This window comes from Mustelus asterias, chromosome 27 (genome assembly GCF_964213995.1).
Source record: "Mustelus asterias chromosome 27, sMusAst1.hap1.1, whole genome shotgun sequence".
Classification (NCBI taxonomy): domain Eukaryota; kingdom Metazoa; phylum Chordata; class Chondrichthyes; order Carcharhiniformes; family Triakidae; genus Mustelus; species Mustelus asterias.
Genome location: NC_135827.1, coordinates 20,525,895 through 20,670,073, shown reverse-complemented (window position 1 = coordinate 20,670,073; position 144,179 = coordinate 20,525,895). Strand labels below are relative to the sequence as shown.

Sequence of the window (144,179 nt, the reverse complement as noted above, 5' to 3'; positions counted from 1 at the left end):
CCGGAAGAAACCCACACAGACACAGGGAGAACGTGCAGACACCCGAGGCTGGAATCGAACCTGGGTCCCTGACGCTGTGAGGCAGCAGTACTAACCATTGTGCCACCATGCCACATTGATAGCTACCTCTGCAACACAATCTCTGAGTTCATCACACTTCAGGACTTGGTGACCAAGGAAGGTGCACTCACAACATGGTCAAACCTATTGATTATCAGCACGCAAATCCTTCCAATATGCCTGATGGTAAAAGCGGGAGAATTTCCTAATGAGCCATACTGCAGAAGACAATGGAAAACCACAGCGATACTTTGCCAAGCATTATAAAGAAGCAGAGTAAAGGATAAAATAAAGCACATAATGAATCTTAAGTAAAGTTTACTTCTATACTCATTAAAGGGCAATTCTTCATGTATAAATGGATAAAGTAGGTAGTAGGCATTTACTTTGAGTTGATTTGGTCTTATACCAAATTAATTTTGAAGGGTGACACTAACCTAATTAAGGTTTATAACTCTTAGCCTTCCCATGTGGTCTTACAAAGCCAAAACAAAACATGCTGATTTACATGTTCTATGCCTATATCTGTACTCTTAAGTTTTTTAATCAATCCCAGTAACAAATAAATCAGTAATCAGAAATGTGATTTTTTTTTTTTAAAAGGACAAAATTTGGTTCCAAGGTTAAGAAATGTAAAATGGAGTTCCTAGAAACATTTTGTTAAACTGGATGCAAAGTAACAGTAATTAAATATTCTATTGTACAGGCCAGTTCTGTATGGACGAATGACAAGATGAAAAGCAATTATTGAATAAATCGGAGTTGGCTAATCTTGGAGAATACAAGTCTGTATTTATAAGTGCATCCTATTATGAGGATCCCAAACAGTAGCATATATAAAATCAATTGAAATAAATGCAATGCATTTCCTTTCGGTACAACGCATTGAGCTCGCAATTAATTATTGCAACCTAGCAAGACAATTAGCCAACAAAACGATTCATCTACGCACTGTGAAAGGCTTTCAGTGCTGCAAATATTGCAGTTTAGATACTACAAATCCTTGCTAAATAGTCTGAATGGTGGTAGTTTTGGTGGAAATTAAGTATTGCACATCAATTAATATGTGCAGAACCACAGGCACACTGCAATGTTTTCCTACAACATTAACCATAATTGGCACTTGAATATGCAAATATTGGTGAGAGAGAACATTATCACACAGCTGGGAACAGATGGAGGCCAGGAACAATAACCTTAGCTCTTTAGAAATATAAAGAAAACTGTAGAAATTCTCATATTCCTTCAGCTTCCTATATTGATTAGAACACTAATAATGAAGAAATGATCCAGAAAAGCAGCCCCCAGTGGCACAGTTCTGTATTAATAAAAAGTCAGCTTTTCAACAGAGTTTTGAGGAAATCAATGGAAATTCAAATTGGATGGATTCCATTATAGCAAATGATATGTGATCCACCCCGTTAGCACCAAAGATTAGAATTACCCCTTGTTCTTTAGCTGATTATTTCATAAAGTTAAAAGGAATTGCTGAAAATGCAGTGGTTCTGACAACAATTAGAAAGAAAATATGTTGCTTGTAGGGATACGTTCTTGACACCGTCCTAATGAAGGGAAATGCTTGCAAAATGCTTGTGTTTTTCAGATACTGATTCACATGCTCTGTAATTGTAGTGTTTTCCTCTTCTTTCAGGTTTAGCATTTTTTCCTTTCGTTACTACCACTTGATTGTATTACGTCAACATTTTAGATTCTGTAAAATATAAACTTATCTCTTCATAAAACTGCTCAATTCACTGTCCCACCGAGATCCCCATCGCACAACCTGCCTAATTGCCCCACCCTCCAACTACCCTCATGACACCATCCCTGACCATTCTCTCGCCACACTCACCACTGAACCCCAACCCACCCACTTCCTTCATCAAACACCCTAACCCCTCACCCATGTATCTTACACACTTACCTTCTCCCTGGCTTCACAAAGTGGATAGGACTTTATTCGGGTTAGCATAGTTAGTGCTGTATAAAGGGGGCATGGCTTCACTTCTCCCCAACGTTGCTGCTCTGCACTTGAAGAATTCCAGAGCTACTGTGCTGCATATTTCTCACCAGGCCCAGGATGACAGCATGATAGCACAGTGATTAGCACTGCTACCTCACAGCGCTAGGGACCCGGGTTCGATTCTGGCCTTGGGTGACTACCTGTCTGGAGTCTGCATGTTCTCCCCATGTCTGCGTGGGTTTCCTCCGGGTGCTCCAGTTTCCTCCCACACTCCAAAGATGTGTAGGCTAGATGGATTAGCCATGGTAAATGCACAGGGTTATGGGGATAGTGTGGGTGGGCCTGGGTTAGAGAGTTGGTGCAGATTTGATGGGCTGAATGGCCTCCTTCTGCACTGTAGAAATTCAGATTCTATGGAAGTCTGAGCAAGAAACATGCAGCTCCCAACCATGCAAGTAAAAGAGAGTGAATTGGCAATCCAACAGTGATTGCCACTCCACGGAAGTTTTGGCCCTATAGTAGATAAAAATATTTTAAAGTTTATTTATTAGTGTCACAAGTAAGTTCACATTAACACTGCAATGAAGTTACTGTGAAAATCTTTTCGTCGCCACACTCCGGCACCTGTTCAGGTACACGGAAGGGGAATTTAACATAGTTAACGCACCTAACCAGCACATCTTTTAGGCTGTGGGTGGAAACCGGAGCACACTAAGAAACCCACACAGACATGGTGAGAACGTGCAGACTCTGCACAAACAGTGACCCAAGCTGGGAATCAAACCCGGGTCCCTGGCACTATGAGGCAGCAGTGCTAACCACTGTGCCACCATGCTGCCTGGTTATATGTTTTTTTTCTGGTGTAATTCAATTTTGCTTTCTTATTCTGGCATCTTGTTTTGATTTTACTGGAAAATCAGCTTGGTTCAGTGGTAACAATCTTGCTTCTTCAATGGGCCAGAATTTACAGTAACTAGTCAATGAACAGCTCCCACCATTCACTGACTTGCTTGTTTATTTTCCATCAGATTTTGCAAGACAAGTTGCCAAGAGATCTACAAGATACCTGAACCTTTCGTAAATGGGTAAGTGTGATCTGGTAGCAGAGATATAGTCAGATAGAAGAATCATTCTTCTGAGTCTGAGCTTGTAAATGTAAATGAGAATAGTGAATTTGATGCCAAATCAGGCACAGAAAGAAAAAATAGAAAGATAAGAGAGACAAAATAAGTAAAAAATATTTACACTTTGATAACGCTCACTGCTATTTTGAAGAAAGAGTAATTTTAGTGCCCTTTCCATTCGTACGATATTTGCATGTTTCTTGTGGTATCTCATGTACTACAGTGCTCCCTAGTGTCTGATGGTTGTAATAGTATATTGTAATAGTATATTGTAATAGCAGATTTCCACTCCATCTGACGAAGGAGCAGTGCTCCGAAAGCTTATGGTATTTGCTACCAAATAAACCTGTTGGACTTTAACCTGGTGTTGTGAGACTTCTTACTGTGTTCACCCCAGTCCAACACCGGCATCTCCACATCATGTAATAGTATCCCACAGCTCGCACAATTGCAATACATCCATATATACTATCACATCTTCAGTTTGCCACAGAAAAGCAATGCTGCCGAAAAGAGCATATGGCTGTCACACTTGCATCAGCAAATGACAACCTACAATGCCCTGTTATAACTGACAATGCCTTGATTGAATTGGGCTCAGGCATACACAGAAAATAGAAACAGGAGTAGGCAATTTGGCCCTTTGAGTCTGCTCACCATTTATGATCATGGCTGATCATCAAATTAATTCCCCTGATTCTGCCTTCCACCCCATATCCCTTGATCTCTTTAGTCCCAGGAGCTATTTCTACAACATTTTGGTCTCAACTTATTATTTGAATGGATGTAAACTGAGAAAGGTTGCAGTGAATTCCACAATTTCACCACTCTCTGGGTGAAGAAATTTCTCCTCACCTCAGTCCTAAAGGGTTTACCCCTTATCCTCAAACTGTGACCCTTAGTTCTGGACTCCTTCACAATTGGAAACATTCTTTCTGAAACTACCCTGTCTAATCCGGTTAGAATTTTATAAGTTTCTATGAGATCCCCTGTCACTCTTCTAAACTCCAATGAATATAACTCTAAACAACTTAGTCTCTCTTCATATGACAGTCCTGTCATCACAGAAATCACCTGGTAAACCTTCGCTATACTCCCTCTATAGCAAGAGCATCCTTCTTCGAGGTGTGGCCTCACCAACACCCTATACAATTGCAGCAAAACATCCCTATTCCTATACTCAAATCCTCTCGCTATGAAGGCAAAAATACTATTTGCCTTCTTTACTGCCTGCTGTATCTGTACACTTACTTTCAGCGACTGATGCACGAGGACACTAAGATCTCGTTGAGTATCCATCCACCTCTCTCAATTTACATCTATTCAACTGAAGTGGATAACCCCACATTTATCCACATTATACTGCATCTGCCATGCATATGCCCACATCACACTGAAGCATCTCTGCATCCTCCTCACAATTCATCCTCCCACCCAACTTTGTATCATCTACAAATTTGGAGATAAAACATTTAGTTCCCTTATCCACATCATTGATATATAATGTGAACAGTTGGGGTCCTTGCACAGATCCCTGCAATACAACACGAATCATTGCCTGCCAATTGGAAAAAGACCCATTTACTCCAACTCTTGCTTCCTATCTGCTAACCTGCCTTTCTATCCATCTCAAGACATTACCCATGCGCTTTAACTTTACATAATAATCTGCTATGCGAAAGCCTTGATGAAAGCCTTCTGAAAGTCTAAATAAACCACATCCACTGGTTCTCCCTGGTCAACTCTACTAGTTACATCCTCAAAGAATTCCAGTAGATTTGTTAAGTATAATTTTCTTTTCGTAAATCTATGCTTTGTCTGATTATACCACTGCTTTCCAAATGTTGAGCTATGAAATCCTTGATAATGGACTCTAGCAATTTCCCTACCACCAACGTTAGGCTCACTAGTCTATAGTTCCCTGTTTTCACTTTACCTCCCTTTTTGAATAGCGGGCTTACATTAACTACCCTCCAATCTGTAGGAACTATTTCAAAGTCCAAAGAATTTTGGAAAATGACCACCAATGGATCTACTATTTTTAGGGCCACTTCCTTAAGTATTCTGGGATGAAGATTATCAAGCCCTGGAGATTTATCTTCCTTCAATCCTATTAATTACCCCAAAAACCATTTCTCTACTAATATTGATTTCCTTCAGCTGCTCACTAAAACTTGTGTTTCTCAGAACTTCTAGGACATTATTCATGCTCTCCTTTGTGAAGACAGAAGTACAAATTTAGTTTCTCAGTCATTTCTTTGATCTCCATTATGAAGTTCCCCGCTTCTGACTGCAAGGGGCCTGCATTTGTTTTTGTCAATCTTTTTCTCTTTACATACCTATAGAAGCTTTTATCGTCAGTTTTTGTTCCCCACTAACTTACTTTCACATGCTATTTTCCCCTTCTTATCCCCTTGGTCTACCTTTGCTGAATTTTAAACTGCTCCCAATCCTCAGATCTACTGCTTTTTCTTGCCAATTTCAATGCTTCTTTGAATACTGTCTCTAATTTATCTTGCAACTCGCAACATAGGAGCAGATGTGAATCATTGGCAACCATGAGAAGCCAAAGGAAACAGCATTTTGGCCTTTATTGCAAAGGGGTTGGAGTTTAAAAATAAGGAGGTTTTGTTGGAATCGTATATAGTTTGTTGGTGAGGTCTCACTTGGTCTACTGCATACAATTTTGGTCCCCTTACCTTTGAAAAGATATGGTAACATTGGAGGAAGTTCAAAAAAAAGAGATTCACCAGGCTAATTCCTGGGATGAGAGGGTTGTCCCATCAAGAGAGACTAAATAGTCTGGGTCTGTATTCCTTAGAGTTTAAAAGAGTGAGGAGTGACCTTATTCAAACATATAAGACCCTGAGGGGCTTGACAGGGTAGACAGTGAGATGTTTTCACTGGTGGGACAGTATCGAAAAAGGTGAACATAGCTACAAGATAAAGGGCCAGTCATTTAAAACTGAGGTGCGTAGAAATTTCTTCTTGCAGAGACTGGTGAATCTTTGAATTTTCTGCTCAAAGGGTAGCGGAGACTCAATCATTAGAAGTTTTTTTTAAAAAGAGGAGATGGATAAATATTTGACAGATCAAGGAGTAGAGGGCTATGGGGAAATGGCACAGAAAAGGAGTTGAGGCTGACATAGATCAGCCATGATCATATTGAATGGTGGAGCCAGCTTTAAGGGCTTGATGGCCTACTCCTTCCTGCTTCTATTTCTTGTGTTGTGAAAAGAGGGGGTGTAATGGTAGCTCTATCTAATGAATGGCACCACACTTGGCAGCATGGAGTAAATGATGGTGTGCACTTTGAGGAATTCTGTGCCATGGCAGAACTGGAGGGTTGTTCCTTTTGCTGGCTGCTTCCCAGAAAAAATGTGATGAACCCCCAATGATATCTACTTGATACATCCCCTGATCTTCAGTCGACAGTTGTAACAATAATCTCCACACTGCTTGTAGAAGTTTACTATATAAAAGTTGAAAGCAGCTGCAACTTTCACAGCTGTCTCTGTACACAAACTGGTTTCCAAATCTGGCTTCAGGTGTTGGAAATTTGGCTGAGAGTTCCTTTCAGGTATTTAAATGAATGCTGGCAGGTTTTTTGAGATAGGTGCAGGTTTGACACCTGGGAATAATGCCAGCATAATGATGTGTCTAAAGTACAATCTCACTTGGCACGGCATGGTGGCACAGTGATTAGCACTGTTGCCTCACAGCACCAGGGACCCGGGTTCAATACCGGCCTCGGGTGATTGTCTGTGTGGAGTTTGCACATTCTTCCCGTGCCTGCATGGGTTTCCTCCGGTTGGTCCAGTTTTCTCCCACAGTCCAAAGATGTACGGGTTAGGTTGATTGGCCATGCTAAATTAACCCTAGTATCAGGGGATTAGCAGGGTAAATATGTGGGGTTATGGGAATAGGGCCTGGGTGGGACTGTGGTCGGTGCAGACTCGAAAGGTCAAATGGCCTCCTTCTGCACTGTAAGGATTCTATGATTCAATGATTTCTCCCTAATGGCCATCGTGTATCATCTCCAAATGTTTAAATGCTACATTAAATCCACTAGGGTTTGGAGAAGGCCTCAAAGTGCTGTGGTATGCAGGTTCAGATGCTGAGGTTTTGCAAAACTGCTTCCTTTCTCATTACAGTAAACATATGCTATATCCAGTTTCAGCGGATTGTTGAGGATTCTCTTAGCAATGTAATGCTTGGGGAAGAATGGCAATCCACTAAAGATAGCTTCTGAAAAATGTTGCTGCTGCCAGTTATAGCAACACTTCTCAGGTCTGGCTGCGAGTTACCTGCGCATCATTTCAGGGAAAATATTATTTGTTGTAGAAGAATCTAAAGATATGCAGAATGACTTATTTTAGCACTCAGGCATCAAGCAAATCTTAAAATGTCACTGAGGCAGAAAAGAGGCAATAATATTTAACAAACAAAGCTGGAGAGAATAATCGCAAAGGCACAACCCAATGCTGTGGATGAAGTAAAAGAGAGGAAATGCCAAAGGGAATGGGAAGGGGAAAGAACATAAGACAGTGGAAGAAATGTGAAAATACAGTTCTGAGCATTAAAAATAGGACAATGACCTCTGTGTATCTTTACAAGGTAACAATAATGTAAAAGTAAATATTTTCATTGTGAAACTTATGCTTAGTTCAAAAAAGAAAGTTTACAGTTAAAAGAAAGTTTACAATTAGCTGCTCAATCCCAGGAACTGGAGACAAAATATTTTGCCAAAGTTTGTAACAAAACTCATGTCAAGATGTACATTAATAAAGGACCCTCCCATCCCCCTCCCCACTACCACCCCGCCCCCGTCCCCCGTCCCCCTCCCTCCCCCCCACCCAGCTGCAGTGGTTTGCTCACTCTAACTTCAGTATTGCGACTGTTCTTTCACACAATGATAAGCATTTCAGCACCGAAACCCACGATGACCTCTTCCTCACACAGCACATTTCCTTTCCCATTCTCTTCCCACACCTCGTGGTGCACTTAGGCAGACTTTTTGTCCGTTTCCATAGGTAGTAATTCCCAGAACAGGTCAACATGGCCAGGAGTTTGAGGGCCACCACTCCACATCAAGCCTAGTTGACCAAGGATCTGTCCCACTCTTACTGTCAGATATGTAATTGTTGGAAGGATTTGTAGGTTGATCGACTCAACCAGTCTGACCATGTTATGAATGCAGCTTCCTTGGTCATCAAGGCCTGAGGTGGAACTTGGCCCTGGAGCTACTGGCTCAAAAAGGTAGGGACACTATCATTGTGCCACAAAACCTCCTCATATATAGCACATTTATTGAGGTCAAAGGACAATATTTTACCATCTATTGCGAGACATCAAACATTCCCATGAACTCATTGGAGTCCCTGATTCGTGATCACCCAAAGTGGAGAAGGTTCATTCAGGAAGGCACTGAACACATTGAAAGACATTGTCAGGAATATGTAGAAGTGAAGTCTAGGTATTGGAAAGGGTGCACAAAACTCCAAAATCTCATCGACCCGATTAGCCAAATACCACCTGCTTTGTGGGTGTGTGGCACAGTTTGCAAATCACGTGTTGGACTTATCAGCTACCTTAGAACATATTGAATCAGAGTGGACGCACGTCATTTTCAATCCTGAGAAACTGCCTAAGCAAAAGAGAAGATTTTCCCACAACACCTACCTGCTGCGTACTTTTAACCTCTTTCTTTTCTGTGTACAATAGTTGATATGAGGTTATTTTGCGTCTGCCCAAAGTTTGTTTATTACGTTCCACAATATCGTCCTGTGATCCTACTTTTGTTTGCGATTTCCTGTCATGAGAGATCATAGAATTCTTGTGGTGTTTCATACTATTTGTGCTCACATCACTGCAGGTTGATTCATGCTCCAAAAACTGCTGATATTCTTTCTGATATTGATCATTCAAACTTTCATAGTCATCGTCTTCTTTATTATCCTCATGCTTATCATTGGGTACTTTTTCGGTGATTTTGTCCGTTCTGGTTTTCCTATCATTTTGCAGATGACTCTTAACAGTATCAGCATAAAATCTAGCTGAATCAAGTGATTCACACTCTTGAGTGCTCCCTTCACTCTTACAATAAGAAGGGAGTCTTTTCCTTTTAGATTGTTTTCCAACGTTGTCACTTTCTCTCAAACCAAGTCTTACATCTTGAGATTTATCTGTTTGCCTTTTCTGTTTCATTAAGTCCAGATGTTCATATTCAGAATCATCAGATTTTTCACAGTCATTTTCATTGTGACATGTATTTTCCCCATGGTTACGCTGGGGTACTCCTCCTGTGATTTTATCTGTTCTGGTTATCCTGTGGTTTTGCAAGTTGCCCATAATGATTTCAGCATGAAATCCAAGAGAATCACGTGAATCCTGTTCTTCCGGTGTGCTAGTTTCACATTTACGATAAGGAGAAGGTGGTCTTTTTCTTTTAGGTTGTTTCCCCACGTTATTATCACTTTCTCTCAAACTAAATCTAACTCCATGCGGTTTATTTGTTTGCATTTTTTGTTCCAATATGTCTTGGTGTTCGTATTCATGGTACCTTCCAACAGTTTTCTCCAACAGCTCATTCGACTCTTGGAGCAAGTTCTCCGGTGAATCATTAGGATGCGAGTTGTGTTTCGGTTCAGATATTAGAATCTCTGCTGCTGTTCTGGTATTTCTCCAATCAGGATCATATCGCAGGCTGGCATATCTGTCACTGCACTGTTGTCTGCAAGAAGTTTTTAAAAAGTTCAATTGTAGCATGAAAAATTGTTGATCAAGTAGTTAAAAAGTATAGACAACATCCTATTGGTTAGTCTACCTCAGTTTAGAACCAAAGTGCCCTTCACATTGGTGCTTGCGGCATTGTAGCACGAAATGCAGAACAAAGGACTGTCCCATTGCATCACAGTATGTTAGGGCTTTCATGCATCCTTAAATTCATGCAATGAACAAAATTCCCCTCATTTGTAGTAATAGGATGGAGGCATTGGAGAACGCCCTTACTTGCGATTTTAAATTCTGTTACTTAAAGCCAAGTTTTGCATTGGAGATATTTTATACAACAACTCATTTGTAAAACTCTCATCATGTGAAATGCTGTAAGATATTATCTCACAACAAGAAAAATTGAACACTGATCATAAAATGAGAAATTTTGTGAAAAAGCATAAATATTTTTAAAAAGACTTTTGAAGACAGAGAGAATGGTAGCAAGAGAAAGTGGTTTTGGAAAAGAATTCCAAAAAAGGATGGAAAATCTATATTTTAGTGGGTCAATAGGGTAGGTCAGTAGGGTGGATCAGTAAATTTGCTGATGACACCAAGATTGGTGGAATAGTGGAGGAGGTGCAGGGCTGTTGTAGGCTGCAAAGAGGCATTGATAGGATGCAGAGGTGGGCCGAAAAATGGCAGATTTTAAATTCCAACAGAACCCTGATAAGTGCGAGGTGATTCATTTTGGTAGGACAAATTTGAATGCGGATTACAGGGTCAACGGCAGGGTTCTGAGAAATGTGGAGGAACAGAGAGATCTTGGGGTTCATATCCACAGATCTCTGAAGCTTGCCACTCAAGTGGATAGAGCCGTGAAGAAGGCCTATAGTGTATTAGCGTTTATTAACAGGGGGTTTGAGTTTAAGAGCCGTGGGGTTATGCTGCAACTGTACAAGACCTTGGTGAGACCACATTTGGAATATTGTGTGCAGTTCTGGTCACCTCACTATAAGAAGGATGTGGAAGCATTGGAGAGAGTGCAGAGGAGATTTACCAGGATGCTGCCTGGTTTGGAGGGTAGGTCTTATGAGGAAAGGTTGAGGGAGCTAGGGCCTTTCTCTTTAGAGCAGAGGAGGATGAGAGGTGACTTAATAGAGGTTTATAAGATGATGAGGGGGATAGTTAGAGTGGACGTTCAGAGACTCTTTCCTCGCTGGATGTAGCTGTTACTAGGGGGCATAACTATAAGGTTCATGGTGGGAGATATAGGAGGGATGTCCGAGGTAGGTTCTTTACACAGAGTGGTTGGGTGTGGAATGGACTGCGTGCTGTGATAGTGGAATCGAACACTTTAGAAACTTTCAAGCGGTTATTAGATAGGCACATGGAGCACACCAGAATGATAGGGAGTGGGATAGCTTGATCTTGGTTTCGGACTAAGCTCAGCACAACATCGAGGGCCAAAGGGCCTGTACTGAGCTGTACTGTTCAATGTTCTATGTTCTAGATTTGAATGTGGACTAAGGGGCAGAAACCAAGGGCATGGAATTAGAGGTAACCTATTGGTTTGGATAGGAAAATGGTTAGGTGGGAGGAGATAGAGAGTAGGGCTAATAGGAATGTATTCAAATTAGCAGTAAATGATGTGCAGTGTCCCCGAGGGATCTGAATTCTCCCCGTGTCTGTGAGTTTCCTCCGGGTGCTCCAGTTTCCTCCTACAATCCAAAGATGCATGGGTTAAGTTGATTGGCCATGCTAACTTGATCCTAGTGTCAGGGGGATTATTAGCAGGGTAAATAGGTGGAGTTACCAGAATAGGGCTTGGGTGGGATTGTGGTCGGTGCAGACTCAATGGGCCAAATGGCCTCCTTCTGCACTGTCGGGATTCTATGATGAATCCGATTGGGAACATAGGTTTTCACTATATTTAGAAATTACTTAGTTATACATCACTCTATCCCTTCATCCAAGTTTTCTGATGTCACTCACTCAGGTAGCACTCTAAATACTGTAAATAGGGACAGGAAGTTACAAAAGGACCTAATAGCTTAAGTGAGTGGAAAAAAACCCTTGATGGGTAGAGAAGTTGTAAGGTCACCACTTGGACCTAAGAAACATCGATCAGGGTATTTTCTAAAACAAAACTGTGGACAAGCAGAGTGACTTGGGAGTCCAAAATGCAGAAATCACTAAAAGCTGGCAGATAATGATTTGAAAGGCTAATGGAATGCTGATGTTACAATTGCACAGAGTTCTAATTCAATCCTGTCTGGAGTGCCACATGCAGCTGTGGGCAATGCACATCAAGAAGGATATGTTGGCCACGGAGTGCGTATAGTGCAGTCACCAGAATGATACCAGGGCTAGAGAACTAAATTGGTGATGGATTGCATGTACTTGCCTTGTATTCCCTTGAATATAGAAGATTAGGAGTGATCTAGCTAAAGATGATTAACAAATTTGATAAAGTAGACAGGTTGACAGTTTTGTCTGATGCGAGATGGTTCAGAACAAGAGTTTAAAAATTAAATCCTTAATTAAAGTTAAACCTTTCAAAAGGTGATGTCAGAAGCAATATCTTCACACAAAGTGACATGGAAATTTGAAACCCTCTTCAAAAAAAACCATTTTGAAATTAGGGCAATGAAAATAGTCTAAATAGCCATTTGGTAATTCAGAACTTGAGTATTGCTAAAAAAAGATACATTTTTTGTCTTGCATTCATTAGGACAATTTGCAAGAATATTAAATGAAAAGGGAACAATAATTTATACTGCATGAGAAGAGAATGCTGATTCGCAGGCAACTGGACTGATTGGTAGGGGCATTGCCATGGAGAATGCACCAGATGATGTTGCCTGAAAGCTAACTGCCAAGCATTGTTTGAAATTTGAACCAGGCAGCTTGACTCTGATAGTCAAAGCATTTTCGTGAGGAATGAGCCTGAGAATGGCTGTCCCTTATTCTGTCTAGTTGAAAAATGAGCAACCTGTGTATATGTTCTTTCCATCTGCAAAGAACTGTGTTTAATATAAATAGCTTCCAGTACACCTAAATGCACCACACTACGAGTCTGACAATTTAAATTGGTTGCCATTATAGTTCTTAGCACACAGATGATTATTCAGCAAATGTTTTTGAATCACAGAACCACATTTAATGTTGGACACTTTGTTTCGGGTAGGGTCTGTACCGTGCTGTTGTGAAAAGCGGCTGGGACATGCTGTCTGATACAATCCACTCGTATTTGTCGTGTACAGCCTATATACCTAGCATCAAACTGGTACTGAAATTCATATATCACATCACTCTTTTGTGTGGTAAGTAGAACGTCTTTTTGTATTTCATTAGAAATGTGTCTCATAGAATGACACCTAACCTCCTACCCCTTGCATATATCCGAAATGTTGGTGATGCGTTGTTATAGTTCTGATATGTGGGTTGCCATAATTCTGATATGCATTTGCTGTATTTAAATCTGCAACTGCGTGTAATAATTTCCTTACATGTGTTAATGAACTCCATTCTCTGCTCAAACGCACCTTTAAAATGGAGCAGTCAAATGAACTGTTTCCTTGACGTACTAGTTGAGAAATCTGCTTGTTCTACCACAAGCCTACCTTCACTGGTCAATATAAATGTTGGGATTCTTGGTTCCACGCACTATTAAATCAGCCTTATCTGCAAGCTCGTAAATAGGGCCTGAGCCATTTTCTCACCATGAAAGCTTGATGCCAAAACAAGTTGCATTAAAGGCATCCTGGCTAACCTGATCAGATCATTTAAAGCTATATATCATGCAAACTCATGAACGAGCTTAAAGACATCAGTTAGAAAGTGCCTGGTCCACCTCACATTACCATGGAAGGGCAAGGTATCTCAAATCCTTGAGCTACAGGTGAAGTTAGTTGTTTCACGCTGCTACTGGAAGTAGCAAAATGAGTAGTATTCACGACAACAGGATGCTACCATCAAGTGAAAAAGACATTCTGCCTATCACACAAATGAGTAATGTGATAAATGAATTTCAGTGCCAGTGTTCTACCAGTTATATAAGTCATAAGTCCCAAAGACTGGTGGATTGTGTCAAACTGCATGTCCCTTCCACTATTAGCAATGGGCAAGATACAGACCTTACCCAGCCAAACTATGCTTGCAAAACTCAAAACACTGCACCCAACATTAGATGTTATTCTGCAGTTGGACAACTTTTGCTGAATAATCCTCAGTGTGAGAAGAAATATGCTGGCAGCCAATGAAAAGTTGTCAGTTAGGCTTGTAATGTGATGCATGTGCATGTACTAGAAGCAATGTATATTAATACACAGAGACTGCTCTTTGCAGACAGAAAGAACATGTATACACATTGTACCTGTTTCAGCTAAACAAAATAAGTGGTGCACTTATTTCAGCTAAACAAAATAAGTGACAGTCATTCGCTAGTTCATTTCTCAGGGCAATACCTTGAACCAATCAAGGTCAAGTTGTATGCTTTCAAACAATGCTTGGAAGTTAAGTGTCAGTCACCATTAACTGGTGCATTCTCTTTGACAATATTTCTACAAATTAGACTCCACTTGCCAACCAATCTGCATTCTCTTCTCATACAGTATAAACTGGTGTTCCCTTTACATTTGATATTTTTGTGAATTGCCCTGATGAGTTCAAGACAAAAAAGTATCTTTTGTTTCAGCAACATTTAAATATCTCAAAATTGAGGGTTGATAGATTTCTGTCAGGGAAGGCTATTGAGAGTTACCTAACCAAGGCATGTAGGTAGATCTATTATGACCTAAATGACAGGATAGGCTTGGGACTGAATGATCTACACCTGCTCTTGTGTTCCTAGTAATTGAGATGCAGAAGAGTGACATGTTCATACTACGGCATGTGAAACTGATTTTGCTCAGGCAAATCTGATCATATTTGATGACAGTATCAAAGAAAACTTTGGGGAAAAATGTTCTCTCAAAATTATAATCCAGCATGTACCTATACTGTACTGAAGAGCAATTAACAGCAATTCAGAACATGGATGGAGCTGGGCAAAGTGAGTGATGGTAGTATGGGATTTTGTGCAGGAGAGGAGGCAGACTGCTGTGTTTTGGATTTACTTTACGTTGAGTGTTGATGTGGAGGATATTTGAGAAATTGATACTTGAAGTTGACAAAGCATTTATGAACATTTCAATAGCAAGCTCTGATGAAAATACTGCTTATGCAAAACCAAGGTGATTAATGGCCACTTCGTCACAGTGCCTTTACATTCACTGCTAATGGCTCATATTATCAGTTCTACATCATATTCCAGTGTATCACAGTGCCAGAGGAGCTATTTAAAGATGGCAGGAGATAAACCTTGCAAACAAGAGTGTGTACCAGTCCCAGACACGCACAGTGTAGGATTGAATATATATTTTAAATTTTAAAAGCCTTCATCATGAGAGTCTGCACTTTGGGTTTATCTGTATTCCATGACTGTGAAAGCTCTGAAATTTCTATTGTGAACAGCAAAAAGCAAGACCTTAAAATTCTGCTTTGAGAAACTGGCCAAGTAAATGTTTTGCGAGTTCAAATGAAGTTCAGGTGTCTCCCATTTTCAGAGGCATTAAAACATTTAATGCAAATGGGCCAGCATCTCTTAAAATAGCAAATCTATCTGAAATGTCTTCACTAAGTTCAAATGCTAATATTCACATGTAATTCAAAGCCTTTGAGGGTTTATCCCAAATATAAAATCGGCCTTTTGGCTAAGATCAAGTGTAGTCTGCAGACGCTGCACTTGGTAGTGGCCATTGGGTTGCATTTAAGCGTCATACGAAGCAATTTTTAAAAGCGGTATCTCGGCCTTTTGGCTAAGATGCAAATGAGATCAGGCCCGGGGGGTAGGGGGGGCGGGGGGGCAGAGCGGAGATGTCTGCTTACTCCAATCAGCTTGGCTCATGTAGCTCAGGCCCAAGACAGGGTAGAGGATTGCATGCCCTGTCTTGTCAGCCTGGATCGGAAATGTCTCAACTTGTTGAGACTCTGAATTGGACTTGATTTGATTGAATTGGAAAAGTATAAAAATATATATAAAATGTTAATTAATAAACAGTAATGCACTTATTAAATAGTTCATTGAGTATTTAATATTTAAATTGGCATGTTACTTTCTAAAGGATTTAATTTCAAACTCATTTGTGGGCTGATAAATCTAATTAAAATCCAGGTATTTTTGGCTAAGTAAGATTAAATGAGCGTTAAATCACAACACAATGTGTGGCTGCAAACAAACAAATTTAAAACAAATAAGCAATAATTGTAAATGGAAGCTAAATGTTTAACAACATGTTTCATGCACATATTCAAAGTGCGACGAGTCCTAATTATTGAAAATGTTAACCTAAGTGCATGGGCTGTAATTATCAGAAGCTGTTCCAATTCAACCTCTTCAGCAGTGTTTATGAAGCTGTTATCTATTAAATGGATATTTTGTTTTATTTGATGTGATCATGATGAGCACCACTAATGTAGTCCATTAATCTACCAAAATGTTATTGCGTACACATTGGAACCCCATTAGTCACTCAGGAATTTGAAGCACTTGCTCAGCATCTGTTGTATATTTATAAACAAAAGTGTTGCGCATCTATTGTTTGCATAACGTTTTATTCAACTCAACACAAAGAGATTTACATTTATTTCATGATAGACTATGAAGGAGCACTTCACACTCATGTTTCCGCACAGCGACTTAGGTCACAGTGAACAATGCGATTCATTTGGATATGATGCAGCACAATGCATCTCTACAAATTCATATTCAGACAGCTGAAATAATTAGGATCATTTGAAACGATCCATTCTGACACCTAGCTATCCTTATGAAAAGGGTTTCAAACCCATAAACTACAAATTGCTGTGTTATATATGCTTGCATCATTTACATTTACTGTTATTGGATAATTAGTTCAGCTGCTGTGCCAAGCTCTTCTATCACTTTACATATATGATTTCCATTTTAACCAGTTTCTTTTTATACCACCTCCTCTTGTTTCTCAGCACCTTAATGATAAAACACCAGAGTTTGACAGAAAAGGGAGGACATAAGATTCTTTATGGGCCGCATAGTTTAAATAGGCAACAGCCCCGTTAGCATTTAAGAAAGAGACAGGTTAAAGGGTCAGATGGGACTATCAGAATCCTGATGAACAGTAATCAAGTTATTTACTGAAAGGGAAGTGGTATGTAACTTCATGAAACTTCCTCAAAATGTCTCATCCAAACCATGGATCATTTTTTTCTCATTCAGATATTGACCGATTTGTTGCAGATTTCTTCGATTTTGCTGCTTTAATTTAAGTTTCCTTTTCATTATGCCTTCTGTAGTGCAGACTAGGTTGAATATACCTTTTGACCCAGGAAATAGTGTTGGTACTATTCAGCAGTTAAATGTGAATTAATTAAAGTTTCTGGGCAAAAAATGTGTAGGTTTGTTAATCACTAATATTGTTGGCTTCTGTCGTATGAGCAAACTGTGTCCCAGACCATCACAGCAGGCTGAACAAAGGAGTGGCACAAGCAAAAACAAGCCTGAGCAGCAGTTGATTTTATCAAGGAGCCATATTGCTGTAAAAAAAGAGATTTCGAGTGCTCAGAAGAAATATTTTGAAGATCAACTGCTGGGGGTACCAACACAGTAAGGGACACAAGGATAATAAAGAGTTGAAGAACATTCTCCGCAGAGGGGCCAGATACCAGAAGCTTGGTAACAACGAACACCCAGGAATATTGTTGCCAGAACTCAGTGGAGTTGGAGAGCTAGGAATAAAACTGTGGCTGACCTCATGAAATCAGTTAAAGTAAGATCAAATTGAAATGCATTGTATCTCCCTCAGGCATATTCTCAACACATAAATCACTGGCTGCTCTAGCATTAGTAAATGCTCAGAATGTGCAATATTGCCAGGAGGAACACATGTCCTGAAGGTTATATTGCAACAAGGAATAAATCACAGAATTGTTATGACTCAGAAGGTGGCCATTTGGCCCATCATATCTGCATTGGCTCTACAAACGAGCATCATGATTTAGTGCCATTTCCCCGCCTTTTCCCCAACCACCACACATTGTTTCTATTCAAGTAATCATCTAATACCCTCTTGAATGTCTCGACTGAACCTGCCTCCACACATTTCCAGGCAATGTATTCCAGGCTGAAACATTCGCTGTGTGAAAATGTTTTTTTTTCCTCACAACACATTTGCTTTTTCTGCAAATTACTTTAAATCTGTGCTCTCTCATTTGTGATCTTTTTACAGGTGGGAACAGTTTCTCCCTTCCTACTCTGTCCAGCCCTCTCATGATTTTGAACATCTCTATCAAATCTCCTGTTAGCTTTCTTCTCTCCAAGGAGAACATTCCCACCCTCTCCAATCTACTTTCTTAACTGAGGTTTCTTACCACTGAACCATTCTTGTAAACTTCTTCTGCACTCACTCCAATGTGTTCACATCCTTCCTATAATGTGGCACCCAGGACTGTACACAAGATTCCAGCTGAGGTCTAATGAATGTCTTACAGAAGTTCAGCAAAATCTCCTTGCTCTTGAACTCTGTGTCCTGATTAACAAAGCTCAGAATGTTGTATGATTTATTAACTGCTCTCTCCACCTGTCCTGACACCTTTAATGATCTTTGCACATATACACCCAGGTCCCTCTGCTCCTGCAGCCCTTTAAGAATTTTACTCCTTATTTTGTTTTGTCTCTCCATATTCTTCCTACCAAAATGCATCACCTCTGCCACCCATCTGCCCACTCCACCAATTTGTCTATGTTCTTTTGAAATTCCACATTGTCCTCTTGACAGTTGACAATGCTTCCAAGTTTTGTATCATCCTCAAATGTAACAAGCAACTTAAATATTCTAACTGTGAGATTCCTCAGAAAACAACTCAGCTGACACATGCACTCTGACTTACTGTCAGATCTGAAGGATGGATAACCACGTCAATGTGCTACTTAAACTTGTAAAATCACAGGGATTTATTTGCTTGCAGGTCAAGACAGCTCATAATAGAAAACAGCAGAGCAGAGTACCTTTGGCTCTATCAAGAGGCCAAACTGTACATTACAGAGCAGAAACACATCAAGGGAATAGCAGACAATGAAGCCAGAAGGTTTCCCTGAAATCAGATCCACCGCCATCATGCTCTTCATATACCTGTTGCCCAATTCAGTCACAAACACATCGATATCTATTCCATTTTGGAAACATCACATGCAATAGATACTCAGACTGCTAAACAATCTTTCTTTGAGGTTACATTTTGATCTTCCTCTGTGTTTTTGTAGGCCAAGAAGAATAGTGAAATGCCAGCCATGGCATTGAGCAAGCTAGCACCTCAAATAAATATGGATGAAGTGTCCAGCATTGTAAAATGGAGGAGAATCCTGTAGGTTCTATCAATCATCCCAGTGGCACTGGGCATCTTTGTTGTGCTGCTGTTCTTGGTCATTACAATGTATTGCTCCTCCTGAATATATCAATCTTTATTCTTTCCACAGACAGAAGGTTTTCCGATACCATTAGCCTTAAAGACTGAAGGAATAAAGATTGAAAAAGAAAATCAGCCACATTTCTGACTGCTAACCAATGATCCATGGTGAAAAGTTGATGTCTGTGGACAATGGATAAGGACAGGATATCGCTCAACTATGTAACTATCACAATCAAACAGCCTGCTACATTATATAAACAATACAACCACTTGATTGAAGAAACGAACTGCTGAAAAATACCACATGGTGAATTAGATAAAGTAGTGTAGAGGAGCAAAAAGCTGAAGAAAAACAGTGGGCTAAACATCAGCTCCCCAAACAACAAGATTATGCCCGTAGTAAAAGCAAAGAATTATATCAAGACTGAACAAAATAGCCATTGGCAATTATGGTGTAAAAGCTGGAGAACTGTTTCCGCGCTTAGGAAGGTGCACATCCAGCCAAGGAGGAAGAGAGAAGTGAAAGATCCATTGCTCTTGGCAAAGTCTTCTAACAAACTGTGGAAACTAACCTGGAGGAGGAGGGATGGGTTATAGGATATGAAAGGAATGTGTGAGGCCAATGTCCAAACACTGTGGAGAATGCAGAGTGTTAGAACCAAGGGGCAGCTCAGAGGTCACGAGGAGAGGTGTTTTGCACACATCATCCAAGGAAAATGTTGAGTGCAATAGTTGGAAAAGGTGATCACCGCTACAATAATGAGAAGGGCTGATATGTAAAGTACAGGCCAAGTTTTACTGAAGGACAGTTTTCAGTAGGGCAGATAAGCACAGCCAATTTAACCCAAGTTATGTGAAATTATAGTGAATGGCTACTTGAATTAGACTTACTGGTGGCAATGAAATCTTAGCCCAGCAAAAGTCAATACCTAGAATCATAGAAACTCCCAGCTCATAAGGAGTCCCATCGTGCCAAGCTGGTTTGAAATCATGATTAGACCCACATCCCTGCTTTTTATCTCCTGATTGTCTGTCCAACTCCCTTTCAAAAATGTTAATAGGATCAACTTCCATCACCTTTTCCAGTAGGTTATTTCAGATCTTGACAACTGAAAACATTTCACTTTATTTCCTCTCTACATCTTTTTTCCAATTGTTTCAAATTTATGTTCTCTGGTCATTGCCCCACCCATCAGAGGGGAACGTTTGTTTCTGTCTATTTTTATCAAAACTTATAGAACATAGAACAGTACAGACCCTTCGGCCCTCGATGTTGTGCCGAGCTTAGTCCTAAACCAAGATCAAGCTATCCCATGCCCTATCATTCTGGTGTGCTCCGTGTGCCTATCCAATAACCACTTGAAAGTTCCTAAAGTGTCCGACTCCACTATCACAGCAGCAGTCCATTCCACACCCCAACCACTCTCGGAGTAAAGAACCTACCTCGGACATCCCTCTTATATCTCCCACCATGAACCTTATAGTTATGCCCCCTAGTAACAGCTACATCCACCCGAGGAAATAGTCTCTGAACGTTCACTCTATCTATCCCCCTCATCATCTTATAAACCTCTATTAAGTCACCTCTCATCCTCCTCTGCTCTAAAGAGAAAGGCCCTAGCTCCCTCAACCTTTCCTCATAAGACCTACCCTCCAAACCAGGCAGCATCCTGGTAAATCTCCTCTGCACTCTCTCCAATGCTTCCACATCCTTCTTATAGTGAGGTGACCAGAACTGCACACAATATTCCAAATGTGGTCTCACCAAGGTCTTGTACAGTTGCAGCATAACCCCACGGCTCTTAAACTCAAACCCCCTGTTAATAAACGCTAATACACTATAGGCCTTCTTCACGGCTCTATCCACTTGAGTGGCAGCCTTCAGAGATCTGTGGATATGAACCCCAAGATCTCTCTGTTCCTCCACACATTCCTCAGAACCCTGCCTTTGACCCTGTAATCCGCATTCAAATTTGTCCTACCAAAATGAATCACCTTGAAAACTTCCATTAGGTAACCTTTTAACCTTCTACGTCTAAGTGGAACAGTCATAACTTTTCAACCTCGGCTCATTAATGAGCATCTTGATAAACCTTCTCTGTACCCTTTCTTGAAATGTGATGCTCAGAATTTCAGAATTGTCCAGCTGAGGCCTAACCAATAATGCAGGAGCACAGGAGAGAAATTGGGGAGAGGTGGCTATGGGAATACAAAGTTGTTTAAATACATTTTCAAAATTAACAATTACCTTGTATTGTCACTGTTTGTGTATTCGGGTTCAGTCTTGCCTTTATCCTGCTCATCTTTAGCCTCTGTTTCCTCCAAACTGTCGTAGAGATTCCATCCTTCCTCCTCACCATTCTCTGCACCAAATTCACTGTCTTCTAAGGTTACCATCTCTTCATTATTCTGAACGTGATGCTGCAGTTCCAGTTGGTATTGCCTCTCTTGAATTAAGCTGTCAGAATCAGACTCCAATGAGTCATATAAATTTAAGTGAAAATCCTCTCCTTCCTCCAGTGGAGATGGCCCCTCTGGCACCTCTTTCAGTTGGGTGCCACCTCCTGGGTCAAGCAACTTTCTCCTCTGCATGGTATTCCTATTTTTCTCCATTGTTATAATATGCAAGTTGTTAAAAAATGTTTTATCGAGTATTCATTGCGCAGGTACAGTACTAGTTCAAATGAAAGAACTAGATATGATGTCTTGTATAAATAGGATATTCTGAATTCATCAGATGTATAGGAAATTCATGTTCTGCCTGACTTGACAACCATATGGTTAATTATGCTTCAATCATATTTATTCAACAGCTAAAAAGGGAAAATAAAAAACCATTAGTGTATTAGAAAATTAAAATAAAGGCTTTGTATCTATTTAATTTGGTAGAAGCTCTTTTTGTGAAATATTTTGTCAAATTTGACTTCAGCAGAATAGACAACTTTATATTTCAGATTGTTTCTCCAGTTTGGACACAGAAAGCCTCCAGTTTGGGAACAAAGCCTTTTTTCAGAATTTATAAAACATACCAATAAATGGCTAAAACACATGACATGACATTTTCTATCACAGATTCCAATATTTGTCAATTCTGGTGACAGTTATTCAGAAATGTTAACTTGCTTATTCTCAGTATGGGTAACAACTTATGTATGAAATATATAACCTCTATACGTAAAGAAATATTTCAGAATACAAGCTTTAATTGTACTTCCTATTGTTGCATTATGAAAAAATGTTCCGCTCAAGGTGAACAATGCAAGGATGAAGGAAATCAAAGTCTTCTCTACGTTTTACACCCAGTACTTGTTCAAGTATACTATTGCTGGATGTGCAATAAGATTCAATGTAGTCCGTCCTCACAATGTATCTGAGCATCAACCTTAAAAGCATCCCAATGATCAGTGTACTGATATTTATTTATTTCTTATACCAGTCAACCTTACTGAGATTGACAAATTAATATTAATTCATGCCAAAAAGTGCAAGGTTTGCATGGAGAAATTATAGCCATTAGGAGCAGACTCAAAGTGACTCAAAACACTTAGGGCTGTCGAGAGAAGTTTTTAATCTCACCATGGACTTAAATCCAGATCTTCATCAAATTTCCTTATCATCACATCTTTGAAAATTGCACAATTTATGCCAGATCCTGGACAGCAATATATTGTCGGTGGCACAGTAGTCAGCACTGCTGCTTCACAGCACCAGGGACCAGGGTTCGATTCCCGGCTTGGGTCACTGTCTGTGTGGAGTTTACACATTCTCCCCGTGTCAGTGTGGGTTTCTTCCGGGTGCTCTGGTTTCCTCCCACAGTCTCCAAGATGTGCTGGCTAAGTGCATTGATCCGAACAGGCGCCGGTGTGTGGCGACTAGGGGAATTTCACAGTAACTTCATTGCAGTGTTAATATAAGCCTTACTTGTGACTAATCAATAAACTTTACTTTACTTTAAAACTTAAACAAAGCAATGTGCTTCCTTACCAACTGCTTCTTCACCTGAAATGTACACCAACTTGAATGATGTAACTGAAATCAGGAATTTGCTGTTTGGAAAGCAATGGCACAAGCATCTATGATTACACTAAGCAGTTTACATTTGCATTATTTAGTTAAGTAAATTCCCCCCCGCAAACACAGGCACAAGTCCCAAGCTTTGAATACTGGGATGGCATCCAGTGAGGTACCTCCATTCAATGGGAGTAAAATGCTGATTTTCCCCATCACACCTCACTTCTTGGTCAAGACCTGTTCACATAAAAAGAGATTGTTGCTGTGAAAAATCCAGAGCACCATCTACTGGAAGTAATGCAGTGAAAGAATTGTGTTGTCTCGTGTACTGTTAGGAATGGAAGACAGAGAAGTTAACTAAACTAGTTAGTACCATATACAGTTAAATGTAAAAACTAACATTGAAAACAAAATAAAGCTTAATATTTGCAAATGAAAGTAAAAACTAAAATTAAACTCATCATATTTTATAAAGGTTTTCTAATTACAGTCACTAACCCTGTTTGGGAGGACTTCCTTAAGAACCAAGTTTTAAAATTGTGGTACATTATTTGTATAAGTATTTTTTACTCTTGCTATTTTATGGCACAGTAGCACAGTGCCACTGTCACCCTATTCTGGAAAACGGTGTCCAAGCTAGATAGGGCTAGCACACTATCCTTTCATCTTTAGTGCCTGGATTTCTGTCCTTGGATCTTTCAAAGTTACAAATTATGTCCCATGCAACTGTAATAGTGTATTATCCCTCTTCATCCTTCTCGACCTATTTGCAGTTCGGTTGGCCATACCATATTCCTCCAAAGCCTTTCTTCCAATAGCCAGCTGAGTGGTGCTGCACTCATCTAGTTTCATGCTCATCTATTCAGTTGTAGCTAGAAAATTACTTTCACAGCTTTTCTTACAGTTAATCTCGACTCCCTTATAATTCACATCTACACTCATCCAAACAGATCAAATTCTCCATATACACTGCTGACATCCAGATCTGCCTCATCACCACCTCTCTCCAGTCCACCACTGAATTTAATTCAAATGCTCCTTCTCCAATATCCAGTGTACGATGAGCGGCAATGTTTTCCAATTAAATGTTGGGAAGACGAAAGCCATTTTCTTTGGTCCTACTAAAAAGTCAAATTTCCAACAACAGATTCCATCCTTCTCCCTGGCTCGCGGTGAAGCAGACTGCTCACAGCCATGGTGTCCTTTGTGATTCCAAGTTGGCCTTCTGACCCCATCTCTTCTCTAACAGATTGGGTCTGTACTCGTTGGAGTTTAGAAGGATGAGGGGTGATCTTATAGAGACATATAAGATAATGAAGGGGCTGGATAGGGTAGAGGTGGAGAGATTCTTTCCACTTAGAAGGGAAACCAGAACTAGAGGGCACAGCCTCAAAATAAGGGGGGGCCGGTTCAGAACAGAGTTGAGGGGGAACTTCTTCTCTCAGAGGGTAGTGAATCTCTGGAATTCTCTGCCCATTGAAGTGGTGGAGGCTTCCTCGTTGAATATGTTTAAATCACGGGTAGATAGTTTTCTGATCGATAAGGGAATTAGGGGATATGGGGAGCAGGCGGGTAAGTGGAACTGATGCGCTTCAGATCAGCCATGATCTTGTTGAATGGCGGGGCAGGTTCGAAGGGCCAGATGGCCTACTCCTGCTCCTATTTCTTATGTTCTATCCTCAAGACCGCCTATTTCCATTTCTGCAATATTATCCATCTCTGCCTCAGCTCATCTGTGTTCAAATCCACATCTACACTTTTGTTACCTCCAGACTCAGCTGCTCCATTGCTCTTCTGGCTGACTTCCCATCTCAGTAACCTCCAACAGTCCTAAAATCCCAGGAGAATTTCATGCCTCCAACTCCTGAACATGTCCAATTTCCTTTCCCCCACCATTGGCAGCCATGCCTTCCCACATGGTCCTTGAGGGCATAACCTTTAAATAAGAACCAAGTCATTCAAGGATAATATCAGGAAGCATTTTGTCACACAGAGTGGTGAAAATCTGGAACTTGCTTTCTAAAAAGCTGTGAAGCCAGGTCAATTATCATAAAAAACATAAAAACTGACATTTTCAGGTTTAGTTAAAGGTGCTAAGGGTTCTGGAATCCATATGGAAGGATGGGATTAGATACAAATTCACCATGTTCTAAATAAATGGTGGACCAAGTTCAAAAGGTTGAGTAGACTGTCCCTGTTCCGTTGGCCTCCATTGCTTGAAATTCCACCCCTAAGCCTCTTCACCCCTCTTCTCAGTTAAGAGGATTTTTGAAACCTACCTCTTTGACAAGTTTTTGGTCACCTGTCCTAATATCTCCTAGTGTGTCTTGGTATCATTTTTTGTCTGTAATTAACCTGTAAAGTACCTTGGAACATGTTGTTGTATTTAAGGCACTATCTGAAATGCAAATTCTTGTGATGGGATGCAAGTTTTCTTACTTTACTGTGTATACGGGTTGTATATAAAACGATTTCAGGAAGTTGACTGGACAGGGGTGACACAGTGGTTAGCACTGCTGCCTCACAGCGCCATGGACCCAGGTTCGATTCCCAGCTTGAGTCACTGTCCATGCGGAGGAATCTGCATGTTCTCCCCGTGTCTGCATGCATTTCCTCCGGGTGCTCCGGTTTCCTGCCACAGTCTAAAAGACGTGCTGGTTAGGTGCACTGGCCATGCTAAATTCTCCCTCAGTGTACCCGAACAGGTGCCAGAGTGTGGCAACTAGGGGATTTTCACAGTAATTTCATTGCAGTGTTAATGTATGTCTACTTGTGACACTAATAATAAATAATAATTCACCCAAAGGACAAAGTTAACTGAAATCAACATTCCTATTGATTCCTGTTACTCACTCAGAGGCATAGTGAATTACGAAGACAGTACAAAATTGAAAAAGGACAAATTAAGCACATTTTGTTTTTATATTCCTTTCTCGAGATGCGGGTATTGTTGGCTAGGCCAGCGTTTATTGCCCATCTCGAATTGCCCTTGCACTTTCTTGAACTTCTGTAGTCCATGTAATATAGATACACCCACAGTGCCGTTAGGGAGGGAGTGCCAAGAGTTTGACCCAACAGCTAAATTCAAGTGACTGATTAAAAGTGATTCAGAAGAAAAAAATCTTTCATCCAAAGGATTGCAAGAATGTGGACTATGCCACCCCAAAAAGGCTATTGGTGCAAAGTTGATTGAAGACCCTGAGAGAAAGATGCGGAATTATTTGGGAAATAAGGGCATTAGAGGATGGTTAAATTCCATGAACTAACATCTCTGTTCTCAAAGGCATACAGCTTATTAAAGTTATTGTGTTCACATCATAATCACTGGACTTCACTCAGGGTTAGGTTGGTCAGCCATGATAAATTGCCCCTTAGTGTTAAGGGCGTTAGCAGGGTAAATATGTGGGGTCCCGCCAGGGTGGGATTGTTGTTGGTGGGGGTGTGACGGGCCAAATGGACTCCTTCTGCACTGTAGGGATTCTTTGATTCTATGACATCAATACACGATTCTGAAGAGTCATATTTGACTTGAAATGTTAAGTCTGTTTCTCTCTCTACAAATGTTACCAGACCAGCTGACTATTTCAAGCACTTTATGTTTTTATTTCAGATTTCCAGCATTCACAGTAATTTGCTTTTGTCATCGCACATTAACTGCTATAAGAGACTTACGACCAACATTCATTGGGACCGAAACTGAAGTAAAGCAAAGCACAACTATTCCTGTCAACTTTAGAGTATCTCTGAATTGTTTTTGGTGGATTGTGTGGCAGCTTTGGCAGTCACATGGATGGGTTCAGGACATTGGAGTACAAGACTGAATGGAATCTTAAACCAAAAACTGTTTGCTTTTAACAAATAGGTGTGAAAGATCCACTGATACTCTTTGAACGAGGGTGTCTTGGTCAACATTTATCCTTTAATTAACGACACAAAAACAAAATATCTGGTCATTATCACATAGTTGTCTGTGGAAACTAGCTGTGCAAAAATTGGCTGCTGTATTTCCTACATTAGAAAAGTGGCTATACTCTAGAAGTATGCTTTTAGCTGTAAAGCACTTTGGAAAGTCCAGTAATGTAAAAAGTATAGAAGCGCTGCTCTTTTTTTAATTACAAAAGGTGGCTCATCTTCTGAAGTGGAGATGCCAGCGTTGGACTGGGGTAAACACAGTAAGAAGTTTAACAACACCAGGTTAAAGTCCAACAGGTTTATTTGGTAGCAAAAGCCACACAAGCTTTCGGAGCTGTAAGCCCCTTCTTCAGGTGAGTGGGAATTCCCATTCACCTGAAGAAGGGACTTGCAGCTCCGAAAGCTTGTGTGGCTTTTGCTACCAAATAAACCTGTTGGACTTTAACCTGGTGTTGTTAAACTTCTTACTCATCTTCTGAAGTCAGGCAGAAAAACTTGTCAGGAGTTTACAAGTGAAAGCCCATGCTTCCACAGTCATTAAAAAGAATAAATACATGCATGAAACTATTTATCAGATAAAATTCAAACTTTGGGGCTCTGATTGCATTGACTTGAATTGAAAAGATTCCTCTTGTTTTACCCAGTGCTGCCAACACAGGAAATGTTAGATTGATCAGAAAATGCCAGACAACTTTCTCAAACCACTTACAACCTTAGAGAAACACAGCAAGTAGAAGCAGGAGTAGGCCCTTCGAGCCTGCTCCACCATTCATTTTGAATGTTGCTGATAATCAAATTCAGTATCCTGATCCTGCCTTAGTCCCAAGAGCAATACTATATATCTATATCTGGGAAGTATGGTGACATCTCTCAAGCAAAAATGACCAAGCTGAGTTCCTTAATGCAGTAATCAGGGGAGGCAGTGAACAAAGTAAAGTACAGCACAGGAACAGGCCCTTCGACCCATCAAGTCTGTGCCAACACAGCTGTCTTTCAAATCTAATGTTTTCTTGCCTCTACGCGGTCCATATCCCTCTATTCCCTGCCTAATCATGCTGCCTCTTGAACATTGTTATAGAATCTGCTTCCACCACCTCTTCCGGCAGCGCTTTCCAGGCATTCACCTCCATCTGTGTGAAAAGCTTGTCCCTTACATCTCTTTTAAATTTTCCCTCTCTCACTTTCAACCTATGCCCCTGAGTAATTGACCCCTCGACCCTGGGAAAAAGACTCTGACTATCCACTATGTCTAAGCCTGTCATAATCTTGTAAACCTCTATCAGGTTCCCCCCTCATCCTCCGATGCTCCAATGAAAACAATCCAAGTTTGTCCAACCTTTCTTCATAGTCCATATCCTCCAAACCAGGCAACATCTGGTAAATCTCTTCTGCACCCTTTCCAATGCATCAACATCCTTCCAGTAGTGTGGCAACCAGAATTGTACGCAATACTCCAAATGCAGCCTAACCAAAGTCTTATACAGCTGCAACATGACTTTCCACTTCCTATACTCAATGCCCCAACCGATGAAGGCCGGTCTGCCATATGCCTTCTTGACCACCTTGTCCACCTGAGTTGCCACTTTCAGGGAACTGTGGATCTGAACGCCTAGGTTCCTCTGTGTGCTAATATTTCTAAAGGCTCTACCATTTAATGTATGCTTTCCTTCTGCAGTAGATCTTCGGCCTTTTGGATGGATCGTGTCCGGAGGGAGGCGATGCACAAATCTCCAGAGAACGGAGGGAAAAACGTTCCCAACGCCGCCCTCATCCTGATGGCCACCTTTGTGTGCTGCTGCATCAAGCTGTGTGTAGATCCTCGGTACACTAACAACAAGTGCCACTATTTTTTGAGGTTCTACCTGTCCCAAGTGTTGCGGAGGATGGGTCTGGCCACATTGCCGCGGAACGCTCCAAGTAGTTGGACCGTACCGCAGCACCTGTCCTTCGTGGAGAAATTCTTCCGGAAACACACCTTTGACCACATGGCTATCAAGCAGTGGTCAGCACGTAATGTCCTTGAGGCCCCGAGAGAAAAGGAGACGGCAGATCCTGTCGGATGGTTCCCTGAGCGGACTGTCAATGTCATTTGGCAGAATGCCTCATCACCAGAACTCACAAATAAGCACCAAAACCTGGCTTGGCTGGTGGTGAGAAGGGCACTCCCCGTCAGATCCTTAATGCACGCCCGAGGGCTCAACCTCACCGCATGCTGCCCTCGAAGCGGCTGCGGGGCTGATGAGACGGTCGCACACCTCCTTGTGGAATGTGCCTTTGCAAAGAAGGTCTGGAGTGAGATGCAGTGGTATTTGTCGCGGTTCGTCCCGAGCAGCTCGGTGACGCAGGACTCTGTGCTCGACGGGCTGTTTCCGGGGACGCACACCGAGACAAATATCAACTGCTGCTGGAGGGTCATCAACTCGGTGAAGGACGCGCTTTGGTCCGCCCGAAACTTGCTGATCTTCCAGCTGAAAGAATTGTCCTCGACCGAGTGTTGCAGACTGGCACATTCCAAGGTCCAGGACTACGTGCTCAGGGGCGGGCTCAAGCTTGGGGCAGCCGCCGCAAAGGCACAATGGGGAAAGGCCACCGTGTAAAGCGTCTCAACCGAGGCAGACCGAGAGCCGGGTAACTGCAGAATACCCTCGGCCTGCGTAACTGTGTGCCAATCTGAAAAATAACCGCACACAGTAAACTCTGACGATGCATGTACATAGTTTTAAGTAATGAAATGTAATGAATGTAATGTTTTGTAAATAAGCACTGTACTGTAGGGTAAAAATGATTCATTTATTGGACTGGTTGTAACTATTGGATCTGTCATTTGAAATGTCTTATTTGAGAGGTTTTTTTGTGAATAAAGTATATTTTTGAAATAAAAAAAAAGATCTTCGGCCTTTTGGTTAAGATCAAGTGTAGTCTGCTGATGCTGCGCTTGGTAATGGCCACTGGGTTGCATTTAAGCTTCATTTTCATATGAAGCAATTTTTAAAAGCGGCATCTCGGCCTTTTGGCTAAGATGCAAATAAGATCAAGCCTTGGAGAAGGAAGACCTGCGCCTCTTCCAATCAGCTTGGCTCATGTAGATCAGACCCAAGACAGGGTAAAGGGTCGCATACCCTGTCTTGTCAGCCTGGATCGGAAATGTCTCAACTTGTTGAGACTCTGAATTGTACTTGATTTGATTGAATTGGAAAAGTATTTTTAAAAAAGATCTTCGGCCTTTTGGCTAAGATCAAGTGTAGTATGGATTGGATGCTGTGCTTGGTCAAGGTCATTGGGTTACATTTAAGCTTCATATTTATATGAAGCAATTTTTAAAAGCGGCATCTCAGCCTTTTGGCTAAGATGCAAATGAGATCAAGCCTTGGAGGAGGAAACCTCCCCCTCCTCCAATCAGCTTGGCTCATGTAGATCAGGCCCAAGACAGGTGTGTCGGCCCTGTCTTGTCAGCTTGGATCGGAAATGTCTCAACTTGTTGAGACTCTGAATTGGACTTGATTTGATTGAATTGGAAAAGTATTTAAAAAAAGATCTTCCAAATCGCATCACCTCACAGTTGTCTGGGTTAAATTCTGCCATCTTTTGGCCCAGGTCTCCAGCCGACTTATATCCTGCTGTATCCTCTGAAATCTTCCTCACTATCCGCTACTCACCCAATTTCTGCATCATCTGCAAATTTACTAATCAGACCACCTATATTTTCCTCCAAATCATTTATATTTATTACAAACAACAAGAGGCTTCAGCACTGATCCTTGAGGAACATTGCTTGTCACAGACCAACAGTTAGAAAAGTACCACTGTTACTCTCTGCTTTCTCTGCCCAAGCCAGTTTTATATCCATTGTACTAACTCACCTCACATCCCATATGACTTCACTTCTGTATCAGCCTGCCATGAGGAAACTTATTGAAGGCTTTACTAAAGTCCATGTATACAACATCCACTGACCTGTCCTGGTCAATTTTTTTTGTCACTTCCTCAAAGAACTCAATCAAGAGACATGACCTACCCTTCATAAAATCATGCTGCCTATCGCTAATAAGCCTATTCTTTTCCAGATGTGAGTACATCCTATCCCTCCAATAGTTTCTCCACCGCTGATGTAAGGCTCACAAGCCTGTAATTTCCAGGATTGTCTTTTCTGCCCTTCCTAAACAGAGGAACAATGTTAGCTAATCTCCAATTCTCTGGTAACTCACCCGTGGCTAAAGAGGTTACAAAGATTTTGGCCAAGGCCTCAGCAATTTCTTCCCTCACCTCTCTCAGTATTCTGGGATAGACCCTATCTGGCCCTAGGAGCTTGTCCACCTTAATGTTTTTCAAAACCCCCAATACCTTCTCCCTTTTTATCAACATGTCCTAGAATGTCAACTTCCTCCTTTCTACACTCACCATCCACCACATCCTTCTCCTTTGTGAATACTGATGCAAAGCACCTGTTAAAGACCTCACGCCTCATCTCGCTCCACACACAAATTCCCTCCACTGTTCTGGAGTGGATCCACCCTTTCCTCCTTATAAATGCACAAAAAGCCTTGGGATTCTCCTTAATCCTGCCTGCCAAGAACATTTCATGGCCCCTTTTAACCCTTCCATGTTTGTGTTTAAGCTCTTTCCTGCTATCTTTGTATTCCTCAAGAGCCTTATCCTGAAATTTCTGTATGCCTCCTTCTTTTTCACGAAACTCACAACCTCTCTTGTCATCCAGGGTTCCCGAATCTTGCCATCTTTATCTTTCCTTTTTACAGGGACATACTTGTCCTGAATTGTTAACTTTTAAATATATTGAATGTAGATTTACTCTCAAACAGCCACCCCTAGCTCCTGCCTAATACTGTCGTAGTTAGCCTTCCCCCAGTTTAGTACTTTCACTCTGGGACTACAGTGGGGTATTACTGGACTTGTAATTCAGAGATTAGCAAGTATTCTCAGGATTTGGGTTTAAATACCACCATGGCAGATGTCTAATTTGAATTCAAAAAAATCTGGAATTAAAAGTCTAATGATGACCATGAGTGGCATGGTGGCACAGTGATTGACACTGCTGCCTCAGCGCCAGGGACCCAGGTTCGATTTCTGGCTCAGGGTCACTGTCTGTACGGAGTTTGCCTGTTTTCCCCCGTGTCTGAGTGGGCTTCCTCCAGGTGCTCAGGTTTCCTCCCACAGTCCAAAAGACGTGCTGGTAAGGTGCATTAACCATGGTAAATTCTCCCTCAGTGCATCCAAACAGGCACCAGAGTGTGGCGACTTGGGGATTGGAAATGAAGTTACTTCATTGCAGTGTTAATGTAAGCCTACTTGTGACACTAATAAATAAATGTTAAAACTTTAAACTTATGCCATTGTCATAAAAACCCATCTGGTTCACCAACATCCTTTAGGGAAGGAAATCTGCCATCCTTACCTGGTCTGGTCTACACGTGACTCCAGACCCACAGCAATGTGGTTGACTCTTAAATGGCCTCAGGGATTGGCTGATAAATAATAAATGCTGATCCAAATCCCATGAACGAATAAAAAAAATTGTCCTTTTAATTGTTTCTTTAGTCTTGAGCCAGAGCAGAGGCTGGGGCAGGTGAGGCGCATGCGCAGTGCTGGAGTCAGTTGGGAGGACCAGTCTGGCTGCCGAGAGGTTCTGGAAAATTCCCCTCGGTCAGCTGAATATTTAATTATATTTCCACACTCCGCAACCCCGTGGGATGTCTGTTACTGACTAATCTACCGAGCTGCTCATTTATAAGGGGTTAATTCTCCGGTTGTTACTCACCGGGATGAACTCGCCGCCATGACAGGAGCGGCCAGTCGGCCCGGGCTGTACACAGCGTCGTCGCCACGGCAACGACGCTGTCGACGTCATCGCGCAATCAGCACACTGCGTGCAGGCCTGGTCAGGGCAAAAATGTAACAGCCAGAGCTCAGGTGTGCAGGAGATACCTGTCACAATCTGAGTGCACCACCCAAACCTGTGATTCAATCATTTCACTGCTTCCCAACCTCTCCCCCCTCCCACAGCCAAAATATCATTAGCTTATATTTCCACCTGCATTAAATCAGTTCATTTGAAAGAATAACCACTATGTTTACATGCCCTCCCATAGCCAAAATGTCATAGAACCATAAAACCCCCACAGTACGGAAAGAAGCAATTCGGCCCATCAAGTCTACACCAAACACAATCCCACCCAGGGTCTATCCCCACAACCCCACATATTTACCCTCCTCGCTAGTACCCCAAACACTAAGGGTCAATTTACCACGGCCAATCAACCTAACCCGCACATCTTTGGAGTGTGGGAGGAAACCAGTACACCCGGAGGCAACGCACGCTGACACAAGGAGAAACCGGGTCCCTGGTGCTGTGAGGCAGTTGCCCCAAATGTCATTGGATTATATTTCCATCGACATTAAATTTGTTTCTTTGAAAGAATAGCAATTATGTTTAAATGCCCTGCCATATCCATATTATATTTTTACATTTCCATCTCTATTGAATTAGTTCTTTTGAAACAATAACCATTATGTTTACATGTGCTAAAGCCAAAAAGTGATATAGGTATTGTTAACAAAAAGAGGAAACGTTTCTGCTACAGTTGGGCACTTTAGAGCCTTCTGGACTGAACATTGAGTTCAGCAACTTCAGAGTATGAACTTTGTCCCACTCCATTTACTTTATTTAATTTCTTCTTTTCATCTTATCAATCCACTTCATATTTTTATTTTTCCACTTCTGTAAACTCACTCACCATCTTGTTTTCCATCCCACCCCGCCACCCCCTACCCCCCACCCCAGTCCAACTGCCACATTTAGGTTGTCATTGAGACTCTGCACCCTTGTTCTGCCATTGACACATTCCAATCATTTAATGGATGCTTTTAGCACCTTTCTCAGCCTTTATCACCACAATTTACATTTCCTTGGTCCATGCCATTCCCATCAATTACAGCAACTATAAAACAAAAAGGCGAATAATAGGTGATCATTTGGCTATTGCCTGTTTCACGCCATTGTCAAAGTTGAGATTATCTACACGCTGGGAAAGACAGATCCTGCAATTTTCATTCTAACTTGAGTTAGTACTTTTTAAAAATAAGACAAATTGGAATTTGGAATCAACAAAAGATTCTTCTTTGAGGCAACAATAGGCAGGGAGCATAGGAGGTAAGTGTGTGGTGGCTGAGAAAACCTCTAGCCTCTCTACATGCACATATAGGGGACAAGTGCAAGTGGATAGTGTGAATTGAATTCTAAGCATGAGGTAAGTGACAGGGGAGAAAGGAAGACAAGAAAGGGATTGAGTGGGTTGTTTTAAAGGGGACGTAGTGTGGACAAGATAAGTGAAGGGCTTAGAGAACCACAAAAGGGAGCAGGTCACATTTTTCTTGCAGTCCCTATTCCAACTGCAACCATTGAAAATATGAGCGGCACGGTGGCACAGTGCTTAGCACTGCTGCCTCACAGCGACAGGGACCCTGGTTCGATTCCCAGCTTGGATCACTATCTGTGCAGAGTCTATGCATTTTCCCCATGTCTGCGTGGATATAATCTAAATTGTACTATGCTGAGCTGTTGCAAAACTATAAGGATCTGGGGGGGGGTACTTTAAAGATGGCAGGGCCCGTTGATAAAGTGGGCGGAAAATCATATGTGATTCTTGGTTTTATAAAAAGGAGTATTGAATAGAAGAAGCAAGCAAGTTATGCTAAACCATTACAACTCACTAATAAGGCTTTAGCCGGAATGCTAAATTCTGCCTCAGGCTGAACAGGCACCTGAAGTGTGGCGACAAGGGGATTTTCACAGTAACTTCATTGCAGTGTTAATGTAAGCCTACTTTAGGAAGGATTTCAAGCTTTGGAAGATTTCAAGCTTTGGGGTGGCACGGTGGCACAGTGGTTAGCACTGCTGCCTCACAGCGCCAGGGACCCATGTTCAATTCCGGCCTCGGGTAACTCTGTGTGGAGTTTGCACATTCTCCGTGGGTTTTCTCCGGGTGCTCCGGTTTCCTTCCACAGTCCAAAGATGTGCGGGTTTGGTTGATTGGCCATGCTAAATTGACCCTAGCATCAGGGGGCTTAGCAGGGAAAATATGTGAGATTATGGGAATCGGGCCTGGGTGGGATTGTGGCTGGTGCAGACTAGATGGGCCAAATGGCCTCCTTCTGCACTGTAGGGATTCTATGATTCTAAGATGGTGAAGAGGAGACTTACAAACACAGTACAAGGAATAAGAGACTTTGATTATGAAGAAAGATTAGAGAAGCTGGAATTGTTCTTCAAGCAAAAGAGTTTAAGGGAAAGTTTAATAGAGGTGTTCAAAAATATAAGGGGCTTTGGTAGATCAAAAAGGAAGAATGTATTCAGTATTCTTACACTCATTGATTTAAAATAATTGGCAAAACAACAATAAGGGAAACGAGAGACATTTTCATACAGAGACTTGTTAAGATCTGGAGCACACCATCATCATATTCCATCGGAATTTTCAAAAGTCAATTAGATACTTACTTGTAATTGATTAATTAACAATTTTATGAGGGTAAGTGCTGGGAGGTGGAACTAAATTAGATAGATCTTTCAATAAGCTGGTGCAGGTAATAATTGGTCAAATGGTCTCTTTTATGATTCTATTCTATCTGTGACAACTTGAGATTTATTCATCTGTGCTCTGTCCAAAGACAGATCCTTGGTTCATTGTCTGCTGATACTCCATCTTGAACCATTCTCTTGGCAGCTTTTTTTTGTCAGTGTTGAGTTTGCCACTGACTTGCACTCCCAGGAGTCGGACAATGTAACAAGTACAAGGAGCAGGAATGAGACCCACATTGCTGGTTTTCTTCTGAACCATACACTCACCAGCTAGCCGACTGAACTAATTGGTCCCCAAAGTTTTCAACTATTAGAGATGTTGTTGAAGTTGCTTTTTTGTTTCCTCCAGTAGGTGGCATTTAGAAACCAATTCAAGCTCTTGAGCTAAAAACAAGTATCGTGGCTGGACTTTGAGTTCCAGTGAAAATTGCAGTGATTTAAATGTCAGGTCATTGGAATGCAATGTGACACTGTGTGAAGCTATGACAACTGCCAGGAAATGGCAGAAGGCCTTTGTGTTTGTTTTACTCTGTGTTTAGTTTCCTCGTGGTGGCATGCTGGCACAGTGGTTAGCACTGCTGCCTCACAGTGCCAGAGATTCGGGTTCGATTTGTGGCTTGGGTCACTGTTTGTGTGGAGTTTGCATGTTCTCCCCATGTCTGCATGGGTTTCCTCTGGGTCCGGTTTCCTCCCATAGTCCAAAAAGACGTGCTGGTTAGGTGCATTGGCCATGCTAAATTCTCCCTCAGGCCAAACAGCTGCCAGAGTGTGGCGACAAGGGGATTTTCACAATAACTTCATTGCAGTGTTAATGTCAGCCTACTTGTGACACGAATAAATAAACTAAACTAAACTCCCTGCTACATTGAAAGGACAAAAATATAAAACTCAGAATAATATGAAAGTGAACCATAACTCACTAGTTAAGCTCAAAGTTTGGCCTAATTTTGATATATTTTGCTCTGTAAAAGAAACAAAGCTCCATATTGATTAATTGGGCTTTTAATTTGTCTTATTCACTTTAAAAATAAATCTTGCTGATATAAGGCCCTCTCTTAACAGCTATGTTTGAGATATTTTAAAACTAGTTACAGTTCCTAACATGGACACATTTAAAAGGAAGTCTATTCTACTGCATCATTTTCTAGTTCAGAAAAGAAAGTTTACTATTCCTCAAGTTCCCCACAGCAGAAATTAGATCTGGGTCAATTTAGAAATGTTAACAGGAATGAAGTGGTAGCCATTGTTAACAAAGGTACTGCATTGTAACTGGAGTTGCTAATGAGGATGTAAGTTACACCATTAATAAGCATATCCTGTAATCTCATTGATGGATTACCTGGGGAATCAGCTCCTGATTTAAAATAGCTGTCGATAAATTAGAATCCATTTGGTTCAGGCCAACAGGCCTTATTTATTTAAATAGTGATTTTGTTTCCGTGTCCAGAAATAAAATATAATTGTTTTTGTATTAATGCCAATATAATCAACAGACAGAATCTAAAGAGGCAGCTCTGTGATGCATGCAGCCCAGTGATTCTGCAATGTAACAGTTTCTGAATATTCTAAAAACTGTGAAGTCTTTTTGAAGAACATTACAGTTTATTTCTGACTACTGAAACTAATTGCGTGTCTATGCCTGTACCGGTTTAGAAGTCCTGCAACCTTTTGCATCCCATTGAAAAGTGCATCATCCTGCAGTGTGTCCCTGTCAAACACGTTTTTGCAATGGGAACCATTGCCAGTTGCAGCATCACTGATTCCTGCCTTCACATTTCCTGCTGGACTTTGCATTGAGAGAATGAATGAATTCTAACGAAGAAGATAAAACTGAAAAGAAAACATAATTTTATTGAATCATGCACATTTCACAATATCAAAAATTTAATGTCAATAGAAGACTTTAAGAGAAAAAAAATCAATGGAAAAAAAACTTAAAATGACAAATTTGCCACACTCAACAGTCCAAAGATTGCAAATGGCAAGATAAAACCTTTGCTATGTATCTGCATTGCTGGAAAAATTAAGGGCCTGCCAGTCTTGTGAAGAGTCATTTGTAACTTCCCCATAGCGACCTGGCAAACATCAAGAACATCCTTTGTACCAACACAATGCAATAACCAAAAAACTGATACTTGATATTCATTTCAATGCCATGGACAGGGCAGTTGTACTTCCAAAAGAATCATAGAATCCTACAATGCAGAAAGAGGCCATTCGGCCCATCGAGTCTGCACTGATCACAATCCCACCCAGGCCCTATCCCCATAACCCCATACATTTACCCCAGCTATTCCCCCTCGGTGTCATGATTTAAGATAACTGTTACTACTTTACTGAATCTTTGGAAGTGTTGATATATATTCAGGTAATGAGGGCACGGCCATTGTTAGGGTTTGGCCTGGTTATGGCTGTTCCCCCAAACTATTTTATTTTTCAACAATAGTTAAAATGTTAAAAGTTTTTATTTCGATTTTGTACCAGGCATTAACGCTGATTTACTTATGCAAAGAAACATTAATCATCCTTGGGTTGAAAAAATTCGGAGAATGTAGAGATTGGTGTGGTATATTCGGCTACTGGGGTGTATCCCAAGAACTGATTCCACAAACAGATGTTGGGAATACAGGTATTTCCTTGCAGGTCTCACTCACTCCACACTCCAACTCCTACTCCCCTCCAGGGCAGTCCCCGGCAGAACCCCAGATACCCATGACCTGTGCCCTTAAAGGCCCCTGACATGCATAATGATTGGAAAAGGATCTTATCATTGATTTAAACCAATAAGTCAATCATGAGGATTGACAAATTAATGTTACCTTCCTTTCTGTTCTCAGCTTTTCTCAAGTTGTTTTTTTTTGAAGCAGTGATTCCATTTGTAACATCAGTTGTTTTATGGAATGTGAGATATTATATTACTATGCCAAAGTCAAGTCTTCAACTGGATCTTCTCTAATTCCATTTTACATGCTAATCCCCATATTATTTGAGTCTTAATATTCAAATACTATCTAATTTCAGTTTACATAATGCCCTAGACTGTCACTAAACACACACTTATGTATTCAGTGCTCCAGTAACCCCCCATAGAATGGGTACAGCACAGAAGGAGACCATTCAGCTTCTCGACTCTGCACTAGCATTCTACAAGAAAAAAAGTTTGGCTTTTGACTTTCTAAATCGTTTTTTCGATAATTTAAAGCTAGCAGATCTCTTGTGGCATTACCTTTGTGGGTCAGAGTTTCTGCTCTTGTAGCAGGAGAGAAAGTGATAAGACCCAGGCCAGAAACTCCAAGGTGTTTTATGAAGTTAGCCTAGACCCTAAGTTTTACATTTGACTTTGGCATGGGTGAGCATAAAGTGTTTCACTCCAGATATGATTCAAGTGACCCACTTGGAAGCTTTTATCAAACAAAGTTTATTTAAGAACACAGTCAAAATATAAAGAAAGAAACATAGCTTTTACCAATTACAAGATTTAAACAACATAGTATACTCCTAACAGCTAGCTATCTCTGTTGTTCCAAGTTAAACACCATCCGACAGACATACACCCTTCTTCAGACTTGGAACAGGAACAAGTACGCTCACGTGATGCTGGATCTTCAGCTTTTTAACCCCTGTTATGAATTGGTCCTTCGAATGTTGGATCAATTCTCTGAGGCTTCTCACTCCTGGAACTTTCAAAAAGCCCCTGGAGAGAGAGAGAAAGACACACAGAGACATTGCCTTCTTCCACCAGCTTCTAGCAGCAACTGAAATGAAACTCCAACTCCAGAGAGAGGGAAAAACACTGTTGCTTCTCCTCTCTTTTGCTACGACTGAAAAGCAAACTAAAAACTGAACTTTTCCATGGAAAAAAAACTGTCCCCAGACGTATCACCTGACCTGTCAATCAACCTCACTCAAGCTCCCCAAAGTACCATCAAACCACAGGACATTGCATTAGTCCAAATTAAAATCAGCATGATGTCCATTATATTGCTTCAGTAACAATTAGAGGACCCCGGCTGCAGACAACACGGGTGCCGACAAGATCCTGCAAATGAATGTGATTAAAATATATTTCCTGAAGGCACAGCACCATCACAAAAATATGCAGTGGTGTGGAAGTGAGATATATATGTTTAGAGAAGTTAAAGTATGGAAAGATGGTGAGGTAAAGTTCCTTATCCAAAGAATTCCATGTAGATAAAAGGCTGCAAAAGCTGCTGGAAGAGTACAAAGGAGAAGAAAGATGAGATTCAAATTGTTTAGAGGCTGATGTCTATGCTCTATTGGTCCAAATTAGAGAATGTAGGGGTGTTGATGTAGTACCAGCAGGAACCATGTGGTATGTGGTAGTTGTTGCTGGCATTTCCATAATCCCTAAGAAACCTGGTAGGGTCATTATACTTCTTCTGGCAGAAGAAGTATAATCAAGAAGGAGTACATATGTATTCATAGAAACCCTACAGTGCAGAAGGAGGCCATATGGCCCATCGGGTCTGCACCGACTCTCTGACAGAACATACCATCCCAGGCTCTATAAGTGTAACCCTACGTATTTACTGTGCTAATCCCCCTAACCTACACATCTGCTGACACTAAGGGACAATTTAGCATGGCCAATTCACCTAACCTGCATATCTTTGGACTGTGGGAGGAAACCGGAGCATCCAGAGGATATCCGCACAGACATAGGGAGAATGTGCAAACTCCACACAGTCTCCCAAGGCCAGAATCAAACCCAGGTCCCTGGTGCTGTGAGGCAGCAGTGCTAACCATTGTGCCACCCGTGTATTCACTAATGTAATTCCTTACAGTAATAGTCAAGCATTACTCCTTTGGGTTAGAAGATGGCACAATACTTCCCAGACAAAAGACAATCACTTGGCAGCACTCATGTAAGAGTATCCCATCTTGCAATGCATGGAGCACACGTTTAAATCTTTGCCTCTCTTCACATACCACCCGTGAATCCTGACTGATCGTGACAGCAAGTGAAGACTTAAAGCCAGGGAATGTCAAGTTGTGTGTGTGCAATATTTGCTATGACATAAAAGGAAAGTAATGGCTAACAACGATGACTGTGTGGCCAAATTGCCCTCCAACTCGATTTTCATGTTTGCTGATGACACCACCGTAGTGGGTCAGATCTCAAACAATGATGAGACAGAGTACAGGAATGAGATAGAGAATCTGGTGAACTGGTGCGGCAACAATAATCTCTCCCTCAATGTCAACAAAACAAAAGAGATTGTCATTGACTTCAGGCTTGGAGGGCCGAAGGGCCTGTTCCTGTGCTGTAATTTTCTTTGTTCTTTAACATGCCCCTGTCTACATCAACGGGGATGAAGTAGACGAGAGTTTCAAGTTTTTAGGAGTCCAGATCACCAACAACCTGTCCTGGTCCCCCCCATGCCGACATTATTATTAAGAAAGCCCACCAATGCCTCCACTTTCTCAGAAGACTAAGGAAGTTTGGCATGTCAGCTACGACTCTCATCAGCTTTTACAGATGCATCATAGAAAGCATTCTTTCTGGTTGTATCACAGCTTGGTATGGCTCCTGCTCTGCCCAAGACTGCAAGGAACTACAAAAGGTCATGAATATAGCCCAATCCATCATGCAAACCAGCCTCCCATCCATTGACTCTGTCTACACTTCCCGCTGCCTCGGCAAAGAAACCAGCATAATTAAGGACCCCACGCACCCCGGACATTCTCTCTTCCATCTTCTTCCATCGGGAAAAAGATACAAAAGGCCAAGGACATTTACCACCTGCCCCTGTTACCATCAGACTTTTGAATGGACTTACCTTGCATTAAGTTGATCTTTCACTGCACCCTAGCAATGATTGTAACACTACATTCTGCACTCTCTCATTTCTTTCTCCATGAATATCTGTATATCTTTATCTGTATAGCACGTAAGAAACAATACTTTTCACTGTATACTAATACATGTGACAATAATAAATCAAATCAAATCAAGAAACAATTGTTTCCATTCTGGCTTGGCAGTTGGAGATAGAGATGTGCAAGTCTCTAGTTTCGTGAATATGAAATGATGCATCTTTTCTCATTTAATGTTTCTCAGTATTTTTCAATCTCTACGTCAGATACTGCGTTACTCATAAACAACTGGTTAAATAAAATTCTGCAAAAGCACATCAAAATTAATAGTGTTTTTTCCCCCCTCGTCCAAATGCTGTAAGCTACCAGACATGAGAAAACATTTCCAGATAGCAAGACCTTGCTGTCCCCTCTATCTTTGGGAACACCAATGACCGGTCACTCATCTAGAATTGATCCTTTGCCTTGCACTAAGTAGTCCAGTGAAACCCACTCAAGGGGGTACAAAGAGTTTAGATGATGAATTGTCACACAGTGAGACACACGGTGCATGACAGACAAAGGATAAAAATGTGAAAGTGGATGAAGTTGGGCAGAGGCATAAAACATGTCATTCGCACCACACAAATGCCAGGCAATGACCATCACCAATAAGAGGCAATCTAACTACGGCCCCTTGACATTCAGTGATGCCAACATCCTTGGGGTTACCATTGACCAGAAACTCAACTGGACTCGCCACATAAACACAGTGACTACAAGAGCAAGTCAGAGGCTAGGAATACTACAGAAAGTAACTCACTTCCTGATTCCCCAGAACCTGTCCACTATCTACAAGGCACAAGTCAGGAGTGTGAGGGAATCTCCCCGCTTGCCTGGGAGGGTGCAGCTCCAACAACACTCAAGAAGCTTGACACCATCCAGGACAAAGCAGCCTGTTTGATTGGCACCACATCTACAAACATTTAATCCCTTCACCACCAATGTGTACTATCTACAAGATGCACTGCAGCAATTCACCAAAGGTCCTTAGGCAGCACCTTTCAAACCCATGACCACTTCCATCTAGAAGGACAAGGGGCAGCAGATACATGGGAACCCTACCACCTGTAAGTTCCCCTCCATGCCACTCACCATCCTCACTTGGAAATATATCGCTGTTCCTTCGCAGTCACTGGGTCAAAAGTCAGGAATGTGATGGAATACTCCTCACTTGCCTGGGAGGGTGCAACTCCAACAACACTCAAGAAGCTTGCCATGACTCAGGACAAAGCAGCACGCTTGATTGGCACTACATCTACAAACATCCACACCCTCCACCACCGACGCTCAGTAGCAGCAGTGTGTACTATCTACAAGATCACTGCAGCAATTCACCAAAGATCCTTAGACAGCACCTTCCAAACCCATGACCACTTCCATCTAGAAGGACAAGGGCAGCAGATAGGAACACCACCACCTGCAAGGTCCCCTCTAATCCACTCACTAATCTGACTTGGAAATAAATCACCGTTCCTTCACAGTCACTGGAAATCCTGGAATTCCCTCCCTAATGGCATTGTGGATCAAGTAAGAAGTCTCACAACACCAGGTTAAAGTCCAACAGGTTTAGTTGGTAGCACAAGTCACTAGCTTTTGTCACCCTTCATCACCTGATGAAGGGGCAGCGCTCCGAAAGCTAGTGGCTTGTGCTACCAAATAAACCTGTTGGACTTTAACCTAGTGTTGTGAGACTTCTTACTGTGTTTACCCCAATCCAACGCCGGCATCTCCACATCATTGTGGATCAACACACAGCACGTGGACTGCAGCGTTTCAAGGCAGCTCATCACCACCTTCTGAAGGGCAACTAGGGATGGGCAATAAATGCTGGCCTAGCCAGCAATGCCCAAGTCCCACGAATGAATGAAAAAAAAGCCCTGACGACAGAGTGAGTGGATAATTATTTCAGACATTATGCCATGAAGAGAAGAATGTTAACAGACCATCAGATACAAATGGAGGTTCTGCTTATCACTCTGGCTAATTACAGCAAATGGCTGATCGACAGTCCATTATCCTGCTGTGTGGAGACAGCCAATGATGTTTAAAATCAATGCAGTGCAATATGGAGCAAGCAGCAGCTGCAGAAGCATCTGCAAATATTCTCCCATTTCACGACAGATTGGGACATGTGAATAAACTTCATGGACCAGATTTTCCAGTCAGCATTGGAACTGTTGCGCCTGGTGTTTACCAGACAAAAAAAATCTTTTTTAAAATTCATTTACGGGATGCCAGTCACTGACTGGTTCGACATTTATTGTTCATCCCTAATTGTCCTGTATTTCAGAAGGCATTTGAGAGTCACCCATATTGCTGTAGATTTGGAGTCACATAAAATCATAGAATAGAATCATAGAATCCCTGCAGTACAGAAGGAGGCCATTTGGTCCATCGAGCCTGCACCGTCCACAATCCCACCCAGGCCCTATCCCATAACCCCGCATATTTACCCTACTAATCCCCCTCACTTTAAGGAGCAATTTAGCATGGCCAATCAACCTAACCCGCACATCTTTGGACTGTGGAAGGAAGCCGAAGCACCCGGAGGAAACCCACGCAGACACAGGAAGAATGTGCAAACTCCACACAGACAGTCACCCAAGCCGGGAGTCGAACCTGGGTCCCTGGCGCTGAAGCAGCAGTGCTAACCATTGTGCCACCGTGCCGCCATGTAAGCCAGACCAGGTAAAGATGGCAGATTTTCTTCCCTGTAGGACATTAGTAAACAAGATGTGTTTTTACAACAAAAGACAATGGTTCCACGGTCATCATAATACCAGATTTTTATTGAATTCAAATTTCACCATCTGCAATGAGATGGGATTTGAACCTGGGTCTTGCTCAGGGCCCCTGTGACAATACCACTGTGCCATTGCCTCCTCGTCTTCATGCCCCTTTGTTTCAGGCCACACTTCCGATTTTGACCTCCCCTAGGAGCCTCCGGTGCAGTGACCCAGGAAGCCTTTCAGCGCAGCGCAGCATAGTGGAGGCCTTCATGACACTTGTAGTGCTGTGAATGCCCACTGAGGTCAGGCAGCAGCTTGCTTGGGAATTCAAACAGCAAGGTTGGTGATTTAAACTTGATGTGGAGATGCCGGTGTTGGACTGGGGTAAACACAGTAAGAAGTTTAACAACACCAGGTTAAAGTCCAACAGGTTTATTTGGTAGCAAAAGTGATTTGGTAGCTTGTGTGGCTTTTGCTACCAAATAAACCTGTTGGACTTTAACCTGGTGTTGTTAAACTTCTTACTGGATTTAAACTTTACCAGCACTTTTCATGTATTACATTTGAAAATTAATCAAATTCATTTTAAACATTTAATGTTATTTAATAACAGTTTTATGTGTAGACTACTGAAATGCACTTTGGATTTGCATGTAGAAGTTGTCAACACAAGAGTGTTATAATCCAGAAGGGAAAGAGTCAGAGTCTCAAACTGAAGAGATGAATATTCGTCTGAGTGAGGTGGAAGTGAGACATCACCACACTCAAGGAGATGGAAAAGTGAAATGTGCAGGGAAGTGTAATGACTTTAGCGAGGCGCACGAGGTGGACCGCTTAGAATACGAGCTCCCTGTTTAAGTCATTAATGGGTTGGCTTACCAGGGAGCCCTGCCTGTGTATATAATGTGGAGTGTCAGGGTTACTGGCACTCCGTGTTTATGGTCTGTATGAGGAAGCACCTTGCGGAGTGTTGCTGACTATGTAAATAAACCTAGGTTTGGGAAAGGGACACCGATTTCTGAGGGTTTATTTCAGGAAGTAATCTGGTTAGCCGGGAAGGAAGGAGCACAGAGAGTGAATGGAAAACACAAGCATGTTGGAACAATGTCAGCGAAATCTTAATGATTTGAAATCAGAGTATGTGCATAGAAGTTATTTTGCTACAAGATAGATAAGTCGCCGGGTCCGGATGGGATGTACCCCAGGTTACTGTGGGGGGGTGAGGGAAGAGATTGCAGAGCCTCTGGCGATGATCTTTGCGTCGTCGATGGAGACGGGAGAGGTGCCGGAGGATTGGAGGATTGCGGATGTGGTTCCTATTTTCAAGAAGGGGAATAGGGATAGCCCAGGTAATTACCGACCGGTGAGTCTAACCTCAGTGGTTGGTAAACTGATGGAGAAGATCCGGAGGGACAGGATATATGATCATTTAGAGAGGTTCAGTATGCTCAAGAATACTCAGCATGGCTTTGTCAAGGGCAGATCGTGCCTTACGAGCCTGGTGGAGTTCTTCGAAAATGTGACTAAACACATTGACGAAGGGAAGGCGGTAGATGTGGTTTATATGGATTTTAGCAAGGCGTTCGATAAGGTCCCCCATGCAAGGCTTCGAGAAAAAGTGAGAGGGCATGGGATCCAAGGGGCTGCTGCCCGGTGGATCCAGAACTGGCTTGCCCAAAGGAGGCAGAGAGTGGGTATAGATAGGTCTTTATCTAAATGGAGGTTGGTCACCAGTGGTGTGCCCCAGGGATCTGTTCTGGGACCCTTGCTGTTTGTCATTTTCATAAATGACCTGGATGAGAAAGCGGAGGGATGGGTTGGTAAGTTTGCCGACGACACGAAGGTTGGTGGGGTTGTGGATAGTCTGGAGGGATGTCAGAAGTTACAGAGGGACATAGATAGGATGCAAGACTGGGCGGAGAAGTGGCAGATGGACTTCAACCCAGATAAATGCGTCGTGGCCCATTTTGGTAGGTCAAATGGGATGAAGGAGTACAATATAAAGGGAAAGACTCTTAGTACTGTAGAGGATCAGAAGGACCTTGGGGTCCGGGTCCATAGGACTCTAAAATCGGCCCCGCAGGTGGAGGAGGTGGTCAAGAAGGCGTATGGTGTGCTGGCCTTTATCAATCGAGGGATTGAGTTTAGGAGTCCGGGGATAATGATGCAGCTATATAAGACCCTCGTCAGACCCCACTTGGAGTATTGTGCTCAGTTCTGGTCGCCTCATTATAGGAAGGATGTGGAAAAGATTGAGAGGGTGCAGAGGAGATTTACAAGGATGTAGCCTGGATTGAGTGGCATGCATTATGAGGATAGGCTGAGGGAGCTTGGTCTTTTCTCCTTGGAGAGATGTAGGATGAGAGGAGACCTAATAGAGATATATAAGATGTTGAGAGGCATAGATCGGGTGGACTCTCAGAGGCTTTTTCCCAGGGTGGAAATGTCTACTACGAGAGGACACAGGTTCAGGGTGCTGGGGGGGGGTAGGTACAGGGGAGATGTTAGGGGTAAGTTTTTCACACAGAGGGTGGTGGGTGAGTGGAATCGGCTGCCATCAGTGGTGGTGGAGGCGAACTCAATAGTCTCAATTAAGAGACTCCTGGATGAGTACATGGAGCTTAATAGGATGGAGGGTTATAGGTAGGTCTAGAAGGTAGGGATGTGTTCGGCACAACTTGTGGGCCAAAGGGCCTGTTTGTGCTGTAGTTTTTCTGTTTCTATGTAAAATCCTAATCGTTAATCGTAGTGTGGTTACAGCACAGAAGGTGGCCATTTGGCCCATTATATTCATCCCACCCCTCTGTAGGAGCAACTCAGTTTGTCCCATTCCCATGTCCTTTCTCCACAGCCCTGCAACTTTTCTCTCATTAGATAATTATCAAATTCCATTCTGAAAACCACTATTTAATCCACCACACACTCAGGTAGTGCATTCCAAATCCTAACTACTCGCTGCACAGGTTTTTCCTCATGTCAATATTGATTCTTTTGTTCATTGATTTAAATCAGTATCCATCGACCTTCCCCATTGCGCCTCTGCCACAGCTGCCCCAAGCTTTAGTGCATTCCTCAGCTCACAGCCTTGGGCTTTGGAGTGCAACACTCTGTCGAGGACAGCTTCCTGTACTGGAAGACCAAAATGTTTTGGGCAAACCAAAGAGCATCTTTCACTGAGTTGATGATCCTCCAGCAGCAGCTGGTGTTTGTCTCGGAATGCATCCCTGGGAACAGTCCGTAGAGCACAGAGTCTTGCGTCACGCATCTGATCGAGATGAACCTTGACAAAAACTACCCCATCTCTCTCCATACCTTCTTTGCAAAGGCGTATTCCACATGGAGGAGGACAATGGTCTCTTCCCCACCACAATCATCTTGAGGTCAATGTACACATGGGCTGAAACTTAGGCCGCGTAGGAAGGATCTGATGGGGAGGGCCTTTCTCATCACCAGCAAAGCTAGGTCTTGGTGCTTGTTGGAAAGTTCTGGTGATGAGGCATTCTGCCAGATGACTCTGACAGTCTGCTCAGTGAATCATCCGATAAGATCCACCAAGGGTCTCTAGAACATTACATGCAGACCACTGCCTGATGGACTTGTTTTCAAAGATGTTTTTCCGCATAAACATTTCCACAAGGGACAAGTGGTATGGCACAGTCCAAATACTTGGAGCGCTCTGTGGTAGTGCTGCCAGACCCATCCTTCACAACACAGGGCACAGGTAAAACCTCGGTATGTAATGACATTTGGTGTTTGCGAACCGAGGATCTACACACAGCTTAATGTAGCCACACACAAAGGCAACCATCAAGAACAGGGTGATATTGGGCATTTTTTTCCCACTTTATCCAGAGGTCTGTTTATCACATCCCCAATGAAGTGGAAAATGGCTCAGGTGATTTCCATAGTGCAGGAGTGGGGAATGGACTAGACCTGTGCTGCGGACAGCAACACCAAGGGTGAGATTTTATGGCCTCGCTCATGCGGAAACCGTAAAATCCCACCTGAGGTCAATGGACATTCCCATTGTCTGCCCCTCACCCGTTCTAATTTCCGTGGCAGGCGGGCTGGTAAAATTCCGGCCCAAGAGTCTGTCACACCTGATGACCAGGTTCTTACCTTTTTTATTCATTTGTTGGAAATGGCCATCACTGGCTGGCCAGCATTTATTGCCCATCCCTAGTTGCCCTTCAGAAGGTGGTGGTGAACTGCCTTCTTGAATCGCTGCAGTCCACATGCTGCGGGTTGACCCACAATGTATTTAGGGAGGGAATTCCAGGATTTTGACCCAGCAACTGTGAAGGAACCTGCAATGGAGAGGAAGCAATGTTTTTGGTTAATTATACCTACTCGCTCCCTACAGTTTCTAATACATGCCCTGCTCCCTCTTAACCATATCCCCAGCACTGCAAGCCATCTGACCTGACAGTGAAGGGGACTAAGTATTGGTCTGCCCAGTTCCCAAAGAACATGACCTTTTTCTTGCCATGATTTACCTTGGCAACCAAGGCCTGCTCAAATTGGTTTCAGACGTTGATCAGTCTGTGCAGCGACTGTGGATCTGAGCAAAAGACAGTGATGTCATCCATGTACAGGGAGACTTTAACCTGAGTGTATCTGCTGCCTGAGATCATTACCCCTCTAATGCCCAAATCCTTCCAGATGGACTCAGCGAAGGGTTCCAAACAACATACAAACAGGAGGGCAGAGACACTCCAGATTTAAGACATTTAAATAAATCACTGGAATATTTAGAATTAAGGACTGTTTAGTGTTTGGTTTCTTTGTATGATGAAGGAGAAAGGAATTAAGATGTGATGGTTAGCGGTGAGGAGTAAGAATTTTCTTGACCTTTGACAAAGTCCCTCATAGCAGACTGGCACAGAAGGTGATCGGAGGTGAGCTGGCAAGATGGATACAGAACTGGCTTGGTCATAGAAGACAGACGGTAGCAGTGGAAGGATGCGTTTTTGAATGGAGGGCTGTGACAAGTGGTGTTCCTCAGGGATCAGTGCTGGGATCTTTGCTGTTTGCAATATATATATAAATGATTTGGAGGAAAATGTGGCTGGTTTGATTAGTAAGTTTGCGGACGACACAAAGGTTGGTGGAATTGCGAATAGCGATGAGGACCATCAGAGGATACAGCAGGATACAGATTGGTTGGAGACTTGGGCGGAGAGATGGCAGATGGAGTTTAATCCGGACAAATGTGAGGTAATGCATTTTGGAAGGTCTTTTACAGATAGGAAATATACAGCAAATGGCAGAACCCTTAAGAGTATTGATAGGCAGAGGGATCTGGGTGTACGGGTACACAGGTCACTGAAAGTGGCAATGCAAATGGAGAAGGTAGTCAAGAAGGCGTACGGCATGCTTGCCTTCATCGGCCGGAGTATTGAGTTTAAAAATTGGCAAGTCATGTTGCAGCTTTATGGAAACTTAGTTAGGCCGCACTTGGAATATAGTGTTCAATTCTGGTCACCAGAAGGATGTGGGAGCTTTGGAGTGGGTCAGAAAAGATTTACCAGGATGTTGCCTGGCATGGAGGGCATTAGCTATGGGGAGAGGTTGGAGAAACTTGGTTTGTTCTCATTGGAACGACAGAGGTTGAGGGGTGACCTGATAGAAGTCTACAAGATTATGAGGGGCATGGACAGAATGGATAGTCAGAAGCTTTTTCCCAGGGTGGAAGAATTAATTACTCGGGGGCGTAGGTTTAAGGCGTGAGGGGCAAGGTTTAAAGGAGATGTACGAGGCAAGTTTTTTTTACACAGGGGTGGTGGGTGCCTGGAACTCGCTGCTGGGGGAGGTAGTAGAAGTAGATACGATAGTAATTTTTAAGGGGTGTCTAGACAAATACATGAATAGGGTGGGAATAGAGGGATATGGTCCCCAGAAGGGTAGGGGGTTTTAGTTCAGTCGGGCAGCATGGTCAGTGCAGGCTTCGAGGGCCGAAGTGCCTGTTCCTGTGCTTAATTTTCTTTGTTTTTTGTTCTACAGAGTTTGCTAAAATCTAACTGTGCTCTAGTCACCTATGACTAACTCTCAGCTGTTTCGCAGCTGTTGCTACTGCACCTGATATTCATGAACTGGGTCATGAACCTGTGCCAGGTTCCTTGGCATCCTTTGGAACATCTATCATCATTCCTTATTGCAATGTCAAGCTGAAAAGTATGAAAGTTGCTATCACCATTCATGAGACTATTCTGTATAAATACGATAAGTCATGCTTCCTTGTTCCAATTCCTGCTCCTGTCTTCATGGGTTTCTATTCCATTTCATTTCTCTGTAGCTTCAGTCCCAAGGAAAGGTACATAGCTATGGGAGATCTTGGTATACTTTGTCACCATGTTTGAGAAGAACAGTTCAGACACTGGCCTGACAAAACGTAGAAGCATCATGTCAACTCCCTGCAAGTTATGAACTTGTATACAACGATTTTTGGAGACGTGCAGTGAGATAAAAAAACACAAGACTTCAAACACAATTGAAGTCTTCATTTACAAAAGTACTTCCAGCTTAATGAACTGTTTCTGAAAAATTGTGGCTTTTAAACAGTGAAACACATTTTAAAGTATAAGTTTGGAGGTCACCCTATCCTAATTTTGTCATTTGTCTGTGTCTGTCACTGGGTGAAATGAATGGAATTTATCTGTGGGGATAGGGTCTGGTTCGACATCAGCAGAACCCTTTTGTAAACCAGCCTTTTGTAAATCAGAAATTCCCGTCAAGGGTGGAAATTCTGAAATGTACACTTCACCAACTCACGAATTTGGTAATGATCTCAAGCTTATTTCAGTTGCTTCCGTTCTTATTATGAAACATAATGTTAATCTATTGATGAGTTTTATTTTATTCATTAATTCGCTGGCCAGGCCAGAATTTATTACCCATCCCTAATTCCTTTGAGAAGGTGGCGGTGAGCCGCCTTCTTGAACCGCTGCTGTCCATTTGGTGTCGGTACACCCACAATACTGTTAGGGAAGTAGGTCCAGGATTTTGACTCAGCGACAGTGAAGGAACAATGGTATATATTTCCAAGTCAGGATGATGAGTGGCTTGGAGAGGAAATTCCAGGTGGTGGTGTTTCCATATGTCTTTGTCCTTCTAGATGATTTGATTTGATTTATTATTGTCACATGTATTAGTATACAGTGAAAAGTATTGTTTCTTGCACGCTATACAAAGCATACCATACCTAACAGGATTAGGCAGGGAAGATGCAGAAAGAATGTTCCTGATGGTGGGAGAGTCCAGAACTAGGGGTCATAGTTTGAATATAAGGGGTAAACCTTTTAGGACTGAGGTGATGAAAAAATTTCTTCATCCAGAGAGTGGTAAGCCTGTGGAATTCATTACTACAGAAAGTAGTTGAGGCCAACGCATTGCATGATTTCAAGAAGAAATTAGATATAGCTCTTGGGGCTAAAGAGATCAAGCGATATGGTGGGGGGCGGAAATCAGGATATTGAATTTGATGATTAGCCATGAATGGCGGAGCAAGATCGATGTGTCGAATGGTCTACTCCTGCTTCTAGTTTTAAAGTTTCTATATTTCGCATGTAATCCTGAGGATGCTGATAATGGGCAATTCAGTAATGATAAACCATTGAATTTCAAGAGGCGATGACTAGATTTTCTCTTGTTGCCTGGCACTTTTGTGGCGCGAATGTCACTTGCCACTTGTCAGTCCAAGCGGCTTCTTGATTTCAGTTCAGACAATTTTGAGAGCAAGATTCCAGAAATGACAAATAAGTAGATCAGTAGTTGAGAATGCTTTTGTACCTGCAGCTGTGTGAAGAATTCCAATACTTTTCACTTGGCTGCCTTCCTCCACTTCTTTTCATTACATTTAAGCTGTTACCGAAATGTGATACAATATAATGTGATAGAAATCTAATTGGTCCATTTTCTTTCTGTTGACAAATGGTAAAATAATATACAAGGCATGAACTGCAAACAATGTCTTTTTGTGGCTGCCACAAAAAGCAGGGATAATGCCAACATATTGCCACACCTTAAAGTTGTAAAAGTGTGCAAGGTCTTGGTTTACAGAATTTGGTGTGACCTGCAATTATGCTTCTGTATATTTGTCTCTTAAAGGAGCAGCTCTACACATTGAAAGGGATTATTGCCTGGCTGTCGGTGGCCTCCTGGCACAGCCCATGCCTGGTCAGCTCACTGACTCTCACACAAAATGAATAGGCAAGAAGGTGGCATACTCCAGAAAGTCCATCAGCCACCACCCCAGACTACCTCTCACCGACATTCACTCTCTCTTCCTCACTCCTTCTCCCTCACTGCACCTCCCCACACCATGGGTGGGATTCTCCGGCCGCGCTCGTCCCAAAACCGGAGAATCCCATCCGAGGTCAATGGACCTTTGCGTGGTCCGAACCTCGCCCGCTACAATTCCTGTGGCGGGCAGGACGGGAGAATTGCCTCCACCTCCACATTCTCACTCTGACACTCTCTCTTTCCACAAACTGACTCCCTCTCTCCCGCACTCCCCCTCCATAACCCTCTCCCTCACCCTTTCCCCACTCATGATGTGGAGATGCCGGTGTTGGACTGGGGTGGGCACAGTAAGAAGTCTCACAACACCAGGTTAAAGTGCAACAGGTTTATTTGGAATCGCTGCTTCTTCATCAGGTGAATGGAGGGGGATGAAGGAGCAGTGCTCCAAAAGCTCGTGATTCCAAATAAACCTGTTGGACTTTAACCTGGTGTTGTGAGACTTTTAACTTTCCTCAGTCATTTTCTATAATCCTCTCCCTCATATTCACTCTTTGCTCACTCCTCCTCCACAACCCTCTCCCTCATCCCCACTCTTTCCCCTCAATCTCCCTCATTCTTTCCTTGCATTCCCGCTCTCCCTCACTCTTTCCTCACACTCCCTCGCTCTTTCTCCGCACTCCCTCCCTCCCCCTCCCTCTCTCCCCTCACACTCCCTCTCCCCCTCACACTCCCTCCCACCCCCACACTCCCTACCTCCCCCTCACACTCCCTCCCTCCCCTCACACTCCCTCCCTCCCTCACACTCCCTCCCTCACACTCCCTCTCTCCCCCCTCACACTGCCTTCCTCCCCCTCACACTCCCTCCCTCCCCTCACACTCCCTCCCTCACACTCCCTCCCTCACACTCCCTCCCTCCCCCCTCACACTGCCTTCCTCCCCCTCACACTCCCTCCCTCCCCCCTCACACTCCCTCCCTCCCCCCTCACACTCCCTCCCTCCCCTCACACTCCCTCTCTCTGGTTCTGTTAAACCAGTGGTTCCAAAAGGGTGCAGTGCGCCACACTGGTGCGGCAAGAGAGGATGGCAAGTGTGGCGGGAAGATTCAAGGACAATCAAAGAAACATTTAAACATGGATTAGATATTTTTCCAAAGTGATTGTTTTATACTTTCTGGATGTCCCATGACCATATTATAAAATAGTTGTGTTCTATGTTATGAATCAAGCACTGCTAGGAGTTTTTTTTTGTTTTTGAATGTGTTTCTTATCAATAAAAAATTCGGTGTGGCGCGAGCAAATTTTTATTCCGAAAGTGCAGCCCAGTGAAAAAAGTTTGGGAACCACTGGTGTGAAACTCTCCAGTTTTGAAAACTTTCTCCCTGCTTCTCAACATTCTGAAAACTTCTATCCAATCACCATGAGCTTTGTGAAATAACCAATCACAGCTCCCTCGGCTGCAGATTGGCCTTTCGATCCTCCAATCAGAGGTCGGAAGGGCCTGAAGGGACCAATGGAATTGGCGGCTCAGCTGGGAGGGGGAGGGGAGTGGGTCACATGTGGACCAATGGGGACAGAGCATGGAGGGGGATTTTAGCCAATGGGGGCGGAGGCTGATGGAACAGCGAGCCAATGGGAAGAGGGGAGGACAATCAGAGGGGCGAGGCAATGAAGAGTGGGCCAACCAATAGGAGCTGAGCACGGGGGGGTAGAATAACCAATGGGAGAGGAGCATGAGGGAAGGACAACCAATAGGGGGTGAAGCATAGCCAGCCAATGGGGAAAAGAAAGTTGTCAGCCAATGGAAGCAGAGGGAGTGCGCGTGCGTGCTGAGCTGGTGTGGGAGCCGGAGCGGAGAGTGCGCTGAGCGGGGCTGAGGGGGAGGGAGGCTCGCTCACACCGGGACTGCAGGCGAGGCCGCTCCGCCTGTCATGTTCAAGCTGCTCGCACAGAAAGGAGCAAGGTCCATGCAGATCATCGCGCTCAGGAGGGAGCATGTGCGGAGAATCGGCCTCCTGCTTCTGATAGTGGCGGCGCTGATTGTGTACAGACTCAGGTAGGGGGCGGGGGCTAACACTGCGGGCGGGGGGAAGAGTGGGGGAGGGGAGAACACACTCTATAACGGGGACGGGGGGGGGGTCACACTATAACTGGGAGAGAGTGGGGGCACACTCTATAACTGGGGGAGAGTGGGGGCACACTCTATAACTGGGGGAGAGTGGGGGCACACTCTATAACTGGGGGAGAGTGGGGGCACACTCTATAACTGGGGGAGAGTGGGGGCACACTCTATAACTGGGGGAGAGTGGGGGCACACTCTATAACTGGGGGAGAGTGGGGGCACACTCTATAACTGGGGGAGAGTGGGGGCACACTCTATAACTGGGAGAGAGTGGGGCACACTCTATAACTGGGGGAGAGTGGGGGCACACTCTATAACTGGGGGAGAGTGGGGGCACACTCTATAACTGGGGGAGAGTGGGGGCACGCTCTATAACTGGGGGAGAGTGGGGGCACGCTCTATAACTGGGGGAGAGTGGGGGCACACTCTATAACTGGGGGAGAGTGGGGGCACGCTCTATAACTGGGGGAGAGTGGGGGCACGCTCTATAACTGGGGGAGAGTGGGGGCACGCTCTATAACTGGGGAGAGTGGGGGCACGCTCTATAACTGGGGGAGAGTGGGGGCACGCTCTATAACTGGGGGAGAGTGGGGGCACGCTCTATAACTGGGGGAGAGTGGGGGCACGCTCTATAACTGGGGGAGAGTGGGGGCACGCTCTATAACTGGGGGAGAGTGGGGGCACGCTCTATAACTGGGGGAGAGTGGGGGCACGCTCTATAACTGGGGGAGAGTGGGGGCACGCTCTATAACTGGGGGAGAGTGGGGGCACGCTCTATAACTGGGGGAGAGTGGGGGCACGCTCTATAACTGGGGGAGAGTGGGGGCACGCTCTATAACTGGGGGAGAGTGGGGGCACGCTCTATAACTGGGGGAGAGTGGGGGCACGCTCTATAACTGGGGGAGAGTGGGGGCACGCTCTATAACTGGGGGAGAGTGGGGGCACGCTCTATAACTGGGGGAGAGTGGGGGCACGCTCTATAACTGGGGGAGAGTGGGGGCACGCTCCATAACTGGGGGAGAGTGGGGGCACGCTCTATAACTGGGGGAGAGTGGGGGCACGCTCTATAACTGGGGGAGAGTGGGGGCACGCTCTATAACTGGGGGAGAGTGGGGGCACGCTCTATAACTGGGGGAGAGTGGGGGCACGCTCTATAACTGGGGGAGAGTGGGGGCACGCTCTATAACTGGGGGAGAGTGGGGGCACGCTCTATAACTGGGGGAGAGTGGGGGCACGCTCTATAACTGGGGGAGAGTGGGGGCACGCTCTATAACTGGGGGAGAGTGGGGGCACGCTCTATAACTGGGGGAGAGTGGGGGCACGCTCTATAACTGGGGGAGAGTGGGGGCACGCTCTATAACTGGGGGAGAGTGGGGGCACGCTCTATAACTGGGGGAGAGTGGGGGCACGCTCTATAACTGGGGGAGAGTGGGGGCACGCTCTATAACTGGGGGAGAGTGGGGGCACGCTCTATAACTGGGGGAGAGTGGGGGCACGCTCTATAACTGGGGGAGAGTGGGGGCACGCTCTATAACTGGGGGAGAGTGGGGGCACGCTCTATAACTGGGGGAGAGTGGGGGCACGCTCTATAACTGGGGGAGAGTGGGGGCACGCTCTATAACTGGGGGAGAGTGGGGGCACGCTCTATAACTGGGGGAGAGTGGGGGCACGCTCTATAACTGGGGGAGAGTGGGGGCACGCTCTATAACTGGGGGAGAGTGGGGGCACGCTCTATAACTGGGGGAGAGTGGGGGCACGCTCTATAACTGGGGGAGAGTGGGGGCACGCTCTATAACTGGGGGAGAGTGGGGGCACGCTCTATAACTGGGGGAGAGTGGGGGCACGCTCTATAACTGGGGGAGAGTGGGGGCACGCTCTATAACTGGGGGAGAGTGGGGGGGGGCACGCTCTATAACTGGGGGAGAGTGGGGGGGGGCACGCTCTATAACTGGGGGAGAGTGGGGGGGGGCACGCTCTATAACTGGGGGAGAGTGGGGGGGGGCACGCTCGATAACTGAGGGAGAGTGGGGGGGGGCACGCTCTATAACTGGGGGAGAGTGGGGGGGGGCACGCTCTATAACTGGGGGAGAGTGGGGGGGGGCACGCTCTATAACTGGGGGGAGAGTGGGGGGGGGCACGCTCTATAACTGGGGGGAGAGTGGGGGGGGGCACGCTCTATAACTGGGGGGAGAGTGGGGGGGGCACGCTCTATAACTGGGGGGAGAGTGGGGGGGGCACGCTCTATAACTGGGGGGAGAGTGGGGGGGCACGCTCTATAACTGGGGGGAGAGTGGGGGGGGCACGCTCTATAACTGGGGGGAGAGTGGGGGGGGCACACTTTCTAACTGGCGGGGGAGAGTCGGGGGGGCACACTTTCTAACTGGCGGGGGAGAGTCGGGGGGGTGGCACACTTTCTAACTGGCGGGGGAGAGTGGGGGGGGCACACTTTCTAACTGGCGGGGGAGAGTGGGGGGGGCACACTTTCTAACTGGCGGGGGAGAGTGGGGGGGGCACACTTTCTAACTGGCGGGGGAGAGTGGGGGGGGCACACTTTCTAACTGGCGGGGGAGAGTGGGGGGGGCACACTTTCTAACTGGGGGAGAGTGGGGGGGGCACACTTTCTAACTGGGGGAGAGTGGGGGGGGCACACTTTCTAACTGGGGGAGAGTGGGGGGGGCACACTTTCTAACTGGGGGAGAGTGGGGGGGCACACTTTCTAACTGGCGGGGGAGAGTCGGGGGGGCACACTTTATAACTGGGGGGGAGAGTCGGGGGGTGGGGGGGCACACTTTATAACTCGGGGGGGAGTGTGGGGGGGGCACACTTTATAACTCGGCGGGAGAGTCGGGGGGGGGCACACTTTATAACTCGGGGGGAGAGTGGGGGGGGCGCACTTTATAACTCAGGGGGAGAGTGGGGGGGCGCACTTTATAACTGAAGGGACTGTGGGGGGGCACACTTTATAACTGGGGTGGAGAGTGGGGGGGTCACTCTCTATAACTGGGGGGGAGAGTGGGGGGGGCACACTCCCACCGGTTATAAAGTGTGCCCCCCAGTCTCCCCCACTTAGAGGGGGGGGGCACACTTTATAACCGGGGGGAGAGTGGGGGGGGGCACACTTTTTATAACTGGGGGAGAGTGGGGGGGGGGCACACTTTATAACCGGGGGGGGGAGGAGGGGGGCACACTTTATAACGGGGGGGGGGAGAGTGGCCGGGGGGGTGCACTTTATAACTGGGGGGAGAGTCGGGGGGGGGGGCACACTTTATAACTGGGGGGAGAGTGGGCGGGGGGGGTGCACTTTATAACCGGGGGGAGAGTGGGGGGGGGGGCACACTTTATAACCGGGGGGAGAGTGGGGGGGGGGGGGGGGGGCGCACACGTTATAACTGGGAGGGGTGGGGGGGGGGGGTACACTTTAACTTTCTTTCCCTCCCTTATGTTGGTGCTTGATGTGTTGTTTCCAGGTTTTTGATCTGTGCTGAAACTGTTTACTGTCAGAAGCGGTGTTTCCTCTCTGTACTCCTACCATAATTATCAACCGCCCCACCCTCTACCACCCCCGGACCGCCCAAAGTCTTTTCCAACCTACTTATAAGTTTTGTTACCAATTTGAGTATAAGAAGATCTGTGAGATCTTTCTTCACAGCAGTCCAGTTAATCTCTCTTTCTGGTCTTCTTTGAGGGGTGTGATTTTTTAAAAAAAAGTTTGTTTATTAGTGTCACAAGCAGGCTTACATTAACACTGCAATGGAGTTACTGTGAAAATCCCCTAGTCACCCTACACCAGCACCTGTTTGCGTACACTGACGGAGAATTTAGCACGACCAATGCACCTAACCTGCATGTTAAACTGTGGGATGAAATTGGAACACCCAGAAGAAACCCATGCAGTCACAGGGAGAATGTGCAGACTCCGTACAGACGGACTCCCAACCCGGGAATCGAAACCCAAAGAGAAAATGCTGGAAAATCTCAGGTCTGGCAGCGTCTATAAGGAGAGAAAAGAGCTGGCACTTCGAGTCCAGACGACCCTTTGTCAAAGCTAAAAGGCATAGGAAGTGGGAGATATTTATACTACAGGGTGAAGGAATGAAAGATGAGTCATAGCCACAGAAACCAGTTAATAGCTGTCGACAGAGAGAATACAGGCTGTGAACGGCCAAACGGCAGAGAAGTTAAAATGAACATGTTGGATGGGGGTGGGGCGGGGGTGGGGGGGGGGGGGGGAAGGCAAATGGATGGGACAGAGGTAAGATTTAGAGAAGGCGAAGTAAAGGGGGAGAAAAGGGAAGGGGCGTAAAGTGGGGGGTGGAGGAAGAAAAGTGAAGAAAGACAATAAAGAAATAAAAGGTAGAGAACAGTAAAAAATTAAATAAAATAGAATGAAAACAAAGAGGTCGAGGTAGGGTAGAGCAAATCATCTGAAGTTGTTGAATTCGATGTTGAGACTGGAAGGCTGTAAAGTGCCTTGCAGGAAGATGAGATGCTGTTCCTCCAGTTTGCGTTGAGCTTCACTGGAACATTGCAGCAAGCCAAGGACAGACATGTGGGCATGGGAGCAGGATCGTGTGTCAAAATGGCAAGCAACAGAAAGGTCAGGGTCCTGATCGAAGATGCTCAGCAAAGCGATCACCCAGTCTACGCTTGGTTTCTCCGATATAGAGGAGACCACATTGGGAGCAACGAATGCAATAGACCAAATTGAAAGAGGTGCAAGTGAAACACTGCTTAACCTGGAATGAATGTTTTGGACCTTTGGATGGTAAGCATAGAAGAGGTAAAGGGGCAGGTGTTACACCTTCTGCGATTGCATGGGAAGGTGCCATGGGAGAGGTGTTGGGTATAGTGGAGGAGTGGACAAGGTTATCCCGGAGGGAACGGTGTCTGTGGAATGCTGACAGAGGGAGTAAAGGGGAGATGTGTTTGGTGGTGCCATCATGCTGGAGTTGGCGAAAATAGCGGAGGATTATGCTTTGCATCCAGAGGCTGGTGGGATGAAATGTGAGAACAAAGGACTCTATCCTTGTTCTGGGAGGGAGGGGAGGGGGTGAGGGTCGTGGCACGGGAGATGGACTGCATGCTGTTGAGGACCCTGTCAACACCTGTCCACTGTTGAGGAAAAAGGAGCACATATATTAGAAGCACCACTTTGGAAGTTGGCATCATTGGAACAAATGCGACGGAGGCAAAGGAGCTGAGAGAAAGGGATGGAGTCCTTACAGGATGTAGGGTGTGAAGAACTGCAGTCCAGATAGCTGTGGGAGTCAGTGGGCTTGTAGTGGATAGTCTATTGTCAGAAATGGGAACAGCAAGGTCAAGGAAGGGAAGGGAAGTGTCTGAGGTGGACCAGGTGAAGGCGATAGAGGGCTGGAAACTGGACGCGAAGGTCTGGACGAGAGCATGAGGCAGCACCAAAATAGTCATCGATGTACCGGTAAAGGAGTTGTGGGAGGGGACCTGGTTGGCTTGGAACAAGGAATGTTCCACATACCCCATAAAAAGACTAGCGTAGCTTGGACCCTTGTGGGTACCCATTGCTACTCCTTTGATTTGGAGAAAGTGGGATGAGTTAAAGGAGAAGTTGTTGAGAGATAGACAAAGCGTCACCTGGACTCGAAACATCAGCTCTTTTCTCTCCTTACAGATGCTGTCAGACCTGCTGAGATTTTCCAGCATTTTCTCTTTTGGTTTCAGATTCCAGCATCCACAGTAATTAGCTTTTATCCGGGAATTGAACCCAGCTCCCTGGTGCTGTGAGGCAGCAGTGCTAACCACCACTGTGCCACCATGCTGCTGATTGGCCAGGATAACTTTGTGCTGTTCTTTCAATACTCATTTTGAGGGTTGTGGATGTTGCTGGCTGGGCCAGCATCTGTTGTCCATCCCTAACTCTGCTCCATTTGGGAGTCAACCACATTGCTGTGGATCTGGAGTAGCCATGATGTGGAGATGCCGGCGTTGGACTGGGGTAAGCACAATAAGAAGTCTCACAACACCAGGTTAAAGTCCAACAGGTTTATTTGGTAGTTCAAGCTTTCGGAGCACTGCCCCTTCATCAGGTTCTCACCTGATGAAGGAGCAGTGCTCCGAAACCTTGTGGCTTGTGCTATCAAATAAACCTGTTGGACTTTAACCTGGTCTTGTGAGACTTCTTGCTGATCTGGAGTAGGCCAGACCTGGTAAGGACAGCAGATTTCCTTCCCTGAAGGGCATTAGTGGACCAGATAGGTATTCACGGTCATCATTCGATTTTTAATTCTGGATTTTTTTTATTGAATTCATATTTTACCATCTACTGTGGTGGAATTTTAATAGTAAGAAGTTTCACAACACCAGGTTAAAGTCCAACAGGTTTATTTGGTAGCAAATACCATAAGCTTTCGGAGCGCTGCCCCTTCGTCAGATGGAGTGGTCTCTGTTCTCCAACAGTGCACAGACACAGAAATCAAGTTACAGAATACTAATTAGAATGCAAATCTCTACAGCACCCACATTGTCTGTACCTTTAAGACCTGGCTCTTAGATAGTATTTGTGGTGAGAACAATTGATGTTTGGAACTTGTGCTTCTCAACCGAACTAATATATAAATCTCTGAAAGAAAGTAGGAAGGGCGGGCGGATGATGTAACGTATCTCAGTTAAGTAATGGGAACAGGCATTCAAGAAGCTGGATGGCAATTCTATTTTGGTTGTAACATCCAACCCCGGAAGCAGTAAAAATTGCCATTGTCCCAGATGACCATAGACTGCTCTACCTGTTTTGAGGGTGAGAGATGACTGCTGGTGATTTAACTTGAAGATCACCACACCTCAGGCCAGTGGCAAGGTTGAGAAGGCGGGGCCTTCATGAATAACCTCAGGCGGTACGGGAAGTGAACCCGCGCTGTTGGTGTTGCTCTGCGTCATGAACAAGCTGTCCAGTCAACTGAGTTGATTTGAAGCAGTAAATGTGATGAGGCTGATATGTGAGAAAGATGAACTGTGAAGCACAAGTGGTAAATTTAGGGCTTTGACCTAAAAAGAGATGTCTCAGAGAGGGTTGTATGAGAGAGCTACTTTAAAATACTTTCGGGGTGGCACAGTGGTACTGTTGCCTCTCAGCACCAGGGACCCGGGTTCGATTCCTGGCTTGGGTCACTTCTGTGTGGAGTTTGCACATTCTCCCTGTGCCTGCGTGGGTTTCCTCCGGGTGCTCCGGTTTCCTCCCACACTCCAAAGATGTGCAGGTTAGGTTGAGTGGCCTTGTCAAATTGCCTCTTAGTGTCAGGGGGAATAGCAGGGTAAATGCATGGGATAACAGGGATGGGGCCTGGGTAGGATTGTTGTCGGTGCAGGCTTGATGGGCCGAATGGCCTCCTTCTGCACTGTAGGATTCTGAGATGATAAGCCTGGAATAAAAGAAAAGACTTGCGTTTATAAAGCCTCTTTTGTGACCACAGGACACAGCAAAATGTTTTACAGCTAACTAAGTACTTCTGATGTGCGATGACTATTGTAATGTACAAGGTAATCTGTTTATGTAATGTTGTTTGAGGGATATATATTGGTCAGAACACTCGGGGACTTGCTCTTCTCTGAAACAATGCTGTGGGACCTTATGTCTGCATGAAAGAACAGGTGAAGTCTTGGTTTGACATCTTATCTGAACAATGGCAGCATTTCCTCTGTAGTGAATGGAACTACTAGCATTGATTGTCATGCTCCAAGTCCTGGAGTGGCATCTGAACTGTCAAACTTCTGACCTGAGGTGAGAGAGTTACTAACTCAGACACAACTCAGCAGTACCTTTTGCATTTGCCTATGCATAGATTTCAAGAGTATAAAGGCAAGTTGAGGATAAACATCAGGAAATTGTGAAGAGGAGTGGGTAGAACCAGAGCAAGAGCACTGGAACAATTGCAATGGGGAGACGGTCAGCCTGGTATTAGGATGAAATCAAAGAATTTATGGATTAAACATTTTTTTAAATTGTAAATTTTGTACCTTCCTCATCTCTTTTTCTATTTCCAATTCTGAATAGTAAAGGAGTATAAAGTTTATTTATTGGTCACAAGTAGGCTTACATTAACACTGCAATGAAGTTACTGTGAAAATCCCCTAGTCGCCACACTCCGGCGCCTGTTCGGGTACACTGAGGGAGAATTTAGCATGGCCAATGCACCTAACCAGCACATCTTTGGACTGTGGGAGGAAACCGCAGCACCCGGAGGAAACCCACGCAGATACAGGGAGAACATGCAAACTCCACACAGACAGTGACCCAAGCCGGAAATCGAACCCGGGTCCCTGGCGCTGTGAGGCAGCAGTGCTAACCACTGTGCCACCCGTTACTATGTATTTTCCTAAGCTGTCAACACATTTTTGCTAATTTAGTCTTCACTATCTCCTACAGTTTAGGCTCTTCTAGAGGCTATTAGTTCGAACCCAATCTCCTCATCACGTAGTCACCGATTCATCATTTATCGTATTCTACATTTTCAGCCAAGTCCGTATCCTGCACTTATTGGTGTTGGCTCTCCTTTGTTCACTCACCTTGTCCTCCAGAATGTTATGCGCATGCAGATGGAATGAATCCACCTATGTCGCAGGTCTAACCTGTTTAGTTAGCCTGCAGCATGAGAAATCAAATCATTCTCAAACGCGATGAGTGCCAGCAGCCCAGTATAGGCAAAGTCAAGATGGAACCATATCTTCTGAAGTTGCCCACCTGACCATCGGAAGCAGCTCTTTGGGAACAGGTTTTGGATTTCTGGCTGTGCCTTATCCTGACTACTTATATTTAAGAATAATACAAACATAAATACTCACCATCCCAAATGCTGATGTGTGCAAAATGTTACACACAATGTTTTGGAGATAAAAAAGCAATGATCTTAGAACTCAAAAGTAGTCTGGCAGTATGTAGAATCAGTAAGAAGTCTAACACCAGGTTAAAGTCCAACAGGTTTATTTGGTAGCAAATGCCACTAGCTTTCGGAGCGCTGCCCCTTCGTCAGGTGGAGTGGGAGATGTGCAGTATGTAGAATCAACATTGCGATGCACTGGACAGTGAAATTGTGACTCAGACTAGAAGTGTTGACTTTGGACGTTGCGCATAAGGCATGGCATTATTTTCCAATATTCTTTCCTAACCACAATAATCAGCTGAAAATATAGATCCTGTTTTTGCAAGAGATAACTTCTGTTTCATTGCTGCATTTGTGACCGCCAGTAATAATCTGTTACAGTTGGTCTAGGCCGGGGAGTGGCCTTCCTCCATTTACAGATCAGAAAGATTTAGGCAATCCTTTGAGGGCTTGCATGTCTTGGTAGAATTGCTTCATTAATTCATGAGTGTTTCCACACTAATTATCAATAAGGAACATTGTGCCAGGCAATTTTAATTAAGTTATGTATATGGGTCTCAGCAGAGGCATTGGAGCAGTTTTCTCCCTTTGACAGATATATGAAGGGGGACAAAAACTTAAAAGCTGAAAAAGAAATAATTAACAATACTGCTCATGCTTTAATTGCTAATAATGTTACTGCCTAAAGTCATTTATACTGTCAGCTGAAGTAATCTTTAATATGCTAGTATTACACTATTGTACTGGTGCTCCCAAACTTAGTATGCCGTCTTCAGTGAGAATGTGTCTTATTTGTTTAAATAGATGTTGACTTGTGATCCATGCTAAGGGACTGAGACTTCCTGAATTCTGTAGAATGCTCCATATTTAAATGTTGAGAGTGCATGGATAGGAAAATCCACTTTCTCGAAGCATTGCAAAGACTCAACGCTAAACTTATAGGGAGCCCAGGAAACTGAAGTGGCTAATCTAGGCAGTAGAAAGCCACGTTGAATGCTAAAAGCTCTGGTTAGCACCTCTGACTCGGAGTTTTGTAGGTTTCTATTCTGGTAAGTAGGGGAGAATACTAGTTGTGATCTTACAAAATTTACTAATGAGGCTGAGCTATGAATAAATGTCAGAATGCAAGTATTCAGGCTGAACTGATCACGTGGATAGTTTAACAAATGTTGCCCACCTTTTCAATTAGACAAATACATGTTGCATCATGAGAGATGGTAACCACTAAGGGTACTAGGTTTGGATTTGATAACTCACGATCCACTCTACATTTTCTGAGATGATGAAGCTGTTATTGATTGGGCTAATTGAACACATGGATGGACGGTTTTATTTTGAGGAACACCATGTTTTGTAAGCAGTTTCAGCATTAAAATGGTCCTCTGGGAAACAACCAGTTTGGATTGGATAGTGAAAATTTGAGGATGCATAGACGATCAAGGGTATTGTTTGGTTATCATTAGGGATCAGGAGGAACTTCAGGGCAGTGGCTAAGTGGCATATTATCCCTGGAAGGGTGAAATCTGTGAAGACCATAAGATATAGGAGCAGGATTAGGCCCATCGGGTCTGCTCTGCCATTCAATCATGGCTGATCTGTTTCTCAACCCCATTCCCCCCCACGTTTCCCCATTAACCTTTGATCCCCATGCCTTATCTATCTCTGTCTTAAATACACTCAATGACCTGACCTCCGCAGACTTCTGTGGCAATCAATTCCATAGATTCACTACCCTCTGGCTGAAGAAATTCCTCCTCACCTCGGTCCTAAGGGGTCGTCCCTTTACTCTGAGGCTGTGCCCTTGGATGCTAGTCTCTCCTACTAATGGAAACATCTTCCCCACATCCACTCTATCCGGGCCTTTCAGTATTCTGTAAGTTTTAATGAGATTCCCCCTCATCCTTCTGAACTCCCATCAAGTTCAGACCCAGAGTCCTCTAAGGTGTGACTGTAATGGGCTCATTTTGTTCCATCATTCCTTTCTCCACTCTGTTCGTAAAGCCTTATTGTGAACGATAGTCGAGTTCTTTAATCTGCAGCAGGCTTGACTGGTTTCTGTATATGCAAGAAAAAGTAAGATTTATGTTTTGACACTTATGTTTAGCCTTTAAAATATGTGCGGTTAATTATTAACTTCTCCAATTTCAAAATTGGACAGGCAGATTTAATTTTGCATCTGATAAAGATTTTAATCTTGTCCAAGTAATTTTCTGAGAAAATGCTGGTGGTTTTAATTAGTGGTTTTGCTTCATGCAAAAGGGCGGCACAGTGGCTAGCACTGCTGCTTCACAGCTCCAGGGACCTCGGTTCGATTCCCGGCTTGGGTCTGTGTGGAGTTTGCACATTCTCCTCGTGTCTGCGTGGGTTTCCTCCAGGTGCTCCGGTTTCCTCCCACAGTCCAAAGATGTGTGGGTTAGGTTGATTGGCCATGCTAAAAATTGCCTTCTAGTGCCTGAGATGCACAGGTTAGAGGGATTAGCGGGTGGATATGGGGGTAGGGTCTGGGTGGGATTGTGGTCGGTACAGACTTGATGGGCCAAATGGCCTCTTTCTGCACTGTAGGGTTTCTATGATAACTTCTATGAAATCTAGCATGAGCTGCCAGGTCCAGCTTGCAAAATCACAGGTAATACCAGCACCCAGGGATAAATTGACTCCTACAATACTAATGACTATAGAAAATAATTGCCTGGGTATGCTATGGGCGGCACAGTGGTTAGCACTGCTGCATCACAGTGCCAGGGACCCGGGTTCGATCCTAGGCTTGGGTCACTGTCTGTGTGGAGTTTGCACGTTCTCCCTGTATCTGCATGGGTTTCTTCCGGGTGCACCGGTTTCCTGCCACAGTCCAAAGAGGTGCGGGTTAGGTGGATTGGCTATGCTAAATTGCCCCTTTAGTGTCAGTGGAACTAGCGAGGGTAAATGCATGGAGTTATGGGGATGGGGCCTGGGTGGGATTGTGTTTGGTGCAGACTTGATGGGCCGAATGGCCTCCTTCTGCACTGTAAGGATTCTATCTATTTTTTCTAAGTGAAACATGCTGGAAAATGTGCACTGTTTGATCCTATGAGCTAGGGCTACCCTTGGCTTTGCACTGTACAACTGGCACTGCTTCTGATTTTGCAGCAGGCACTGGCAGTGTTTGATTCCCTTATGCCAGTGCATACTTGAACATTATTCCCAGTGACTGCTACTGAGATGTATGTTATTGCTTAAGCACTTTCGATAGTGGTTACTCAAGGTTCAGAGTGATGCATTGTATTGTAGTTGATGATGCCGACACATCTTGAGAACCTGAGTGTTTCTCACCGAGTGTTATGGAACCTTCCCTGCACCTGATTACTAATGCACTGATATCTTGAAGTATAAAGCCTGCTTCAAGGTCTGAAATTGGCCCCATGGCAATAGCCTGATCACTCGGGATGAGCGTCTGGATAAAAATAAACCTCCTTGATCCTTTGGACAGAGAGGAAAGGAACATTTCAATCCCTGTTATTTTTAACCTAGGAGAGGGGTCAGCAACGTGAAGTACCGTTTTACAAAACTTTGCCTAAAATAAATTAAAACTATTGGGAGCCGCAAGAGGAAAACGTGGCATTTTTAAGCCAATTACTTGGCAGATGGCCAAGTCGCTCTGGCAGAATGCACATATTAGTAAAATACAGGCACTCCACTATACTCATTTAATGGAAAACATGGTTTTCATTTTTTTTTTAAAAAAAAGCTTCTGTTGGAACGACTACGTAAGAAATGATGAAACTTGTTCTTCAAACCAAAGGGTTATCTGTAACCATGGTGTAGCTATCTGAAGCAGTTTTATGGGGAACAGTGATGCTTTTCATTAAAATAATAGTTTGAAACCATAAAATGCAACACAATGGGCAGAATTTTACCGACTTGTCCACCCGAGGTTCGTACGCTCCCACCCGAGGCTAACGGAGAAAGTCATTCTCTGCCAGCAAAATTCCAGCCCATGATTTCATCTCTTCCCCGCCCCCCCCCCCCCCACCCCCTTCAAAAAATATGAATTTTACTTTACTTGACTTAACTTTTGAAGGCATTTTCCCCATGTGTTAATGCAATGCGTTAGGTTGAAAAGGTTGGGAGTTGCGAGGGAGATGTTGGAGATGCATGTGGCTCTGAGCCATGGGTCCAGGAACTCACTGAGGCTTCTTCGACAGCACATTCCAAACCCGCCATCTCTACAAACTAGAAGAACAAAGGCAGCAGATGCATGGGAACACTGCCACCTGCAAGTTCCCTTCCATGCCATGCACCATTCTGAATTGCAACTATAATCGCAATTTCTTCAATGTCACCAACTCCATACTAAGATAATCAGTTGGCTGTTACGGCTGTATATGAAGAAAAAAAGAGGGTCAGGGTGGCACAGTGGTTAGCACTGCTGCCTCACAGCTCCAGGGACCCGGGTTCAATTCCAGCCTCGGGTGACTGTCTGTATGGAGTTTACCCGTTCTCCCCATGTCTGCGTGGGTTTCCTCCAAGTCCAAAGCTGTGCATGTTAGGTGGATTGACCGTGCTAAATTGACTATTAGTGTCAGGAGGACTAGTAGGGTAAATACGTAGGGTTATGGCGACAGGGCATGGGTGAACTTATTGTCAATGCCTTTCCCAACCTCAGGGCAGCCCAAAATGTCATACAGCAATGATATATTTTTGGGTAGTGACTGTTGTAACATAGGGAAACTTTGTCATTTGGCAGACACCAGTTGTAATACGATAATGACCAGATGACTGTTTTCGCAAAGTTGGTTGAGGGATAAATATTAACTAGGGCAGTCTTTTTAAAAATAAAACCCAGTAAACTATTTCCTTTTGGGCAAATGGAACGTCGTCAGAACAAATCCAGCCATTCATTAATGTAATGAATAAGTTTAGTTACAATTTTGTGGCCTCTTTTTACAGAATGTTGGTGTAACCAGCTCGGCCCAGCATTTATTATTTATCCTGAATTTCCCTTGAGAATGTGGTGGTGAGCCACGTTCTAAACCATTGCAGTCCATGTGGTGTAGGTGCACCCACAGTGCTGTTAGACAGGGAGTTTCAGGATTGTGACCCAGCGACAGTGAAGAAATTGCGATTATAGTTGCAATTCAGTATGGTGTATGGCATGGAAGGGAACTTGCAGGTGGCAGTGTTCCCATGCATCTGCTGCCTTTGTTCTTCTAGTTTGTAGAGGTGGCGGGTTTGGAATGTGCTGTCCAAGGAGCCTCAGTGAGTTCCTGCAGTGCATCTTGTAGATGGCATGCATTACTGTTGTTGTGCCTTGGTGTGGATGGCTTGCATGTTTAAGGATGGCTGCCAATCAAATTGGCTGCTTTGTCCTGGATGGTATTGAGTTCCTTGAGTGTTGTTGGAGCTGCACCTATCCAGGCAAGTGGGGCACGTTCCTGATTTCTACCTTGTACATGGTGACAGGCTTTAGGGAGTCAGGAGGTGAGTTACTTGCCACATAATTCCCAACCTTTAACCTGCTCTTGTAGCCACAGTATTGATATGGCTGGTTCAGTTCAGTTTCTGGTTGTTGGTAATCTCAAAGCTCTAAAAGAACATACATCTGAAGACACTGGGTAAATATCCCTCAGCAGGTATTGTATTTATGAAGGATATTGGACTTCCCTCATTAATTCGGAAGAACACATATTAACGTGATCACTGAACCTGCTCTCCAGTGTGAATAGTTTCAATGTCACTGTGGCAGGTTCATTTTCAAAATGTGCTGTGTAGGTGACCTCAAATCTCTTGGGATTGCTGCCAATATGTGTAGTCCTGGGCCACACCTGTTCGAACCTCCAGGCAATTTGGGCAGCTGATGAGAAGTGATACTCTTATTGTGGATAATATTTTGTTAATACTCGGATGTTAGTTTAATTCGTGATAATGTTTTTTTTAAAAAAAATGTATAGGAACCATTAACACAGGCCCATGGAGGACTGGTGGGACCAGTTCTTTGGATTCCATGTTGTAGAGCCAGCTCATTAAAAGAAATATATTAGTGTCTCTTAGAGTCATAGAGGTTTGCAGCATAGAAACAGGCCCTTCGGCCCAACTTGTCCATGCCACCCAGTTATTACCAATAAGCTAGTCCCAATTGCCCGCGTTTGGCCCATATCCCTCTATACCAATCTTACCCATGTAACTGTCTAAATGCTTTTTAAAAGACAAAATTGTACCCGCCTCTACTACTACCTATGGCAGCTCATTCCAGACACTCACCATCCTCTGCATGAAAACATTGCCCCTCTGGATCCTTTTGTATCTCTCCCCTCTCACCTTAAACTATGCCCTCTAGTTTTAGGCTCCCCTACCTTTGGGGAAAAAATGTTGACCATCTACCCTATCCATGCCCCTCATTATTTTTTTATAGACTTTTATAAGATCACCCCTAAGCTTCCTATGCTCCAGGGAAAAAAGTTCTAGTCTATCCAACCTCACCTTATAACTGAATGATGCCTTCCAGGTCAGTGTGTTGGAATCAGCCTTAAGTACAGAGTGGATGGGAAGCTCGTCAACCTGAGGAGACTTCAAGCTATTACCAAAGTGAAGGAGACTGTTCTGAGAAACTTCCTCTTTGTCGATAACTGCGCCCTGTATACTGGCTCAGAGTAAGAGTTTTAACAACAGGTTAAAGTCCAACAGGTTTATTTGGTAGCAAATACCATTAGCTTTCGGAGCGCTGCTCCTTCGTCAGATGGAGTGGAAATGTGCTCTCAAACAGTGCACAGAGACACAAAATCAAGTTACAGAATACTGATTAGAATGCGAATCCCTACAGCCAATCAGATCTTAAAGATACAGACAATGTGGGTGGAGGGAGCATTAAGCACAGGTTAAAGAGATGTGTATTGTCTCCAGACAGGACAGCCCGCAAGTCCAGGAGGCAAGCTGTGGGGGTTACTGATAATGTGACATAAATCCAACATCCCGGTTTAGGCCGTCCTCATGTGTGCGGAACTTGGCTATCAGTTTCTGCTCAGCGACTCTGCGCTGTCGTGTGTCGTGAAGGCCACCTTGGAGAATGCTTACCTGAAGATCAGAGGCTGAATGCCCGTGACTGCTGGAGTGCTCCCCCACAGGGAGAGAAGACTCGCGGGGAAAGACTGTAACGTACCGTTCCGTTTTTCTCAAGAGGAGGTCAAGTTTTGCCCCCCCTCTAGTCGGGCCATCCACATACTGAAATTAGAAATTCCCCACACAACAGGTTGGGAGAGCACCAGGGTCAGGGTTAGGTTTTCCAATAGCAGCAACTTGGAAAGTGTACCTGGGTGTCCTTAAAACTGTCCCATTGTAGAAAACCTGGAATGGTTGGAGCTAGGGCGTGGGTCAGAAGTCCTCTATTCATTGAAGCAGCTTTGGAGACCTTGTAAAGAAGTGTGGCCCTCATATGGGGATGGGGGGAGTGGGGGGCGGGGGAGAAAGGTGCTCTTCCCGAGAGTTGGTGCAGACTCGATGGGCCGCCTCCTGCACTGTTTGAAAAGAAGCATCAGAACCTAAAGGGAGATAGCTGAGTGGATACAGTTTCCCTTCTGAATCGTTTAGCTCACTCAAGATTTAGTTCAACTAGAACTAAAACCAATAAGGCAATGGGAGATATTTTGATGTTGTAAATCAGGAGGATTACGAAAGAAACAAGAGTTGCACTGAAAAAAAACTAACGCAGCAACTTGCCCACTTGTCTGGCTTTTACTTTGACTTTACTTTGGGTGCAGTTCAATGTGCTTGAAACCCACCTCCTCAGAATTCATTTACTCCGATGGCTTCTTGGATTTGCAATGTCACATGCTGGAGCTTCTTCGTTTACTGCATCTACTGTTTCTGTCTCTGGCACTCTTCTATGTCTCTGTAGATCCTATGAAACTCTGGCTTTTTAATCTCTTTTGACAGTCAGATCATATGTTCAGAGTCACTCCAGCCTGCTGGTTGACTCAGTGATCAGTGTCTAGTCTGATCTAACTGAGACCGTGCAATGATAAGGCACTTAACAGAAAAGTGTTAAAACCCCTATTCCTTTGACTGGTGAGAACTGGTTTGAGTTAGTTTTACTTGGTTCTCTGGTAACCTCACACACCATGGAACAAGAGTTCATGATTCCTCTTGATCTTCTTGACACATGCAGCATGAAACTTGCAACTGAAAGTGTTAGTGAATTCCTCAGACATTTACTTAATCAAAATATATATAACTCAATCAAAGGTTTAGGATTAGTTTGCAGAGGAATGTGACTGATGTAAGGTCAAATCAACTCCTTTAGCTAATGCATTAGTATTGGAATAAAAATAGAGTAAAACTCCTCCTAATTGCCCTCAAAGCTACCTATACCCCTGTGTCTCAAACCTGGTAGAAAGGAAAGGTTCAAGGTGGTTATCAAGGTATATGTACCCATACATTAATTGGTTAATGGCTTCTCAACCTTGTCCCTTGCCTGAGGTGTGGTGACCTCAGATTAGATCACCACCAGTCAGATCTCTCTCAAAGAGGGGAGGGTAGAGGACTGTGACTAGTGGCGTTCCTCAGGGATCAGTGCTGGGACCTTTGCTGTTTGTAATATATATATAAATGATTTGGAGGAAAATATAACTGGTTTGATTAGTAAGTTTGCTAATCCGCAAATCCACACAAAGGTTGGTGGATTTGCAGATAGCGATGAGGACCATCAGAGGATGCAGCAGGATATAGATCAGTTGGAGGCTTGGGCGGAGAGATGGCAGATGGAGTTTAATCCAGACAAATGTGAGGTAATGCATTTTGGAAGGTTTAATATAGATAGGAAATATACAGTAAATGGCAGAACCCTTAAAGAGTATTGATAGGCAAAGGGATCTGGGTGTACACGTACACAGGTCACAAAGTGGCAATGCAGGTGGAGAAGGTAGTCAAGAAGGCATACGACATGCTTGCCTTCATCGGCCAGGGTATTGAGTTTAAAAATTGGCAAGTCATGTTGACGCTTTATAGAACCTTAGTGAGGCCGCACTTGGAATATAGTGTTCAATTCTGGTCGCCACACTACCAGAAGGATGTGGAGGCTTTGGAGGGGGTACAGAAAAGATTTACCAGGATGTTGCCTGGTATGGAGGGCATTAGCTATGAGGAGAGGTTGGAGAAACTTGGTTTGTTCTCACTGGAACGACGGAGGTTGAGGGGCGACTTGATAGAGGTCTACAAGATTATGAGGGGCATGGACAGAGTGGATAGTCAGAAGCTTTTTCCCCGGGTGGAAGAGTCAATTACTAGGGGGCACAGGTTTAAGGTATGAGGGGCAAGATTTAAAGGAGATGTATGAGGCAGATCTTTTACACAGAGTAGTGGGTGCCTGGAGCCCGTTGCCGGGGGAGGTAGTGGAAGCGGATACAGTAGTGACTTTTAAGGGGCGTCTTGACAAATACATGAATAGAATGGGAATAGAGGGATATGGTCCCCAGAAGGGTAGGGGGTTTTAGTTCAGTCGGGCAGCATGGTCGGTGCAGGCTTGGAGGGCCTGTTCCTGTGCTGTAATTTTCTTTGTTCACCCTGTGGTCCTCTGGCACTTGGGCAATTTTCTTCATAATATATCCAAAAAGTACTTTACTCAGCTTGGTGCAGTAGCATACGTGGTGAACACTGTCTATGCTTCCCAAAGAACACAGTTAATATCCTCCTTTTATGTGGAAAGATCTTTCACTTCAGATACTTCTAATACTAATCAGTTTGTTCCCCGCTGAAGTCCTTTGCTAAATGGCAGCTTCAGAAAGCAGTCTGAATCTCAAATTTCATATCTTTGCGTGGTTTTCTGCAGCCCTAGTTTAACAATCTCCGATCAAGAATAAATCATTTCAGGAGAAAATGCTCATCATGTACCATCTACACGGCACACTAAGAACTCACCAAGGTTCCTTAGGCAGCACCTTCCAAACCCACGACTGCTGCCATCTAGAAGGACAAGAGCAGCAGATGCCTGGCACACCAAGTCACTCACCATCCTGACTTGGAAATAAGTTGCTGTTCCTTTACAGTCGCTGGGTCAAAATCTTAGAATTCCCTCCTTAACAGCACTGTGGGTGTACCTACACCTCAGAGACTGTAACAGTTCAAGAAGGCAGCTCACCACCACCACCTGAAGAACGACTAGGGATGGACAATAAATGCTAGCCTAGCCAGCGACACTCACATCACATAAAATGAACACAAAAAAGTTTTACCATCATCTCAAAGTGAAAAATAATAGCAAACTGTGTGTGCAGGCTGAAATATTGCTCAGTTATTTACACGTGGATAATACAGAAGTTACATAAATAGTAGCATGGTACAAAACAGCGGAAAACTTAAAACAGAACTAGACGCAGACCACAAAAATTATGCACATCTTTTTCCCAGGAAGTTGCTCCTTGGAGTCTGTTTCTACGAAAGATGCAAGTTTTAGTAATCCTTACACCACACCTAAAGACTGCAAGAGAGCTGATCTAACTGATAGACTTTAAAGGGTTTGAAGACTGTTGCCAGTCGCTCATGATCTGAGGTCTGTGATGCAAGGATAGTTGGATGGAATACCAGAATGCAATTATTAAGTTTCATTTTAATTGATTTTTGAATCAACTTTCAGTCATTGGCATATCTCCTATCCCCTTTAAATGATGTCCCGTTTTGGCGTTAACTCTTTAAGTAAACCCATACAAAATGCAGAAGATGTCAGTATTTGTTCCAGACACCAAGACTGCAATGATTATTATCCAGCAAGCTACTATTTCACAACAATAACAAAGTACTGGATAAACTCAGCAGATCTGACAGCATCTGTGGAGAAAGAAACAGAGTTAACATTTCAAGTCCAGTGTGACTCTTTCTGAACTGAGATTTTTCAGCACTTCCTGTTATTATTTCAGATCCGCAATATTTTTCTTCAATATTTTGTTTCAAAATATTGTCTGGCCTTGATGGGAAGTTCAGTTGTTAAATCTTTAGCACTGTCCAAATTCATTGGTGTTTATCTTCCAATTCCTTGGATTTGAATCTTGCATTTAAACAAGGTTATTGCCAAGTTATTTAGACCTAAAATCTAAATTTGTCAGCTTGCTTGCTCATATTACATGCTGATTGAGCTCCCTTGTTTGACATGAAGATGGAACAGTTGTCAAGTCAACTACTGACTAAGGTTAAGACAATAAGAAATAGGAGCAGGAGAATGCCGTTCAGTCCCTTGAGCTTGCTTGGCCATTCAATAGGATCGTGGCTGATCTGACATTCCTCACATCCACTTTCCTGATCTTATCTGAGTCTAGTCTACCTCAGGAAATAATGAGTGTAAAAGCAAACCCCCAAGCCTCTTCCTTTTGTATTGAAAATACAATCCGTATGTGGATGACCCGACGAAAGAGGGGGCAAGACTTTTTTTAAATATTCATTCGTGGGACATGGTCGTCGCTGGCTGGCCAGCATTTATTGCCCATCCCTAGTTGCCCTTGCGAAGGTGGTGGTGAGCTGCCGCCTTGAGACGCTGCAGTCCGTATTCTGTGGGTTGACCCACAATACTGTTAAGGAGGGAATTCCAGGATTTTGACCCAGTGACTGTGAAGGAACGGCGATATATTTCCAAGTCAGGATGGTGAGTGGCTTGGAGGGGAACTTGCAGGTGGTGGTGTTCCCATGTATCTGCTGCCCTTGTCCTTCTAGATGGAAGTGGTCATGGGTTTGGAAGGTGCTGTCTAAGGATCTTTGGTGAATTGCTGCAGTGCATCTTGTAGATAGTACACACTGCTGCTACTGAGCGTCGGTGGTGGAGGGATTGACTGTTTGTAGATGTGGTGCCAATCAAGTGGGCTGCTTTGTCCTGAATGGTGTCAAGCTTCCTGAGTGTTGTTGGAGCTGCACCCGTCTAGGCAAGTGGGGAGTATTCCATCACGCTCCTGACTTGTGCCTTGTAGATGGTGGATAGGCTCCAGGAATCAGGAGCTGAGTTACTCACCACAGTATTCCTAGTCTCTGACCTGCCACTGTTTCTGTGGTGAGTCCAGTTGCGTTTCTGGTCAATGGTAACCCCAAGGATGTTGGCAGTGGGGGATTCAGTGATGGCAACACCATTGAATGTCAAAGGGCAGTGATTAGAGTGTCTCTTATTGGTGATGATCATTGCCTGGCATTTGTGTGGCGTGAATGTTACTTGCTACTTGTCAACCCAAGCCTGGAAATTGTCCAGATCTTGACCTCCTCCTTGGGAAAGACGGAAGGGCAGGTTACAGAAGTGTTAGAGTACCAGTGACCATAATGGGTGTGTAAAGGCCATGGGGTTCTGGGTTTTCCCAGCCCCGTTGGAGACGAGACACAAGGCGGCCTGAAAATCATCTTTGACACCAAAGTCGCTGACCCAGCATGATGTCTGCAGTCAGCCACGTTATAATCTGCATAAGGCATCTGAAGATTGAGAGCCCCCTCCCCATGGGTTGAGACTTGTTGAGCTGCTGCTAAATTTAAATGTCTGCAGCAACTTGAAGTGGCCACCATGACCACCTACTGCAGTCAACAAAAGTCAAGAGGGAAAAGATGTCTGACTGGGCGGCAGTGGTTAGCACTGCTGCGGCAGTGGTTAGCACTGCTGCCTCAGTGCCAGAGACCCTGACCTCGGGTCACTGTGTGGAGTTTGCGCATTTTCCCCCCATGTTTGCGTGGGTTTCCTCCCACACTCCAAAGATGTGCGGGTAAGTTGATTGGCCATGCTAAGTTGCCCCTTAGTGTCAGTGGGAATAGCAGGGTAAATATGTGGGGCTACGGGGATAGAGCCTGGGTGGGATTGTTGTCAGTGAGCTGAATGGCCTCCTTCTGCACTGTAGGGATCCTATGATTCTTCTATGACTGGTGTGCAGAAGGGAGAGAGAATTTCTGGGTTCACACGCAGCCAACAGAAGTGCTATTCCAAGAATTTGAGTAGAGAATATAGATTGTCTTTGATTCCTGCAGAAGGAGAACTGTCTGGGAAGTGAAAGTAAATGGCCAGGACAGTGACAGCCAGCCAGAAATTTAGTTTTGTTTTCAAGCCAAGTAAGACAAAAGAAACCAGGCACCCTTTCCATGAATATATTGGACTAAGCATCTCTGTCATTTGCTCTGCCTTTCAAGTCTCTTTCTCTCTCCATGTCGCGCCTCCTTTGCCTACAGGTCATGTTACGATATCACTATTGGGCAAGGCGAAGAGGTAGGCCCCAAGAACTACATTGGCTGTTCTATTCATCAGTGAGGCAGCACGCTAGCCTTGATTCTTTTATCTTTCACCTCAATTATAACTAGACTTATTGACCCCACCTGGCTTGCATGGAATACAATTGTTGCACATTCCTTTAAATGCACCCATTACAGGCATCATTTTGAGTGTCAACGAATGTCACTTAATACAAAAGACAGTTCTCACTTAGTGCGTCTTTTAAAAAATCTAACAGCCAATAATACTTGAGAGCTGTGACAGAGTATGTTCAACCAAATCTAAGTATGAGGCCAAAGTGATTGTATCCTGTGGAGCGATGTCACGGAATACATCTGAGACCAAGAGGGAATGTGGCATGCGAAAGGGCATGATTGTTTCCTGCTTTGTTTCCATCTCATCATATTGTTACCCTTGGTAACTCTCAGCAGACTCATGGGAATCTCCAGTTGCTTTCTTTCAGCTGTAAGCACCATCTGAATGGTGCTCACCGAGAAACTATAATAACCCTCTTCCTCTTCCCTCCTCCATGTCTACCTAGGGAAGGCTATGTAATCTGTCCCTCCCAGTGCTTCACACCACTAATTCTTACTGTATACAAATCAGACAGTAACTCAGCGATGCCCAAACCACGGAGCTGGAGAATGAACAGGAGCAGGATGTTGGTTTGTGCGTTGGCCAATGTGCCATAGGTTAGCGGCTTAGCTCGAGAACTGACACATGGGTCTTGAAGAGCACTGGAAAATTAATTTACATCACTGTAGTTTTCATTACAGAGCCTGTGGTCTGATGGAATATATATTTCAATATTCATACTTCTGGCATAGAAAAGCAAAATACTGCAGATGTTCAAAATCTGAAATAAAAAAACAAAATGCTGGAAATAGCAGAATCATAGAATTCTACATTGCAGAAGGAGGCCATTTGGTACATCGAGTCTGCACCAACCACAATCCCACCCAGGCCCGATTCCCCACAACCCCATGTATTTACCCTAGCTAGTCCCCCTGACACTAAGGGGCAATTTAGCATGGCCAATCCACCTAACCCACACATCTTTGGACTGTGGGAGGAAACCGGAGCACCCGGAGGAAACACACGCAGACATAGAGAGAATGTGCGAACTCCACACAGACAGTGACCTGAGGCCGGGAATCGAACATGGGTCCCTGGCGCCGTGAGGCAGCAGTGCTAACCACTGTGCCGCCCAGGAAGGAGTGAAACACACATTTTAGGTCGCTCTCTGTCCCAGAATGTTGTTTGAGCCAAGTATTTTCAGTCTTTTCTATATTTGATTTTATAGTAGAAGTCTTCATGCCAGAATGAAGATGACTATCTTTTCTGCTCTGCCAAAGACTTGGAGCTGGGCTTGTTGACTTGTTTCAGTATAGGAACAAAAGTTCCCCTTTTCCCAAGATTAATGCCAAATGGAACCAGAACCCAGTCCATCAGCATTGCAGGAATGGGAACAGATGATGGTGCTTTCTCTCAACATGCTTGCATGTGTAGAAGAAAGCAACCAAGGACTGGTTTCCCATTCAGCAGAAGGATCATAGTCTGCATTGGTCTATCTAGGATCTTATCTGTTTGGATCCTAGGAAGGACAGTCTCAGTCCCAGAGAGGATATTTCAGTACCAGAATACTACTTTTGCAACCAGCCGCTTCATGCGCACTCACCACTGAACTAGCAGCTGAAAGAAGCATTCATCGTATACTGACAGAGGGGAAGCATGGCTCTAAGAAATAATTTGACAACACGTACTTTAGTTTCTAATTTATAATTATGGTGGTAATAAAGCTGAGTGCGCAGGTATTGTTCTTGCTAATGTTTGTAAGCAATTTGATGGAGCTTGGTGAATTGTCAATGGATAACTTATTGGTGACTTATTGACATAATTACCATGGAAGGGTCAAGACGCAAACAGGATTACTAATGCAGTGTCCAAATGTGGAAGTATGGAGAAGGTCTCCTCCACAAATGTTACAGATGTTTCCTGCAAGTTGACCTCTATTGTTTTGTCTTGATGTTGCTCATTGGCAGTTTAAGGCCTCTCTGCAAGGGAAGTATATGCACCATACAGTATTTTTAAAAAAATGATTCCAGAGACTCTAGTGGACTCTCATTTGTCGTCTTTCATTCGTTCAATCTGGCCATGCCAACAAACCTGTGGTGTGCTTAAATGATCCTCTGTCCCTTTGACACCATTGATACTATATTCTTTCACACAACTCTTTGGAACCTTGATTTTTTTAAAAAACGCTTCACTTAAAACTACCTTTTTAAAAGTCATCTCATCCTTTTTAACCGAGCTTGCGTCATCTCTTCGAACTATCCAACTTGGCTAGATGTTCTGTTCCTTTATTTATCTTTTCTCTCACTCCTGAAAGTGTCATGAGATTATTTCAATGCTAATGGACTCCACATTAGTATAATGTGAGTATGCTCCAAGCTCCCCAACATTGGACTCGTGGAGTTCTAACTGCCATATTTTGAGCTGCATTTGCCATAAATAGGGAGATTTGTTTTTCCAGAATATGCCAAAGACTATTTGTGAAAATGGCAGGCTTGGGACAGTTCTCTAACTAAATTTATATGTAGTTAAATAACCGAGAAGCATGTTGGGAATCGAAAAGAGAGACTTGTGTTCTGAATATCGCTGCCTCCTGATACAATTCCCTTTGACCAGTTGTCAAGAGAGGCGGATAGATTCTAAAATAAATAGAACATAGAATCACTACAATGCAGAAGGAGGCCATTCGGCCCATCAAGTCTGCACGAACAACAATTCCACCCAGGCCCTATCTCTCTAACTGCACATAATTCCCCCTGGTCCTAAGGGGCAATTTAGTATGGCCAATCTACCGAACCTGCACATCTTTGGACTATAGGAGGAAACCCATGCAGACATGGGGAGAACGTGCAAACAGTCACCTGAGGCCGCAATCGAACCTGAGTCCCTGGCGTTGTGAGGCAGCAGTGCTAACCCCTGTGCTCCTTACACATTTGGCTATTGTGGAAAATTATAAGAGCTATAGTGGCTCTAGTTAGTCAAGTCTTTCAACCGAGTACAGTATGGTGTAATGGGAAAATCTTTTGAAACCTTTAGAGATACCAAGTATTGTAGAAATCACCAGATGTACAAGTACTTGTTTTTTAGTACTATATGGTGTGCTCTTTGTTACGCTACTGAAAAACTGTGTAGCTCAGCACCCATTTAGACTGAAGGGTGCTGGTGCTGATGCTGAGCTGTGCACAAATTGCAGGGTATCTGCAATAGTTTTCCAACAATCGCCTTTAGAAAGATGATTGTGTGGCTAGTAAAATGGATAAATGTCTTTGTTTTGTAAGCCGTTGGGCCGGATGGGAAAGTCAATCATCTAGTCATCTGATGACTGAACACCAGAAAATCTCAGCAGAGGGAAGAGGAAGGCATTTTGGTCAAACTTAACTCATCTGCACCTCTGTGTTAAAGCTTTCTGGCACTCAAGGTTTTGGGGGCAAATTCACCATGTGTCTGCTCCGTAAGTGGCTTGCTCAGCTGCGATTATACTTTGAACTAAGACGTTTTTCATCTCCTTGTAGGTTCCACTGGTTGCCACTCACTCCAACAAGAATGTACACCAGAAAACTGGGATTGCAGGCTGACCGAGAATATTTTCAGTTGGAGGGAAATAAGTTTCTCATCCTGGGTGGCTCGATGCACTACTTTCGTATTCCACGGGCGTACTGGGCTGATCGCATGTTGAAAATGAAAGCTTTAGGATTGAACACATTGACAACGTGAGTAATGTTCCTCGTACATATATATTATTTTAATTTGATTTATTATTGTCACATGTATTGGAATACAGTGAAAAGTATTGTTTCTTGCACGCTATACAGACAAAGGATGCCATTCATAGAGTCCATAGGAGAGAAGGAAAGGAGAGAGTGCAGGACATAAGAACATAAGAAATAGGAGCAGGAGTAGGCCATCTAGCCCCTCGAGCCTGCCCCGCCATTCAATAAGATAATGGCTGATCTGAAGTGGATCAGTTCCACTTACCCGCCTGATCCCTATAACCCCTAATTCCGTTACCGATCAGGAATCCATCTATCCGTGATTTAAACATATTCAACGAGGTAGCCTCCACCACTTCAGTGGGCAGAGAATTCCAGAGATTCACCACCCTCTGAGAGAAGAAGTTCCTCCTCAACTCTGTCCTAAACTGACCCCCCTTTATTTTGAGGCTGTGCCCTCTAGTTCTAGTTTCCTTTCTAAGTGGAAAGAATCTCTCCACCTCTACCCTATCCAGCCCCTTCATTATCTTATAGGTCTCTATAAGATCCCCCCTCAGCCTTCTAAATTCCAACGAATACAAACCCAATCTGCTCAGTCTCTCCTCATAATCAACACCCCTCATCTCTGGTATCAACCTGGTGATCCTTCTCTGCACTCCCTCCAAGGCCAATATATCCTTCTGCAAATAAGGGGACCAATACTGCACACAGTATTCCAGCTGCGGCCTCACCAATGCCCTGTACAGATGCAGCAAGACATCTCTGCTTTCATATTCTATCCCCCTTGCGATATAGGCCAACATCCCATTTGCCTTCTTGATCACCTGTTGCACCTGCAGACTGGGTTTTTGCGTCTCATGCACAAGGACCCCCAGGTCCCTCTGCACAGCAGCATGTTGTAATTTCTTTCCATTTAGATAATGATCTAATTTGTTAGTATTTCTTCCCTAAGTGAATAACCTTGCATTTGTTAACATTATACTCCATCTGCCAGATCCTCGCCCACTCACTCAGCCTGTCCAAATCTCTCTGCAGACCTTCTACGCCCTCCACACAATTCACTTTTCCACTTATCTTTGTGTCGTCTACAAACTTTGTTACCCTACACTCAGTCCCCTCTTCCAGATCGTCTATATAAATGGTAAATAGTTGAGGCCCCAGTACCGATCCCTGCGGCACGCCACTAGTTAACATCCGCCAACCAGAAAAGCACCCAGTTATTCCGACTCTCTGCTTCCTGTCGGATAGCCAATCCCCAATCCACGCTAACACCCTACTCCCAACTCCGTGTGACCCAATCTTCTTCAGCAACCTTTTGTGAGGCACCTTATCAAACTCCTTTTGGAAATCCAAAAACACCGCATCCACCGGTTCCCCTCCGTCAACCGCACTAGTCACATCTTCATAAAAATCCAACAAGTTCGTCAAGCACGACTTTCCCCTCATGAATCCATGCTGCGTCTGCTTAATCGAACCATTCTTATCCAGATGGCCTGCTATTTCTTCTTTAATAATGGATTCCAGCATTTTCCTAACTACAGACGTTAAGCTAACCGGCCTGTAGTTACCCGCCTTTTGTCTATTTCCTTTTTTAAACAGCGGCGTAACATTAGCCGTTTTCCAATCTGCCGGCACTACCCCAGAATACAACGAATTTTGATAAATAACCACTAACGCATCCGCTATTACCTCTGACATTTCTTTCAGTACCCTGGGATGCATTCCATCCGGGCCCGGGGACTTGTCCACCTTCAGTCCCGTTAGTCTACCAAGCACTGCCTCCCTGGTAACGTTAATTGTATTGAGTACCTCTCCTCCTACCAACCCTCTATCATTAATATTCGGTAAACTATTTGTGTCTTCCACCATGAAGAACGACACAAAAAACTTATTTAAAGTTTCAGCCATTTCCTCATTTCCCACTATTAAATCCCCCCTCTTGTCCCCCAAGGGTCCAACATTCACTCTTGCCACTCTATTCCTTTTTATATATTTGTAAAAGCTTTTACTATCATTTTTTATATTTAGAGTTCGCCTAGCTTCATAACCTATCTTTCCTTTCTTTATCGCTTTCTTAGTTGTTCTTTGTTGCTTCTTAAAGTTTTCCCAATCTTCCGATTCTCCACTATATAGAATATAGTGTTACAGTCACTGTGTAGAGAAAGATCAATTTAATATAAGATAGGTCCATTCAAAAGCCCGATAGCAGCAGGGAAGAAGCTGTTCTTGAGTCGGTCAGCACTTTTGTATCTTTTTCCTGATGGAAGAAGGTGGAAGAGAGTATGTCCAAGGTGGTTGGGGTACTTGACTATGCTGGCTACTTTTCCATGGTAGTGGGAAGTGTAGACTGAATCAATGGATGGGAGGCTGGTTTGCGTGATGGACTGGGCTATGTCCACAACCCTTTGTAGTTACTTGTGGTCCTGGTCAGAGCAGGAGCCGTACCAAGCTGTGATCCATCTGGGAAGGATGCTTTCTATGGTGCATCTGTAAAAACTGGTGAGAGTATATTATATGTATATTACATATATGTATAATATATATAATATAATATACTCTATACTCTATAATACTCTACTCTATAATATATTATACATACTCTAAAATCGGCCCCGCAGGTGGAGGAGGTGGTTAAGAAGGCGTATGGTGTGCTGGCCTTTATTAATCGAGGGATTGAGTTTAGGAGTCCGAGGATAATGATGCAGCTATATAAGACCCTCGTCAGACCCCACTTGGAGTACTGTGCTCAGTTCTGGTCGCCTCATTACAGGAAGGATGTGGAAAAGATTGAAAGGGTGCAGAGGAGATTTACAAGGATGTTGCCTGGATTGAGTGGCATGCCTTATGAGGATAGGCTGAGGGAGCTCGGTCTTTTCTCCTTGGAGAGACGTAGGATGAGAGAAGACCTAATAGAGGTATATAAGATGTTGAGAGGCATAGATCGGGTGGACTCTCAGAGGCTTTTTCCCAGGGTGGAAATGGCTGCTATGAGAGGACACAGGTTTAAGGTGCTGGGGTGTAGGTACAGGGGAAATGTTAGGGGGAAGTTTTTCTCACACACGGTGGTGGGCGAGTGGAATCGGCTGCCGTCAGTGGTGGTGGAGGCAAACACAATAGGGTCTTTTAAGAGACTCCTGGATGAGTACATGGGACTTAATAGGATGGAGGGTTATAGGTAGGCCTAAAAGGTAGGGATATGTTCGGCACAACTTGTGGGGCCGAAGGGCCTGTTTTGTGCTGTAGTTTTCTATCTATGTTTCTATATCTAAGTTTCTGTCTTTGTCACTTTTTTTCCATACTGCTTTTCTGTGACACTGAACTTGGGTTGAAATTGCTAAACCTAGTAAAGCTTTGTGGCCAGTTATTTCCTACAGACCTTTTAAGATTGATAGATTGTTAAGCAAAACAGCAGTTACATTTGTACAAGCTTAAAAGACCAGGTCAGAAATGGCCATGCTGCAGTTCTTGTCCACTGGTAGCTTGGGAATTTCATAGAATTATAGAAACCCTACAGTGCAGAAAGAGGCCATTGGGCCCGTCGAGTCTGTACCGACCTCAATCCCACCCGGGCCCTGCCCCCATATCCCTACATATTTACCCGCTAATCCCTCTAACCTGCGCATCTCAGGACACTAAGGGGCAATTTTAGCATGGCCAATCAACCTAACCCGCACATCTTTGGACTGTGGGAGGAAACCGGAGCACCCGGAGGAAACCCCCGCAGACATGAGGAGAATTGTGCAAACTCCACACAGACAGTGACCCAAGCCGGGAATCGAACCCAGGTCCCTGAAGTTGTTGAAGCAGCAGTGCTAACCACTGTGCCACCGTGCCGCCTACGTAATGCTCCCAAATTTGGGAGCGTTAATTGTGTAGTTTGACTGCAAGTACATTTTAGTTAACATTTCTTGCTGCTTTTATACAATATCAGTATGTGTTCTTATTACAGGTATGTACCATGGAATCTCCATGAACCACAGAAGGGCATATTTAATTTCAGGGACAATCTCGACCTTGAGTAAGTAAATGTTTGCTCCTTTTTTTAATTTTCCTTCATCTCAATAAAAACATTGATTTTATTTTCTAAGGCATGGTCACTTTCGCGAGACACGTAAGCATCGGTAGTGAATGTACACTAATGTATCACCACAGGAAATATTGTAATTAACTCTGTCCCTGTCCTCATCTAACCTCTGCATGAATTTCCCGCAAGGATTTCTGAATGGACTCCTGGGGCTATTCTCGTCTGGGTGTAGAGGCGAGTTTCTTTTGCGAACGGCCATGTTTTTGAGGTTCTTTTTTGGAGGAAATTCAACTTCCTCTGCACTCCCCACCCGTGCCATTTTCCTCTGACCATTTTTTGGTCGAGAATGCCAAGTGGGTAAAATGAACACCTGCCCCCGCTGAGATCCAGTTCCCCATTTTAAATGAGGATGAAAATCAGATTTCCTCCTGCATTCAATTTTCTTCTGGGGGCCCATTAAAAGTCAGCAGATTTGAGAGTTTGAAGAAAATAGAAAGCTTGCTGGGAATTGGAACATTCTGAAAATGTTTTCACATCTTCAAATATCACTATTTGGTGCTGTATTGTAATGTAGATGTCTTCACAGTAACTTCTTTGCAGTGTTAATGCAAGCCTACTTGTGGCACTAAATAAATTTAATGCATTGATTCATCATCGGGATCTGTCCAGCAAAGATAGGTTGACCCTTGCATTGATCAGCCTTGTATATTTGTTCAGATGAATTGCAGTCCTTTTCCAATGGAGAAAGCACTGCAATGCGGCGAAAAATGTTCCAAAATGCCCTGTCAGCTTGGGCTAGCGTCTTTTCCATCGTGGTTTAAATGGGTCTGGCTGATTTTAAAAAGAAAATGTGTTTTTGATGCTTTTGGTTTGACACTTGAAATAAATGTGCACTTGGGGAAGGGGGAGGAATCTAACCACCTGCTCCCTTACATAGATTGGGAGGCACTCTATTTAAATTAAAATGAGTAACTCCTGTGCTCCCTTTGCCAGAGACTGTTGTATTGTTCGGGCCACTGTGGCCACTTTCAGTGCTTGGCTGAGTTTCAGCTGTGAATATGTTTTCAGCATAGTAGATATTCTATTCGTCTGAGAATGCATGGCAGTGTCACAAGCTATAATAATAGATTGCGTCATTGTGGTTTCTGGTTTATTGACGCAAGCTAATAGAATTGCAAGTACCACAAGATATTTTTTCACGGCCAAGTGCATTTTCTTAAATCATTGATATGAAGGCTTATCTAATAAAAGGTCATAAGATATAAGAGCAGAATTAGGCCAGTTAACCCATTGAGTCTGCTCAGCCATTTGATCATGGCTGATATGCTCCTTATCCCCATTTTCCTGTCTTATTCCCATAACCCTTTAACCCATTACCAATTAAAAATCTGTCTAGCTCCTTAAATTTACTCTCTGTCCCAGCATCCACCGCTCTTTGGGGTAGTGAATTCCACAGATTCACAGCCCTTTGGGAGAATTAATTTCTCCACAACTCTGTTTTAAATTTGCTGCCCCTTATCCTAAGACTATGACCTCTCGTCCTAGAATGTCCCACAAGAGGGAACATCCACTCCACGTCCATTTTATCCATACCTTTTATCGACTTGTGTACCTCAATTTGATCTCCCCTGATGCTGAGAGGTTTATTTTTGTTTCCAAAGAAGAATGCAAAGTATTTCCCATTGATATTGCATAGGTTTTGAGGACTGTACATAGAATACACCTGGTAAGTGTCTATAGAGGATAGATGATGGGCATAGAAGTGGCCTGGAAGAAGTGGGTGGAGATGGTGAAGGTCTGGTTTAGGGAGCCTTTAAACACTTTTGGAAGCCTCGATACTATATTGAAGAACCAACGCAGGCTTTCAAACCAGCCCATTTCTGCACCCTCATGCCGCACGATCTCCAGAGTGGCTTGCAAACTGCACTGTCGTAAAAAGACAAAAATGGTGCACAAAATCATACGTTGGTTCTGCTGCGTCAGGCTTTTCTGCACCCAGGTGAAAATTTGGCCTGTTTTTTTAAAAAAAACTTCTTCATACCTAGGTAGTTGAACTCCATTTCAGTGCCCCAACCACCATCTCAGGTGAGGTTAGCCCAGACGGGCAATCAAATGAGCCACTGACTTGATTTGGTCGAACAATCCTTACCAACTAGCCATCGTTACTTAAATTAGGTGTGCGTACTTCTCATTATCTTATAGTCATAGTCCTAAATGACAGTGTGTGTTCTAGAGTAGTGTTTGGCTTAACACTCATTTGGATTTGTGAATGGACACAGTGCAATTGGTTAATGCAAAATCTAAATATACTCCAGTCTTATGCAAACTCTGTTTATAATATAACCAATTTGTTTGAGACACTGCAGTTCTTTTGTTTAGCGTGATGTATGGAATTGATATTTTAATTGGTCTCTATTAAGCACTCCAACTGATTTTCTTTATGACACTAAATCTGATTCTCGTGTAACATTATTTTTGGTTTGAGGTTTCTGACTTGCATTGAAACCTAACACCACGGTTAACAACCTCCAATCCAAAACTACGAATAAATCCACATAAGAAAACAATGTGCATATTTATAGTATCTTCGCTGATCTCAGGATGTACTATTACAAAAAAACAAGTACTTATGAAATGTCAGCAATGTTGTATTGTCGGGAAATATAAGTTGTGTTTATTTGTCTACTGTAGCGTGAAGTACATCTTTTCGATATATGGACATATCCCACTTATTTAGACACTATAGAATGAGTCACTGGTGAACGCAACTAGTGGAGTTCATTCATCTCTAAAGATAGCACTTTGGTCAAAAGGTTCAACCTAAATATTTTCTCTCACAGGGCGTATCTCAAATTGGCCAATGATTTGGATTTATGGGTCATTTTACGTCCCGGACCATACATCTGCTCGGAGTGGGACCTTGGTGGTTTACCCAGGTAAATGCAGCAGGAATCAGTCTCGGAACCACATGAAATCGGCATGTTTCAAATCGTCGGGATTAAAGGAGAAACTTAATGCAGCAATATAGTATATTACAATATCCATATAAAATCCTGATGGGACCGGACAGGCTAGATTCAGGAAGAATGTTCCTGATATTGGGGAAGTGCAGAACTAGGGATCACAGTCTAAGATTAAGGCATAAACCATTCAGGACTGACTTCTTCACTCAGAATTGTGAACCTGTGGAATTATCTACCACAGAAAGTTGTTGGGGCCAGTTTGTTAGATATGTTCGACAGGGAGCTGGGCGTGGTCCTTGTGGCTAAAGGGGCGTGGAGAGAAAGCTGGAGTGGGATACTGAAAGTGCATGATTGGTGATGCAGGCTCGCAGGGCCGAATGTCCTACTCCTGCATTATTTTCTGTTTCTATATCTGCCGAGCCTTTGCTCGCATTGCTGAAAAGAGCCTTATGATTCCAGCCATCGGTGTCCTTGCTTGGAGTTAGATTGAAAAATGGGGTATAGTGTGTTCCAGGATAAGAACATGTTGGGTTCAAATCACCGCCTAAACTGAGAAAGCAAAGCTTGAGCTGCTATAATTAAAATTTATCTCCGGCATGTCAATGTTGAAGATGAAACCGCAGCATGCCCCTATATTGAAATGTCGGGACTGTGTGCTAATCTTCACAAAGTATGGACATGATTAAATCAGGAGGGCTAGTAGAAAATTATAGTACTCATCCTCTCCTCAAAGTATTCACTAAACAGGCAGGAAACTCTTGCTTTTTAAAAAGTGTTAAAGCCATGACCTGTGGGTCAGTGATGAGAATAAAAGATATGTTGTAACCTCTGGGCAGGAGAGGTGTTGATCATGTATGATTAGAAAGAATCCTGGCTTTCACCACGATGATATGGCTGGCATCAAAAGATTTTCCCCCTTTTAACTCTTATATGATCAAGATATTCTATGATTAATTGTACTTTTTCTGTACTTTTAGTTGCATAAAGAAGCCATAACTTACATCAAAGTAGCAAAGTGTTTAATAGTCGATTATTATAAATTAAATACTAAATTCCCCTTATTTGCGGAAGGATATATTGGCCTCTGAGGGAGTGCAGAGAAGGTTCACCAGGTTGATACCAGAGATGAGGGGTGTTGATTATGAGGAGAGACTGAGCAGATTGGGTTTGTATTCGTTGGAATTTAGAAGGCTGAGGGGGGATCTTATAGAGACCTATAAGATAATGAAGGGGCTGGATAGGGTAGAGATGGAGAGATTCTTTCCACTTAGAAAGGAAACTAGAACTAGAGGGCACAGCCTCAAAATAAAGGGGGGTCAGTTTAGGACAGAGTTGAGGAGGAACTTCTTCTCTCAGAGGGTGGTGAATCTCTGGAATTCTCTGCCCACTGAAGTGGTGGAGGCTACCTCGTTGAATATGTTTAAATCACGGATAGATGGATTCCTGATCGGTAAGGGAATTAGGGGTTATGGGGATCAGGTGGGTAAGTGGAACTGATCCACTTCAGATCAGCCATTATCTTATTGAATGGCGGGGCAGGCTCGAGGGGCTAGATGGCCTACTCCTGCTCCTATTTCTTATGTTCTTATTAATCTATAAATATGTATGTGATGCACTGAAAATCAGTGGTGATCATATTAAATCATAAAGCATGGATCATGGAACTATTAAAGGATAAAGTTTGGGTTGGGGGGGAAAAACATGGTTTTAATCATTTTCTGCTGGGAAACCCACAGTGGGGGTGCGCAGTCTGCAGGGCCGGAAGATCCCACCTTTGAACTGCTGTAAGATCTTGCCCATAGAGTCTGCTTGTTGGTTAAGTTTAAATCACACTGCAGAGATTTTTTAAAATGAACCAGTTAAACGTGCTTTGTGTCAAGGGGTGGCACAGTGGTTAGCATTGCTGCCTCACAGCGCCAGGGACATGGTTTGATTCCCGGCTTGGGTCACTGTCGGGGTTTCCTCCGGGTGCTCCAGTTTCCTCACAGCCAGAAAGACGGGTTGGTTAGGTGTATTGGCCATGCTGAATTCTCACTCAGTGTACCTGAATAGGGGCCAGAGTGTGGTGACTAGGGGATTTTCACACTAGCTCCATTGCAGTGTTAATGTAGGCCTACTTGTGACACTAATAAACTTTAAAGTTTTATCACCGTCATCTCATTAATTGCAGAATACAATGGCCATACAACTTCCACGGGCTGATTTCTCCGGGCTTTGTACATAGTAAGTTGCAACCCAGTGTAATCTTTAAGTGAAGTGAGAAGGCAGCGGATAATTGAACAAGAGCGAGTGGACATAATTCAGTTTCTATTTTGAATCAATGCATTCAGCTCATTTTTATATATCCACCATAAATTCCTAAATCCATATATATATAATTGGAAGTGACTCTGTAAACTTGTCTCAATTGTATTTCACCCTGTTGTCAGTGGCGGCTCTGCAGTACCTTCACTGGGAACAGAGTGTGTGTAATTTATGTGTAATAGTTTACAAAGGTACTTCACTATAAATTATTATGCCCACATTATCATGGAAAATGTTGAAACAAAGAGCACATAAACCTAAGGCTAGTAATATATAGGGTGTATCTTTCCAATAAACTTTTACATCGGTGTACAGTTCTGATATTTTCTATCAACCTTCTTTCAACCAGGCTGAATAAAAAGGCTGTGGGGAGTTTGCACATTCTCCCCATGTCTGCGTGGGTTTCCTCCCACACACCAACGATGTGCAGGTTAGGTGGATTGGCCATTATAAATGTGTGGGGCTGAAGGGATGGAGCGGGGAAGTGGGCCTGGGCGGGATACTCCTGAGTCAGTCTGGACTTGATAGGCCAAATGGCCTCTTCAGCACTGTAGAGATTCTTTGAAATACATCCTTGCAAATTTAGAATCTATTGAGGCTACGTGCATATGGGACGCAAAGTTTTTCTGATCACGGTTTTAGCTAAGTTGCTGCTTGTTAAGTGCACAGGAGATTTTTACACCACTCTAACCAGTGTAAATAAAACAGTCAAATTTCACTCAGCACAGTTCCGCTTCATTCGGAGATTGGCATGTGCAAATAAATACCTTTTAAATTTCCACATATAGGACGGGATTCTCCAGTCTTGACCGTGTGCAGGACCTGTTGTGAGCGAGAACAGAGCATTTGGTATTCTATGACAGAAGATTGCGACCATAGTTATGTAGTGTGGTGGTCTGCACAATATATTGAGAGTATTTGCCCATACGAGGAGAGTGCACACATGGTTTACAAGTGCACTGATATCTAGGTTTACTGTAAAATTGATACCCACGACCAATGCTCCATCTGAAGTTTAGTTATTGTGCGCTGCCAGTCTTTTTTCATTTTGAGATCTCGTCATCAGTTTTTTTTTGTGCACATGGGCGGAATGTTTCCATGTTCTGTACAGAGTGCTGGGCTGAGGCAAAAAGACAAACGTGCAAATCGCAGGCTGCACAGCTGGCTTTTCTCGCCACATTCTCTGCAGGATAAAATCGGCAAGTGTGGCCCCCGCTGTCACGATGGCAGGGCCAGAAAAAGTTGGGAGTCCCGAGATCGGGACACCTTTTTATAAAGGGTGTCCAATCTTTGATAGAAAAAGCAGGAACCCCTCCCCCTCTCCCTCCCCCTCCTCTTGAACAGGGGAGCAAGAGGAACAACCCCCCCCTACCCCTTCCCCCACCGAATAGAGCTGTTGAGAGGGGACTTCCTTGGCATGGGTGAAGTGCCAGGGTACTCCCCGGCCATGCCCTCTTGCCGTAGGGGCCATTCCTACCTGTGTGCCCCTCCCGGCCGGTTCCCTCCACCTGGTTTTCGTTTTTAAAAACTTGTGTGGGGGTTACGTGCAGCGGGGAAGCCCTTTAATTAGATTGTCATTGTTACATCACTGGTGGTGGCGGGGACAATCGAAAAATGAGATTTGACCGGCGAGATTCTCGTTTTCCATCTCTCCTGATATTTTCCACCTATATCACCATCGCTGCTCACAGTGAAAGTGGGTGCAAAATCTCGGCAATGGTACTGATCATGGAGCAAGGATAACTTTCAGGCCACTATGGGAACATTGCTTGTAACATATTGCGATCAGGGGAGTTGGTGGCATAGTGGTATTGTGAATGGACTAGTGATCCAGGGTAAGATCTGGGGGCCAGAGTTCAAATCCCACCACAGCAGATGGTGAAATTTGAATTGAATAAAATTCTGGAATCACAAGTCTAGTGATGACCACGAAACCATTGTCGATCGTCATAAAAACCCATCTGGTTCACTAATGTCCTTTAGAGAAGGAAATCTGCTGTCCTTAGCTGGTCTGGCCTACACGTGACTCCAGATCCCCAGCAATGTGGTTGACTCTTAATTGCCTCTGAAATGAAAGGTAGTTAGGGATGGGCAATAAACACGATGCCCCATCCTGTGAATAAATAAAAAAATGCCTACATGCTTTCTACAAGGCATACACCACTCGTATCCTGAATTAGCCCACCAGTGTGGGATTACAAGACGATACAGATAATTTAGTTGCGCTGTGGTGGCCGGTGTTGTAAGAAGTCTCACAACATCAGGTTAAAGTCCAACAGGTTTATTTGATAGCACAAGCTTTCGGGGACTTGCTCCTTCTTCTGGTGAGTGAAGAGTTGTGTTCACAAACAGGACATACGTAGACACAGACTCAATTTACAAGATAATGGTTGGAATGTGAGTCTTTACAGGTAATCAAGTCTTAAAGGTACAGACAATGTGAGTGGAGAGAGGGTTAAGCACAGGTTAAAGAGGTGTGTATTGTCTCCAGCCAAGGCAGTTAGTGAGATTTTGTAAGCCCAGGCAAGTCGTGGGGGATTACAGATAGTGTGACATGAACCCAAGATCCCGGTTGAGGCCGTCCTCGTGTGTGGAACTTGGCTATCAGGTTTTGCTTGGCGATTCTGCATTGTCGTGAAGGCCGCCTTGGAGAACACTTACCCGAAGATCAGAGGTTGAATGCCCGCGACTGCTGAAATGTTCCTCGACAGGAAGAGAACACTCCTGCCTGGTGATTGTCGAGCGGTGTTCACTCATCCGTTGTCATAACGTTTGCATGGTCTTGCCAATGTACCGTGCCTCGGGACATCCTTTCCTGCAATGTATCAGGTAGACAACTTCGGCCGAGTCACAAGAGTATGTGGATGGTGTTCTCGTGAGATGATGTCACACTACCTGTAACCCCCACGACTTGCCTGGGCTTGCAATATCTCACTGTCCTGGCTGGAGACAATACACATCTCTTTAACCTGTGCTTAACTCCCTCTCCACTCACATTGTCTGTACCTGTAAAGACTTGATTACCTGTAAAGACTCGCATTCCAACCATTATCTTGTAAATTGAGTCTGTGTCTATGTATGCCCTGTTTGTGAACACAACTCTTCACTCACCTGAGGAAGGAGGCACTCTCCGAAAGCTTGTGCTACCAAATAAACTTGTTAAACCGTAACCTGGTGTTGTGAGACTTCTTACTGTGCTTATTCCAGTCCAACGCCGGCATCTCCACATCGTGACTTGTGTTGCCATTAACTAAGCCTTCACAAAAATGACTGAAAGAACTTCATGTCCAGCACCAGTTATTAAAATCTGAGTCTTAAAAAAAATTTTCAAGAGTCGAAAACAACCTAGACCTTGAGTGGTTACTTAACCTTTTAATGTATTAACCTCAATTGGAATGTTCTACAGGACATTTACCATGCTCACCATGTTTGATTCATATTGACTACAAGGCAGTAATAAGTCTTTTCCAGTTGATTAATACGGGGAGTATGTTGCTTCTTCATTCTGAAAATATTAAAGCTTAGGAAAATGATGGTTAATTAATTCCAATTAAATTGTAGTTTGTTTATTCCTTTAGTTGGTTGCTGAGAGACAAGAACATGAAACTGCGCACAACTTACGCCGGGTTCACTGATGCAGTCGATAATTTTTTTGATCAATTGATTCCTAAAGTTATCCCCTTTCAGGTGAGTCTGACCCGTTCGTTAGTTCACTAGGAACTTCATGACTAAGAAATACTATTTTATGTTGTAGACTTTATGGGTCTCTCCATTGTTTGGACTTGTCAAACTGACATTCTAGCTGCCAGCTTTTGTTCTGATCCAGACATTTGTGATTTGCAACCCCATTGGACTTCAGCACTAAACATCCTTTTTACTGCGGACAATGTACGTCACTGATCTAGTTGGTCCCCCACAGCCTTTGTTGATTTGATTTATTATTCACATTTTAGTGTAAAGTTTATTTATTAGTCACAAGGCTTACATTAACACTGCCATGAAGTTACTGTGAAATTCCCCTAGTACATGTATTAGTATATAGTGAAAAGTATTGTTTCTTGTGCGCTATACAGACAAAGCATGCCGTACATAGAGAAAGAAAGGCGAGTGAGTACAGAATGTAGTGTTACAGTCATAGCTAAGGTGTAGAGAAAGATCGAATTAATGCAAGGTAGGTCCATTCAAAAGTCTGGCAGCAGGGAAGACATTGTTTTTGAGTCAGTTGGTACATTTCCTCAGACATTTGTACCTTCTTCCCGATGGAAGAAGGTGGAACAGATATGTCAGGGGTGCGTGTGGTCCTTAATTAAGCCGGCTGCTTTTCCGAGGCAGCGGGAAGTGTAGACGGTGTCAATGGGTGGGAGGTTGGTTTGAGTAATTGACTGGGCTTCGTTCACGACCCTTTGTAGTTTCTTTCAGTCTTGGACAGAGCAGGAGCCATGCCAAGCTGTGATACAACCAGAAAGAGTGCTTTCTATGGGTGGCATGGTGGCACAGTGGTTAGCACTGCTGCGTCACAGTGCCAGGACCCGGGTTCGATTCTCTGCTTCAGTCACTGTCTGTGTGGAGTGTGCATGTTCTCCCCGTGTCTGTGTGGGTTTGCTCCGGTTCCAGTTTCCTCCCACAGTGCGAAAGAGGTGCAGGTTAGGTGCATTGGCCACACTAAGTTCTCCCTCAGTTTACCCAAATAGGCGCCGGAGTGTGGCGACTAGGGGATTTTCACAGGAACTTCATTGTGACGCTAATAAATAAATACTTTCAGCAGTAAGTTTACTGATCCCACTTTATTTTTAAGAAAAAAACTAAAATAGCGCTATGTCAAATTTCCTTAGTCTTCTGAGAAAGTCGAGGCGTTGGTGGGCTTTCTTAACTGTAGCGTCGGCATGTAGGGGCCAGGGCAGCTTGTTGGTGATCTGGGCACCTAGAAACTTGAAGCTCTTGACCAATTTTACTTTGTCCCCTTTGATGTAGACAAGGGCATGTCCTCCACTACGCTTCCTGAAGCTGATGACTATCTCCTTCATTTTGTTGACATTGAGGGAGAAATTATTGTCATCGCATTCACCAGATTTTCTATCTCTTTCCTGTACTCTGTCTCGTTTGAGATCCGACCCACTACGGTGATGTCAGCGGCAAACTTGAAAATCGAGTTGGAGGGGAATTTGGCCACACAGTCATAGGTGTATAGTAAGGGACTGAGGACACGGCCATGTGGGGCACCGATGTTGAGGATGATCGTGGAGGAGGTGTTGTTGCCTATCCTTGCTTATTGCGGTCTGTGGGTTAGGAAGTTCAGGGCCAAGTTGCAGGCCAGAGTTTGGAGATGAGTTTCATAGGAATAATGGTGTTGAAGCCTGAGCCGTAGTCGGTAAATGGGAGTCTGACATGGGTGTCTTTGTTACCTAGGTGTTCCAGGGTTGAGTGCAGGGCTAGGGAGATGGTGTCTGCTGTGGACCTATTTCAGCAACAGGCGAACTGTAGTGGATCCAGGCGATCTGGGAGGCTGAATTGATTTGTGCCATGACTAACCTTTTGAAACCCTTCCTAATGATGGATGTCAGAGCCACTGGCCGATAGTCATTAAGGCACGCTGCCTGGCTTTTCTTTGGTACCGGAATGATGGTCGTCCTCTTGATGCAGATAGGGACCTCAGATTGGTGTAAAGAGAGATTGAAGATGTCTGCAAATACCTTCGCCAGCTGATCTGTGCAGGATCTGAGTTGATATTGATGTGATATTGAGGATTATTCCTCAATACTTCTTAAAATTAATAATGCTAAGAGAGAAGTCTTGTGTCAGTATCAATCATTCAAACAAATTACTGCAATCTACAGTAACTGTTCCTTTTCGCTGCAGATGTGTGAATGGATATTTTCTTCCTAAATCTTTCATCTTCTCCACATTCTCTTCTATAAGACTCTCCAACCAAGCTACTGGCTGTCAGGCCTAATGACTCCTCCTTTGTCTTGGTATTCTTTTCCTTTGATTGTGTGGAATCTTTCTGGAGATCGATCTCCATAAAACTCCATCCAATTCCCTAATTTGTTTTGGGAAAGGAAACTACTGTTCTCATCACAGGTGGTCTACATGTAATTCCAGTCCCACACCTTTGTGGCAGTATCGCAAGCCATTCAGTAATACCCAACCACTATTAGTGGTTCAGGAAGAGGTCCAGCACCAATACTTAGAGAAACTTTGCAGGGGCAATAAATGCCAGTCTCACCAGCAATGTCCACACACAATCATGAAGGAATGAATAAATAAATATAAGCTGAGGGTTGGCAATAACGGGATCAGACTTGTTAGCAGATTTGTGGAGTGCCAATGCTCCTTTTCTAAGGTTGAAGAGTGGTCACTTGGTGGTAATGGAAGTTGCCTGATACTATGACACTATACTCCTGTAAGATGCCACCATCTACAGGAATTGGGGAAAATTGATGGAAGAAGAAAGGAAAAAAATGTGGGAGTGGTGAAGATAAGTTTTAATAATTAAAATGCCTTCTCATTCTGTTTTCTTGCAGTACAAAAAAGGAGGCCCAATCATTGCTGTACAAGTAGAAAATGAATATGGTGGCTATGACAAAGATCCAAAATACATGAAGTTTGTGTATGAGGTAATTATATTTGTTAAGTTATGTGAATGAAAATGTACTGTAATATAATTTTAAGCCTTATTCCTCTCAATCCATTCAGAACCATTATTTGGATAAACAAGGGGGTTGGTATGGTGGAGAAAGTGAATTATCTGGTCCTTGACCTCTGCTAATTCCACTCTGGTAAAAGCTTTGAGGAAGAGTAAGAAGAGTCTGATAGAGGGCTGTGATTCTAGGGTCAGTGGCCTTTTCCTACATCCTTTCTAGGGTTTAATGGCGAGAGACCATATTCAGGACTGATGTTAGGAAGCAGATGAAGGTTGATCAAACTTTGAATGGATCACTGAGTTGGACAGTGGAGGCAAAATGCTCCAGACTCATTGAAGAAGATAGCTGGTTCTCTGAAGAGCAAAGCATAGGTTTCTGTAGAAAGATGGGCTACATGAGTCAGATGACCCTTCTTATCTGCATTTATGTTTCATTCCAGACTGAAAGAGTGGTTTGTACTTTGGGAGGAGATTTGATAAACTGACAGGTTTTTATTTTCATCCTTTGTGTTGCTATGGCATCAGGCTTCTACTAGGCATCCTGGATTTTCCTATATGTGAAATAGCACAAATCCGTGTCCCACAACTTGGATGCATTATCCAGCTATTATAACTCATATATATGTTGGAGGATACCTAGCATCTGTAAGGCATTTGTACCATGAGAACTGAACAAATTTTGCCACTGTGAAGAATATCTCCTTGTTAGCTTTTTTTAAAGAAGGAAACGAAAATGTGTTGTGTTTGCATTAAGTTGTGCTTGCTGTTTAGTTCTGAGATTCTTGTCCATAAACTGAAAGCAGGGATAAGTCACAGCTGCATGGTAGATAGTCACAGGTCATTTCTTCCTGAGATTTCAATTAGCACATCAGGAACCTGATGCTCTGTCTGATGACTCCTGTTAAAAAGAACAATGTGCGTCATTTAAGTAGATGGATGCGTCTGTTGAAATACTGATGTTATGCAGGTATGCTAAGCATTCATGCACTGCTAATGCATAGTGACTTCTGTTTAGCAGGTTTATGGTTAAAATGACTGAACTTGTGTATTGTAGTTCCAACAGGAGAGCTATGCTCATGGGGAGCATTGAGTCGTAGAGGAACAGGCCTTTCGGCCTAACTTGTCCATGCTGTCTTTTTAACCACTAAGCTAGTCCCAATTGCCCGCATTTGGCCCATATCCCTCTATACCCATCTTACCCATGTAACTATCTAAACGCTTTTTAAAAGACCAAATTGTACCTGCCTCTACTACTACCTCTGGCAGCTTGTTCCAGACACTCGCCACCCTCTGTGTGAAAGCATTGACCCCCTGGATCCTTTTGTATCTCTTCCCCTCTCACCTTAAACCTATAAGCATTGGCTGGACGTATAGCTGGAGCACTCTTGTGCCAATTCTCCAACCTGTTTGGATTGGTGAATTTGTCTGCTACTGCTGTCTCAATATAGCTCCTTGATTAATAATATGTCTCGGTGTCTGCGTGTTTACACGTGCACCGAATCTGCTCACTATATTGCAAAGGCTAATGGACTGCTCATGTCACAGATGACCAATAGAATAGTTGGTCCCCTACTAATGCTAAATGTTTGAACATGCGATTAAAAACATTCCTTTGTGCTGGTTATACTGCAGTAACATGCAAAGTTATGTCTCATAGAATTCCATAGATTCCCTGCAGTGCAGAAGGAGGCCATTTGGACCATCAAATCTGCACCGACTCTCTGGCAGAGCATCTTACCCAGACCCTATCCCCATAACCCCACGTATTTACCCCACTAATTTCCTCCCCCCTCCCCCCACATGTTTGGACACTAAGGAACAATTTCGCATGGCCAATCCACCTAACTTGCACATCTTTGGATTGTGGGAGGAAAATGGAACACCCGGAGGAAACCTACGTAGATATGAGGAGAATGCATGGAGTTTGCACACAGTGGAACCTGGGTCCCGAGCACTGTGAGGCAGCAGTGCGAACCACTGTGCCAACCTGCCGTCCTGCCTGAATTTGGTTCATGTAACTTTGCTCATCAGTTGTACATCCGTTTCATAGTCTTCCAAATTTTAACCTATAACTCAGCGCCAAGTGTGTTGTATGTTTTCAAGGACAAAATCTGAGCCTCCATCAATCTGTGAGATCATCCCTAAAACCATTAGTGACTACATTGCAGTAGTAGTGAATATTTTGCATGTATTGTGCAGGCCGTATATTTGATATTCTTGTTGGCAATTTGAATAAACAGAGCCAAGGTAATTTCTGTTTTAATCCTAAAAGGCCCTGTTGCACAGAGAGATATCAGAATTATTCATGACTTCCGACAACAAAGATGGACTAAGTAAAGGATCAGTTGCAGGAGGTATGTACCATCCTAGGGGATTAGCGGGATGAATGATTTCATGAAACAATTAATACATATTGTGCAGGAAGTAGTGGTACTTCCACAATTAGGTCTGAAGTAGCTTTAGTTAGTTTTGTTCAGGCCCAAAATCTAGGGAAATACCTTTTCAGGTATGGCCTATCAACATTGTAAAAATAATATGATGTTGTAAGTCCTGACATAGTAAGTGAATGTATTCAGATGGCTCACTTAAATCTTGTCCAGACAGCCAGTGACTTCTTATCAGATTCCCCAATAATCGAATGTTTGGGTCCTTATCCACCATGTTGCCGTTACTGAGACAAATGCTTATTTTCATGATGGTAAAGTGGTGGTGGGGATGAGAGTAAGTTTGTGATATTCAGAATGCAATCTGATATGAGGGAGTTGCAAAAGAATTGGATGAGCATTGTTATGTCTGGTGGTTCCCATAAGTCACATTTAATCACATTTTTAGCACTAATATTGGAGCTAGCATTGTGTGTACTTCTGATCTCGATGCGTGCTGCGGAATGATATATTGTTGTTTTGATACATTGACTGTAGTGCAGTAGTGAGCGATGTGACATCCTGGATGTACATATATGCCTGCACATAACATCTCTTTCAAACAACTCAGCAAGCTTCATTGGGCCAAAAGGCCTTCTCAGTCTTGGATCGTTTCTCAGTCTTTTGGCTAAGCCCAAGATGGGGCGCAATGCCTTGTCTTGTCAGCTTGGATCTTCTATGTCTCTCTTGTGGGGGACCATGAATTGGATTCAATTTGAATTTGGTTTTTGGAGCAAGCAAGGAGATGGATTCAGGTCTACTTGGTCCCCTCTGCGCATTGGCTTTGTAACTTGAAGAATGAAGAAACTTTTTTTAAAAAAAAGACCTTCTCAGCCTTGGAGTCTTGAATTCTTAGACTCCAAACCGTGGTGTTTCCTCCCTCATCTGGACAAGTACTTGTTACTCATATGGAAAATGTTTCTAATATACAGTGTTATTAGCCTGCAAAGTAAGGAGGAAAGGTTTATTTCCCATTTGTGCTAATCCATTCTGATACAATTACAGCTTTACCTACTATCAATTTTCAAAAGCTGGATTCTGGAATGACACTGATGAAAATTCTGGAAGTAAGATTATTTTTATATATTGTCGTCATGGAAATATTTATTGGTAGCAAGGTCCTGCAATATCTTTAACTCAGAACTTACACCTGTCCTCTATAGTCCATTGTATTTTTAAAGACAGTGTCAGGCAGCTGGGTGAGTGTTGCTGAGGTTAGGGTCACCGAGATGTAGGATTTCAGCTCTAAACTACAGGTACTAGTACCTCTACAGTTCAGTGCCTTTCAGGGAGTCATTGACGTGCTGGCAGAAGGGTTGAGTACCAGAGTGGTATGTTTTAATGCAGTTGTGGAGAGGGACTAACAGAGTTAATTTTTACAGGTCAATACTGGGAGTGCTTGGAGACTTGACTGTTTTTAATCCAGACAAGGGAAGTGGGGGGTGAAGGGGTGAGCAAGAACGAAGGGAAAAGTCTTGTGATTTTGATTTGATTTATTATTGTCACATGTATTAGTGTACAGTGAGAAGTATTGTTTCTTGCACGCGATACAGATGAAGCATACTGTTCCTAGAGAAGGAAAGGAGAGGGTGCAGAATGTAGTGTTACAGTCATAGCAAGGGTGTAGAGAAAGATCAACTTAATACGAGGTAGGTCCATTCAAAAGTCTGATGGCAGCAGGGATGAAGCCGTTGAGTTGATTGGTACGTGTCCTCAGACTTTTGTGATCGGTTGGAAGGCAGGAAAGATTAAACAGCAAAAGGGATGATGATGATAGGTGAAAAGAGATCGTAATGGGACAAGTGAAAGAACAAAGATGGGTCTAGAGGAGTTGTAAAGGTGAAAAGCAGGAGGTCCAACAGCTGTCGTCCAAAATCAAAATCTGTATTAATTGTGCTATAAACATAGTTAAGCTGTTGTTTTGTAAAACTGTTGGATCAAATTAAAACTGGTTATTTTAACTGGTTATAGCCCATTAGTGTGACCACATTCAGAATCTGGAGGGTCAAGGTTTAATTCCTGGTTTGCATTGATCTCTGCCAGGAAATGGTGGGGATGCTATTATTCATCTCAGAGCTTTGGGCTACGAGGAGTAAAATATCTGCTATTGATTGCACGCCAAAGTTAGGAGAAAAAGTACATTTACATGCATGTGGAGAGGTGCATGCATGCACTCTGTGGATTTCCACAAGTTTGGGTTTGGTTGTGATAGCCCCCAGAGTCAAATAACATGCCAGCATTCACCTTTCAAGCTGTCAAGTGAAACCAATAACCATAAATCAGCTGCATGGAAACAAACCTCACTGGAGAATTAGTACTTTTGTGAAAGGTTGAGGGGAAAGGGAAGAAAGTTGAATGTTAATAATTAGTGAAGCAGGACATCACCATCTCTATGCAATTGCTGGTTAATCTCTGGTATTGATGCTTATGCTGCCCCTTCTCCCCCTCAAATTCTGCCTTTGTGTGTTCCGTCTTGCGAATTATATCCTCTTGTGCCATAATCATTTCTTTGTACTACTCCACTGTATCCAATCTTTTTCCATCTCTTTTGTAGCCTGGCAAACCTAAGATGGTGATGGAGTATTGGAGTGGCTGGTTTGACCACTGGGGAGGTCATCATCACATCTATCAGGAAGGTATGTCCACTTGTTTTGAGCCTTTTAGTTTGGCAAATGTGTTTGACCTTTTCCCCCTTTTCTTTGGATTTAAGTAAGTAATTTATTCTGCAGCTTCGGTTATCTGCGATAAAGTTTATTGATTTATTAGTGTCACAAGTAAGTTTACATTAACACTGCAATGAAGTTACTATGAAAATTCCCTAGTCGCCACACTCCGACACCTGTTCGGGTACACTGAGGGAGAATTTAGCATGGCCGATGCACCTAACCAGCACCTCTTTCGGACTGTGGGAGGAAACCCACGCTGATGCAGGGAGAACGTGCAGACTCTGCACAGACAGTGACCCAAGTCAGGAATCGAACCTGGGTCCCTGTCGCTGTGATGCAGCAGTGCTAACCACTGTGTCGCAGTGCTAACCACTGTGTCACCGTGCCGCCTACTAATTATTGCAAAGTTTGGAGTGGAGGGCAATTTCCTATTAGTTTAGCAAAGGTTTTATTTTTATGCTTGTTGTGCTAACTTAATTGTTGCAATAATAAAACCTATCCAAATATTTGCTCTGGTAATGTTACTAGCAGATTGCAAAGCACTGAATGAAATTAAAATGATGTGAAATTGGCTCTTGGCTCCCTCTTGTGAATTGTTTCTATTTTACAGTCTGCTGTCAACTTATGAACACAATTACAATGAATTTTTAACTAAACCTTTACAGCACTGATGAATTAGCTCATAGGATCTATGGCATGGAGACAGGCCCTTCGGCCCAAACTGGTCTAAGCCGACCAAAATGCCCATCTAAGCTAACCTCATTTGCCTGCATTTGGCCCATATCGCTCTAAACCTTTCCTATCCATGTATCTGTCCTATCCTACTGGAATTCATAAAACAGCAGGTAAAATGCAGTTGTCCCAGCTGAGATCGGTTGAGCGTAAGAAAATATCCAAAGACAGCCATGTCACGTGCGCAGTAATTAACCACGAGAAACACTTGGACTTTGCAATTAGAACAAAAAGAATTTCCATTGCCTTTTGTGATCACAGGACATCCCAAATCACTTCACAACCAATGAACAACATGTTTCAAATGGATTGACGACCATTGTCATATAGGGAAGTGCCAACCATTTTGCATGCAGCAAGCTCCGGCAAATAGCAATGTCGTACTGATTGGATAATCTCTTAGTGATGTGGGTTGAGGGATAAATATCGACCAGGATACTGGGGCAAATTCCCATGCTCCTCTTGGAGTAGTGCCACGGAAGCTTGTACGTCCACCCGAGAGAGCAGACAGGGCCTGTCTCACCTGAAAGACGGCACTCTTTGACATTGCAGCACTTCCTCAATACTGCTGTGAAGTGTCCGCTCAAGTCTGTAGAATGGGCTTTGGTAAGAACCGGGATTGACCCTTTGTCTGTTTGAGTTGGGCTACTCATTACCTCAATTATTGGAGAAATGTTATTATTTTTAAAAGAAAATCTGTTCGAATAATACCATACAGCACAGAGGGAGGCCCTTCAGCCCATCATGCCTATTCTGCCTCTCCAAAGGCATTCTTCACCTAATTCCATTCCTCTACTCTTGCCCCGTTGCCTTTAAAATGCTGCCTCGTCCAATTTTTATCCCTTTTTCCTTTCAAAGACTTTTATTGCTTCTGCTATTCCCCACGCCACCATTTCTGGTTAGAGAATCCATGTTCTAGCAACTCTGTTTTGAGTCTTGAACTGTATTTCAGAAGTATTTTCAAGGAATAGGAAGTAATTGTGAAAGGAAAAAGACAGCTGTTTGCCCAGGTATCCAGTCATTGCACTAATCCTGAGTAGTGGTTAGGTGACAACCCAAGATTTATGCTTTTGAGAGCTGTGGATTGTAGGAGAAATGGAAGACTGATGAAGGGAAGCAATTGCATGTGTTTAAACCCCCGGAAAGAAAGATTTAGAGGGCACAGACACGCAATGAATCTCAGAGGAGAGCACATTTATTTATAGCTTGGGAGGAATAAATGAGAAAAGTTAAAAGTAGCATCAATCTTGGTAGTATCGATAAAATGGGGAAAGGTGAACATAATTACAACAGAAAGAGGTAAAGTTGGATCTCCTACCAAAAATACAAGGAGGCATTAATCTGCTTGCATTGCTTTTCTATACAGATGTAGGTCTTATACAGCAGTAGGTCTGTCTATGTTTTGCTTGTGTTTAAGTTTCCTTAATTGTGGCTATACCTATAGCAAAGCCATTATGCATTGCAGGGACAGGTTGTGTTTGTGCCTCAATGGATCTATTTCATCACTATCTCACCGTCTGAAGATGTTTCTGTCAATTTCTTCTGCAGGAATGTTGAATACCATTGCGGCACTCCTAAACAAAGGGGTTTCCATCAATCTCTACATGTTTCACGGAGGAACTAACTTTGGCTTCATGAATGGTGCTCAGGATTTTGGCACCTATATTGCTGATGTCACCAGCTATGGTGGGTATACCTGAGATGCTGTCAGATTTTCTCTCAATTGTTCGCTAACTGTCCCTTTCAAGAGGTCAAAATCTTAACAGATTCTTCAAGCAAATTGGAGCAATCAATCCTTTAGGCTTCAGAGCCTGATGCAGGTACTGGCAAATTTAGTTTCAATTTCCCCATATGCCGAGGTTTATTAGAACAGAACCACTTTTTCATTGGGCTTAAATGGAAAATCGGGCAACCAAAACTAGTTGTAGATATGTCTGCAACAAAAGTAAAATTTACTCTGTGCTTTTTAAGCATGTTTACTGTTACAATTACTGCAGTCAGATTGGAGACCTATTCCAACTTGTAGGGTTCAAGGTCACTCTGGGAAATGTATTTCAACTCATCAGCAGGCAAGGGCTGTGCTCAGAACTGAAACCGTTCACAATGCATACAGAGGTGAAATGTTAAGTAAAGTTGGATGATGGGAGATAATTAAATTCTCTGGTAGCATACCACTGAATGAATTTTTATAAACTTCCTTTATGCTATTTTGATGCAATCATGAAATAACTCTTTCGAGGCCGGTGTCCCTTCACCAGATTCCCCTTATTTACAAACTCTATTCTATTCCTGCTTCAGGTACAAAGTCAGAATCTGGAGTGACACTCCTCTTTGGGCAGGTGACACAGTGGTTAGCACTGCTGTCTCACAGCGCCAGGGATCTGGGTTCGATTCCTGGCTTGGGTCGTTGGCTGTTTGCACATTCTCCCCATGTTTGTGTGGGTTTCCTCCAGGTGCTCCGGTTTCCTACCACAGTCCAAAGATGTGCAGGTTAGGTGGATTGGCCGTTCTAAATTGCCCCTTAGTGTCAGGGGGCTGGCTAGGGTAAATGAATGGGGTTATGGGAATAGGGTTAGGAATGTGGTTGGTGTAGACTTGATGGGCTGAATGGCATCCTTCTGCACTGTAGGATTCTATGATTACCTAAGTCAGGGAGCTCATACTCCAAGCAGCCAACTCATGGGCCTTGTTGAGATCATTACAAATCATTTATGATTGTGTTCGATTATACCATGACAAAGGCATATCAAGCAATGCACTAACAGGGAAATGTAAACTCAAATATTTGTTTAAAAAATTGTTGAAATTGAACACATTCTCTGACAAGTGCCTAAAATCCATTTGATCATCTTTAGTTTGGTCAAATGTCATGTGATTTTACCTGACTTCTAAGGAAATCTTAAATTAAAAACAGTACCTCAGTCCTAAATGGTGTGCCCCTTACCCTGGAATTGTTTTAAGAGGTGTCTTAGAGGAGGATTGAGACAGAGAGGTTCAGGGAAGGAGTTCCAGACCTTCGGGTCTAGGCCAGTGTGATCCAACTGCCAGTGGTGGAATGCTCTAAATCAGAGATGCACAAGAATCAGGCAGGAATACATTAAATGATCTTTTGTAAATTGTCTGTTTTGAGGTTTGATGGAGTGCTTTTTAATCTAAAATGCACTCTGGAAATAAACGTTAGTTTGGGGTAAAGTTTTAATTCTGGGCCCTTTCTTCCTTCAGTCAGATGAGACGGTTTATAGCTATATTTCACAATTATGTTGATGAGTTCCATGCTGTACTATTTAGTTTTGATTAATTTGGAAGTAACTGACAGAAGTCAGATTTCACTAGTGGTTTTTTTTAAAGTATTAGATGAGGTTAAAACCTATTGGTTGACACTTCTTCATTTGGTTGAAATTTCCTCCTGTTTACCAGATTACGATGCACCCTTGTCTGAAGCGGGAGACTACACAGAAAAATATTATCAAATTCAGGAACTTTACAGCAAGTACTTGGGTAAATAGATTTCACTTTTGTGAATTTTATGCACTGTTTGTTAAAGTCCATGGATTTGGTTGTCAAATTGCCCAGGCTTGGAAATTGAATCGGTACGATTGTCATCTTAGTCACCACGATGCACGCACGTGCGCGCACACATGCAGTGGTTAGTACTGCTGGCTCAGTTCCAGCCTTGGGTGACTATCTGTGTGGAGTTTGCACGTTCTCCCCGTGTCTGCGTGGGTTTCCATCGGGTGCTCCGTTATCCTCCCACAGTCCAAAGACGTGCAGGTTAGGTTGATTGGCCATGCTTAAATTGCCCCTTAGTGTCCCAGGATGTGTAGATTAGGGGGAATTTGAGAGATAAATATGTGGGGTTACGGGGATAGGGCCTGGGTAAGATGCTCTGTCAGAGAGTCAGTGCAGACTCGAAGGGCCGAATGGCCTCCTCCTGCACTTGTAGGGATTCTACTCTTTTTGAAAGCTTAGAGATTTCTGTCAAGATCTCTATCTCTAAAACTTAACTTTGTTTGTCCCTTGAAACATGTTTCATCAGCTGACTGAACACTGGTTGAAATCTGGTCATGTTGATGGGACTAAAAGTATCTGCTGTGGTACCCAACGCACAAATACTCATACTCATCATTAGATTGATGATTACAGATTGGGCAGGTTTCCTGGGTGGCTAGTGTGGGAAAGCTTGCACTGGAAGGGAGAATTTGGATTTAAGGCATAATGTGTGAGGAGCTTTGCTCTGCAATTGCTCTCTGCCATAGCTGCCTTTGGAACAATTGATGAATCCAACTCTCTGCCCGTTCCGATTCCACTCATGTCATAGCTTGAATTAATACCGCATCGTTCTCACACAGGAATTTCTCACGCCTTTTGAATGTGCCCCCTGTTTGATTGTGTGATCTCCGATTGACTGTCAGTTAAAACAATCAATTCAAACAACAATTTGGAAAGTCAAAAGCCAAACCCATTTGCTCTTGCAGAGAGCTGTCATGGATTTGACCGTCCAAATGACCACCTCCTGTGTTGTAACCATTCTTTGATTTCAAAGACCTTTTTTCCGAGTTCCATTCTTTACCCCATCCCAAAAATGGCTTTACTTGTTTTTATTTGTAAGTTGTGTTTAAAAATTAGGCTAATTTCTTTTCACTCTGTCACAGGCCAAGAATTACCTGAACAGCCCGCTCAAATGTATAAAACAAAGTACACCACCCTTCGTGTAAAGGAATACATTCCTTTGTGGGATGCACTCAGTCAATTAGAAAAGGTATATTTTAGTGACTGCGGCTTATTGTGTATCTTTCAAGGCAAATTATACAACAGAGGTGAGTAAAGATGGTACAATTTGGATTCAGATGATAACGGATTTATACATGGGATTTTCGGTGATAAACATGCAGCCTTTAGATCATGGGCAGAATAATGGGGTTGACTGGATGGGCAAACCTCACAAACTATGTTGGCATGATGCCAACAGTCTCCATCCAGTCCCACCGGGGTTGATTAACGATGGCCCAAATGGGCCTTCTGCCCCTCCATTGGGTTGGAAATCCTGCCCTTTTGAGCTGCCAGCCATCGGATTGGTTGGCAGCTCAATGTGCGCTGGCAGCACTAAGGAGGCATTTGTTTGCAGCTGCTGAAGAAATGACTGCCAAGACCTACGATCCACACAGCAGATAAGTCCGGAATCTTTGGACGAGATAGGAGGGTTCAGGTAGGTTAGGGAGAGGGGTAGTGGTGGGCGAGGGAGTTGGTTTAAGGGAGAGAGCATATAGGAAGGTGGGGTGAAGGGGGGGGGGGGGGTGGTTTCAGTGTAAGGAGGATCCAATCCGCCATCAGCAAAGAGCACCTCCCGCTCCCCCCCCCACCCCCACCCCCGCCGCCGCCCTTCCTTTCTGCCCTGTGAGCATTTTAGTTAACCTACTGGAGACATTTAATTTGCAGCTCTGATATTGTGGTCACCTTCTGGCTGGCAGGGGTGTATTAGAAAGTGACTAATTTTCTCCCACGTAACAGGATGGAACTTCCAATCACTTGCACTGTGATCCTGTACTTGTTATTGGTTCAGATGTTAACTTGTTTAAAATAAACACTTTCAGTAACTAAGCAGAAGCCCAATGCAAGTGAGTCCTGAGTATCACTCATTGCTGCAGGAGGATGTGTCGAGCAGAGATGAGGCATTCTCCTGCTGAGTCCATTGATGGGATTGTAACGGAGAGACGCCTTCTCTTGTAGCTGAGGAATGGTTTGTTAGGGGGGCAGAAACCATGAGATAAAGAGATTCACGTACCGTTCCGCCCTCCAACCCCGCAAGCTCACAAGGGAACCAGCTGCAGAAAATGAGACAAAGTGATCGACTTTGCAATGCCTGAATATCTGAGATTTCTAATGTCAGAAAAACCACAAATAACACTGTCTTCTTCTAAAAAAAAAAGCATTTAGATTTTCTCCAAAGCAGATGAATTCTCCATTGTGCTTCTGATTTTTCTGTTCAGTGAAGCATGTGTTCCAACGTTCGATTGTTATCTCAACACTAAAATGAAAGCAAAATATGTGGATGCTCGAAGTGGGAGAAAAAAATCCAAAATGCCGGAAAAACTCAGCAGGTCTGCGAGAATCTGCGGAAAGAAAAAGAGTTAACGTTTTGTATCTGTACGACTCTTCAGAGCTCTGATACGGACTTGAAAAATTACCTCTGTTTATCCCTCCATAGTTTCTACAGACCTGCTGGGTGGTTCCAGCATTTTCTGTTTTTATTTTAGTTACTTGACTACGATGCTTAATTCCTTGAGATTTAATGGATGCAACCTTATTTTGAACAGACTTAATATGCACCTAATATTTGTCTACATAACTGCAAGTTCTTTCTTTGCGAAACCCACACGTGAGATTTAAATATATCAGAACGGTTAATGGTTTTATTGATTTTATAATTATTCCCAACAGAGCCAGCATTGTTTTCCTAAGCCGTCTCCTCACTCCCACCTGCATGCCAACTGGTTTATGGCGTGGGTCAATTGGCTGGGCAACAAGCTCTATTTCCAGTTAATTATTTAGAATGGCGAGCAGGCTGGCAATTTTGATACCTGCCCACTCGCCATGTTATGGGGACCACATCGAGGCTGAGTGGGGAATGTATGGCTTGTATTTTATCGCTACTTGTATTATTTTGCTAACCTTGCACACCCAGTGGGGGGGAAGGGGGTTTCTGCGGTTCTGGGTATAAACTCTGGCCCTATATTTTTTTCCAGTTCTCTATGGCATGTGAGCATTTGTTGCCCATCTTTAATTGCCCTGATACAGTGGTGCTTTTTAAACATTCATTCGTGGGACATGGATGCTGCTGGCTGGGCCAGCATTTATTGCCCATCCCTAGTTGCCTGAGGGCAGTTGAGAGTCAACCATATTGCTGTGGCTCTGGAGTCACATGTAGGCCGCCAGACCAGGTAAGGATGGCAAATTTCCTTCCCTAAAGGACATTAGTGAACCAGTTGGGTTTTTACAACAATTGACTGGTTTCATGGTCATCGGTAGATTCTTTCTTCCAGATATTTTTATTTTATTTCAAATTTCACCATCTCCCATGGCGGGATTGGAACCTGGTTCCCCAGAACATTAGTTGGATTTCTGGATTAATAGTCCAGCGATAATACCACCAGGGCCTCTGAGATTGTTACCACATTGGGTAGGATTTGAACTTGCAACCTGTGCTACTGCATACTCTGTGGTCTCTTTGAACACTAAAGCAAGGCGTTCCTCAACACACACACGGTCATCAGGAGGTTTCTTAAATGCTAAACTCAGTGTGCTGTGGATGGGTGAAGGGATTTATTTTTGTGGATCAAGTGCTTTGTAGGTGAACTAATAATGCATAAATGTTTGTGACAAAACTGATACATTTCACAGTTGTCTATTATCTTCTTTTGTAGCCAATTGTAAGTGAAAGACCTATTAATATGGAAAACCTGCCAATCAACAATGACAGTGGACAAGCCTATGGGTACACATTATATAACACAGTAATAAATAGTGGAGGAGTACTTCATTCAATGCAGAGTGTGCGTGACAGAGCACAGGTAAACAGCCGGTTCTTATATAATTTTGATAAATGTCTATAATCGTATAAGATGAGAGATATCAATGCTGAGGCAGATCCACAATTGAGCAATTAGTATCTCACTGGCAAGTCAGTTGAGGAGGAAGAGTCATGCTCACGACAGAGATTGTGCAGAATTAATGCATTGCTCCATTGGAGGAACTTTGAGCGTATAATGTTTGTGTTATCGAATGTTGAATTTAGCAGTTTTAAGTTTTAAAGTTTATTCATTAGTGTCACAAATACATTAACACTGCAATGAAGTTATTGTGAAAATCCCCTAGTCGTCACACTCTGACACCTGTTTGGGTACACTGAGGGAGAATTTAGCACGGCCAATGCACCTAACCAGCACGTCTTTCGGACTGTGGGAGGGAACCGGAGCACCCGGAGGAAACCCACGCTGACACGGGGAGAATGTGAAAACAGTGACCCAAGCTGGGTTTCGAACCTGGGTCCCTGGTGCTGTGAGGCAGCAGTGCTAACCACCGTGCTACCTATAGTTTTCCTACTCCTGTTCATCGCTGTACAAGGATTGTGGGAGAAAAATAGTCCACACCTAATATAATGCCCACATCCTCTAAACTTAGACATGAGGGATGCCCATGTGTATTGTGTGCATGGATTGGAGTTTTGCACTGCGGACCGAAGTTAGGGAAGCATGAGTGTCTCCTGCCGCAGAGCCCAGTGAGAAAGCGATGGTGGGCTCATTACTTATGCCGCTAGGGGTTATCTGATATTGTTTGTGGCAGGGTGAGCAGGATGTTGGGCACCCTGCTGACATACCCAGGTGCCCTATTTGAAAGGTGCCCAGACAGCTGCTGCTTTATTGCACTCTTAATGACTGGCCAGAGCATGGAACGCAGAAGCTAAGGAGCAACGACACCCAGATTTAACAGTGCTTCGCTGCAAGTACTGCTGGATGCAGTAGGGGAGAGGTAGGACATCCTGTACCCGAGGGATGGAAGGAGGAGGCCCACCCAATTCACCAACCCTGCATGGGAGGCAGTCACCAGGGTGGTGAGTGCCAAGCGAATTCACCAGAGGACAGCCATGCAGTGCAGCAAAGAGAATGAATGACCTCCTTTTGCACTGCCAAGTCATGGGAACCCTCAGTCCCCATAGTCACCTCATTGAACAAGACCTAGTACATGGGCCTCACTGGCAAAGCCGCCATCTGTGCTGTGAACACGCAAAAGCGAGTCCCAACCCGATGCTCGCTCTGCCACAAACAATATCAGGTAACCCGATGCTGCGATGCCTTATAACCCTCCTGCAGCCCATGTAGTTTGCAAGTAGAGAGATGACAGTGGGTCTTTGATCCTGCCCTACACACAGCTCAAATTGTGGTGGGGGAGGGCGGGGGGGGGGTGGGGGTGGGGGGTGATTGGTTTAGAGAGCAGCAGCATTCGCTACTGATGCTATGCGTCTGTCAACTCTTTCATCTACATCACCTCGCCACTCTGGAAGGTGCTGCCAAAGAGTCCTTATGGACTAACTCCAGTGCTTCAGTTTCTAAAGTTTCTTAGATGCTAAATCCAGTGTGCTGCGGATGTGTTATGGGATTTCTTTGGGAATCAAGTGGTTGGTAGGTGAACTATGCATAAGTGTTTACTACAAAAGTGAAGAATAAGGTCACCCTTGCAGGCCATGTGCTAGAAGCCTCCGGTGCATGCAGCTCCTTGCTGTTCACAGCCTTTTCAATACAAGTCAGAACTACATGTTAGGGTTCCTGCCACCCAACGAGCCTACAGCATTTCTATATCTGGACTTCGAGGCAGGTAGGTCAGGAGCAGCCATGTGTCCTTCTGTGTCCTTCAAACTTCACTCCAATGCCTTTTACCCTCCACCCATTACCCTCATGTTCCTCCCCCTCCACCTTCAAGGCTAACTTCCTCATGGTCACCCTGGAACTCTTTTCAGCCTATTGCTGTGAAGGTGGACATCCACACCTTCTCTGACAAGTCCACCCCAGTCACCGTTCAAATGCCCACACTTGTCTTTCCCACGTCAAAGATCCCCATTTCATTTCAATATCACTGACCAAGACATTCACCCGACCACATACCATTGCCCCCTTTAACAAGTCCAGCATGTCACTAATTTCCTAATTCCCATCTTCCCCAGCCCTCCCCTCCAAATTCTTCAATAGACGCACTCCTTCTGAACCCTCCTAAAAAGCACCTGCTTCTCGCGCATCGTCTACCTATGCAGCACCCCCAGCCCACGTTCCCCGTCTTCCCGCGGTACCTTTCCTTTGCTCCTGCTCCATTCCCCCACCTATCCCAGAACATCGCAAGAACCTGATGATTCTGGCTCTAACATAGCGGCTCCACTTGCTGCTCCCCAGGTAAGTCCTGACCTCTGCGCTCCATGTCTGGACCAACGTTGAATCCTGCTGGCTGAAGAGTCGGTTGGATGTGGTGGTGATGCAGGATAGGGAGCTGGGTGGATTCTGTCCGGGTGTTCATTTGAATCACGACAATTAGATGCAAAATGGCTTTCCCACATCCTCTGATTGGAATAGCCACCTTCCATATTGACCAGGACTGCAAATTCATAGAATCACTTAATCCCTACAGTGCAGAAGAAGACCATTCAACCCATCGAACTTGCACTGGCAGAAATCTCACCCAGGCCCTATCCCTGTAACCCCACGTATTTACCCTACTAGTCCCCCTGATAGTAAGGGGAAATTTTGCATGGTCAATCCACCTAACCTGCACATCTTTGGACAGTGGGAGGAAACCAGAGCACCCGGAGGAAATTCGTGCAGGTACAGGAAGAGCATGCAAACTCCATGCACACTGACCCGAGGCTGGAATCAAGCCTGGGTCCCTGGCGCTTTGAGGCAGCAGTGCTAACCATTGTGCCACCGTGTCGCTGTCTTTTTCTGCCATCGAGAAACTGATTTTAATGTGTCCGCCCCAGTTTTGTGACAGCGTGAATTATGGGACATATGTTGCACAATATATTTATTTTGTAATATTGCATGGAAATGTGATTGTTTGTAGCAGAACAGCTGGTGTATCTACCCATCTTCATTTCAGAAATCAGTGTTTTGACAGATGAAATACCAAGGTTCCCAGTGATGGCATTTTGCTAATTTAATTGAAGAAATTCAAGGTTGACTGGTGTTGCGCTTCATTCTTGAAGGACTTAGTTCCTGCCTCATGTCCTCTTTATCAGTATACGTTTTACTGTTACAAAATATGCTCCCACGCAACATGAGCAATGTCAAGAGGGATCTGCTCGAGCATATGTTTATTTATTTTGCTGTCTGCATGAAACTGTAGGTGCTAGTCATGATTCTGCTATTGCCATTTGAAATGTAGAGGAGAACTGCCCCTGTTTACATCAATGGGGACAAAGTAGAAAGGGTCAAGAGCTTCAAGTTTTTAGGTGTCCAGATCACCAGCAACCTGTCCTGGCCCCCCCCAATGCCGACACTATAGTTAAGAAAGCCCACCAACGCCTCTACTTCCTCAGAACGCAAAGGAAATTTGGCATGTCAGCTACGACTCTCCAACTTTTACAGATGCACCATAGAAAGCATTCTTTCTGGTTGTATCACAGGTTGGTATGGCTGCTGCTCTGTCCAAGACCGCAAGGAACTACAAAAGGTCGTGAATGTAGCCCAATTCATTGCGCAAACCAACCTCCCATCCATTGACTCTGTCTACACTTCCCACTGCCTCGACAAAGCAGCCAGCATAATTAAGGACCCTACGCGCCCCGGGCATTTTCTCTTCCACCACCTTCCGTCGGGAAAAAGATACAGAAGTCTGAGGTCATGTACCAACCGACTCGAGCAGCTTCTTCCCTGCTGTCATCAGACTTCGAACGGACCTACCTTGCATTAAGTTGATCTTTCCCTACACCCTAGCTATTACTGTAACGCTATATTCTGCACTCTCTCCTTTCCTTCTCTATGAATAGTACGCTCTGTATAGCACGCAAGAAACAATACTTTTCACTGTATGCTAATACATGTGACAATAATAAATCAAATCACCTTCTGTTGACCCATCTATTGTTCCTTTATTTGACCAATCTCCTTCAGCCTTCCACTATGACCATTTTTGTCATTTAATCATGGCACCATCCACATAATCCCACACCATTCCCTTTTAGTTCTTCCCCACCACCCCCCGCCCCTCGCTTCCTCTCCTTGCTTAAATCTCTGACATCATCCATCTCTAACGAAAGGTAGTCATCCTAAACCATTAACCCTCAATGTCCTCCACTGTTTCCAAACATAAGGGTCGTAACTTCCGGGCTCCACAGTGTCAGATTTTAGGGAATCCCTCTCAGAAGCTCCCAGGTAAGGGTTTAGACACAGAAGACATTGAGGGCAGTTAAGTGGGTACAGAGTGACAATCTGACACAAGGTGCCGCGCCAAGGAAGTTAATGCAACTGCATTTCAGTCAACTTATCTTCACCAATATAAAGAAAACAGTAGGACTCGGGCATTCCATTGTAAAATAACTTCCAGAACTGTAGCTCTCACAATGCTGGAAGGTTACCAATTTAATCCAAACAAATGGTGAATCCAGCTTTTTTTAAATGTGTGGAGTGGCATCACTTTTTATCATGTCCTCGGAATGACGCTGAAGTATATTTTTGAATTGGCTTCATCGTTTTTCTTGCATTTCTACTATTTGTCAGTTTTTTGAAGCTACTGAGTTAGGAATTTATTAATAGAGGATATAGATACGTATCTTGTAATGTTATTGTGGAAAGTCTAAAGCAGTGACAGTTGTTGACCCACCCAGCCTTGATTTATATTAGTTAGGCACTTTCAGCAGCACTAAGCCATGTGAGGTGCCTGTTGGAAGGGAACTGTGGCTGTTGCTCCGTGAGTTTCTCTGTCCCTTAAAGTCAGGCCATAAATTGCTGACGCTTGTTGTGAGGAAAGCATCAACTGCATCTTCTTTGCAATCAGGCTTTGAATATATCCATCATTGCATCTGCTCCATCATGGCATGGTTTTGGGGTGCTGTGTGATTTGTATTTCTACATATGCCTGGACAGTGACAGTCATTTTTTTAATGAAAAGTTTACTTGGCTGATTCAGAGGATGGCGGGACTGATGTATGAGGAGAGATTGACTAGGTTAGGATTGTTTTCGCTGGCGTTCAGACGAATGAGGGGGGAATCTCAGAGACTTATAAAATTCTAACAGGACTAGACAGGGTAGATGCAGGAAGGATGTTCCTGATGGTGGGGGAGTTCAGAACCAGGGATCACAGCTTGAGGATTCGGGTTAAACCATTTAGGACAGAGGCGAGGAGACTTATTCACCCAAAGAGTGGTGAGCCTGTGGAATTCATTACCACAGGAAGTAGTTGATGGCAAAATATTGAATGTATTCAAGAGGCGGCTAGAGATAGCACTTGGGGCAAATGGGATCGGAGGTTATGGGGAGAAAGCAGGATTAGGCTATTGAGTTGGACATTCAGCCACGATCATGATAAATGGTGGAACAGGTTCGAAGAGCCGAATGGCGGCCTCCTGGTCCTATCTTCTATGTTTTAGGTCAGTGAGATTTGTTGCAGGTTGCTTTACTAAGGAGCATCTAAACTGCTCTCCAGAGACAGGTCTGTTGTTAAAATATTTTGATATTTAATATTTAATGGCTTGAGTCGTATTTAATCAGAGTTCTACTTGTACTAAAGGCAAAATTGATTTATTTTTGATTTGATTTATTATTGCCACGTATTGGCATACAGTGAAAAGTATTGTTTCTTGCTCGCTATACAGACAAAGCATAACGTTCATAGAGAAGGAAATGAGAGAGTGCAGAATGTAGTGTTACAGTCATAGCTAGGGTGTAGAGAAAGATCAACTTGGTATGAGGTAGGTCCATTCAAAAGTCTGATGGCAGCAGGGAGGAAGCTATTCTTGAGACGGTTGGTACATGTTCGCAGACTTTTGTGTCTTTTCCTTTATATATGCTCAGGAAGCCAAGAGGGTTAAGAGAGTTGAAAGGTCAATGCCTTTATAGCATTGTTTGCAGGACAATGTTTTCCTCCTGCACCAACCCAACTTGTTGGCCCAAATGGCCTGTTTCATTGACATATATTCTATGAAATCCTTTAAATCCACGCAAATCTAAGACTTAACTAGCTTTATGCTAACCATGCATGGTTGAGAGAAACTGAAGATGTACCATCTGAGGCATCCCTATAAAGGAGTCGGAAATGAGCGGCTATATCCTGTTGCAATATTAAAATGTACTGAAGAAGTTGGCATCTGAAGTGTATTTTCCTGCTTTACGTTGCGCTTTACTGCTATACGTCGTCTCCTACTGAAAGCCACAGCCTGTCATTCACACACAACCCTCACTGTTGGCACAAGTGTGATGTTTTCTGATGTTTCAGGTCTTTGTTGATGGTCAGTCCATTGGATTCCTGGATTACAAAACTGTGAAATTGACAATCTCGGTTGCTTCGGTAGGTGCCTTTAAATATCAAGTCTTCAAAATGTGTTTGCAGTGAATTGAGCTATTACTACTTCCTCAGTATTGCTCTTTTTGAAGGTGGCAGTAGGCCTTCAAAAACAGGGCTTTTATTTTACTGTTAGGTTCACAAAAATGGTAACTAATAATGAAGGAAACAAAAAGTAGTTCCTATGTATATGTTGCCCCTGGATGTCCAAAAATGTTTCCCAGCCAATGGTTGGTTTTGCTGCACTCTGGGCAAAGATACCAATCAATTTATATACAGTAAATGAGATAGAGTATAATCATAGCATCTCTCCAGCGCAGAAGAGGCCACTCGGCCCATCGAGTCTGCACCAACTGTCTGACAGAGTATCTTACCTAGGCCTTATCCCTGTAACCCCACACATTTCCCGTGGCTAATGGGACACTAAGGGGCAATTTAGCATGACCAATCAACCTAGCATGCACATCTTTGGACTGACAGGAAACTGGAACACCTGGAGGAAACCCACGCAGACACTGGGCAGTTAATCATTTTTTTTGAGAAGTTCAGTGAGGGATCAATATTGCCAGGACAGCAAGAGAAATTGCTGCTCTTTTTCAAATAACCGTGGGGTCTTCGACATCCAACTAAACAGGATTTAAAATCTCATCCATAAGTTGGCACCTTCAGCAGTGGAGTGCACCCTCAGCACTACACTATGGCGTTAGCTTGGATTATTTGCTCTACTGCAGGGAAAGGGCTTGAACACACTAACTTCTGATGCAGCAGGGTTTGTTTAAGAATAACGTCAGGGTATAAGTCAAAAAACATAGTTTGAGAAATTTTTTAGCACATCCAGCAAGAAGATTGCATATATAACTGAGTGAGAGAATTTCTGTGCAAACAAATGACTGGTAATTGCAGTAAATGATTTATGGTGGTATCTTCAACAATGTTTCTCTGAGAATTGTCTTAAAGCATAGAACTGAGAAAATGCCCAACACTACGTTTAACATACAACTTCAGTTGCTCCAGAATGCTAGTCTAGGCTGCATCATTTAATAATAGTTAAGAAACACTACGTTAAATTATTACAAGAGTTTACACAACCAGCTGACCTTGTGTGTAGTTAATGGACAATAGAATCCCCCACACAGTCTTCTAACTAATGATTACAATGTTTGGAAAATTGCTTGGCACTATGTTCAATTCTTGCCTGCTGAGTGTGGAGCCCTTGTGAAATATCCCTGATAGTTTTAATTAATGTGTTACATAGGAATATAGAAGATAGGAGGAGGCCATTTGGCCCTTTGAGCCTGCTCCGCCATTCATCACGATCATGGCTGATCGTCTAACTCAATAGCCTAATCCTGCTTTCTCACCATAACCTTTGATCCCACTCAAGTGCTATACCTCGCCGCCAATCGAATGCATTCAATGTTTTGGCATCAACTACTTCCTGTGGTAATAAATTGCACAGGCTCATCACTCTTTGGGTGAAGAAATGTCTCCTCACCCCAATCCTAAATGGTCTACTCCAAATCCTCAGACTGTGACCCCCTGGTTCTGGACTCCCCACCATTGGGAACATCATAGATTCATAGAATTATACAGTACAGAAGGAGGCCATTCGGCTCATCAAGTCCGAACCGACCAAAATCCCACCCAGGCCCTATCCCCATAACCCCATGTATTTACCCTAGCTAGTCCCCTTGACACTTAGGGTCAATTTAGCATGGCCAATCTATCTAAACCTCTCATCTTTGGACTCTGGGAGGAAACCAGAGCACCTGTAGGAAACCCACGGAAAACGTGCAAACTCCACACAGACAGTTACCCAAGCTGGGAATCGAACCCGGGCGCTGTAAGACAGCAGTGCTAGCCACTGTGCCACCATCCTCCCTGCACCTACCCTGTCTCATCCTGTTAGAATTTTGAGTCTCTGTGAGATTCCGCCCCCCCCCCCCCCCCCAGCGAAAAACAGTAGTCAATCTCTCCTCATAAATCAGTCCCGCCATCCCTGGGATCAGCCTGGTAACCCTTCACTGCACTCCCTCGAGAGCAAGAACATCCTTCCTAAGAAAAGGAGACCAAAACTGCACACCATATTATAGGTGTGGCCTCACCAAGACCCTGTGTAATTGCAATACAGTGTTAGTACTTTGTTCCAAGAGCAATGTGTTTTTTTATTGTTTAAAAAGCAGGATTTCTCTGCTCTGGTTTAGGTTTGCTGTTGTGCAGTGTTTTGTATTGTCTGCAATTAAATTGGTGAATTCCTTTTATTAATCTATGGCAGACTGAATCTGAAGTATCACTTGGCAGAGGGTAGCCATCATCCTGCAAGAACTTCTCTGATCGCTCAGTTTATAAAATGATGTGATGAAGAAACTCTGCGATGTTCCTCTGCGTTGAAACTGATTTTTTTTTTTTTCGCAGGGAAAGCGGAATTTGAGCCTTTTGGTGGAAAATCGTGGCAGGGTCAACTATGGTGAAAAGCTTGATGACCAGCGAAAAGGTGAACTTGTAAGATGGTGATTAGCAAATGTAGTCGGTGCTGTTTAGTACATGATCAGGTAACATTTCCAATCACTGCAGATATCTGAGTCATGCTGTTAAATTATTCATTCTAATATACAAAATACACCCAGCAAGGAGAACTGGACTAAATTAACCAGAAATAAAAATCCATAGAAGATCGATAAGCTTAGTTACATTTCAGTCATTGGAAAGGTATCAATGTGCTAACCACGTTGTTCTGATAGCTGCATGGGGAACTGAGGACAGAACTCTTGACCATTTAAGGAACCTCAGTTTCTCCAGGGTACGTACTCATCAGGTATGAATACTACTCCTGGATATTTAAAATGCTAGGGTGTACCGTTTAATAAAGAAGTCATACAGACTTGATATGTTAACGCTAGTTTTCACTCCTCAGATGCTGCCAGACCTGCTGAGTTTTTCCAGTATTTTCTGTTTTTGTTTCAGATCCCAACAACCGCAGTATTTTGCTTTTGTTTTAATCGATAAATTGCTTTTTTTCAGCCTTCAACTAAAGTATTCAAACCAATGCAACACTTTACCTGAATCTGCAGGCAGAGAGATATTTATTAGCCATAACCCACCCGTAGGATGTACCTCTCATGTCCAAGCTCGACTATTCAAATATTCTTCTTGCCATCCTTCACCCTCTATTAATCTCAGCTCACCCACAGTCCACTGCCTGGAATCTAACGTGTACCAAATCATGCTGCCTCAAAATCTCCTTTATTGACTACGGGCCCCCTAATGTCTGCAATTTAAAACTCTCCCTATCCCTTTTAATATGGTCCATCTCTACACTTCACTGAGAGCTTCACCCACCCCCAACTCTAGCCTCTTGTGTTTTGCCCCTCTAGCCCCTCCATTCAGTCACCCTGGATCCATGCTCTGAAATGGACTTCCAAAACCTCTCCAACTTCCCACCTTCTTGAAGATCCTTTTTAAAGCCCACCTCTTTGACCAAGCTTCTTGTGACCTGTCTTCGTACCTCCACCCTTGATACCCTTTTTTGTTTGAACAAAGAGAAACATCATGGGGCCCTTTCAGAAGTGCAGTCAGAGCTTTATTTGTGCAACTTGTTTGGTTTGCAACAGAAGCCATTGTTTAAACCGTGGTCACTTGAAGATATTCTGTTCTTTCGGAGTCACTAAGTGATTATTCAGAGGTGTTTTGACCAAAGTGAAGAAAAGAACAGGGCAATCACTATGTCCAGAATTCCTTTTGAGGGACAGCTGTCCACATGTTTCACTCTGTTCTCCCATTGATTAGATTGCTACATACCTCCATTCAAAATACAATGAAGCGCCTTCGCATAGAATCAGGCTACTTTTTAAAAAGAAACTCGATGTTTGTTTTGATTCTTCAGGTGTCATTGGAGATATCTTGTTGAATAAAGAACCTTTGAAAGGTTTTACCATCTACCCCTTAGAGATGAAAACAAGTTTTATTGAGAGGTAAGCAATAGGAACGCGACGTGTCTTCAGCTGACTTGTAATGTTGTACAATTTCTGATTTGTATACTTGTAGCAATTCTTGTAAAGGCTATTTGTTTTACTTGACCACATCCAGATCTCCGGTGTGTCTAATTCTAGTTGTCACAACTTTTTTCAACCCCCCTCCTTGTGTACCTTTCGACTGCAATCTATCTTGTCCTCATTGTAATTCATGTAATTGGTTCCTTTGAGAGAATAAATGATCTGAAATTAAAAAAAATTCAAACATTTGCAAATGGCACAGTGGTTAGCACTGCTGCCTCACAGTTACAGGGACCAGGGTTCGATTCCCAGCTTGCGTCACTACCTGTGGAGTCTGTACGTTCTTCCTGCGTCTGCATGAGTTTCCTCTGGGTGCTCCGGTTTCCTCCCAATAGTCCGAAAGATGTGCTGGTTAGTTGTATTGGCCATGCTAAATTCTCCCTCCGTGTACCCGAACACGTGCCGGAATGTGGCAACTAGGGGATTTTCACAGTAACTTCATTGCAATGTTAATTTAAGCCTACTTGTGAAACTAATAAATAGTTAGGACCCCACTTAAAATTTGGCTGGTTTGTCGGGGGTTTCTGCGTCCCAATGTGAACTATCAGTATCAAGACGAACAAAGGCAGCCATGAGCTTCAAGAGGATTTTTAACAGGATATTTAGACTGTTAATTCACACCATTCATTCAGTTAAATATTGTTGCTGTTACATTATCCCAATAAGTTAATCCAGCGTTTATACATCTGATAACTGAAAGTATCTACACAAGGGCAAACACATCATGTACATTTAGTCATGGCTGTTGTTTTACCTCAAACTGTTAAAACTTCCAGAACTCATTTCGTAGGTTAGTCTTAATAAGTAAAACCTGAGAGTGAATACCATCGTAGTTCAGATGATAACAAAGACAAGATGAACAGCATTATACAATTTTTACAACTATTCATCATACGTTGAGATTAGATCACTGTTTACAGGTTACTCCATGATCTTGAATAGATTTTATACTCAACAATGCAAGCAATTAAGTTTTCTACCTTCATTGCCTGCTGCAAACATTAAATCCACCAGTCCAAGTAAATGCCAGGCAGCGCTCCCTTAGGAGGTTTATGACAATGATCCCAGGAATTAAAAGCTTGGCGTATAAGGAGCGTTTAAGGATTCTGGGCCTATACTCGATGGAGTTTAGAAGGATGAGAGAGGATCTCATTGAAACTTGCAGAATACAAGAAGGCTTGGATAGAGTGGATGTGGGGAAGATGTTCCCACTAGTAGGAGAGACTAGGATCTGAGGGCACAGACTTGGAGTAAAGGGACAGCCCTTTAGAACTGAGATGAGGAGAAATTTCTTCAACCAGAGGGTGGTGAATCTATGGAATTCATTGCCACAGAAGGCTGTGGAGGCCAGATCATTGAGTGTATTTAAGACGGAGATAGATAGGTTCTAGACTGGTATGGGGATCAAAAGTTACAGAGAAAAGGTGGGAGAATGGGGTTGAGAAACATATCAGCCATGATTGAATGGCAGAGCAGACTCGATGGGCCGAATTGCCTAATTCTGCTCCTATATTTTATGGTCTCTCTCTCTGCCCAGACTGAATATTTTGTACTTCCCATATCAGTAATCCTTAGCTTGTTAGCTCCCTTTTTTTCTAACCGTGTGGCGTTCATGTGTGCACGTTGCACACACTGGCATACATTGCACACATGGATGCCACATGCGTGTGCACACGTGCCACTGAATAGCTATCAGGAGTACAGTTTTCCATCTAACCAAGGGATAGATAGTTGAGGCTAATTGCAGTAGCCTTACAAACAAAACAATGGTTGTGGCGTGTGTGTGCACCTATTTTTGTCCAAATACTTTGCATATAACCTGTTCTACATAATGACGCCCACGCTGAAGGAATAAGGATGGTGATATTTGTTAAATGATGATTGAGTGCTGTTCTTTGAGAATAACACCTTTGTTTGCTTATCTCTCCTGGGTTGAAGTTTCTCGGCTATCCAGTTGAATCCAATTCCGGAAAATCCTACATTTCCTGCCTTTTTCTATGGCATACTACACGTGGATTCATTGCCTTTTGATACCTTTGTAAAACTTAAGGTGAGGGAAATTATTTATTTATTATTTAGAGATGCAAGGACTGATTAGGGACAGTCAGCATGGCTTTGAGTAGAAAATCATGTGTCTCAAATTTGATTGAGTTTTTTTGAAGGGGTAACCAAGAAGGTAGATGAGGGCAGTGCATTTGATGTTGTCTACATGGATTTTAGCAAGGCCTTTGTCAGGGTACCACATGGTAGGTTGTTGCATAAAGTTAAATCTCACAGGATCCAGGGTGAGGTATCTAAATGGATACAAAATTGGCTTCTTGACAGAAGCCAGAGGGTGGTTGTAGAGAATTGTTTTTCAAACTGGAGGCCTGTGACCAGCGGTGTGCCTCAAGGATCAGTGCTGGGCCCACTGTTACTTGTCATTTATATTAATGATTTGGATGAGAATATAGGGGGCATGGTTAGTAAGTTTGCAGATGACACCAAGATTGGTGGCATGATGGACAGTGAGGAAGGTTATCTCCAATTGCAGCGGGATCTTGATCAATTGGGCCAGTGGGCTGACGAATGACAGATGGCGTTTAATTTAGACAAATGCGAGGTAATGCATTTTGGTAGATTGAACCAGGGCAGGACTTACTCAGTTAATGGTAGGGCGTTGGGGAGAGTTACAGAACAAAGAGATCTAGGGGTACATGTTCATAGCTCCTTGAAAGTGGAGTCACAGGTGGACAGAGTGGTGAAGAAGGCATTCGGCATGTTTGGTTTCATCGGTCAGAACATTGAATTCAGGAGTTGGGACGTCTTGTTGAAGTTGTACAAGACATTGGTAAGGCCACACTTGGAATACTGTGTGCAATTCTGGTCACCCTATTATAGAAAGGATATTATTAAACTAGAAAGAGTGCAGAAAAGATTTACTAGGATGCTACTGGGACTTGATGGGTTGAGTTATAAGGAGAGACTGAATAGACTGGGACCTTTTTCTCTGGAGCGTAGGAGGCTGAGGGGTGACCTTATAGAGGTCTATAAAATAATGAGGGGCATAGACAAGGTAGATAGTTAATATCTTTTCCCAAAGGTAGGGGAGTCTAAAACTAGAGGGCATAGGTTTAAGGTGAGGGGAGAGATACAAAAGTGTGCAGAGGGGCAATTTTTTCACAGAGGGTGGTGAGTGGAACAAGCTGCCAGAGGTAGTAGTAGAGGCAGGTAGTTTTATCTTTTAAAAAGCATTTAGATAGTTACATGGGTACGATGGGTATAGAGGGATATGGGCCAAATGCGGGCAATTGGGATTAGCTTAGGGGTTTTAAAACAAATAAGGGCAGCATGGACAAATTGGGCTGAAGGGCCTGTTTCCATGCTGTAAACCTCTATGACCCTAGTACAGCTTCCTGCTTCGGGTTGTGATATTTGTAGCTGTGGATGGGAATCTGATTCAACGAGCTTTCTGAGCACTGCTCCTTTATCAGGTGACTCATGTAATAAAGGAGCAACAGTCCGAAAGCTCGTGATTCCAAATAAACCTGTTGGACTTTAACCTGGTGTTGTGAGACATTTTAACCAAAGACAATTGTGACAGTGAATAAACAGTGACGTCATTTAAAGTCGGGATGGTTGTGACTTGGACGGAGTTTGCAGGTCGCGGTGTTCCCAGGCATCTGCTGCCCATATCCTTCTAGTTGGTTGTGGGTTTTGGAGGGATGTTTTGAAGGAGCCTTGATGAGTTGCTGCAATGCACCTCATAAATAGGAACACATTGCTGCCACTGTGTGTCGGTGGTGGAGGGAGTGGATATTGGAGGTAGTGGATGGAGTGACAGTCAAACAGGGCTGCTTTGTCCTGGATGGTGTCAAGCTTCTTGAGTGTGGTTGGAGCTGCACCCATCCAGGCAAGTGGAGAGTATTCCATCACATTCTTGACTTTTGCCTTGTAAATGGTGGGCAGATTTTGGGGAATCAGGAGGTGAATTAATCACTGCAGAATTCCTGGCCTCTGACCTGCTCTTGTAGCCTCAGTGTTTATGTGACTAATCTAGTTGAGTTTCTGGTCAACGATAACCCCAGGATGTTGATGATGGGGGAATTCAGCAATAGTTAGCAATGAGATTCTGACTGGAGATATCCCCGAATTATTTTGTCATTGCTGCTCTTGTGCTGACAGAATATTTCTTCCCTTCTCTTTGTCAACACGTTGTCAAATCTGCTGTTTACTTTCACTTTTTACTCTTGACTCCTGTGATCCTTTAAAACCGGTTTCGGGTGCATTCTATTGATCCAGGCTCGATTCACTCTCCACGCAGCCTGTGCCATGAACTGAGACATGATGGACAATAGTGAGGGGAAGCACAGGCAGGTGGAATAGACAAAGGTGGGGCAGATTCAATGTAATGCTGAGGAGTGGGGTGCAATACATTTTTGGTAGGAAACATGAGGAAAGGCATTTATAAACCAAATGACCAATTCTACAGGAGATGCAATAGCAGAGTAACATTAGGGGAGTCCATCCACGCACATCACTGAAGGTGGCAGGGCAGGTTGAGAAAGTAGTTGATGTCTACAGGATCCTGTGATGCATAAATTGAGGCTCTGAGTAGAAAAGTCAGGAAATGTTGATAAATGTATATAAAACACTGATTCATCCTCAACAGCAGTACTGTATCTGGTTCCTGGCAGCGCACCTTTTAGGAAGGATGTGAAAGCGGCTTAGGTCACTGTCCGTGCAGAGTTTGCACGTTCTCCCAGTGTCTGCGTGGGTTTCCTCCAGCTGCTCCGGTTTCCTCCCACAGTCTGAAAGATGTGCGGGTTAGGTGCATTGGCCATGCTAAATTCTCCCTCGGTGTACCCGAACAGGCGCCAGAGTGTGGCAACTAGGGGATTTTCACAGTAGCTTCACTGCACTGTTAATGTAAGCCTACATGTGACACTAATAAATAAACTACAAAACTTTTTTGAAAACTTTAAACTTTAGCATTAGAGGACAAGATTCACGAGAATGAGGGACATCAGTTACAAAATTTGGATTGCTAAGCCTGGACTGTTCTCCTTTTGAGAAGAGAAAGTTGAGAGGAGATTTGGTGGATGTGCTCAAAATCATGGGAGGCAGAGATGGAGCGAAACTGTTCCCATGGGCAGATGGGTTGAGAATGAGAGGTCACTGATGAAGCAGGGGCAAGGATCAGAGATGAGGATTTCCATAGCAAGTGGTCAGGATCTAAAATTTGATGTCTGAGAGTGTGGTGGAGGCAGACTCAGATGAGGTTTTCAGAGGAAATTGTAAGTTTTCTCTATTATTAATTGTTCAGAGCCATGGGGAAAATGCAAGAACACAGCACAAGAAATAGAAGCAGGAGTATGCCACCAGGCCCTTCAGGCCTGCCCCGCCAGTCAATACGATCATGGCTGATCCATGCCAACCTCCACTCACAAGAACACAAGAAATAGAAGTAGGAGCAAGGGAGCAGGACAAGTGAGGGTGCGGGAAGTTGGAGCGAGACATGTTGAACCAAATGGCCACCTCCATGCTGTAACCATTCTATGATCTGTGAAATGTAGACTCAGGAATCGTATTTCTAGCCGGTTCCTCCGCTTTCTGTCCCCCCTCTAGCTCATCCAATTTGCATTCTTGCGAAACACTTACAATGAGGCTGTTATGTTTTCTTGCATCTTTTAGGGCTGGACAAAAGGAGTAGTTTTTGTGAATGGAATGAATTTGGGTCGCTATTGGGAAATAGGGCCACAGCAGACACTATACTTACCAGCCCCGTGGCTACAGCATGGCAATAACGAGGTAAGCAGATGTTCTCCCCTGCAGGTAATTATTGAGTGTGTCAGAACTGAGATGAATTGATTCAGATTCACCCTTTTGCTGCAGGTCTGACAATGCTGTTACTGGACTTCCATGTTACCAGTTAGAGCAGAAATGGCGTGCAGCTGAGAAATATTTAATGGTTCAGTTGTCGGGTAGGCAGGTCATTTCAGTTTGTCTTCACCTTGCACTTTACTCTCTGAGCAAGAAAGCAAAGTTTCATCAGCAGGTTAGAAGCAAAATCTAAAACTCTATTAGAATCAAATGTTTTTGAATGATAGGTTCTTGAGCTCTCTTTTTCTTGTTCCAGTTTCTAACGTTGCTTCACACCTTTATGATGTAGTATTTTGTTTGTATGAAAAAATAAGTTGACATTTTTTGACGAGGCTTTTATTAGTGCCATTGGGTAATTAATTTTTAATCTTGAACAAATTCAACGTGGACTTTAACTTAGAATTATTGGCTCACAATGTAAAAGATTAGACTTCACAGCACAATAAGCAGTGGTTTAGTGTTAGCACTGCTGCCTTTTGAGTTAGAAGCTCATTGATTAAAGCCCTCATCCAAGACCTAATTCATAACTTAGACTGACATTCGTGTGGTATGATGTTGTCTGAGGTGTTGCCGTTTTAGATGAAGGCTCTGTCATGTCCACCTGAGCAAGTAGATAGAACCGTAGAAGATAGAAACAGGAGGAGGCCATTCGGCCCTTCGAGCCTGCTCCACCATTCATCACGATCATGGCTGATTGTCCAACTCAGTAGCCTAATCCTGCTTTCTCCCGTATCTAGCCGCCTCTTGAGTACATTCAATTACTCGAACAAGAGCTTTTGGAGTTCTTCCTACAAAATAGCAATAACTATTTATTATCCATTGGCTATAATAAATTTTGGGATGAGCTGAGAATGTGGAAAATGGTGCATAAATCAAACTGATGTCTTCAATGTGAATTGATAGTGCGGGTTGCAGAAAACAAACATTGGCAATGAGCAGAAGCAGAATGGAAAAAGTTGAGAAGGGTAGGAACACCTACAAATACTCTTTCCTAATGATTAGGCCCTTGCTCCACTATCCAAGCCTTCTGAAGTTGCTACTTGTATTAAAATCAGTGGGGAGCTCTGGGGTACAGACAGACCCCCTTCCTGTCACTGGCATCATTGAGGCCTTTCTGGACAGAAGGAAACCTGACCGGCAGAATTTTGGGACAAAATTTGAAGCCTTTTAAGCAAGTAACACGTTTTAACAGGGTGGCACAGTGGTTAGCACTGCTGCCTCTCAGCGCCAGGGACATGGGTTCAAATCCAGCTTCGGGTGACTGTGTGGAGTTTGCATGTTCTCTTTCTGCAGCGTGCACTCTCAGTATCAGTTCACATTGGAGACATCAATTTGATTTATGCACCATTCTATTTGTGTGGGTTTCCTCCGGATGCTCCGATTTCCTCCCACACTCCAAAGATGTGTAGGTTAGGTGGATAGGCCATGCTAAATTGCCCTGTGGTGTCAGGGGGATTAGTAGAGTTATATGCATGGGGTGATGGGGATAGGGCTTGAGTAGGATTGTTGGTGCAGGCTCGATGGGCTGAATAGTCTCCTCCTGCACTGTAGGGATTCTATATTTTTACACACAGGGACTGAGTAGCAAATCTGCAGCACTAATTCCCCTTTCCTTCTTGATTTGTGACTACATTTTTTTTCCCTTTTAAACTAGATTGTAATTTTTGAAGAGAGCAATGCGGGGAAAACAGTTGAGTTTGTAGACAAGCCTGACTTGGGACAAGCTCAACATGTATGAAGATGAAGAGAGAATTTTTCTCCACCATTCCTGATGAACTTTTAAATTTTTTGGTGGAGCAGAGCAGTCCGTTGCATCGATGTCTGATCAACACTGCATTCAAGAATCGAATTATGCCTCCACTGAAAAGTACCAGAAAAACTTATGATTCAATTGGTTTGAACTATTATAGAATTATTTACAGTTTTTAACGTGCTTAAAATTATACTGATTAGGAGTGTAGAAATACTGAACAGTTTGAAATCTCCTTCCCCACAGTTTTGGAGAAGAGGCTAAGATGTTTAAAATAAATATTCTCCAAATAAGTGGGCAGAAGAATTACAAATCCGCGTGTTAATTGCATCCTTGTTATTATCCCTTTTCAAGACTGAAATGTGCAGAATTAATTAATGTTTTTGTTTAATAATTTAAGAAAAATCCACTTTTCTCACTAGAGGTTATATTTTTAATAATCTTGACGTTTTGAATGAATTCTCCGTTCACTGACCTTTCTATGTTCTAAAAATGGTGTGAAATATCAAACTGGGGTCATTGAAGTCCTCTTTTGCCTTTCCTGAGAGGCACTGTAACAATCTGCTGGTGTCTTACAGAAACCTCTCCTCATGAAATCAGGAAATGATTTGGGACTGTGCATAAGATCTCACGTTAGGAGACGATTACTCTTATCTCAGTGTCACAATTTTCTTTCTCTGTGACCTATAGCAGTTGTTAAATTTTTTTTGCTGATTAGCCCAGGAGGAAACATTTATGTAAATAAATGTGTTCAACTTCCTGTTGGTCCAATAATTGCAACTTTCATTTACAAGTCCCAGCATACTTTGTAAGAGAATAATCGGACAGAAATTTAAATCAAAATTGAAGATATTTTTGGAATAAGTACTTTATAACTCGGGGTGGCACAGTGGTTAGTATTGCTGCCTCACAGCGCCAGGGATTCGGGTTCAAATCCCAGCATGGGTCACTGTCTGTGTGGAGTTTGCACTGTGTCCCCGTGGGTTTCCTCTGGGTTTCCTCCCACAGTCCAAAAATGTGCGGGTTAGGTTGATTGGCCATGCTAAAATTGACCCTTGCGTCAGGGGGATTAGCAGGGTAAATGTGTCGGGTTACGGGAATAGGGCCTGGGTGGGATTGTTGTCGGTACAGACTCAATGAGCTGAATGGCAACCTTCTGTACTGCAGGGGTTCTATGGATTTGCTGTTTGGATAGATGTGACTGGAAGCTCATTGAGTTGAACAGTGGAGGAGGAGCATTGGAGAATGGTGTGCTCGAAGTGCAGGGAGAATGGAGATACAGTGTGTGCTATGGCCACCTGCCCAAAGGTGTTATTGAAATGTCCCTATTAACGTCACAAATAGCACCCCCGAAATTGTGATTATGTGCACACAATTATTTGCTAAGCATCCCAAAACTAATTTTGTGTCCTTTTCATTCTGTATCTTCCTCCTCTTTTTGTTCAACTATTTGTTCGTCCCTTAAAACCTAGATTGTTCGCTGTCTCAATTTGTTCTGATTAAAGCATTCCATCCTCAGATTTTTAAATCCACCCTGTCAAACCCAGGTGCTACCCAAATATGTACAGCTTGTAAGGTCCCAAAACGTTTGTATCTGCAAGTTCTTTTTGACCTCAAAATACCATAAAAGGGAAAGTTGTACATTTTGCATAATTGAATAAAATTATGAGGTTAAAAATAAAGCGCTCTCTCCTCATTTGTTGCTACTGCGTGTTTATCTTGTTCCCCAATATTTTTTTTGTTGCAAATACTTTCCATTAATTTGTTTATCTCAAGTAGCTGGTATGAACAAACCTAAAACTTACAACTTTGACAATCTGGATTTTCGAAGCTCCGTGAAATTAAGATGGGGAAATTTGAGGGGTTAATTGTTACCATTTGGGCTTCCTGTCACTTTCAATATCCAGCCAATAGAAGGAGTGGGAGAAGCCAGAATTGTATTGTTCCTTCGTAGGACCTGAGCATTGTTGGCAAGGTCAGCATTTATTATCCATCCCTAATTGCCCCTGGAAAGGTGGTGGTGAGCTGTCATCGTAGACTGCTACCCTCCATCTGGTGTGCATGCTCCCAAAGTGCTCCTATGAAAGAAGTTCCGAGCTTTTGATCCAGTGACAGTGAAGGAACGGCAATACAGTGTCAAGTCAGGGCTGGTGTACGAATGGACGCGATTGTGTTTCTCTAGGTGTTAGAGGTCCTGGTATGGAAGGTGCTGTTGAACGAGCCTTGTTTAAGTGCCGCAGTGCATCTTGTAGATGCTACACCATGCTGCCACTGTTCTTTGGTGGTGGAGGGAATGAATGTTCAAGATGGCGGATGGGGTGCTGATCAAGCTATCCACTTTGTCCTGGATGGTATTGAACTCTTGAGTGTTGTTGGAGGCTGAATCATTCAGGGAAGTGAAGAGTATTCCATCACACTTATGGACAGGCTTTGGGGAGTCAGGAGGTGAGTTACTCATCTTAGAATTCCCAGTCTCAGACTTGCTCTTGTTGCCACAGTTCTTGTTGGTCCAGTTCAATTTCTGGTCAGTGGTAACCCCAGAATGTTTATAGTGGGAGATTCAGCGATGATAATGTCATTGAATGTCAAGCGGAGATGGTTTGATTCTTTCTCATTGTATGTGACCATTGCCTGGCACTTGTGCAGTGCAAATGTTACTTGCCCCTTATCAGCCCAAACTGTTCAGGTCTTGCTGCATGAGGACAGAGGCTGCTTCAGTATCCGGAGAAGTCACATCCATCAGCTGTCTAATGAGTTACCATGGTGGCACAGCAGTTAGCACTGCTGCCTCACAGCGCTAGGGACCCGGGTTCGATTCCCGGCTTGGGTCACTCTCTGTGTGGAGTTTGCACATTCTCACTGTGTCTGCGTGGGTTTCCTTTCCTCCCACAGTCCAAAGATGTGCGGGTTAGGTGGACTGGCCATGCTGAATTGTCCCTCAATGTCAGGGGGACTAGCAGGGTAAATACGTGGGGTTATGGGGATAGGGCCTGGTGGGATTGTGGTCAGTGCAGCCTCGATGGACCGAATGGCCACCTCCTTGACTGTAAGGATTCTATGATATTCAATTTGGGTGGGTGCAAAGTTAGTCATTACCCTTAAAGTTGGGGTCACTCCCACGATGGACAATTGGGATCAAACAGCACCCAACTCAGCAATCCATTTGTTCGAGATCCACCAGCTCTTGAATGCCACTTACAGCATCTGATAAGAGTGCAAAGAAGATTTACAAGGATGTTGCTAACACTAGTGGGCCTGAGTTATAGGGAGAGGTTGGCCAGGCTAGGACTTTATTCCTTGGAATGTAAGAGAAAGAGGGGTGACTTTATTGAGGTGGAGAAAATCATGAGGGGCATCAATAGGATGAATTTTACCCAGGGAAGGGGAATTGAAAACTAGGGGGCATAGGTTTAAGGTGAAAGGGTAAAGATTTAAAAGGGACCTGAGGGGCAACTTCTTCACGCAGAGGGTGGTGTGTATATGAAATGAGCTGCCAGAGAAAGTGGTTGAAGCAGGTACAATAGCAACATTTAAAAAGCATTTGCGCAAGTGCATGGATGGGAAAGGATTGGAGGGATATGCGCCAAATACGGGCAATTGGGACTAACTGGGAGGGCAGCATGGATCAGTTGGGTCGAAGGGCCAGTTTCCATATTACGTTGCTCTACGGCTCTGAGCCTGGGTTTAATATCTCATCCAGAGGATTTCACCCCGTGTAGCCTCCTGGTGCAGAGATCAAGCCAATAACTGTTGGGCGAAAGGTAAGAGCTGTAACAATGGATGAACCAACATGTGTAATGAAACCATTCCATATCATGTGAGTCGGATACTGTGAAAGTCTGCTGCTTGTGTTTGAGAGAGATGTTTGTTTTCTGTAAAGTACAAATCGACAGACAATATCGGCCCCTTTCAGAAACACAGCAGACAACCGTACTTTCTCTTTTTTTTTATTTAGGATTCTCTCTTACTAAAATGACATTGAGGGATTGTGTGCAATCAACAATACGTTAACATGCAAAAAAAAAAGTGCAACCATCACAGAGACTGAAAATGTTACGATCTATGTAGGAAGAAATCAAAATACATTTATCATACAGCGAGAAAGAAATATCATTCCGATGTTAGGGACAGCCTCTTCTCAGTGTTGTCTTTTATGAATTGAAGACTGCTTGGGAAAAGCAGTTTTGGCAGCTTGAGTCAAAAGAATGTGTGGAGTATTTATCAGGGGCAGTCTCTGGCCTGTCAGTGAAGGCAGTGATCAGTGAGTGACTCAAACATTTGAATGTGGAACTAAAGAAAAGCCTGCACTGAAAGCTAACAAGTTGAATCCTGATGTTGCTGGGTTATGGACTGGTCTGTCTGGGTTACGTCACTGGGCTATGGTTTGGTCAATGTGGGTTACGTCACTGGGCTATGGTCTGGTCAGTCTGGGCTACGTCACTGGGCTATGGTCTGGTCAGTCTGGGTTGCGTCACTGGGCCAAGGTCTGGCCTGTCTGGGTTATTGTCTGGTTAGTAGCTTTATATTCTCGTGTCTTTATTTAAGCTTGTGCAGAACTGTTTGCCCAGTCTCTCTCAATTGCATTCCTACTCTGCCACCTGGTGGCTTCTTGGAGCTGAACTTTCCCTTTTACAGCCCATGTGATAACTTCAAGCTAATTCAAGAGGCGGGTGGGGGAATCTAAGTTAAGTAGCCGGTGATTTAATAGCAAAGCCTTCAGCAAGAATAAATTACCAGCATTAAACTCAGACAAGTCCCACCAGGAAGGAATATTTGTTTTGTGTTTATTTTTTAATTGCTATTCAAAAGGAAAGGCACACCTGGAGTACTATGTGCAGTTCTCATCTCCTTCCCTAAGGAAGGATATTACTTGTCCTAGAGGGAATGCTATGAAGGTTCATGAGACTGAGTCTTGGGATGAGTGTACCCAGAGGAGAGATTGAATAGATCCCTAGTGTCCAGAAGAATGAGTAGGCAATCTAATTGAAACATACAAACATAGAAGATAGGAGCAGAGGAGGCCATTTGGCCCTTCGAGCCTGCTCCGCCATTCATCGCGATCATAGCTGATCGTCCAACTCAGTAGCCTAATCCTGCTTTTTCCCCATAACCTTTGATCCCATTCGCCCCATATCAAATTCCTATGTTCCTTGAGAGGGTAGATGCTGAGAGAGTATTCCCCCTGGCCGGGGAATCTGGAAGATGGGGGTCAATGTTAGAATAAGAAACTGGCATTTTATGACTGAGATGAGAAACTTCATTGCTTAGAGGGTTGCGAATCTTTGGCTTTCTCTACCCAGTGAGCTTTGGAAGCTCCTTCGTTAACTATGTGCCAATACAGAGTATGATAGAGTTTTGGGTATGGAGTGATATAAGGATAGAGCGAGATGGTGATGTTGAGGTTCAGTCATGATATTTTTGAATGCTGCAACAAACTTGAAGGCCCACTCCCATTCCTCATGTTCTTAGTAATATTACCTAAGAGCCCCACATTGGCTTAAAACTAAGAAAGCTAGAAACTACTGCTGGAAGTCAAACATGGGAAAAATCTTAAAGGCTAAGCAAAAGAAGCACACTTCACAGAATTATAACATTGTTACAGTGTAGAAAGCCTGTCCATTGTGTCTCCGTTCTCCCAATGAGCAAATCACCTATTTCCCCCTACCCCATCCCACCTTCTCTCTGTGACCCTGCACATTCTTCCTTTTCAGATAACAGTCTAATTTCGGATGCAATGATTGAACCTGCCTCCACCGCACTCTTCCAGACCCCAATCACTCGCTTCATGAAACCGTTTTTCCTCCTGTCACTTTTTTGCTTCTTTTGCCAATTCCTTTAAATGTACGCCCTCTCGTTCTTGATCCTTTCACGAATCATAGAATCCCTACAGCATGGAAGGAGGCCATTTGGTCCATCGAGTCTGCACTGAGTAGGAACAGATTTTCCCTATCTACCCTGTCCAATCCCCTCATGATTTTGAATACCCCTATCAAATCTCCTCTCAGCCAAGAGTTTCAGAATGTTAACAAACTTTTTAAAAGTTTTTCAAAACGTTACATTTATGTTTTTCACAATAGTTGGGAGTTTTCAAATATTAGCCGAAAGGTTTAAAAAGTGAAAATAAGTGAATTACTGGCACACTAATAAAAATATATTCCTTTCTTTGAGTTTCACAGCCAATACACAGAGTGGACATGGTAAGCCCCTTATCCATCTCCTTGCTTGCTCTGAAAACCAATTCAAATTGAATCCTATTCGTAGTCCTCACAAGAGAGAAGATCCAAGCTGACAAGAAAAGGCATTGCACCTGATCTTGAGCTTGATCTTGGCCAAAACGCTGACAGGTCCTTTAGGGAGGAGGAATACATCTTAAATTTGTAATTCCCATGAGTTTGCTTAGTTGCAGCTAAGCGCCTTACATCAACATCTGTTTTGCAGTCACTATTAGAATAAGACATGTGCAGAGTGAATATGTACAATGCACATTGCAAATGTGGAATGTAAATTAAAGTTCACAGGAGCTAATACATGACTATGTTAAATTGGCTGAGAGTCAAGGTGAAAGGTTAAAGCACATGGTACAGCAAGTAGTGATTGGACCAAACTTGGGTTTTAAACTTCGCGTCTTGTCCAAGATGATGACAGCGGTGCCAAAAAGTAATCCCCAGACATGGCAAAGGTAAATCAAGTCTCATATGTCAATTTCATGGGTAACACAAATAAGCACATCTGTTTATAAATCTTTCTAAAAGTTTTTTCTTGTAATATTTCTCCTGAAGATTAATTTTGTTGCCATAGGTTGAGGGTGCTAACCTCCTGAACTCTAGTTCTTATCATCATTGATGAGGGAGCATGGTGGCACAGTGGTTAGCATTGCTGCCACACAGCACCAGGCACCTGGGTTCAATTCCTGGCTTGGGTCACTGTCTATGCAGAGTCTGCACGGTCTCCGTGTCTGTATGGGTTTCCCCTGGGTGCTCTGTTGCCTCCCACAGTGTGAAAGATGTGCTGGTTAGGCGCATTGGCCGTGCTAAATTCTCCCTCAGTGTACCTGAACAGGTGCCAGAGTGTGGCGACTAGGGGATTTTCACAGTAACTTCATTGCGGTGTTAATATAAGCCTACTTGTGACACTAATAAATAAACTAAACTTAAATATTGTCCAGCATTGAATAAAAAAAGTATCTTTTGAATCTTTGAGTTGTCGTCAGAATTATATTAATAAGAACTTATTCTGACTGTGATTAATGCAAATATTAGCTGTTCTTGTGCCAAATCTGTTGTCTGGCAGCATCAAACTATAAATCCTGCTCCTAAACTACAAGCTGGAAATTTCCACAGTTTTCAAGGTCAGTCTCAACTTAATGGTTTCAGATACATAACGGCAGTAGCCTGGACTGTTACTTGTAAATGAATGTGGGTGCAATCTTGCACTTGTTCAATGTGTAAACACAAATGCAGCCACAATGTGTTTTAGGGCAAGGAGAATGGTATAGTGCTGTGCAGGAATCGGACTTTCAGTTCCTCCAACTATAGGCCTGGGTATTCTGAAAGCTGAGATTAATTAAGCTGCGCGTTGAATACTCGTTTGGTTTATTTATTAGTGACACAAGTAGATTTACATTAACACTGCAATGAAGCCACTGAGACAATCCCCTAGTCGCCACACTCTGGCATCTGTTCGGGTACACGGAGGGAGAATTTAGTCCGGACAACACACCTACCCAGCATGTCTTTTGGACTGTGAGAGGAAACCCATGCAGACATGGGGAGAACGTGCAGACTCCACACAGACAGTGACCCAAGCTGCGAATCGAACCCGGGTCCCTGGCGCTGTGAGGCAGCAGTGCTAACCACAGTGCCATTGTGCACTTGGCTAATCACAATCCCTTATGAAATATAATAAAGATAACCACAATAACCGGTATCTGCTGCGTGTAAGAATTTAATCTTGCATTTAGTTGGGATTGTGCAAATGTAAGGCCATCCTTAATTTTGTGTTTATAGAAATGGTAATGAGTAAGGGGTGGGATTTTCTTTGGCTCCCAATACATCTGTTGTACGCTTGCAGCATTTTCTATTTGTATATCAACTCTTGAATATTGTTGCATGCTGGGTGAAACTGGTGATAAAAGTTGTGACACGATATTCTATGAAGCATGTGTGACCTGCAAAAAATGTCTCTGTCTTGGGCTGAACACAGCCCTCTTGTGTTTTAATAAATTGCAAGTAAAGGTCATTTTCAAACCCATTCTCTCCACATGCCACTGAGCATTCGTCCTGCCACAGATTCTAAACAATCTCACCGGAGATGCAACCACTACAGGCAATCCCGTGCAAAGCTCAGACTTTGAAATTACTCATTGACATTTTGAAATAATCACATGGAATATTAATCCAGCCTCGCCACCCACATTCACACACTGCCCTGTTCTTTTCTATGTTGGCCCATGCCTGGTCCGAGCAGCATCATGTACCAAATGTATTTGTGTCTATGGGGAAAAGGGCCATGAAATGGATAACTCTAGTTAAACAGGCAGTACTGGCATATATGAGATGTGTAAAAACCCTTAATCTGTGGTTTAAATTGAATGATTCTAGCCCATCTATATGTAGCTGTTTTTCAAGGAGTTGTGAACAATTGTGTGGAAAGGGATGAGTTGGATTACCTTTCTTAATTTTATTATGTTCTTATTCAGATGGGAGTCTCTTGCACACACACATCACTCGGTGCAGAGAAATATTCTGATGTTTAGACCCATTTGGAGTTTCATTTTTTTCTACCTGTTTCCATTCCACCCCCCCCCCCCCCCCCTCCCCCATCCTATCCTACAGTCACAAGAAAATAACCTGTTAACTTTAACACTAACCATACTTTGAAATATTTCAATCAGATCTCCTCTCGGTTATCTTTCATTTCGATATTAAGTCCAATTCTCGGAGTTCTCATAGATTGGAGCCCTGTGATCAGTATGTTTATTACTTTGTAAACCTTTGCCAATGTCTCCATGTCAATTCAAGGTGTAATATCCAGAACTGCACACAGTATTCAAAGCGTAGCCTAACTAATGCATTACAGAGTTAAAATAATTCCATTTCAACTCATGATAATGCTGTCAGCTATATCCAAATATTTGATTAGCCTCATTGGTAACTTGAGCTGGGCACAGACACTGGCCCGTAGTCACTCATTCCCTTTCACTTTTGCAAATGGTTACAACTTACTAATCTTAAAGATTTCAATTTTTTTGTCTTGTTCTATTAATCTTTTGTTTACATCATAACAGTATCTGACAGTGCAAGGAGAGAGGGAAATTGTAAAGCCATTTGTATAGTTATCTAGAGCTACTCTGAGCTAAGCAGCAAAAAAAAGTTGGGTGGGAAGGGTGATTGGCGAACCTAGCATTAGAGCAACTAAATCTCGATGCCAGTGATACTAATGTCTGCACTATTACTGTGCCAGGTTTGACACTGATACTAATATGTGCATTGTGGCTGGGTCAGTTCTGTTCCTGGTAAAAGGGAACGCCACCTTTGTTCTTTGACAGACTGCCAAATCCAATTAGCAACACGGAACAACAATTTTGGTGCTTTCGAAAAGACATCAACTTGTCATCAAGAAAACCATAAACTTGAAGGCTGTTTTAAATATTTACTACAACAGGAGGATTTGAAAACTCAACAGATTTCCTTAATACAGAAAAAGTTTCCGATTGAATGGAAAGAAATATCTTTTAGAAGCCGCTAACGCCTCTGTGCATTCTTCCTGTTGATTTCTTCTGTTATTTTGGTGAAACATTAACAGGTTGTTAGGTAGTACTGAGCCTTTTGCTTGGAAGGTCGTTGTCTAGTGACGTCTCCTTATGTGCTGTTTTTTGATAGGGGCATTGAAACAATGTAGAAGAGTGGCTAACCGTTGGCTTTGGTACATGTCTCAATTATACTTGATTCAATTCCTCTGGAATTTGTCTATACAATGGCACAACATGGACAGTAACTTAGTCATCTCTGCCCTTGTCACGGGGACTGCATATGCTTTCAAGCGCAGGGTTTGAATCACAAACTAAAATATGGTATTAATCAAGAGATTTTCTTTTTCTTTTTAAACAAAAGGATTTCATTAAACAATTTTCTTAAATTATAAATAGAAATAAATTAAACAGCAGATGTTAGCAAACAGCAGCTGTGTTAGATAACTTCAGTTAATTCTAAAGAAAGCATGTCAAACGAAAATGAATTGATCAGCTATGCTAAGAGGATAGAAGAGAAAGCTGTAATTTGTCAAGTGCTGAGGATTACGTCTAGTAAAATTGTGCTTCACATTTTCAACTTTGATGCCAGAGTATTTGCAGCATGTTCTGGTTTGACCAGATGCTGCTCTAACTCTCCATGAGGTGTGTAAACATCAGTCCCTGTAATGTCATCCTGAAGCTCTACTGTAACCACGTACAGATTTCATTTAGCACTCAAGATGTTTGCCTGTCCTAATTATTTATATAATTCCCAGATCGTTTGGCCCTATGTATTTAATTTCCTTTCACCCACAGCCCCTTCAGTCAATGTAATAGACTAAACGATGCTCCACCAGTTAGTATGTTACACATCACTTGCATGATTATTTCTCGAAATGATGGACACAGCTAGGGACTATTTGGCACAAATAATAAATCACTGGCCAAGAATGACACTATCTTGACTAGTGGAAATGAGGTACTGATTTAGGTCTTCTCTCTCTCTTTGCAGTCAGCTATTTGTTTATTCATGTTAGGCACAGCAGTTCTTGACATTGTGTCCTACCAAGACTTTTGCTTTTTGGGGTGTAAAATTAAATTTGTAATGAAAATCATTCAAACAGAATAATACATTGTTCCAGTGGGATTGACAATGGGTAGGCGCTGGATTTAAAAACAAACTTGGAATGTGGGTGTTGTGAATGTTTATTGCCCGTCTCCAGTTACCATGAGAAGATGGCGGTGGGTTAACTGAGTAGCTTGCTGGACCACTTCAGTTAATCAGTCACACGTGAAGAAAGTGTGGACCCACACATAGGCCAGACTTGGTGAGAATAGTGGAGCTCCTTCCCTGTTCATTCTGAAAGATTCCTAATTTGAGATGGTATAACTCAGTGGTTCCCAAACTTTTTTCACTGGGCCGCACTTTCGGAATAAATATTTGCTCGCGCCACACCGAATCTTTTATTGATAAGAAATACATTCAAAAACAAAAAAAAACAACTCCGAGCAGTGCTTGATTCATAACATAGAACACAACTACTTTATAATATGATCATGGGACATCCAGGAAGTATAAAACAATCACTTTGGAAACATATCTAATCCATGTTTAAATGTTTCTTTGATTGTCCTTGAATCTTCCCGCCACACTTGCCATCCTCTCTTGCCGCACCAGTGTGGCGCGCCGCACCCTTTGGGAACCACTGGTATAACTCATCATTCTCCCAGTGCTGAAATAATTATAATCAACGCCCATTGACAGTTCTATTCCATGAATTTCCACTATCTCTTCCATAGATACCTTTTGCCCTTTCAATATTTTATTCTGTTATCCTTCCTGCACTGAAGGAATGATCTCCTGCTAGCTTTCAAATTTGGCAGTCCTGTATTGCCTTGTTCAAATGTCAGTTCCCGTACATGAGGACTCAGTAATTTTAATTGGGGCCTTCAGTGCCAAAAGCAATCCTGCCGTCAACATCCATCGGAGCAGAGTCATGATGGGAAATAGGAATTGTGGCTGGATGTGCTTTTCTGTTGACAGAAGGCCCCAGAGTCCATTGTAATGCTTCCATTGCTATCCTGACCTACATTAGGTAATATATCAAGGATGGACCCTTCAACTTTCCTGGTCAACATGGGCTCTAGCGTGTAATGCATTTATCGACTAACTCACCAGCGAGTGGCTGGGGAAAGGGAAGCAATTTTTACCAATTTTACTTCCCTGAATATATATTATTGTGCGGTAGTGAAATTTATCTTTGATTTCTGTGTATGAGAGTTTATTCTCTCCAAACTAGTAAAAGTCTTATGAAAAAGCCACACTTTGACAGCATTTAATGTAGTAGTGGGGAAATTCTGGAACATAGATACCATAAAGGAATGTGTCGGGGCAAATATCTTCCCTGTTACCTGTTATTGCTTAAACACAAGTGACTGAACATACTGCTGAACCTTGATAAGACCTACTTCATTCAACAGGATATTGAAATACAATGTAAGTTGGTCTCATATAGTGGATATTGATTATGACAATCTGCATAACGCATATAACCCATTTCTTGTGGAATTCCCAGTGATGACAATGAAAAGGGCTTTTCTGTAGCTGACCCTGGAAGGACACAAGTGGACATTCGAGAAACTCAAATCTACAAGACCAGTAAAACAATCTGAGGTTTGAGGATTCACTACCTTTCCTTACTATTTTATTACTTTGACTGAATGGGCTATGGCGTCCTGTTTTTCAGGAAAATAATCTTTGAACTTTGTAATGTGCTACAATAGCCACATTTCTGAATGGTCATGATGAAACATTTTTGTGTGCTGCTGTCCTCCGATATACCCTGTTTTAACTGCACAATGTGGAGATGCCGGCGTTGGACTGGGGTAAGCACTGTAAGAGTTTTAACAACACCAGGTTAAAGTCCAACAGGTTTATTTGGTAGCAAATGCCATTAGCTTTCGGAGCGCTGCTCCTTCGTCAGATGGAGTGGATACCCCACAGCTTGTCTGGACTTGCAGAATCTCACTGGCTGTCCTGTCTGGAGACAATATACATTTCTTTAGCCTGTGCCTAATGCTCCCTCCACTCACATTGTCTGTATCTTTAAGACTTGATTAGCTGTAAAGATTCGCATTCTAATCAGTATTCTGTAACTTGAGTTTGTGTCTCTGTATGTCTTGTTTGAGAGCAGATATCCACTCCATCTGACGAAGGAGCAGCGCTCCGAAAGCTAATGGCATTTGCTACCAAATAAACCTGTTGGACTTTAACCTGGTGTTGTTAAAACTCTTACTCTGTTAACTGCACAACCCAGGGGCATATTTTTAAAAAGTGCTCCGTTTTAACATGACAGTGTTATTAGGAGGAAGGTCATAGAAATCATAGAAACCCTACAGTACAGAAAGAGGCCATTCGGCCCATCGAGTCTGCACCGACCACAATCCCACCCAGGCCCTACCCCCATATCCCTACATATTTTACCCGCTAATCCCTCTCATCTTCGCATCCCAGGACACTAAGGGGCAATTTTAACATGGCCAATCAACCTAACCCGCACATCTTTGGACTGTGGGAGGAAACCGGAGCACCCGGAGGAAACCCACGCAGACACGAGGAGAATGTGCAAACTCCACACAGACAGTGACCCAAGCCGGGAATCGAACCCAGGTCCCTGGAGCTGTGAAGCAGCAGTGCTAACCACTGTGCTACCATGCCGCCCATACCGGTCCTTCCTGGATGAAGTCCTGCTCACTGAAAGTGAATTAGGAATGAATGTCTTAATGCTGGTGAACAGCCGTGTATTAATATATCATTTGTAATCACAGTCCAGTGCAAGCCTGACCAATGGATTTCACCCTGAAGCTGAACGAATGCAGGTACACATGGCGCATCACTGCAAAAGGGAACGGGTTCACAGTGACTGTGTAAGGGACCCTTTCCCAATTCTGCACTCCCAATGGGCACCCTGGCCTGTCGGGTATGTGGTTTGGAATTGTATAAGTGCATACAGAATGCGATTTTCCGACTTGAAATCCATGGTCTGAAAACCATGAAGCTATTTCTGATGGGCCCTGCTACCAGGTGAGGGTCCACACTGGCAGCACAAGATTAAAATTGGCCCTTAAACACTGTATAAAAATGATGTGAAATAATTCCTGTTGAGATCCTGATCACATCCCTTGGAAACATCTCCAAACACCAGGAATCCGTGAGGTGCAATTACTGTTAGGTTGGTGAATGTTGCACTCATTTTGCAAGCGGCAATGAAATGCGTAACCAATTAATCTAAGGGAGCTGATGGCATAGTGGTATCATCGCTAGACTATTAATCCAGAAACTCAACTAATGTTCTGGGGACCTGGGTTCCAATCCTGTCACAGCAGATGGTGGAATTTGAATTCAATAAAAAAAAATCTGAAATTAAGAACCTACAGATGACCCATGAAACCATTGTCGATTTTCGGAAAAACCCATCTGGTTCACTAATGGCCTTTTAGAGAAGGAAATCTGCCATCCTTACCTGGTCTGCCTGCATGTGACACCAGAGCCACTGCAATGTGGTTGACTCTCAACTGTCCTCGGGCAACTAGGGATGGCAATAAATGCTAGCCAGCCAGCAACACACATGTCCCACGAAAGAATAAAAAATAATAATCTAGCGTTGGTGGCACTCGTTGAAGGGAAGTATTGACCGGGAGAGCAGACTTCTCTTCCTGGAATGATGGCATAGGATTGTTAACATCTATCCGAGCCATTGGAATGGGAAGAAGGGTTGATGGATTGACTCATCATCCAATAACCAGCACCTTCAACTGTGCAACACTCCTTCAGTATTGCAATGAAGTGTCACTCTAACTTAAGTGCTTTGATCCAGGAATGGAACTTGATGCACAGATTTCTAACACACAAGGTTGAAATGACCCCTTATATGCACTTGATAACTGCCCTGTCACACTGCCAACTGGGCCAAGCTGACACCGCAAGATGTCTTTAGCTTCTGTATGCTGAAAAAGATTCCTGAACTCATGGAGATGTGAGTTGGAACACTTTTTTAGATCTGAACTCATTCAGTCTGCCGGGTTTTTTGTACTCAGTCACACTGCCGCACATGGTGTACTGGGAATGGTTTATTTTGGATGCTGGCTCAGTGCAGAGAAATTGCTGTCTTCATTGGAAGTATTTAATGAGGGATCTTTCCTTTATGTGGACTTCCCATATCTGGTGTTCCAGGGTTACTGAGATGGGATGAATTTCAGAATGGAGGGAGAACCCACCAAATTCATGGTCACATACGCAAATCACATAGAATCATAGAATCCCTACAGTACAGAAAGAGGCCATTCGGCCCATCGAGTCTGCACCGACCACAAACCCACCCAGGCCCTATGCAGCGCTAAAATCACGCTGTGTAACTGCTAAAAAGTTATCTCACACACCACTATAAAAGACAGCAAAATCTCATGCCACATGTTTATTACTAATACCGCCCTTGGTGTCCAGTTGTCTGAAGGGCCTTATCTCATGTGATCAGAATTCCTCATTGCATACAGAATCCGTTCTTCAGATTTCCATGCACTTGGATCGTGATTAAAGTTCCGAGCCCCAAACTGAATTTTCACAGAAGTGTTTGAAGCAACCAGATTTGCATTCATTCTGACCTTTGACCCATCCTTACAGCCAGGGCATCTTTTGTATGGTTAGATTCACTAATATTATTAGAACAAAAGCACACAAAAATGCTGAAATACATCACCAACATGAACAATTCTGACATACCCTAGGTGAACTTTATAATCTAAGCCTTGTTAGGCTGATCCTGCCGAGTTGGGAAACATTACTTATCGGCAGATCAACAGATGTAATAGCATCGCAACCGAAGGTAAGTTGAAGGAGATGTTCTCCATTGGCTATACTGGGGCTGGAGGGGACTTAACTTTGAAATGAACATAACATAATGTTGACGCAACTTGTGCTCATAAAAGTCAGAGAACTGGTGTCGGAGGAATGAAAAGCTGACTCTCTATTGCTATAGGGTGGCACGGTGACACAGTGGTTAGCCCTGCTGACTCACAGCGCCCGGGTCCCGGGTTCGAATCACTGTCTGTGCGGAGTTTGCACATTCTCCCTGTGTCTGCATGGGTTTCCTCCCACACTCCAAATATGTGCGGGTTAGATGGATTGGCCGTGCTAAATTGCCCCTTAGTGTCAGGGGGGTCTAGCTAGGGTAAATGCATGGGGTTATGGGGGTAGGGCCTGGGTGGGATTGTGGTCGGTGCAGACTCGATGGGCCAAATGGCCTCCTTCTGCACTGTATGGATTCTATGATTCTATTGTCAGAATC

At 43.5% G+C, this 144,179-nt stretch overlaps 1 protein-coding gene across 1 annotated transcript; it reads left to right on the top strand.

Annotated features, from left to right (window-relative positions):
• Nucleotides 1-54,526: 54,526 nt before the first annotated feature.
• Nucleotides 54,527-129,800, top strand: LOC144479862 (beta-galactosidase-1-like protein 2). Its single transcript, XM_078198873.1, has 19 exons — nucleotides 54,527-54,768; nucleotides 80,454-80,651; nucleotides 84,601-84,669; nucleotides 87,516-87,611; nucleotides 93,521-93,629; nucleotides 96,464-96,556; nucleotides 98,855-98,936; nucleotides 100,011-100,072; nucleotides 101,560-101,641; nucleotides 103,952-104,089; nucleotides 105,821-105,901; nucleotides 107,056-107,162; nucleotides 109,825-109,971; nucleotides 116,376-116,447; nucleotides 118,857-118,935; nucleotides 120,325-120,412; nucleotides 122,432-122,543; nucleotides 126,167-126,283; nucleotides 128,010-129,800. Exons 1-19 carry the CDS (start codon nucleotides 54,644-54,646, stop codon nucleotides 128,091-128,093), a joined length of 1,941 nt encoding a protein of 646 aa, XP_078054999.1. The 5' UTR covers nucleotides 54,527-54,643; the 3' UTR covers nucleotides 128,094-129,800.
• The last annotated feature ends 14,379 nt before the right edge of the window (nucleotides 129,801-144,179 follow it).

Coding starts and splice junctions, on each gene's coding strand:
- LOC144479862 (XM_078198873.1), top strand. CDS start 54,644: ATGTTCAAGCTGCTCGCACAGAAAGGAGCAAGGTCCATGCAGATCATC. Junction 80,652..84,600: donor GGATTGAACACATTGACAAC/GTGAGTAATGTT, acceptor TTCTTATTACAG/GTATGTACCATGGAATCTCC. Junction 107,163..109,824: donor CACTCAGTCAATTAGAAAAG/GTATATTTTAGT, acceptor CTTCTTTTGTAG/CCAATTGTAAGTGAAAGACC.